At 46.4% G+C, this 143,450-nt stretch overlaps 2 protein-coding genes and 1 long non-coding RNA gene across 3 annotated transcripts; 1 reads left to right on the top strand and 2 right to left on the bottom strand.

The window, feature by feature from the left end:
- Nucleotides 1-19,147: 19,147 nt before the first annotated feature.
- Nucleotides 19,148-29,526, bottom strand: TENT5B (terminal nucleotidyltransferase 5B). The gene is made up of 2 exons (XM_051988091.1): nucleotides 29,080-29,526; nucleotides 19,148-21,832 (listed from the first exon to the last, which is right to left on the bottom strand). The coding sequence occupies exons 1-2, from the start codon at nucleotides 29,350-29,352 to the stop codon at nucleotides 20,798-20,800; spliced, it is 1,308 nt and encodes a 435-aa protein (XP_051844051.1). The 5' UTR covers nucleotides 29,353-29,526; the 3' UTR covers nucleotides 19,148-20,797.
- Nucleotides 29,527-64,068: 34,542 nt separating this feature from the next.
- Nucleotides 64,069-129,002, bottom strand: SLC9A1 (solute carrier family 9 member A1). The gene is made up of 12 exons (XM_051988090.1): nucleotides 127,703-129,002; nucleotides 76,722-77,182; nucleotides 72,445-72,695; nucleotides 70,599-70,816; nucleotides 69,630-69,832; nucleotides 68,186-68,275; nucleotides 67,633-67,703; nucleotides 67,378-67,551; nucleotides 66,992-67,106; nucleotides 66,676-66,777; nucleotides 66,255-66,327; nucleotides 64,069-65,519 (listed from the first exon to the last, which is right to left on the bottom strand). Exons 1-12 carry the CDS (start codon nucleotides 128,046-128,048, stop codon nucleotides 65,200-65,202), a joined length of 2,424 nt encoding a protein of 807 aa, XP_051844050.1. The 5' UTR covers nucleotides 128,049-129,002; the 3' UTR covers nucleotides 64,069-65,199.
- A 117-nt stretch (nucleotides 129,003-129,119) lies between these two features.
- Nucleotides 129,120-135,961, top strand: LOC127555632 (uncharacterized). The gene is made up of 2 exons (XR_007952249.1): nucleotides 129,120-129,692; nucleotides 135,538-135,961. It is a non-coding gene; the product is annotated as an uncharacterized LOC127555632 (long non-coding RNA).
- The last annotated feature ends 7,489 nt before the right edge of the window (nucleotides 135,962-143,450 follow it).

Here is a 143,450-nt window from a genome sequence, read left to right as displayed (position 1 = left end):
GCTGAACTCCTTTGAGCCCCATCTGTCTCTGGGCAGGGGCCCTGCTTTAAAAGCATCCTTCTTCTGTTTCCAGTCTCTCCATAGGCAGGAGGAGGTCTGACCTGTCCTCTAGTCTAACTTCTTTACAGATAAGGAAACTGAGGCTGAGGAAGGTTAAATGAATTTCTTGCCTGAGGCCATAGGAAGCAGCAGAGATCTCTGCTCTCTCTGTCTCCCCTACATCAAATAGCAGAAATCTCTGCTCTCTCTGACTCCCCTACATCCTGTGTCCTCTCAGAGCAAGCTGCACTTGTCTCTCTGTCCTGGACCTAAGGTTTTGTTTCTCCCAGGATGTGGACGGTACTTTTCCCTTCTGACTCCCCCCTGAAACAGCTTCCCTCTCTCCTCTGCTGACTGGGGAGATTCCAAGTGTGCGAGGGCTCTGTGTTTTCTCAAGCATTCAGCCTACAATGCAGGGGACATTCAATCCCTGAACCACTGCTGATCAACCACTGAGAGTCAATTGTATCTTGAGCTGTACCTGTATTCCCTCCCTCCCCGGGACACAATAGCTCTTTTTACCCTCTGGCGCCCTGGCCTGTTCCAGTTCCAGAGATGGAGGGCAGCCCTGCCTATTTATTACCCTCACTGCAAACCCCAGGGAACCAATACTTCAGAATGGGTGGCTAGGAGGGATGGACACATCTTTCCAGCTTCAGCAAGGTCACTGGTGAAAGGACAGCACTGGTCTTCAGGGAAGTATCTATATCAGAGTCAAAACAAAATAGATTTTGGTTACTACCATAGAAGGGCCTGAAGTTAGTCTTTGAAAGTCACTTTATAGATTCTTGTGAGAACTGGACTCAGAGAAGGTGAAGTCTTCTTAGTCTCTTCTCTTGGCAGTGCTTGAGAATGAGAGATCCCTTCCCCAACCTTCCAGCTCCCCATACCTCCTCTGCTTCAGGAGTCTCCCTCCTGCCATATCAACACCTGGGAGGCTCTCCCACGTCAGGAATGGGTTTTTCTCTTCTGCCTCAGAGAATCTCATTGGGGAAAGAGACCTCAAGGGCTAGAATTCTTTCTGTGACATACCCAAGTGGCCATCTAGCTTTTGCTTCTGATACCTCCATTGAGAGGTCTCTAATATACTACCTCCCAAGGATGCGAGATTTTAGGACAGATTTTATCCTTAGGAAGTTTTTCTTTGCATGAAGCCTAAGGCTTCCACCAACAGCTCCTCATTGTGGGGCTAAGCCCATCTAGATCTACTCTCTATGCTCCTTCCTTTTTAGGGTCTACGGGGTAGCAGACATCACAGTGGCCTCTGGCAGTCAGCCACTAGGTTCTGCTACTAACTAGTAGTGTCTTTTCTTTCTCAGGACTTTAGTTACAGATTGAGGGAGTTGGATTGTAGACAACAATCACCTATTAAGTTCCTAGATCATATAAGGATAGGAGCTGAGGAAGGGATGGTTCCTGACCTTGACGAGCTTGTACTTAAAATAGATGAGTTCTCTCAAATGCCAGTCTCCTATGAATCTGATCTAAAAAACAAAGAACAACCAAAAAAATAGGTTTGGATAGGGAGAGTAGTACTGAATTTGGAATCAGAGAACGTGGGTTAGAACCTGAGGCTCTGTGCAAGCCATTTCTTCTTTCAAGTTTCCTCGTGTGTCAAAATAAGGAAGCTGGATTATTGGATCTTTAAGGTCCCTTCTAGCACTAAGAGTTCTGAAATGCCTTAATCCCAGTCATGTTTCTCATCAGCAAGCAGCCCTGGGAAATGGGGGGACAAGTTGGTGAGCCTTTGAATTTAGAAAAGAGATTGCAAGGCTAGACAGAACCACCAGGGGGCAATATGGCACTCTTTGTCTCCATCTTTGGGGTTCTACAAGTGGGGAAATAGAACAAACACTAGGGGGCTTTGAACCCAAGATCCCTTGTCCAGCTGCCCCCCAAATCCTGGTCCTTTTCCCAACTCTCCATAGCTAGCCCAATCCCGCTGAAATTTGTCCTAAATCCCAGGTCACCCCAACCCATCCCAGAGATTAGGCAGTCATTACTTGGGGGTGCTATTCCCCACAGAGGAAACAAGATTCATTCTGCCCAAACTCCCCTAAACACTAGTTTCTCTGAGCTTAGAGAGCTTAACCATTTCTAACTGTGTTATCTATTGAAAACAACCCATAAGAGGGGATTCCAAAATGAGAGTGGAAGCGGGGGGAAGAGTAGGAGGGAAAACCCCGCTCTGGCCAAGCCCCTAACATGGTTCCCTAAATGGAAGGTGGAGAGGAGAGCCAGCCTTCAGGACCCTCCATCTGACAGTATTAACCTAGGGATCCTCTTAGGGCCTGGACGCTTGAGTCCCAAGGAAGGACTCAATGGGAACACGGACTATGTGAAGTCATTGAGACATCCGTTTTTTATCTACAAGGAAATCTGGTCTCTCTGGCTCTTCCTTCCCTGCTTGCAGCACCATTCCCCCCAACCCACCCTCCCTACCCAAGGGGCCATATACTGCGCATGAGGCAGGAGCTGCATCGGCAATAACAGGAAGCTGCCCAGTCCTCCACCCACTGACCCTGCTGACCAGGCCCTAGGGGTTGAGGCCCTGGATGAACTCCAAGATAGGCCCGGGTATCCTGGCTCCCCAGAGCTACTGGGAAGAGGAGGGGATCATTAGAATCCCAGCATTTCAATGCTGGAAAAGACTTTAGGGACAGTTCAGCTTCCTCATTTTACCCAAAACTGAGGTTCACGCGGCGAGTTTGGGGACAAATGGAAGAATCGAATCCCTCTGTCTGCCTTTCTCCCCTTTGCCGTTCCTCCACCCCTCCCACCCCCACAGAGCTGTAGGCCCGGGCGCTAAAGGCTGGGACATCTGGGAGAGAGGTGGCTGTGGAGCATCTGAAGATGCTGAGTCTGAGCCAGAGACCCAAGGGAGCTGACTGCGGGGTTTCCTGTGGCTTGGGCCAAATAGGGCTGGGCGGGCTGGGCCCCCTGGGGTGGCTGATTCAGGCTGAGTCAGGCTACTTGGCATCTTTCATCCTAGGATCTCGGAGCACTTTGCCCACATTTGGAAATGCCCCCCAGGGATTTGAACTCCAAGCCAGGGTCAGGAGCCAGGCTCATGGCACCCTGAACGCTCCCCTTGGGTGTCCCAGGTGTGTATGAGGGAGGAAGGGGCTGTGTTCCTAACAATGGGTTGGCAAACTCTTCCCGTTCTGAAGTCCCCAGTTACACTCCAGCTGGGAGTCAGACTAGAACGGGGAGGGAGGGACGGGGAGGACCTCAGGCTCTTGGCAGGGGTAGCCAGGTCCCCCCACAGCATCACCATAAGAGGAGTAGTTTAAGCGGCACCCTGTCCCCTCCCCCAGCCCCCAGGCCAGAAGGGGAGGGAGGGAAGGGAGACCCAAGTTCCATCCATGGAACATTCCATTCTGACTGTTCAGAGGCAGATATAATCAGCCTGGCATTTACTGAGTAGAGAAGGATGGGGGGGCGGGAGGGGGATCTCTGCAAGGCTTTGGACCCCGGCTCCCAGAGGACTTTCCCTACATGGGGAACAACCCCTCCTTCATGAGGTTCCCCTCCACGTGAGACCCCTCTTCACTCCAAACCCAATTCTAAAGAGGAAGCCGGGAGCCTCGGGACGCCAACGGCTCGGTCCCAGAAATATGAGAACCCCGGACAAGCTGTGATCACTCTCCCTACCCCACCCCCACCCACAAGCCGAGCTGGGCCAAGAAGACCCAGACCTAAGATGAGAGGGGGTGGGGGCGGAGGGCCAAATGCGGCCTCTCTTCCTCCTGTCCCTGCAGCCCTTGGCTAGGGAGATGCCAAGGATGTGAGTGGGGTGTGGAACTCCCCGAGTGTCAGAGATAATTAGGGGTTCATAAAGGATCCCAGCCAGGAATGGGGCAGTGCCATCGGCTCCTCAGTCTGGGAACCGTCCCTGTCAGCTGGGCCGTGGCTGCCTGTCCAGAATGCCTCTGCCAGGAAGTCTTCCCCGAGCGTCCCTCCCCAACCGAGAGCATTCCTTTCACCTGTGTCCCGAGCTCTGGGGCTCTCAGTTGCTGGGCTGCTCCATCTGTCCCTTGATTTCCAAAACAGTGGCGGAGTCTCTGCCTGTGAAATGAATTTCTGTACATTGAGTCCTATTTGCCCTTGACTTTGAACCCCTGGGTTATTCAGAAAATGCTGGGTGCCAGCTTTGGGGTTCTGCCATGTTGTCTCATGGGAAACAAATTGTTTTCATGATATGAGCAAGGAACTTACTGTCACTTCCAGCTTCTGAAAAATGTAAGTGTTAAAGGAAATATAAACTTTCTTGACTATATTAAAAACATCCATCAGGTTAGAATTCAAGGGTCCTCAAACTGCGCCCGTGGGCCAGATGCAGCAGCTGAGGACGTTTATCCCCCTCACCCATGGCTATGAAGTTTCTTTATTTAAAGGTCCACAAAACAAAGTTTTTGTTTTTACTATAGTCCGGCAGTCTGAGGGACAGTGAACTGGCCCCCTATTTAAAAAGTTTGAGGACCCCAATAGTAGAAGATGACTCCAAAAGCTAAATGAGCGAGACATGGGGTCCCTCAGGCCCCTGTAGATCGTTTCACTGAACCTTCCACATCCCCCAGGTTCCTGCTGCAAAGGCTACCTGTCACCCTTCTCCACACGGACCTCCGCTTCCATCACTTGGGCAGACCAGGTTTCAAGGAAATAAAAGGTGGGAGGGACAAGACCCAAGGACAGCCAATCCAAGAATACTCTGGAATAAAAAGGGTACAGGGGTGAAAGAGTGAGAGATAAGCCATTCATCCACAAGGGAATGACTAGGTAAATGATAATCAGATAGTGTATTTAGAGTTAGTTTTCTGATTTGTCGATCCCATAAGGGCAAATTTTACTCATTATGTGCAATCCTATATGCATACATGACTTGGTTAATCTTATTCAGTTATTTCCCCAACTGAGAATCCCCAAATATGGGCTCTAATAGTCCATTCAAGATCATTCAACAAGCCTTTAAATATCTGCTATGTGTCATTATGCTAGGCCCTGGAGGTACGAGGGAGAAAAAAAATAAACCAGCCAGCTCAATCAATAATCAATATTTATTAAATGGTTGGACAGCTAAGTGGCACAATGGATAGAATGGCAGACTCCTAGAGTCAGGCTCATCTTCCTGAGTTTAAATCCAGTCTCAGACACTTAATGGCTGGGTGACCCTGGGCAAATCACTTAAACCCTGTTTGCCTCAGTTTCCCCATTTGTAAAATGAACTGGAGAAGGAAATGGCAAACCATTCGCGTATCTCTGCCAAGAAAGGCCAGATAGGGCGGTGACCTGGACTAACCCCCTTATTTAACAGGTAAGGAAACAGGCTCAGAAAAGGGACATGATTTGCCAAGTTCACAAGGTAATCAACGGCCAAAGTGAGAGAAGTATCCAGGTCTCCTGACTCCAAGAAGAGGATCTTTGTTTTGTTCCACCCTCTCTATAGAATGGCTGTGAGAGGGTGCCTTTGTGTTTTGTGTGTGAATGGGGAGGACTATGAGTGAAGCTAATGAGATTTCCCCCGTGGGACCAGGAAAATTCAGTGGAGCTGTTGGGCCTTCCCTCCCCAGTGGGTCTTACACCCCCCCCCCAACTCAAGGGCAGGGCCTTACTTAGGGAAGGGGAGAGCTCAGGCCTGTCCCTTCTCTGCTGGGATAGTGGAAGCAGTTCTTACTCATCCCTGGGTTATTCAGAAAATGCTGGGTGCCAGCTTTGGTTCTGCCCAGCTGAGGAGGAGGGAGAGGAGGGAAGCACCAGTGGTGGAGAAGGGATGGGGAGGAAAGGCCCAGGAGCTTTGTTATTTCTTTAGCCTTAGCGCTGCAATCTTGGCTGATAGCTTTCTCCTCTCAGCCCGTTTTTGCTTCTGTAAAAGAAGGAGCTTGATCTTTAAGGAGGCCCCTCCCAGCTTGGCCATTCTGTGATCTAAGGGCCTTCCCAACTCTGACCTTCTATGCTTTAAGTGCCTTCCCAGCAACATTATATGTTTCCAAGTCCCTCCTAGCTCTGACATTCTATATCCTAAAGTGTTTTTAGAACATAGTTTGTTTTTTATAGTTTTTTCTTTTTTAGTGAAATTAGTAATTTAGTAAATTAGTTAAGAAATAAAAATTATGGTAAAAAAGATTTTTTAAACTAATCTGCCTATTCCCTTCCCCTACTTCATTAAGCAAATTAAAAAAAAAAAAATTAGTCCTCTAGGCATACATTCTTCAGGAAAAACAAATTCCCACCTTGGCCATGTCCAAATGTATATTTCTTTCTGAATTTTAAGTTCATGTCCTCTCTCTCTGGAGCTGAATACCATGTGTTTCCTCTTCTTTTGGACTAGTAGTTTACATTGAATTAATTAGAATTCTAAAGTCTTTCACAATTGTTTTTCTTGATAATGTTTTTATCATTGTATAAATCGTTCTTCTAGTTCTGCTCACTTCACTCTCGATCAGTTCACAGATACTTTCTGAATTTCCTCTGAAAGTGTCCATGTCATCATTTCTTATGATTGGATAATATTCCATTTCAGTCACATACAATTTGATTAATCATTCTCCCAGAGGAAAATACTTGCTTGGTTTCCAGTTTTTGCTTTCCATGAAAACAGCTACTGTAAATACTTTTGTATATATGGAAGTTTTTCTTCTTTGTGGGGAGGTAGAATGGTATAGCTGGGTCAAAGGATATGCAGTTTTGTAAGCTTTGGGCGTAGTTCGCAATTGTTTTCCAGGATGATTGGGCCAATTCACAGCTCCAGGAACAATGCATTAGTGTGTCTGTTTTCCCACAGTCCTTCCAACATTTGTCATTTTTCTCTTCTGTCATCTTTGTTGGTCTGATAGGGCTGAGACGGAACCTCAGAGTTATTTTGACTTACATTTCTCTAATTATTAGTGATTTAGAGCATTTTTCCCCCAGATGGTTGTTGATAGCTTTGATGTCTTTCTTTGAAAATTGCCTTTCACATTTTTTGACCATTTATCCATTAGGAAATGGCTCTTAGTCATAAGTCTGAATCAGTTCCTTATATATCTTAGTTATGAGACCTTTATCAGAGAAACATTCTTCAAAGATTTTTTCCCCTAGTTACCTAAATAAGCACTTTTTGTTTATTGTGTGTCAGACACTGTGCTCAGGCTGGGATACAAAGAACAAAAAGAGTTCCTGTCCTCAAGGGGTGAGATTCTAATGGGGGAGACATGTCAACAGCTAGGTACAGATTAGATACCTACTGAGTAGAAGAAAGGGAATCTCACAGTAGGTAGTAGAAGGTGTGGACAGGAGTAAAAATAGATTACTGGAAGGCCAGTGTTCCTGGATTGTAGAAGGTATAGACAGGAGTAAAGCAAGAAGGGGAGAAGGGAAGGGCCAATGTTGTTAAGAACTTTAAATGTGAACTAGAGGATTCTATATCTTATCTCATGGTCATAGGGACCTACTAGGGAGATTAGATGGGGGCGGGGGAGAGGGGAATACTAACTTTGATTGATGGTTGGAGGATGGGTTTGTAATAAGGAGTGATTTGAGTCAAGGAGACTAATTAAGCCAGTAAAATAGTTCATGCAAGAGGTGCTGAGGGCCTGAACCAGCGTAGTGTGTGTGTATGTGTGTGTGTGTGTGTGTGTGTGTGTGTAGAATGAGACGTTGCCATTTAGTAATTTTTCAATGGTGTCTGACTCTTCATACTCCCCTTTGGGGTTTTCTTGGTAAAGATACTGGAGTGGTCTGTCCTTTCCTTCTCGGCACATTTTGCAGATAAAGAAACAGAGGCAAATAAGGTTAAATGACTCACCCAGGGTCACGTAGCTAGGAAGTCCTGATGAAGAATTTAAACTCAGGTCCTCCTGACTCCAGGGCTGACCCTTTAGCCACTATTCCCCTTAGCTGCCCCAAGAATAAGACATGGAGAGAGTTACTCTAAAGGTAGAAATGAGAAGTTTGGGGAATGGATAGGATATTAAAGATGAAAGTTCAGTAGTGGGGCCTGATCTCATACTTGATATTCTGGTTCTAAGAACCCTCCTAGCTCTAATATTCCGTGTTCTAAGGGCCCTCCCAGCTCTGACCTCCTGGGTTCTAAGGCCCCTCCCAGCTCTGACAGCCTGGGTTCTAAAAGCCCCTCCCAGCTCTGACCTCCTGGGTTCTAAAAGCCCCTCCCATCTCTGACAGCCTGGGTTCTAAGGCCCCTCCCAGCTCTGATCTCCTGGGTTCTAAAGGCCCTCCCAGCTCTGACCTCCTGGGTTCTAAGGCCCCTCCCAGCTCTGACAGCCTGGGTTCTAAAAGCCCCTCCGAGCTCTGACCTCCTGGGTTCTAAGGCCCCTCCCAGCTCTGACCTCCTGGGTTCTAAAGGCCCTTCCAGCTCTGACCTCCTGGGTTCTAAAGGCCCTCCCAGCTGTGACCTCCTGGGTTCTAAGGCCCCTCCCAGCTCTGACCTCCTGGGTTCTAAGGCCCCTCCCAGCTGTGACCTCCTGGGTTCTAAAGGCCCTCCCAGCTCTGACCTCCTGGGTTCTAAGGCCCCTCCCAGCTCTGACCTCCTGGGTTCTAAAGGCCCTCCCAGCTCTGACCTCCTGGGTTCTAAGGCCCCTCCCAGCTCTGACCTCCTGGGTTCTAAAGGCCCTCCCAGCTCTGACCTCCTGGGTTCTAAGGCCCCTCCCAGCTCTGACCTCCTGGGTTCTAAGGCCCCTCCCAGCTGTGACCTCCTGGGTTCTAAAGGCCCTCCCAGCTGTGACCTCCTGGGTTCTAAGGCCCCTCCCAGCTCTGACCTCCTGGGTTCTAAAGGCCCTCCCAGCTCTGACCTCCTGGGTTCTAAGGCCCCTCCCAGCTCTGACCTCCTGGGTTCTAAAGGCCCTCCCAGCTCTGACCTCCTGGGTTCTAAGGCCCCTCCCAGCTGTGACCTCCTGGGTTCTAAAGGCCCTCCCAGCTCTGACCTCCTGGGTTCTAAGGCCCCTCCCAGCTGTGACCTCCTGGGTTCTAAGGGCCCTCCCAGCTCTGACATCCTGGGTTCTAAGGGCCCTCCCAGCTCTGACAGCTCATGTTCCAAGGCCGCCCCTTCCCCCCCCCCCCAACTCTGATATTCTCTCTTCTAAGGTTCATTCTGATTGTGACATTAATGATGTTTTCTATAGGTCAGTCATCCATCAGACCCTTCGCCTCCTTCCTGGTGTATTGAACCCAACTAGTTTAGCCACTGAACTCAACTAGGCTGGTTCAGAAAGACACCCAGATACTCCTCCCTTCCCCTTTGCTCCAGAAAGAGTAGACCACAATCATTGCTCTCTCTTCAGATTTTCATTTTTCCTGTCTCTGCTCTACCAAGCTGGGCAGGTCTCCCTTGGGTGTAACAACAAACATTCTTACTATCTGTCCCAAGGTATGTGAAGATAAAAATCAGCCATCCAGTGGATAAGAAAATTCCTTCCAGGCCTTCTCGTGACCCCAGGAGGGGGCTGGGGATCAAGTTTCAATTTGTGCCCAGGGCTCTGGGGAACCTGGGGCTGCTGCTCCTATGGTCACCTGCTCTCCCACTTCAACTCCTCTTAGCCTGTGCTTCTGCCCACACACCCTAAGGAACAAGACCTAGAGGCTTCCTTGTTCCCCTCCCAGGATATATGTCCTCCATCCAGATGAGGTGGAGTCTCTGAAGGGAGAGGCAGAGGCCTCTTGGAAGGCAGGGGCTATCTCTTCTTTCTGCCTATTGAAAACTGCTATGGATTTGGAGGCTGGAGACTTGTGTTTGTCGCTTGGCTCTGCTTTCTACAGGTTACCTATGTGATCTTAAGCCTCAGTTTCCCCATCTGTAAAATGAGATTGTTGGACTTAATCCCATTTTAATCCATCTCCTGAAAACATCCAAGGTTTTTTCCCATAATGTGTCCAGAATACCCTGGAGAACTGAATACACTTGAGGACTAATAGTCCCACAGAGGAAAGATGGGAAATAGAAAAGAAAATCTTCCAGGTTAAACACCTGGAGCCAACTATAAACGACAACAGCAACATGAATAGCAACAGTAATAATAATGACAATGATAAACCATTTCATAACTTACCCTCAGATTGACAAGCTTTTTTTTTTCCACGATAAGCCTGTGAGGTAGGCAGTGTAAGTATCATTTCCTCCACTTTATAGTTATCTAAGGCTCAGAAAGGCTTAAGCATCAAGAGCATCAGCTAAGAGTGCAGGCTACAACGGGCATTTGCAGAGTTCAGCTCCCTGGGAGAAGAAGAAGGAGATTGAGTGCCCTGCTGAGGGCAATGAGGGTAGGGCTGCCACTTGGAGAGTCCCATAGAGTTTAATTTGGACCCACCTCCTAATGGGTTCCTGTCCTCCTTCCTAAATCCTCCACCTTATTCAGGAGAGGGAATGAGGTGGGGTTCTTGGCTGGGGACTCCTGGAAGATTCTGTCTGGACTGAAGTGAAGGGGAAAGCTGAAGGTTTAGGGAAGGAGGAGGAATTACCATTTATATAAAATGCCTAAGCATCTTACAAATAAGGGCCAGCTGGGAATGAGAGGCTTGGATGGCGATAGGGAGACACAGGCTGAGCTCCTGCCTTTCTCCCTTAAGTTTAAGGCATACAGGAGTTTTGCAAATAATCTAGCATTAGTTTGCATATGTAAATTAGGTTGCCTGTCTCTTGTCCTTACTCTTGGAGTGATCCATCACATCTTCATTAACATTATCATCATTAGAGTCAGAAGACCTGAGACCTCAATTCTTGTACTTGCTCTTAGATCTTATCTCAGAGCTAGAAAGAACCTAAGATCATTTAATACTATCCCATTTTCTTAAATTGAATTGAAATTTGCTTCCTTGTAATTTTATTTATGTCAATTCATTCAATAAATAAATGTTAAGTGTCTCCCATAGCTGGCAGATGTTCCATCTTAGCCTCGGCCTTTGACACAAATAATGAGAAAAATGACCATAATATAAGTGGTAAAAGTTGTGGCTTGACCCTCCATTCTCCACGAGGATCATCCCAGGAGATGTCTTGACTTGTGCGTGAATGAGATTTAAAGGAGGCAGAGTTGTACAAAGTCATCCCCTTCAGTCTTTCCTCCAGTGTTGGAATTCCAGTGGCAGGGCAAAATCAGGATGATGGGTGATGGTCCGACTCTAAGTGCTATAAAGCTCCTTAGAGCCTATTTTGCCTTCTCCATGGCCATTGGGACAAAATGTTCTCATCTGCCCATTCTGCCAAGGGAAGTCTTCATATGTTCATTGACGGGGCCTGTTGGTTACCCTCATCTGCTGAGCTGGTTTATTACAGGGTGATCTGCTTGCTATAGTTTCTTGAAAGTTTGGGCAAAATGTTCTATTCCCCAGCCTCCCTCCTTTATTTTCTCTCTTTATTTTCTTTATTTATTATAAATAAATTAGAGTGTTAGGATGTTATGTACAAGTTATATATACAGCAGCATATATATTTAAAAGTCTCTTTAATGTAACTTCCTAAGTCTTCTCTTCTTCATTCTAAACATTCCCAGGTCCTTCAAATGATCCTTTAATTCATGGCTTCTTAAAACTTTTTTCACTCACCTGAGAAATTTTTACATGACCCTGGGTATATAGGTATATAATATAAGGATACAAATCATTTATTGATGATAAATCATAATTTCCCAAGTCCTACATTCAGTGACAAAACCCTATATGGGGTCTTGAACCACAATTTAAGAAGCTGGGCTTTCGATGGCCTGTTCTCCAGGCCTCTCACCCTCCTGGATGATCTCTTCTGGACTGAAGGAAAGTTGGTTTTCACAAATCAAATGTAAAGTCCTTGAAAACAAAGAGTGAATCTTTCTTGGTCTCTCTTTCTCCAGAACACAGCCCTGGGCTACCTTTTGCATCCCCACTATCCATCACAATATGGCACCCAGAACTATATCCAGTCTTTTAGATGGAACCTCACCACAGAGATCGACACTGAGATATAGAGAGAGGCAGAAGGCAACATCTCAGCAGAGAAAGGTTGTTGCCATCTCTGCCCTTCCTCCCCACCACTGGTGCATGATGGCCCATTCATAGGCCATAGGATGAGAAGTGGGGATGCTAGTGAACAATGCATTAGGTCCTAAAAGCCCAATAAGTGTTTAACACAGAGATACAAGGTCAGAGATACAGAACTAACCATACAAATGAATGAAAAGCACCTATGTGTCAGGTACTGAGGAGACAAATCCAAAAGGGGTTTGGGAAACCCAAGGGTGGCACCCCAATGCCCATCAGGCCCACATTGCCAGGAGCATCTCGTAGGGGAGTCCTGAACTGTTCTTCCCCATTCACCTGCCCCCAATCTCCTGGCTCCCTGGGGAACTAAACAGAGCCGAGGGCCTCATGGCCTGGGATCAGGGCTCATTAGCCAAGCTGCTGACGCCAATGCTGACTGATCGACTTGGGCTCCTGGCCTGGCCTGGGCTCAGAGTCAGAGATGTTCTTCCCATGAGGCTGTTTTCTAAATATATTGGCCAATGAACTATGCCAGAGGAACTGTTGGAGCTCAGAGCAGAGACAGACGGAGCTAGACAGGAGCTAGCTTTGTGCAGTAGGCACCCTATGCTCTACAGAGGGGGATGCTCCCATGCCCCCAACCCTGTGGTCATAGAAAATTGACAGTTTGGGGCAGCTATGTGGGGCAGTGGTTAGAGCACCAGCTCTGAGGTCAGGGGGGCCTCAGTTCAAATCTGCCCTCATACACTTAACACTTCTTGCTGTGTGATTCTGGGCAAGTCACTTATCCCCAATTGCCTCAGAGAAAGAAAGAAAGAAGGAAAGAAGAAAAGAAGGAAGGAAGGAAGAGAGAGAGAGAGAGAGAGAGAGAGAGAGAGAGAGAGAGAGAGAGAGAGAGAGAGAGAAAGAAAGAAAGAAAGAAAGAAAGAAAGAAAGAAAGAAAGAAGAAAAGAAGAAAGAAAGAAAGAAAGAAAGAAAGAAAGAAAGAAAGAAAGAAAGAAAGAAAGAAAGAAAGAATCAACAGCTTCTAAGGTTTCCATTTCTCTCTTGGGGTCTACCACAGTGCCAGTTGTTTACTATTGATTGAATGAATGTCATGTGTTAGGATGTTATGTACAAGTTATATATACAGCAGCAAATGTATGAATAAATGGAAAGCACTTAAACACATTGTATCAGGCACTGTGCTAAGCTCTAGGGTTCCAAATATAAAAGAAGATAATCACTGCTCTTAAGAAACTTACACATGTATCTATATTGGATTTACATATATATATTTCCCATGTTTAACATATATTGGATTATTTGCTATCTAGGGGAGGGTGTGGAGGGAAGGGGAAGGAATTGGAACACAAGGTTTTGCAAGGCTCAGTGGTGAAAAATGATCCTTGCATATGTTTTAAAAATAAAAAAGTTTTGCAATGGATAGAGAGCCCTAGTCCTGAAGTCAGAAGGACCTGAGTTCAAATCTGATCTCAGACACTGAACACTTCCTGGTTGTAGACCCTGGGCAAGTCACTTAACCCCAATTGCCTCAGGAAAAAAAAAATAAAATAAAAAGCTTCAAATATATATTAGTGGTATATATAAAATAACCACAAAATTCATATGAAAGAACAAAAAATCGAGAATCTCAAGGGAATTAATGAAAAAAAAATCAAATGATGGTGGCCTAGTTGTACCTGATCTCAAACTATATTATAAAGCAGCAGTCACCAAAACCATATGGTATTGGCTAAGAAATAGATTAGTTGATCAGTGGAATAGATTAGGTTCACAAGACACAATAGTCAACCATAGCAATCTAGTGTTTGACAAACCCAAAGATCCTAACTTTTGGGATAAGAATTCATTATTTGACAAAAACTGCTGGGATAACTGGAAATTAGTATGGCAGAAATTAGGCATGGACCCATACTTAACACCATATACCAAGATAAGATCAAAATGAGTCCATGATTTAGGCATAAAGAACGAGATTATAAATAAATTAGAGGAACATAGGATAGTTTATCTCTCAGACTTGTGGAGGAGAAAGAAATTTGTGACCAAAGATGAACTAGAGCCCATTACTGATCACAAAATAGAAAATTTTGATTACATCAAATTAAAAGGCCTTTGTACAAATAAAGCTAATGCAAACAAGATTAGAAGGGAAGCAACAAACTGGGAAAACATCTTTACAGTTAAAGGTTCTGATAAAGGCCTCATTTCCAAAATATATAGAGAACTGACTCAAATTTATAAGAAATCAAGCCATTCTCCAATTGATAAATGGTCAAAGGATAGGAACAGACAATTTTCAGATGATTAAAATGAAACTATTTCCACTCATATGAAAGAGTTCCAAATCACTATTGATCAGAGAAATGCAAATTAAGACAACTCTGAGATACCACTACACACCTGTCAGATTGGCTAAGATAACAGGAAAAAATAATGATGAATGTTGGAGGGGATGTGGGAAAATTGGGACACTGATGCATTGTTGGTGGAGTTGTGAACGAATCCAACCATTCTGGAGAGCAATCTGTAATTATGCCCAAACTGTGCATACCCTTTGATCCAGCAGTGCTACTACTGGGCTTATATCCCAAAGAAATACTAAAGAAGGGAAAGGAACCTGTATGTGCCAAAATGTTTGTGGCAGCCCTGTTTGTAGTGGCTAGAAACTGGAAAATGAATGGATGCCCATCAATTGGAGAATGGCTGGGTAAACTGTGGTATATGAATGTTATGGAATATTATTGTTCTGTTAGAAATGACCAGCAGGATGAATACAGAGAGGCTTGGAGAGACTTACATGAACTGATGCTGAGTGAAATGAGCAGAACCAAGAGATCATTATATGCCTCAACAACGATCCTGTATGAGGATGTATTCTGATGGAAGTGGATCTCTTCGATAAAGAGAAGATCTAACTCACTTTCAATTGATCAAGGATGGACAGAAGCAGCTACACCCAAAGAAAGAACACTGGGAGATGAATATAAACTGCTTGCATTTTTGTTTTTCTTCCCAGGTTATTTCTACCTTCTGTATCTAAGATATACTATGGCATATTTAACATGTATAGGACTGGTTCTGCACACATATATTGTATCTAGGATATACTGTAACCTATTCAACATGTAAAGGATTGCTTGCTATCTGGGGGAGGGGGTGGAGGGAGGGAGGGGAAAAATTGGAACAGAAGTTAGTGCAAGGGATAATGTTGTAAAAAATTACCCTGGCATGGGTTCTGTCAATAAAAAGTTATTTAAAAAAATAATATATATATGTATATTTGAAGTAGGGAGATAAAACAGCATAAGGGGAATAGTGATCAGAGAAGAAATTTTGGTGTAGGGTGTCACAGGGCAGGAGGGCATAAATATTTATTAAGCACCGACCATGTGCCAAGCAGTGTGCTAAGCAGCTTACAAACTCTATGTCATTTGACTCTCATGACAACCCTGAAAGGGAGGTGCTGTTATCTCTATTTTGTAATTGAGGAAACTGAGGCAGAGGGCAGTGAAATGATTTGTCCACATCTAGTAAGTGTCTGAGCTGGATTTGAAATCAGCTTCCTGACACTATCTAGTGCTATATCTAGAGATAGGAATATCTGCCTCTCTCTTTGGTGACAAACTCCTATTTTTTTTAAATTATAGTGAATTTATTTATTTTTAATACACATTGCTTTATGAATCATTTTGGGAGAAAAAAATCAGAACAAAAGGGAAAAACCATGGGAGAGAGGAAAAAAACCAGAAAAAAAGAGGTATGTATTGACTTATATTCAATCTCCATAGTTCTTTTTCTGGATGCAGATGGCATTTTCTGTCCAAAGTCTACTGGGATTGCTTTGGATCACTGAACTACTTAAAAGAATCAAGCCTTTCATAGTTGATCATAACACTTTCTTGCTGTTATTATATACAATGTTTTCCTGGTTCTGCTTGTTTCCCTCACTATCGGTTCATGTAAATCTTTCCAGGCTCTTCTATAGTCAACTTGTTCATCATTTTTTAATATAACAAACTCCCATTTTTATAGCACTATGATTTAGTTGGCAGCTACATGGCATAGTAGAAAGAGTGCTGTACCTGAGTTCTAATCTAACCTCCCATTCTTATTGTGTCACCCTGGGCAATTCATTTCACCTATACCTCAGTTTCCTAAATATAAAAGAGATAATAATAATAGTAACTATCTTATTATTGTGAGATACTATTTATAAAGTGTTTAGCACAGTGCCTGGTACATAATGGGTGTTTACTAAATGCTTGATTTCCACTATTAATCAGAGAAATGCAAATTAAGACAACTCTGAGATACCACTACATACCTGTCAGACTGGCTATGACGGCAGGAAAAGATAATGACAAATATTGGAGGGGATGTGGGGAAACTGGAACACTAATATATTAGTTGGTGGAACTATGAACAGATCCAACCATCTGGAGAGTAATTTGGAACTATGCCCAAAGGGCTAGTAAATTGTGCAGACCCTTTGACCCAGCAGTGTTACTACTGGGTTTATATCCCAAAGATATTTTAAAGGAGGGGAAAGGACCTATATGTACAAGAATGTTTATGGCAGCCTTTTGGCAAGAAACTGATAACTGAATGGAGAATGGCTGAATAAGTTATGATGTATGAATATTATGGAATATTATTATTCTATAAGAAATGATTGACAGGTGATTTCAGAAAGGCCTGGAGAGACTGACATGAACTGATGCCGAGTGAAATGAGCAGAATAAGGAGATCATTGTACACAGCAACAAGAAGATTATACGATGATCAATTCTGATGGACATGGCTCTCGTCAACAATGGGGTGATTCAGGCCAGTTCTAATGACTTGTGATGAAGAGAGCCATATGTGGGAACTGCATGTGGTTCACAACATAACATTCTCACTCTGTAATTGTTTGCTTGCATTTTATTTTCTTTCCCATTTTTTCCCCTCTTTGGTTTGATTTTTCTTGTGCAGCAAGATAATTGTATCAATATGTGTGCATATATTGGATTTAACATATATTTCTACCATGTTTAACATAAAAACCAATAAATAAACGCTTGATTTCTTCCATTCTCCTAGCTCTGACATTCTCTAAAGCCTTCTTCAGTCCTGACCTTTTGTGTATTAAGGGTCCCTTTTAAGGCTCTGACATTCAGCCAATTAGCACCAACTGGCAGGGGCAGTTACATGCTGCTGGAGAAACAGTGTCACAGATATAAATAAGGTCTACAGTGTTTTCTGTTGCTCAGCATAGTCTCCACATGCCTCATCCCAATTTGGGGATACTGCCCGTCATCCCCTTGCACACTCATTCGTACACCCATAAATAAAGCCTTGTGTACACACATCGATCCCTTCCCCAGGGCAGCACAGTCATATCCAACCACTCCGGGCTGAATTTACTTCCGGGAGCAGAGCTATTCATCGACATCAATGTATATATAAATGTATGCATGTGCCTGGGGTATGCACACATATACACATACATAGCTCAATGGTTCATATAAGATCAAGGAAAGTGGGTGAAGAAGCAGAGACAGAGTATTCTAGGGAAAGCTGAGAGAATGAGAGCATTTCTCCTAGGGACATCAAGGAAGCTTCCTAGAGGAGGTGATATTTAAACTGAGCCTTGAAGGATGCAAAAGTAGTAGATGGGGGTATAGGAGGATGTTCCAGGTGTAGGGAGAAATCTGAGCAGAGAAAGTTCAGGCGTTGTCAGCGTTGGGGTAGCCGGGGAATAATAGGAGAAAAGACTGGAAAAGCTAGCGATGACAGTACTTTAGGTGCCTTTTGGTAGTTGGGAGCCAGTGAAGATTCTTGAGCAAAGGAGTCAGAACTGCATTCAGATTCACCGGGCTACCTAGATAAGGATGGATGTGAAAGGGGAAGGACTTGAGGCAGAGAAACTGGTTGGAAAGGAGAATCTGAACTGCTCTGTAGCCTTCCCTTTATCCCATCACTAACATTAAGGAGGCCCATTAGTGGGCTTGGGTCCAGCAAGTGTCCCCTGAAGTGAGCAGGAGGGAAGGAAGATGGACTGAGGGAGATAACTTTTGGTTAGACCGGAGCAGGCGGGCTGCCAAGACTCCTGTGTCCTGACTCACCTGCTCACTGCCTGGCTTTTTCTACATCAAACTCACCACTTCAGAGGCTCCTAATGAGGGTGAATAAGTTAAGAGCTTTTGAGATTCTGGATGAAAGGGACTTTGGTAAACAGCAGCTGGTATTGTCATAGCGACAGGGCCTGCGAGCGCCTCGGGGTGATGACCTCTCCCTTCCAGGGCTCAGTGGCCACCCCCAGTCATTACATACTTTTGGATGGGCTCCATGCTAGGTTTAAAGATGCCTTTGTGTTGCTGACAGGGACTTAGCCCAGAGAATGAGGTGGGCAACGACCCAGGGCCAGGAGCTGTCTGCTCCTATCCTTTTGCTCATAATCCTGTGTCAGCACTGACGTAGGCAGGCCCAGGGCCAATGCCCAGGGGAGCTGGGTAACCAAACTGGCTTTTTTTTTTCCATGGAGGTTGTATTTCCCAATAGGCCCAGGTCTCTCATATTTACATTATCCTCCCACCCCATTCACCCCTGGGCAAGAATTGGCTGCTCATGGACCTACAAAGGCAGAGGGTGCAGAAGCACGAGTAGAAGCACTCGGGGCTAAGCATGGGTTCAAAGGCCCAGCTGAGGCTCACTGGACTATGTGACCTTTGCACCAATTTCCTAACATTTCAGAGCCTAGAAAGTTCAGGTTTCACTCAAAAGGAAACCCAACTGGAGCCAGCTAAAAGGAGAAAGCACTGCCTGGGAAGGTAGCCTTCGCTTCCCTGAAGGCTTTCCAAGCTCAGCTGGCCTCCTGTTGGGAACCCAGGTTATCTCTTCCCCAGAGACTTCTGCCTGCCTCGGAGGTCAAGGCCTCCAGGCCAGAACCGGCCCGATTTACACCTAGGATGGGGTTGTCTTGCCTAGATCCCCTTCCCACCTTCTGCCCCATCCAATGACCTTGAGCAGGTACTTTATACAACTGCCATAGTTAAAGGATGACCCTCTCCTGCCCTCCAGTCCCCAGTCGAGTTAAAATACAAGGCCTAGAATAGGATTTGGGTGGGCTCTGCTCCCCCCCCCCACTCACCCCGAGACAGAGCACACGGATTCCAGATAGAGAAAATAGAAACTTTATTATTTTATTTCATGAGAGGTTCGTGGGTTCAGTAGTCCTGCTGTCTCTCCCTCCCACACCTGAGACCCCTCAGACAGTTCTAAACTGGAACTCCAGATTCCCTCCTTCCTTAATGACCTCCCCCCTCAAGAACACCTAGCACCCAGAGGTGGGGGAGTTGGGCTCCTGAGGGAAGGGGTATACCCAGAGTTAGTTGGCACCTTCCCAGCTCCACCCCCTCTCAGGGTCTAATTGGCCTGATGTCCTATCCCAGGGTCACTTACCAGGGCCACCCTCTTCCCTTCAGGAGTGGCGAGTGTTTGGGCTTCTAAGGAATAAAGTGGGACCTTCATAGCCCCTTCTACTTCAGGGAATAAGTCACGCCTAAGAGTCTGGAGAAAACGATTCAAATCTGGGAGGGGGAGATGAAAAGGAAGGACCCCCCCCCCCAATCACCCTTGGGAAAGTACCATCCCCTATAGCTCCAAACAAACCACTCATTGCGGGGTCAAGGCTTGGCTCTTGAGGGAGAAATCTTTACAATCTAAGACCTAACTCCGCTGGGGAGTAAAACACTGGAGTTCACAGGGAGATTTGGAGTAGCTAGGGTGGGGGGGAGGGGGGCTCCTTATCCAAGCACCCCTCCCTTTCCCCACCACAGTGAACAAAAACAATCAAAAACGCCAAGACTGGGACCGGCCCCTCCCCAAGGAGGGGGCGCATCGAGATGTTGAGTAGTTTCCAGGTGTCCCATCCCCCTGGGTTTGGGTTGGTATGTCATCCTGCTCATTTTACACATGAGAAGCTGAGGCAGACGGGGCCAAGTGACGTCACACAGCTAGGAGGCTTCCGAGTCCGGATCTGGCACCGAGGTACCCGGCTGCCCCAGCCTGCAAATAACCCTTTCCTCCCCAGCTCACCGTCTCTATCCAGTTTTCCTGCGGTCAGGTCTTCCTCGAGGGGAATGCTGGGGGAGGAGGAAATCCAGGCTGCCAGTGCAGGTATCACGGGGTATCGTTTGGCTTTAGGCTGGGCTGGCGCGATGCCATCCCCGGCCCCCCTAACTCAAGTACTAGATGGCCAAATCCGCCCAGGTGGCCAGCTCCCCGTGGCTCCGGACCCCCCAATGTCCGAGTTCTTTCCTTTCTTTCCAGGCTAGTGGTGGCCCAGCTGGGCCCTAGGCAGTGAGAGGTCCTCGTCAAGGCCGATGAGGAGGATGACCCGGGGAAGCTTAGAAATGCGGCTCCTCTCCCGAGAATCCCCTCCCCCCTAGTCTTGGCCACACGCGTATCAGCCCCAAATCTGCGGCCCCGCCCCCCGTTCCTCAGGCTCCGCCCTGGCCTCTTGCTGTTCCCCCCACACTCCATGCGTGGAGGGAGGCGGCCCCTTCGGAGGCGGCAGTTTGTTCTCCTGGAGGTTTTCTGCCACGCAAGGAATGGAGTCCTGGGAACGGCTCCCTCCATCCCCCAAGGCCGTGGCCCCGACCCCCTCTAGGCTGGACTCGATCACTAACAAGCCCTCAGACACCCCAACCCACACCCCCTCCCTCAACCCAACAGCAAATCGTCCGTCTAACAGAGCCAGAGCCTGGCGCGGCCGCGGACCCCCGGCGCAGGTCCCGCGGCGAGGACGGCCCCGCCCCCCCTCAGCTCAGCTGCAAGGCAGCCACGTGGGGTAGGAGGAGTGGGCGCAGGCCAGCAGAGGCTGCAGGGGGGTCACGTAGTAGTTGAGGGCGGGGGCGGCCCCGTCGCCGCCGGGGTAGGAAGCGGGCGGGTAGTGCCAGGCCAGGGCGGCGCCGCCCACGAGGCCCTGCTCGGCCAGCGCCCGCAGGGCCAGCATGGCGATGAGGTCCAGCGTCTGGCGGCGCTCGTGGCCCATGAGGCAGACGGTGCTCTCGTTCACCACGCGGTGCAGGGTCACCAGGCAGGCGTAGGAGGCGGGCCCCGTGCCCCCGCCGAAGTGCGCCTGCAGGTAGCGCTCCAGCTTGCGCCTCTGCTCCCCCAAGTCCGGAAAGTCGATGAAGAAGCGCGAGCACATGTAGCGCTGCAGCGCCTGGGTGTCGGTGCCGGGGCAGGGCCGGAAGCCGCGCACCAGCAGGTGGCAGTACTTGAGCAGGCCCCCGCCCCGGATCTCCTCGGGATTGTGGGTGGCGATCAGCCGGCGCCTCAGGTGCTCCAGAGCCTCCTCGAAGTCCCCGTACAGGCTCTCGCCCGTCACCGAGGGGTGGAAGGCCTGCGACATGGGGGTGGACGAGCACTGGCCGTACAGGAGCATCGAGTCCAGGATGATCTGGAAAGAGTCCACGCTGAACTCAAACTGGCGCCGCAGGCGGTCCACGAACTTCAGCTCCACGTTCTTGCCGCTGTTGTTGGACAGGGAGATGAGGCTCCAGCGGTCGGCGTCCGTGCTCACCTTGACCAGCTTCTGCACGTAGGCCTCGGTCAGCGTCTGCGGCGTGATCTTGGTCCGGTTCACGCAGGCCGGGAGCAGGTCTAGGAGGCAGTCCAGAACCACGTCCCGCACCAGCTGGAAGGCGGCCTCGTCCTGCAGGTCCACGCGGAAGATGAGGTCCACGTCCTTGTAGCCCAGGCCGTTATCCTGGTGCAGGACGTGGCTGGCAGCCGAGCCGTTGAGGCGGACGCTGTGGACGTGGACCTTCAGCTGCTCCAGGCGGCTACGGACCTCCTGCAGAGGAGAGAGAGAGTGAGAGCAGGAACACAACTGTCTGGGGGTCCTCAAAACCAACCCCGCTGCTTGGGGGGCACCACTTGGCAGGGGAAGGCCGGAGGGTAAATGGGGATGAATGTGCAGCACAGGAGACTCTCTGAGTCTCTCCCATCCACTGGCCATAAAGCAGCTTAGACTGCAGGGCCCTGAACATTGCTGGGGTTCAGCAAGGAAAAAACGGAACCTGGTGAGACCTTGGGCAAACCACTGACTGCCTGGGGCTCTGTTTCCCTTTCTGGAAAATGGGTCCAAACAAGAGCCCCATCCCGCGGATTGTAGTGAGGATGAAGTGAACTCCTGTGTATAAGGCCCTCCGTAAGGCATCCAGCCAGTCCCATTTCAGTAATCCTTAGTTCTATAAAAGGCTTTTCTTCACAAAACCTTGGAATGTGAGGAATGGACACATATCCATTTTGCAGATGACTACCGGTGCTCGGGGTAACTAACAGCCACTGAGCGGCAGGCTCGGGGTTCCAGACTCCAAGACTCGGCTCCTCCGGCTGCCGGCAGCCAATCTGACCCAGCCTCTCTGATGGTATTTTCAGTAAGGCGAAGAATCCAAGGCATTTCTGAGTCAGAGGACCGGACCAACCAGTGTCATCGAGTCAGTCCCATCCCCAAGAGGAAAGCTTCTCTCCAGAACATCCAAGGAGTGGCCCCCTACCTTTGGCTCTGAAGTGCTCCAGAGGGGTAGCCACTGCCCACCGAAGTGCCCCCGGCCTCGAGTTCTCCTATGTGCCAAGTCTCAATCTGCTCCCTGCTTCCCTTGTCTGAGGCCCAACAAAAGCCTCAGCTCCACCATGGCAGCCCTTCAGGGACTTGAAAGCAGGGGGGATTCCCCTGAATCCAAGCTAGTCACTGCAAGTTCCCTCCTCACATGGGACAAACCCATCGCCCTTAACTGTGCTCTGCATTGGTGGACAGTACAGAGAATACACAGAGGGATTTGCAAAACTATTGGTGTGAGGCGCTCTGGAACCCATCAACCAATCAAGCTGCCTTTGTTAAATACAGCACCTACTTGGGGAGGCTAGATGCCATAATGGAGAGTGCAGGGCCTGGGATCAGCAAGACTCATCTTCCTGAATTCAAATCTGACCTCAGACACTTACTAGCTGGGTGACCCTGGACAAACCACTTCACCCCGTTTGCCTCAGTTTCCTCATCTGTAAAATGAGTTGTAAAAGAAAATGGCAAGCCCTTCCAGTATCTCTGCCAAGAAAATCCCAAGCTGGGTTATGAAGAGTCGGACATGACTAAAAAACAACCAAACAACAAATCTGCTACTATGTACCAGCACCGGGTTAAGCAAGCACAAAGTTTAAACAAACTTACTTATGTTTTACAAACATAAGTGCATTTCCAGTCTAGCAAGAAGCAGCCCAAGTAGGATTCGGGAATGAGTTCAAATTTAGCCCCCAAACACTGTGGAAACTGGGACAAAACACTTGACCTTTGTCTGCCTCATTTGTAAGATGGGATTAATCTTCCCAGAGTTGAGGAGATTCAAATGAGAAAATATTTGAAGGTCTTTGCAAACCCTGTGGTATTTATTCTATCAATGGCAGCAATTACCCGTTTCTCTTATTAGGACAGAGATTAGACCTGAGATTTCATTAGTATATGGAACTAATTTGCCTTTACCAATGCAGGCTGGTACCTCCTCTGCATTTTAAAAATCTTAGAACGTTGCCAAGGGCACCTGAGAGAAAGGAATGGAAATCTAGATCCTCCTAGTTCCAAGCTAGTCTGGCTATCCACTACCCAGCACTATGATTATCAAAGTTTGCTCAGCTAGACTCTGGGATCTATTGTGGTCCCCTTCTCTGCATAGGGCCACAGCCTCCAATGGCTGCTTAAAGGAGTTTGGCCCCAAGAAGAATTCAGTTGAGCCTCTGAACGAGGGTCTGGGACAGACTAGGCTGGCTAGCAATGGTCCTTAAATGGAGATCATGCAAAAAAAAGATCTAATGCTCCTAGGTGCGCCCCCCTCCCCCCAATTCTTCTGCAACTCCAGCTTGGTGCTCAGTCAGCTGATCCTGTATGGCTTCCCTCCCTAATTCTGAGCTGGTGTAGATAAAAAGCATAAAAATGCCTAGGAGACATGAAGTAATCAAGCAATGCGAGCTGGGTGGAGACGGGCAAGGAAGACTTACTGGAAAGGGGAGGGGATGGGAGCCACAGATGGGATTGGAAGGGTGGGACAGAGTAGTGGAGGAGGGGGAGACTCAAGACCACCTCAAAGGGCGGAGGCCATGGTTTTAAAACTACAAGGAAGCTTTCTTAGAAGATCCCCTGATTCATTTTACAGACAGGGTTTGGAGGCCTAGAGAGATTAAGGCACTTGCCCAGACTCACCCAGCTAGGAAGTAGAGGACCTAAGACATAAACCTGTTGCTTCAATTCTGGTGTCAGTACTTTCTTTAAACGACATTGTTTCCCAAAAAAAAACTGGAGTTGGGTGAATCATCGGAGCTAAATGGCTTCCTTCTGGCTTCTGAGTAAGCAAGGAAACCTTCCCTCCTTGCCTCAGTGGAGATTCCCTGGTCACCACCATGTTGGTAGCACCTATCCAGAGATATAAAACCAAGACTGCAGAGATCCTCAGGTCTCAGGAATGCTCCAGTGTCACCACTCCTGATGTCTGGGTAGGAAAATGGGGATGAAAATGTGTAGGACGACTATAGCTTCAGGGGGAGAAAGTAGATGGGTGGGCAGAGATCTGGCTCCTTGATCCTAGATATGAGGTTGATGCCATGAGGAAAATGAGATATGGACAAGAATGGAAACCAGTTGGCCTGGGGGTTTAGTCATGGATTCATTATTGATCTTAGTAAGTCACCCATGAGCCTCAATTTCTTCATCTGTTAGAAAGGGGTACCCAGTACGCTTTCCTTCCCAGAGGGCAGGATTGGGAGGATCAAGGAGCCAAAGGACATAAAGCATTTTGGCAGAGAAAAGGAGTGTCTCCATCTGAAAGAGAGGTGACCGGCCCACACATGAGCGCTAATCGAAGCAACATCTCAACGGGCCAGTGAAGGCCAGGAAGCCATTTGGGTCAGATGCCACGAGGGTCCCGCCAAGACTGGCCTTTCCTCTGCAACTGCGGAGGTAAAAGTCACCCACTAAGTGATCAAGCTGAGATTTAAATGGGAGACCCCTATCTGTAGGTTCAAGGGTCTTTCTAATGACTTTACAATGCTAGTACAGGCGAACTCCCTTCAGAAGTTGGGAGTGTGACAGTTCTCACGCTATTTTTCCTTTCACTAAGCGACAACCAAAGCCACCTATAGGCTGGCACCCAAGCTGACTTGTCCCAAGATGCCGATCTGTCTCCCCCTCCAACCTCTCCACCCACCCCAGGGCTGGGGCATCTGGCTGGGTGAGGAGGTGGCTGTACTCTTGTTAAATCCTCCAGCGTCAGGGCTTTGGGGCCCGCTGTGTCAGCCGGCCTAGAGCTGTTGTCTCCCAGGTGTGACACCTCAGATACCAGACACACCCAAGAGTGCCTCTGAGGAGCTTAGCTCTGCCCCAATTTGAGGGGGGCAGCCTCGCTTGCTGGATGCCAAAGAAGGCCCCCCTTTCCTCTGCAGGGTGCAGAAGTGGCCCAGCTTGGGGATAGGGGTGGAGGAGTAAGGAAAGAGATAAGCTCCCCGCAGGAGCATCACAGGCTGTGCTGGTATTCATTGCTCATGCTGCTACATCTGAAAAGTGACATCCCTTCTCATTTTAAAAGCCTCAGAAGCAGGATCCCAGAACCTGAAGGGACCTCAGAAGTCATTTAAGCTAATCCCAAGTGATCCCATCACTTCTGCTAGAAGGGGAATTCATTCCCCTTCCTCTTGAGACTGCCCACTTCACTTGGAGGGACCTAGCACACAGTAGGTGCTAAATGTTGATTTTTGTAAATAGTTATTTTAGCCAGAAATCCCAACGATCTTGCTAGAGTTTTTTTTTTTTCCCCCTCAATTCTTACCTATTAATAAACACTGAATGGGTGTTGCCTCAGTTAAACAGACCTGCTAAAGACCTTAGTTTTAAAAGACCCAGGTCTCCCATTGCATCCAGGGCCATCTATATTTGCTGTTAGATCCAGAGGGCTCTGGAGGGGAAAATAAGGCAGGGTGACTTGCCTTAAAAAATCCAACTCCCTTCATGGTATCACCTCCCTGATGTCATGGCCCTCCTTGAGAATGAAGGACAAACAACTATACCAATGATTTGTTAGAAGTGCTTTTATAAGTACTCCGGTCCACCTTACCACACCTTTAATCCTTCCCTCATTTTGCCATTAGAGCAATCTAATTTTTATTCCCCATGAGGGTCAATCCCCTGCCTTTTAGAAGGGAGCTATGGCATTCCTTCTTCTAAGCTCTCTCTTCTCTAAACTAAACATCCTCAGTTCCTTCAGGACCTCCTTATATGGTATGGTCTCCAGTCCCTTCATCATCCCTAAGTTGCCATACTTGGTCATGACCTCCCTGGGTTCCAGCTGCCTGAGAGCATCCATCTGACCCAGAGAGCCTTGGATGTTGCTGTCAGAGCTTACCTACAGCTGAGCCCGCAGATGTGACCAAACTAGCCCCTGAGGACTGACAAGCAGGAAGGGCTAGCAACCTAAGGTGATGGGCATGAGCAGTGCCAAGATCTTCAGGGCATATGGACACATCTTAATGTGAATAAAATTAGTTATGGGAGGGGGGAATGTCAGGTGACAACTATAGGACAACTCTCGACAGTCAAAAAGATATGGGTCATTGATGAGGCAGGAAGGACTTCTTAGTTCCCAATTCCTAAAGGAATTAGGTGGGACAAAATCTTTGGGTCCAGCTAGACTTCGGAGCAGTCTGGGAGGGAGGATGAGAAAGCAAGGTTCCTTGAACCTCTTTCATATGTAGCTGCTCTAGCTCTACTACCTCCTCAAGTTTTGTCTCCTTCATCCCAAGTACTGGCTCCCCTCTAAATTCATAGAGCTGTAGGAACCCACGGGAAGATATTTGAAAAGATTGTACTTAAGAAAAACTACAGAAAAAGATCTCAGCACCCTGTTCAATGCAGTGCCCGATCAGAAGACTTCAGAAAACTGAGCCTGCCTCTTCAGAAGAGAAGTGGTAGATTAACAGGACGCTTGCAGCCAGTGTCCACACATGGACTGGTTTGCCTAGATTCTGCATATTTGTTATAGAGTAGTGGGGCAGAAAGGGGAAAGCAACAAAATTAAAAAGATGAAGCAGCAATAATATATCTACAAAATAAAAGGGGGGAAAAGAAAGAAAATCTCAAATTTAGAATCACAAGGTCTGGCTATATCATTTCTTAACTCTTATGACCTTGAGTATGTCATTTTCCCATTCAGGTATTCAGGTTGGACTACCTCTATATAAAGTCTTTTCCTGGTCTGCTAACATTGTGATTCCGAGAGCATCTATGAGTTCAAATGCTTCATCTTATTTACTTTGGCACTCAGCCTGAAATATATTCCTCCTAAATCAATTTTAACTTGATTAAATCAATTTAAATCAACTGTTAACTTAGAACAGGTAGGTCATATAATCTTGAACTGCATTCTTAGCAATTCTAGTTTGAAAACTCCCCTCTTTTTTACAGAAATGAAAACTGAGAGGGCAGGGGACTCTCCCAAGATCGCACAGAGTTGTTGCTGGAACCAGGACTTCTCATTTGCAACTAAGAGTCTTATTTCCTGCTTCTATGAAAGCATTTTTACCCTCCTGAACTGGGTCCAATTTCTGACATGGAATCTCCAGAATTCCAGGTCTTGAGACAGAAGGACTGGACCGAATCCCAGAGATTCAGGGAATCCCTGGGAATTGGGAGGAGCAGGGAGGCACTGGGGGAGGAGGGGGCTTATCAGCCTGGCTCTGGGCTACCTTTCTGGCACCAATTCTTAAAGCAGCAAATCGGTATCTTAATGGTTCAGGAGGGGGCAAGAGGCACACCCTGGGCAGTTGAGGTAGCACCTAAAGCCAGGGAGTGGCCTGGCTCACCTGGCCAGATGGCTGCTACCTGGGCAGTTACTGTTCCAAGATGTCAGTAGGAATCCAGGCTGGATTTTCCTGTTTCTTCAAGATGGGGACTTTCCCCTTAGTTCTAGAAGCCCAGGCTTGGGTGCTTGGGTGGGAGGGGAATCAGTGTAGCTATAGGCTGTTCCAGGGTAGCTTAAGTTGTAAGAGGGCTCCACAGAGCAGCCTGTCCTCTAGGAAAAGACCCTACCCATCCAATAGAAGCCCACCTTCTGCCGAAAGGCATGGAGTAGGGAGGGGAAAGTAGGGGGCAGAGGTGAAAGAAGAAGAAACAGACCTGGCTAAGGCTTCCAAGGAGGCAGCTAGGCTCGATCATTCCCTCCTCCTCCCCCACCAGCGTGCTGTGTGCTGGGCGTGTGCAGCCCGTGGCCCAGCGCCAGCCACGGGTTTCACCATCTCAGCACATATCTCTGTTGGTGGATTCCAGCCCCCAGCCAGTTAGCCTGACTGAGCAAAGGGCAGAAGGGACCTCCAGTTTAGGGTGGGGGTGGGTGGATGAGAATCAGCCCCAGATTTCTGGTCTGGGTGAGCGCTCACCCTACGGTGAGGGGGAGGGGTGGGGCAGGGGAAGGAAGGGAGCTTAATTTTGTTTCAGGAACACCCTATTTATTGCCAGAGCCATCACTGCCCCTCCCACCTTCGGGACTGTTCCAGCACCATCACCGAGCGTCACTTTTCAGGGACAGTTTCAGCCACCCAAGTCACACTATCCGGCTTCCCAAGGCTCAAAGGGGACAAGACCCGGCCCAGAGCCCACATCCCATTTCTTCCCAGATGCCTAAGTAGGGAGAAAAGGGAGGCTCACTTTTGTTGTCATCTGCGAAACAAAGTTAAACCGATAATTTCTAAGGTCCTTCCCGGGCTAACATTCCGAGGTTCTTAGGTCTAATATTCCATGTTCTAAGGTCCCTCCCAGTTCAAACATTCGGAGGTGCCGAGATCCCTCACAGTCCATGTTCTGAGGTGCCTCCCAGTTTAGATACCTCGTGTGCTAAAGTTTGCTTATAGTTCTACTCTTCTGCAGAGTCCCTCTAAGCCAAAAGCGCTTGGGGCGGGGGCGCGGGTGTTCCGCACCCCCAATCCTTCTCGGCTGCAAACAACGCAGCGACTATGCGTCGGGGGGGAGAGGATCGGCTAAGCTGGGACGCTTGGGCCCGCTCTCACCTGCACGATCTGGCGTGGCTGTACCGTCAGCGTGGGAAAGTTACCGCGTCCGTGGATGGGGACCTCCTCGCCCAGAAGAGCGTCCAGTCTCTGCACCTGTGTCCAGCTCAACCGGCTGAAGCGCAGTCGTGCGGCCCCGGAGGAACACTCCGGACTTGGGCCATCTCGTTTAAAGGTAGGGGCTGCGGCGGGGGTGACCAGGGCCGGGGGCGCCGCTGCAGCCGCCGCCACCGCTGCTGCGTCCGGACTCGCAGCCCCGCTCTCCGACGGCATCTCTAGCCAGACCCCGGAGCCTAGACGGCAAGAACCCGGAGTGGAGAGGAGAGCAGGGGGGAGGGAGGCAGGCGGGTGTTGGGAGGAGGACGGCGGCTCTGCGGGCTCCGGCCCCGACGACCCACACTACAGACGGGGTGCACCGGCCAGAAAGCCGATTAAGGTGTGCTGGGACCAGCTCATATAGGCTGTCCCCTGTCAGTCCATTGGTCCGCAGAGCTGTCGTTCATCCGCCCCCCCACCCCCGCCCCACCCCACCCCCGCCCTTCAGGCTGTCATTGGGCGGAGAGGACTCCACTGGCTTTGCATGTGCGTCACTGTTCGGCCGGGGCGGCCTGCGATTGGCTAAGGAGCTTACCCCTTCCCACCTGATTTCGAACTCTCCTTCTGCCGGCTAAGGGATTCCACTCTCGGGTAAGTCAGGTCTGGGCAGATCTAGGAATTAAAGGGACCGTCTCTGGTCGCCAACGGGACGGAGAAATTTAGAAGAAAGAGTGGAAAGAGTGAGTTGGTGGCAAGGGGCGGTAGTGGGTGAGCACGGAAACTTAGATTGTCCGAGCTAGAAAGGACCTTGAGTCAGAATAGTAGAACTGGAAGATAAAATGTCAGGACTTGGAGGGCCTGAGATAGCATCTGGTCCAACCCTCTCACCTTGCAGATTAGGGAATTCACAGATAAGGCAGTTTAACTGCCGAGCTGTACAGGAGGGAAGTCTGCCTCTGGATTCCGGGGACCCCGCTTTGCTGCTATCTCTCTAGGTGACCTTAGGCTAATCTGGGAATCTCCGTGGGCCTCGCCTTCTCCGTTGTAAAATGCAGAGGGCGGGGGAAGGGGAGGGGACCAAGATGATCCCTAAAAGTCCCTAACAGTTCTAATTCCCATGAGGTCTGCAGAGTCCAAGGTCCATATAGCCTTTGTGGAGAGACAATGGCAGCTAGAAGGTGAGGGGTGAGGAAAGCGGCCGGTCCTGGCCATCTTGGTCTTCCCGAAGCGGTGACTGAGCTTCAGGAGAGCTCCTTGGCAGCTGGGATCCGAGATGAGGGCGACCGCGTGCCCCTCCCCTTCCTCGAAACCTCGTAGGGCAGGTAGTGCCCTTCTCCCCTCTCTGCTCCTCTCCTGTCCTTTCCCATGATCTTTCCTCTCTTCCTTTTTCTTCTTCTTCCTTCTTTCCCCTCCCCATCCTGTATTCCAGACCTTGACCCCAACCTAGGAAAAGGAAGGAGGGACTGGCTTAATCGGTAGAATCGGAGACGTTAGGCACGCTGAAAGCCCATTTTGGGATCCGCCGAACATGGAATTCATGTTTCCCAGGACCCCCATATCTGCTGATTAGAGCGACTTGACTGTCTGTGGGGCACCATCAATCTAAGTATTCCCCCTCCTCAGTCTCATTCCCGCCTGCCCGCTTTGAAGGCTATCTCAAATGAGGGCAAATGTCTCAGGTCCTTCTTCGGCTGAGTGATCCTAGGACCTTGGAGATCCCTTGAATCCTACTTAAGGAGCCATTTCTATATACGAGAAGCCTTCTTCCTACACGCTGCCCACCCTCTCCCTTCAATTGTCTCCGGCTATCAGACCTGTTTGTGAAAAGCCGGATTTTCCCACTAATGAAGGTCTTATTTCTGATCACCTTCATCTCCACCAACTTTCCTCCTTCCCCTCAGGGAAGGTGCAAAGTCCCCTTGGTTTGGTCTTTTCACTGAAGAATCTTTAACTAAAGACTTTTCCTTGAAGGCGGGAGCAGTTCTTTATTTTATCTTTTAATTCAATTCCGTCTGATTATGAGCTGGGTGGTGGAGGTAAGTGGAGCCTGCCTCCCCGTAAATCCGGTCTCTGACATCCTCTGGCTGTGTGACCTTGAACAGGTCTATGCCCTGGGCCATTCACCCAGACTCGGTGGCGAAACACCGAGTAATCTGCATTGTACTGGTTTGAGTTTCCTCACCTGGGAAACCTAGGCTACAAAATCACCACCCCTACCACATAAACTGTCTCACAAACTGAAAGCTGCCTAGGGCTGGATACTGCCTAGGTATTAGGGGCATAAAGATAATTTTTTTTCAAAGAACAAAAATCAGTTTTCTCTTCCTTCCATTCCCCCCAACATTGGAAGAGGGAAAGAGAGGGGAAGTAACATTTTTTTTGTTTTAATATGTTTTAAAATATACAAAACTGAAAATGAAAGCTACTTTCCTCAAAGAGGCTCCATTCTACTAGCTAAAAATAATATGAACACACCACGTGCGAGCCCACACAGACACCCACACAAATAATTTCATGGGGGGAAGCTACTGACAAGTGGGGAAATCTGGAACGGCCTCGTGGGCAGGTGAATTAAATCAGGCAATAAGCATTTATTAAGCATTTACTGTATACTGAATGCTAAGTACTTGAAGAGAGAGAGGGATTCCCTGAAGAGGAGGTGAAAAGAGAGACTCCCTTTGAGGGAACAGCCTTGTCGGAGGGTATGGAAATGAGAGATGAAAGTTTGTGTAAAAGAAAGGGCAAGTAAGATCACTGGCTGGAACAGAAGTGTGCATGAGAGGAGAAATGTGAAATTAACCTGGAAAGATAGGCATTAGCCGATTTGGAGATGGGGATAGGATGGTGGAACTCTTTTTATTCTTTTTTTGGTAAATGTTTCATTCATTTTAAATTTAAATACAAAATTGAGAAAACATATCCATGTACTTAACAGAACATGAGAGGATTCAATATAAAACAGTACATTACTATTTTGAGAAAACATTTTGAGAAAGTATAATAAATACTACATATTGTTTTCAAAGCTATCCAGATTTTCTTTACTTCCTTCTAGATTTTTGTTTGTGCAAAATAGTGAAACTTTCAATACCAGAGTAGTTGGCAATGGAAGGCGGGGCTTTGGGATTGAAACGAGTGAGGAGGGACAGGTGGGTAGAACTGATTTGAAGGGTGGACATTGCCCTGTTTTGGTTAAGCTCTCTCTGCTCCCATTCCCTTTGGAGTCTTGAGCTTCCAGGGGATAGATCACTGGTCCTAGTGAGCAATTTATGACTTTGAATGCACTCGTTCTACAATGAAAGGATCCTTATTTATTGTTCCTGAAAGACCAACCCTGACCCAAATTCTAGCCCAAATGCTGTCTTTTCCACGAAGTTTTCCATGATTTCTTTTGTCCAACAGATTTCAACCTTTTTTGTCTAAGGATTTCTTTACACTTTTGGAGGCAGTTGGGATAAGTGGCTTGACAGGATCACACAGCTAATAATTGTCTGAGGTCAGATTTTAAACTCATTGGGTCCTTTTCTCTTTCTCCTCTCGTCCTTTCTCCTTTGTCCTCCCTTCTCCCCTCCTCTCTTCTTCCCCCTTCCCTCCTCTACTTCCCCTTCTTTTCCCTCTCCTCACCCTACTCTTTTTTTCTCCTCTCTTTCCTCTCCCTTCTCTCCTTCCCCTCTCTTTCCCCTCTTCCTATCCCCCTCCTTCTGTTTTCCCTCCTCTCTTCTTTCTTCTCTCCCCTCTCCTCATCTCCTCTTACTTCTCCCCTCCCTTTTCTTTTCTTTTTCCCCTCTCCCCTATGTGTGTGGGTGTGTTATTATTCTACTTCCAATCCAGAAACATTTTCACTGACAGTTTAGCTCTTGGAATATCTCACGAGGATGATAAATGAGATTTACTAAATAGCCTGTCTATCTCTGTGACAAGCTTCTCAGATAGTGAGCATGGAAGGACTTTAGATATTTTAGTCCAACTCCCTTATTGCAAAGATAAATGATAAACAATCTCAGGCTCATGGATTCAGAGCTAGAAGGGACCTCAGGTGTCATCTGGTCTGATCTCTTCTTTTTGCAGAAAAAAAAAATTGAGATTCAGAAAAGTGACTTGTCCGAAGTCATATAGGAGAAGGGATTTAAACCTGTGTCTTTGGATTTCAGAACCACTGCTGTGAGTTAGGAAAGGAGTGGAGGAAAGAAGAGAGGAAGGGGGAAAGGAGGAAGAAAGAAAGAAAAGGAGGGAGGCAGGGGGAAGGGAAGAAAAAAGAGGAGGGGAAAGGGAAGGAGAAGGAGAAAAGGGGAGAGCGAAGGGAAGGAGGACAGAAGGGGAGGGGAAAGAGAGAAGGGGAGGGGAAAGGGAAAGAGAAGGAGAGGAGGGGAGGGAATGGAAGGTAGAAGAGAAATCGAGGAAGGGAGGAAGAAAGTTGAGCAAGATATTGAGCAGAACAATAGAGCAGTTTCTGAGTCCATCGTTTTCAGAGGCAGTATGATTCTCAAAAATGGAGCAGTGGCTAGTTAAATCTTCAGGGTGGCCTGGCAGAAACTAGCCAGATGATCCATCAATACAAAGCTCACAGTGTTTTAGCTCCACTCAAGCAGGGCTGCTTTGCAGACTGTCTGGTAGCAGGGAGATTGTGACTGAGGTCTCTTGATTTAGGGTCTACTCAATCAGGTTTATTCCTCTTTTGTGAATTTGTCATCTTCTATTTTGTGTTTGTCCTTTATAGTGGAAAGAACTCTGAATTGACGGTCCTTTTTAGCTGTGGGACATTGTGCAAGTCACTTGACGTCTCTGAGTGCCACATTTCTCATGTATATGTTAGTATAGGAATAATCTGTAATTATATCTGTAAAATAATTTCTATGTATGCATAGGAAATTTCAGGTTTGGGAGCTCCGTTTACCTAGACAGATCAGCAGATTGAGGCAGATTAGAACCTGTTTTAGTCCTAGTCACTAGGTTCTAGGAAGTACCTGAGGCATTCTGACTCTGCCATTTACTACTTGTAAGGTTTGTCTAAATCAGTTAATCCCTGTGAGCCTCAGTTTCCCCAACTACAAAATGGGGGAGGAGGGGTTGAAGTAGATGGCCCTTGAGGTCCCTTCGAGCTTTAAATCTCTACTCCTGTGATCTGATGACATTCAAGGTCCTTTCCATCCCTAAATCTGGGATTTTATGACAGTGACATGCTGGTTTGGTGACTTCTCCAGGACATAGCTAGTCCATGGTGGGATTTGAACCCAATTCTTCTGCTCATCTGTGATCATATCAGTCTCTGGAGCTTCAGAAGGAAAAGAAAATGTAAAGTGGAGATAATGATGTTTATTCTACCAACTCCAAATGTGGTTAGAGACCCTGTCTTACTTACTGTAGAGGACCCTCCTCCAGCAAGGGGCTATTAATAGACTTTCAATCATAAAACAGTTGGAGGTAAGTGAAAATCAAAAGATTTCTCTTCCTTTTTTTCTCTTTCCTGACTTGCATCTGGGCCGGGAAGAGCAATTAGCAGACTCCTCAATCCGTGAATCACCCTTGTGTTTATAATCCTGTTCCCAAAGCTGATTGTTTCATTGTCTGAATTTCAAAAGTCAGCATCTTTGTGGGGATGGGAGTGGGGGTGGGGATGGCTGTGAGGAGGGGAGACTGAAAAGAATATCAGTGCAGCATGGAATGAACAATCATTAACTGCTGTAGGCTGTTGGTTTCCTAAACTAATGACAGCAAGGAAATAGTGGTCCACATTCTAAATGATCAAAACATTCTATGGGCTTTGGGATGTAATACTTGATCGTTTTCTCCTCCCGATTCTGATTCTGTATCTACATATGTATTAGTGAACAATTAGGGTTATGTGACTTGCCCAGGGTCACACAACTAATAATGAAACTTGGATTTGAACTCCAGGTTTAGTGCTCTATCCGCTTCACTTAGTTGTCCCCACTAATAGATATTGAATGAGTTTCTGTACCCGACTCACTGAAGAGAAGAAGATATAGGGAAAAGAGTATACAGTGTGGAATGGAAAGTTGAAAGAACTGATAGGTTTCGTTTCAACTCAGTTAACAAACCTCTATTAAGCACTATGTGCTAGGGACTGTGCTAAGCCCCAGTAAAATAAAGAATCAAAAGTCCCTGCTCTTACTAGCATGGAGAATGGCATTTGCCTGGAGTCTGGAGACTGGAGTAAGCCTGGGAAGAATGACTAGAGCATCATGGTCATTAAATGGCAGAGCATGAGGAAGTAATAGGGAGAGGGGAGAGTGAATTTATAAGAAACAAGACTGGAAAGGTAAGAAGAAGTCCGGTTAGAAAGGACTTTAGAAGCCAAATTGATGAATTTATAGTTGATCTTGTAGGTAATAGGGAGCCACTGAAGTTTATGGGAGGAAGGCAGTATGGTCAAGCTCAAACATCCAGGTAATGAGGGCCTGCATCAGGGTCAGGGCAGGATCACTGGGTATAAGGGGGCTTTGGAGAGAGGTTATAAAGTAGAAAGAATAAAATTTGACAACTAGTAAAGAGGGTATGAGATGGGAGGAATAGGACTAAAGATCCTCCCCTTACACTTCCTTCAAAGGTCTATTGTGAGAAAAGCATTTTATTGAAAGCTGGTAGACATGGAGCTGTTATCCAATTCAACAAGCATGTATTGTGCCAAATTCTGTGCCAGGATAATGCTAGAAAAAGTCAAGATTAGTTTGCCCTCAGGGAGTTTATATTCTATTGGAAGAAAACAAGTACACACACACATACACATACATACACATAATATATAGAGAAAATAATTTGGGGGAGGAGAAGACTAATATTTGGGGTGATAGTACCAGAGTACCTAAGAGGTGGGTGGTACCCTACTTCATAATCAGAAAATTAGGAAGAGGGAAAGGATCATGAGTTCATATCCATGTGGAGTTTGAGATGTCCATGAGGTATCTTGTTAGGTTTCTGTTTTCACAAATATGAGGTTGGCTGCTTAAAGTGCTTCCAGTTCCAGGTCTAATTAGGTTCAACTGTTTCTGGGTTAGAACGGTAGCCTTCCCAATTTGGAGGACAGAAGCTCTGGTTTCAAGTCCCAATTCAATTATGTGAGACTTAATTTTCTCATCTGTCGAATGGGGATAATACTTCTTGCACCCACCCCATTTTCTGATGATGAGGTTGAGGCACATATGGCCAGAGCTAGTTCAGTGTGTGGAAGTCCTGGAAAAAAAATGTTTGGGAGAGAAGAAGTGGGTAGGCTCCCTACCAAGCTGAAGATTTACAGATCCATTAACTCTTTGTTGTATGTCTGTGTAACCCGGGCAGCGTACCAGCCCCATGCCAGGAAACTGAGTCATCTCCATTTGAATTGTCCTAGGAAGATTCTGAAGATCACCTGGTGAGATAAGGTACTGAACACCGAGTTCTTTCTCAAACGGAACTGCCAAGCCTTCCGACTCTATTGCACAGAGCTCAACTCCATGAGCTGGCCATTTTGTTCCCGTGCCAAATGCACATTTGCTGAAAAGATTCTTTTTACAGAGAATTCACCCAAGACAAATGCTCACAGAGAGGTCAGCAAAACAAGGACACTTTGAAGGTCTCTCTGAAGAACTTTGGAATCAATGGTATGATGTGGGAGACAGTGGTTCAGGATCACCGGTAGGATGTACCTGTATGAAAGCAGAATGGCACTGGCTCAAAAGAAATGTGAGATGCACAGATTTAGAGATATCTCCTTCCCAAATGGTCATGCAGACTATTCAGAGCCTTAGAACCTAACTTGGGCTGATGAATTACAGCCTGACACACTATCCATTGACCGCAACATAGTGGTTTCATTCTGATCCTCTTTAAGAATGAAGGCCAAACAAAGGATATGAACAGACAATTTTCAGATAAATTAAAACTATTTGTAGTCATATGAAAAGGTATCTCCACATCACTATTGATCAGAGAAGTGCAAATTAACACAACTCAGAGATACCACTCCACACCTCTCAGATTGGCTAAGATGACAGGAAAAGATAATGACGAATGTTGGAGGGGATGCGGGAAAACTGGGACTGATACATTATTGGTGGAGTTGTGAACTGATTCAACCATTCTGGAGAAAAATTTGGAACTATGCCCAAAGGTCTATCAAACTGTGCATGCCATTTGGCCCAGCATTGTTTCTACTGGGCTTATATCCCAAAGAGATTTTAAAGAAGGGAAAGGGACCCAATTGGTGCAAAAATATTTGTGGCAGCCCTGTTTGTAGTAGCTAGAAACTGGAAACTGTGTGGATGCCCATCAATTAGAGAATGGCTGAATACGTTATGGTGTAGGAGTATTATGGGATATTATTTTCTATAAGAAACGATCAGCAGGGTGATTTCAGAAAGACCTAGAGAGACTGAACTGAAGCTAAGTGAAGTGAGCAGAACCAGGAGATCATTGTACACAGCAACAAGAAGATTATACAATGAACAATTCTGATGGACCTGGCTCTTTTCAATAATGAGATGATTCAGACTGGTTCCAATGATCTTGTGATGAAAAAAGCCATCTGCACCCAGAGAGAGGATTGTGGGAACAGAATGTGATTCACAACATAGAATGTTCACTCTTGTTTATTGTGGTTTGCTTGCATTTTATTTTCTTTCTCATTTTTTCCTTTTTAATTTGATTTTTCTTGGGCAGCAAGATAATTGTATAAATATATATACATATATTGGACTTAACATATATTTTTAGCATGTTTAACAAAAAAATGAATGAAGGACAAACAACAACCTTTTCAGGACCGTGCAATTCACATGAGATAATATTTGTAAAAGGCTTAGGATTTTAGGATTTTGAATGCTGAGTAGGAAAGCACCGTAGACATCATCTGGTCCAACTCCCTTGAATTAAATGTTATACACGTCTCCTCTCTTAGAATTCCCCTTTCATCATCTGATTTAGAGTCCCAGCTGAGTTTGGCAATGTGACTGAGCAAATTACAGAAGCTTTCTTTCTTGAACGTCAATGTCCACACTTGTAAAATGGGACTAAAAAATCCTCCCCTTCCCTATTTCAAAGGAAAGCATTTTATTGAAAGTTTGTGGACATGGGAGTTGTTAGTCAACAAACATGTATTGTGACAAATTCTGTGCCAGATTAGCTGCCAGAGAGAGAGTCAAGATCAGACCAGTGTGCCCTCAGGGAGTTTACATTCTACTGGGGAAAAAACCTAATAAGTAAACATATATTTATATGCACAAAATATGAATAAAATATTTTTTTTAATTTTTATTTAATGATTACTTTATATTGACAACATTATCCCTTGCACTCGTTTCTTTTCCGATTTTTTTTTCCCCCTCCCTCCCTCCACCCCCTCCCCTAGATGGCAAGCAGTCCTTTATATGTTGGATATGTTGCAGTATATCCTAGATACAATATATGTTTGCAGAACCAAACAGTTCTCTTGTTGCATAGGGAGAATTGGATTCAGAAGGTATAAACAACCCGGGAAGAAAAACAAAAATGCAAATAGTTCACATTCGTTTCCCAGTGTTCGTTCTTTGGGTGTAGCTGCTTTTGTCCGTCATTTATCAATTGAAACTTAGGTCTCTTTGTCAAAGAAATCCACTTCCATCAAAATATGTCCCCATACAATATCGTTGTCGAAGTGTATAATGATCTCCTGGTTCTGCTCATTTCACTTAGCATCAGTTCATGTAAGTCTCGCCAGTCCTCTCTGTATTCATCCTGCTGGTCATTTCTTACAGAACAATAATATTCCATAACATTCATATACCACAATTTACCCAGCCATTCTCTAATTGATGGGCATCCACTCATTTTTCAGTTTCTAGCCACTACAAACAGGGCTGCTACAAACATTTTGGCACATACAGGTCCCTTTCCCTTCTTTAGTATTTCTTTGGGATATAAGCCCAATAGAAACACTGCTGGATCAAAGGGTATGCACAATTTGATAATTTTTTGGGCATAATTCCAGATTGCTCTCCAGAATGGTTGGATTCGTTCACAACTCCACCAACAATGCATTAGTGTCCCAGTTTTCCCGCATCCCCTCCAACATTCATCATTTGAATAAAATAATTTGAGGGAGAAAAGGACCAATATTTGAGGTGATCAGGATTAGCCTAGTGTAGGAGAGAGTTTCTGCATTGTGTTTTGAAGAAACTAGGGATTCTCTGGGGGCAGCTAAATGGTGCAATGGATGGGGTGCCAAATCTGGAGTCAGGAAGACATCTTCCTGAGTTCAAATCTGGCCCCAGACTTTTACTGGGCAACTCATTTAACCCTTTTTACTTTTGTTTCCTCATCTGTGAAATGACCTGGAAAAGGAAATGGCAAACAACTTCAATATCTTCGCCAAGAAAACCCCAAATGGGGTCATGAAGAGTTGGACGTGCCTGAAATGACTGGGCTAAAACAATAAAAGGGATTCTGTTAGTTGAAGGTAAAGAGGGAGAGCATTCCAGGAATGAGGAACAGCCTGTGCATCGTCAAGGAGGTGGGAAATGAAACATTGAATTCAATGTATTGAAGGTAGGAAATAAACTTGGAGTCAGGAAAACTCCAGTCCAAATCCCGCCTCAGATGCTTACCTCCTCTGTGACTGTGGACAAATAACCACCATGTTGTGCCTCACTTTCCACATATATAAAACGACAAGGTTAGGAAATTCAGTGAACTCTATCTCTCTTTGAGCTCTAAATCCATGATCCTGTGAAGTAGGTTAGTTTGGTTGGAGCATAGAGTGCTAAATGGATCAATGAGTTCTCTGCTCCTATCAATAAGTTTTCTTCCTTCCTTCTTTCCTTTTGTTTGTTCTTTCTCTCTTCCTTGCTCTTCCTCTCTCCCTTTCTCTTTCTCCCTTTCTTTCTCTTTCTTTTGTCTTCTTTTCTTTCTTTCTCTGTTTCCTTCCTTCCTTCCCCTTCAGTTCTGACTTTCTTTTATTTTCTTTTAAAATATTTTACTTTCCCCAGTTACATGTAAAACAATTTTTTTACATTTGTTTTTAAATGTTTGAGTTTTCAGATTCTTCCTCTTCCTCTCCCCCACCCCCATGTGAAATTGTATAAAACATTTCTAAAAAAGTCAGGTTGGAAAAAAAAAAACACACAAATCTCCTCCCCTACCCCCACCCTCCCTCCAAAAACAAACAAACAAACAAAAAAAACCCTCAAGAAACAAGGTTAAAAAAATCATGTTTCAATTTGTACACAATCAGTTTTTTCTTTGGGTGTGGGTAGCGTTTTTCATCATAAATCCTTCAGAGTAGTCTTGTATCATTATATTGCTGAGAATAGCAAAGTCATTCACAGCTGAACATCCCATGTAGTAACAATTACTACATACACAGTACATTTCATTTTGCTTGAGCTCATAAGAGGACTTTCCAGGTTTTTCTAATAGTGTCCTGCCCATCATTTCTTATAGAACAATAATATTCCCTCATAATGCCATACAAGGTATTTAGCCATTCTTCCATTGAGGGACACACCCTCAATTTCCGATTCTTTGCCCTGAGAAAAGAGCTGCTATAAATATTACATATATATATATAGGTTCTTTTTATTTATTTTTTAAAATCTCTTTTGGGATTCATGACTAGTAGTGATTAGGATATGCATGATTTTATAATTCTTTGGGCATATGTTATATCTTTTGACCATTTATCAAGATCTTAAGAAGGGAGGAAATGTAATGCCGGAGAAACTGAGGCAGGAGAGAGATTAGAGAGTTTTTAATATTTTATTAATGGGAGAGTAAAATTGACTGGACCGGACTCTCGTCTCAAATTATCCAGTCAGACAGAGATAAAGATATACTGGGACCCAGGAATCCATGTTGGTCCCAGGGCTGGAGGAGACTGTCATCCCAAATAATCCAGCATCCAACCTCCAGCCGCCAGCCTCCAGCAATGAATGGAGGAATCCCAAACCTTTAAGTACCTTTTGGAGACAAAGAAGAGGGAAAAGGTGGGAAAGCCTCTGCCAGGATGGGGGAGGCCATAAACCCAAAAAAACCCAGAGACAGGATGTCTGAATACAAAGAAGTGAAGATATCAGTGAGGTATCTTTTAATATTTTAGAGGGATATTGTAAATTCTTGAGGACAGAAAAGAGTCAGGAGGTCTACTCTCTTGTTTATCTTGCTAACAATTTATAACCTTAGAGCAAATAGTCCTCAGTCTTAATGGGCCAGAGGGAGATTTACAACTAAAGAGATTGAGACAGAACAGTTAAGGAAACTGAAACAAGGGAAACTCATACAGGGAAACTGAATCAGGACAGTTAAAGAGAACTGTGGCATAACAGAAAAAGAAGGAAACAAACATTTATTAAGCACCTACTGTGTGCCAGGTACTATTCTAAGTGCTTTACAAATATTATCTTATTTGATTCCCTCGTTTACTCATTGTAGCCAAGGATTATGAACTAGTACCTTCAGAGCTGGGGACTTGAACTATGTGGATGATGATTTCAGATCCTTCTCCAGTAGCCAGGAAATAGATGACAGCTGGCTGTAGCCCACCTCCCCATCTTGGGCCAAGGAGGGAAGGAACAAGTCTATCCTCATCTTCACCTTTCAAGTTCCTCCTCCTTTCCTTTGTTTTCAAGGCTCAGTCCAGGAACAAGTGCTTCCCCTCTTCACTTGTTCCTGGAATAATTTGCCTCGATTACTCTCATCCCATTTATTCCTATATATCCTATATATTAACTATATATCCATATAGTTATATGCATGTGGTATACCTGATCATTAGAAGGAAAATACCTTGAAGGAAGGGATAGTTCCATTTTTTTCTTTATATCTCCAGCACCTAACACAGTATATTATTTCATGTAACAGGTGCTTAATAAGTGTTATAGAATTTAATTGAATTTTCCATTCTAAATGTATCTTGAGTCTATCTTAATCTGTTCCTTGAAAATTGTACTCAGATTCCAGCTATAGTCAGATATTGAGTTTGAGTCACTGCCCGTTCAAAACTGCACCCATGGGCCCCCATAAATGTCCCATTTCAAAGGATTAGATCAGATCACATCTACCTGATTTCAAAGTGAAAGCAAGGTTCACTTTATGGATGAAGTAGATTGACAATGGAATGTGGACATTCTGGGAAAATCAGTCCCTGATCTGCTGGACGGGGGCATTTCCTATGGAACTGTGCATGTGCTTTGGTTTCTTCCAATGGACTCCATGAGCTTATGGCCTTTTGCAAAAGGCCTTGGGTGATCTAGAGCTGCTTGCTGAACTTTGGGGAGGTTGGGGGTGGGAGGGGTTGTATTTAAGCTGAGTGGCAATTGAGTCAGGAAAAGCTGCTCCCTCCAGTTGCTTGAGGCAGAACTTTTCTATAGTTCTTATAATCAAGTTAAGCAGAGCCAAGAAAACAATCTGCAGTTACTACAACAGTGTAAAGGGAAAGAACTCCACATACCAAAAACCAAAAGTGGGTTAACAAAATTATAGAGCAAGTAGAACTTGAATGAAGACATATAAGAAGACACACCCCCCCCCCCCGCAAATGTACTCCTTCGTGTAGATGGGAGGTCCAAAGGTGTTATACATGTTTTCAGGCTTTTTCAATATATTGATCAATTGGATTGTTTTTTTTCCCTTCTAAAAAATATTCTTTGTCATATAGGATTGCTTTTGGGGAATGAGAGGGGAAGGGATATTTTGGGATAACTACAGTGATATAAGAAAGCTCCAGCTAGGAGGTGGAGTGGATAGAGTATCAGATCTGGACTTAAGAAAACTCCATGAGTTCCAATCCAGCCTCAGACACTTACTAGCTGTGTGATCCTGAACAAGTCACTTTACTCGGTTTACCTCAGTTTCTTCATCTATAAAATGATCTAGAGAAGGAAAAGACATGACTGAACAACAAGAAACAGAACATCAATAAAAAAGTATTAAAAAAAAATAAAAGGAACGCCTCCCTGTCCTTTGGCTTGGGATCCATTTCTAACTTGAACTTGCTTGAACTCTTAGCAAAAGAGAGAATTTCTTTGCCCACACCTGCCAGCCTTCCAACAGCTCTTGCTATAAGCACTTGGAAATGAGAACATGCTCTTGTCTCGGTGAACTTGAGACTGACATCCAATCCCTAGGTCCTAGTATTTTGTATTTCCTTCTTTGAATGGAAGTCATGAGCAGCCATCCTGAGAAATGGAAGTTTCCAGCCCTAGTGGAACCTCCTGAATTTGAGATTTGGGAGATTCCTGAATCCGTGCCAGTTGCCCAGTGGGAGGTGCTTCTTATAACAATACCACTTGGCAGGGGAAGCTACTGGGCTCCCAATAGGGGATTATGCCTTTGGAATTTAGGATCAGCCCCTCAAATCCCTCTGTGTAATAGAGGGCAGTGTTGGGGGGGGGGTCTCCATAAAGGGCTGGGAGGTCCTTGTTTGGGCTTTGCTTAGCTCAGGGATCTATAAGGACATTACATTAGCAGAAGCTTTCGAACTCCGGAGACAAAGCTAGAGGCAATATCTGCGTCCTTATGAACTGCCAAAGTCTTTGCCTTCAGGTGAAATTTGTACCAACTGTTTCCTTACATAGAGATGGTACAGGGGATAAAGGGCTGGGTCTGGAGTTAGGAAGACTTGAATTCAAATGCAGGCTCAGACACTTCCTAGCTATATGACTTTAGCTACCTCTGTCTGCCTCAGTTTCCCAAACTAAGGAATATGGGGATATAATAGCACCTACTTCCTAGGCTTGTGAGGATAGAGAGGATACTTGTAAAGATCTTAGCACAGTGCCTGGTATACAATAGATATATAATAAATGTTCTTTCCCCCCCTCCTGACATGATTTTGAATGGGATAAACTGAGGGAAGATCTCTCATGGGAATGTGACCCTGAACTATACCCTAATTGTGACATGAGACTTTGCAATAACAAGTTGAGCTATAGCTAAAAGCTGCAGGTGTTTGATTGTCTTGGATGAACATTTCCCCTTCTGTTTTCCTCCACCTCTTAATTAGCATTTAAGGGCAATGATGGCTTTGGGAATTGAGGTAACAGAATTCTCTCATCCAAGAATATCTGCTTGTATAACAGTTCTCTAGGGAAAACTGAATTAAAGAGTTTATTTGCCAGTATTCTTTTGTTTCTGGGATAGATTTTTCATTTAGAGCTTAAGCCTGGACTCCCCCAGACACTGGGAGAAAAGGTCAGGGAGGTAGGGATAGAGTGGGGACTGATGGGGATTTCTGCATTCAGGGTCTGTATAATCTTGTGTTTTGCTGTTTGTGTTTTGCATTCCTCTACTAACACCTTGTCTGTTGGGAGTTGCCCTTTCTTTCAAGATCATAATAAATCCTTTTTAAAAAATTTTATTTTTAGCTTGAGAATCTCTGATTTTAATTTGGGTCCAACACAATGTTACTATAGTTCATTTCCCTATAACTATTCTCACACTGGATTCAAAAAAGCTATTTAGGAACTATTATATGGTCAAGAGTGGATATATCTATATTCTAGAAAATTATTTAGAGTAGAAAATGCACTCATCAGATCAGTCCCGACCCCCATTAAGCTAAGGAGAAATGTCTCTTTTAGGGTTCGATCTCTCTTCCTACTCTCCAGCCTCACACACACACACACACACACACACACACCAGAACTTGGACACAGACTATATGTTTTCTTTTTCTTTCTTTTTTGTTAGACAACTGGGGTTTAGTAATTTGCCCGGAGTTACCCAGCTAGTATGTATTAAATGCTTAAGGCCAGATTTGAATTTAGGGCCTCCTGACTCTATCCATTGTACCATCTAGCTGTCTTGACACAGACCATATTAAGGAGGCATGGTCTCAGATATCAGCTTACCAGTGTGATCCCAGCAAGTCACTTAATCCTATTTGGTTCTGTTTCCTCATCTGTAAAAATGAGCCGGAGGAGGAAACAGCAAATCCCTACAATATCTTTGTCAAGAAGAACCCCCAAGGGCTTTAGGAAGTCAGACAACCACAACAAAATAGTTTCACAAGAGCTTAAAAATACAAATAAACATTTAAAGAAATAGGATCCTAGTTATTGTAGACTGCTGTCTTTGGGACGGAAGAGATCAGTTCTTGAGTCTTTTTTCTCCTCCTTGGCTATTGTGTCCTCTTCCTCACAGTCTTGGGGGATAGGAGATAAGGGGAAGGAATTGGTCAGAAAAACAAATGAATAATATACAGTGATTTCTGTGGTCTAAGCTCCCAGTAGCCAAGGGGCTCCTATCCACAGGCATTACATGGGCAACATCTGGAGTATGATTATTAATTGTCTCTGGCCAAACCTGGTCTTTTTGCTGTCAGTCATATCTGCTTTGCAATGGTGTCTCCCCACCCTTCTCACCCCCAGTGTCTTCCTCTTCTGGCTGCTCCTCCAGGAATAAAAACCTACTCTCACTGTTCCCTGCATAGTTGGGCAAGATGGAGACCAGCTCCCCATAATTGTGGTTCTCGGCCCCCAGAACTCTGAGCTCTCAGAATAACCTGTGCTCTCTACCTTTCTGTCCTTCTGTCTTTCTATGACGCATCTCTGAGAGGAAAGACGGGTTATGGCAAGGAATAATAACAAGGAATCAGATGAAACAGCAAATGTTTTTGGCACTGATACCTGGATAGCCACCTCCCATGCCTCCGAGGGAGTCTGTGAGTCAATTCCTCATTCTATCCACTCCATGTCTCGAGTACATTGGGAGAAAGAACACAGTTTAATCACGTACTGCTGGTGTTGGAAGTGATACTCCCTCATCAGCTCCCCTTCTCTTTTTAATCAAAGAGGAAAGAGAATATTATATATTTCTGGTGACTTTGGGGCTGAGGATTCAAGGATCCAAAAAAATTTAAAGCCTAAGAAGAATGCTAGTTTGTAAATGCTATCTTTTTTACATGGTTTCTAACTGATCTTTTTTAAAATGAAATTTTTTCCATTTACAAAGTTTCTAACTGATCTTCTTTAAAATGAAATTTTTTCCATTTACAAAAATTCACCTCCTTCCCTGCCTCTTACTGAAAAAGGAATGACCATGGATAAATCACTTAACCCCAATTGAGTCAGCAAAAGAAAGAAAGAAATAGAAAAAGAAAACAAAAGAAAAACCCTTGTTCATGTCAAGCAAAACAAATTCTCACAATGTCACATCTAAAAAAATATCTGTTTGAGTCTACACCTGAGTCCATTATTCCTCTCTCAGGAGGTGACTGCTAGCATTCATCATGAATCCCCTGGAATCAGGGTTGCTTATAACCTTTGTCAGGGTTCTTAAATCATTCAAAGTTGTTTATCTTGTCATGATATAAATGATTCTCCCAGTTGGGCTCGTTTTGTTCTGCATCAGTTCATGTAAGTCTTCAGGTGTCTCTGAAACCATCCCTTTCTGGTTGCTCACTTTCTTGGTCAGCACACTAGCATCCCATCCCCTTCCTGACCCACCATTTGGACTCTTATCCAGTCATTGAGCCACACCTACCATCCAGCCACCCCAAGGCTAACTCACCAGCTTCAAAAAGCTCTTACCAAGCTTGCTTGCGGTTTCTCTCTCTCTCTCTCTCTCTCTCTTTTTCTTTTCCTCCTCTCACCTACTTCTGCTATGGAGATATCTGACAGCCTTTCTTTTCTTTCTTTCATGGTCTTGGGTATAGACTCAAACAAATTTCTTTTGGATGTGACCAATGTAACATTTTTTTTGTTGTTGTTTTGTTTTGCTTAACTATTCAACAATGGTGAATTTTTGTAAATTAAAAAAATATTTATTTTTATAATTATTTATTTTTAAAAATCAACTTAGAACTTTCTTTTCTTCCCCCCCCCCACTTTTTTATAATAGCTTTTTATTTTTCAAAATACATGCAAAGATAATGTTTAACATTTACCCTTGCAAAATCTTGTGTTCCAAATTTTTTTCCTTCCCTCCCCACATCCCCTTTCCCTTGGACAGCAAGTAATCCAATATAGATTAATATGTGCAATTCTTCTAAACATACAGTCTTTCTTTTCAAATGTCCAATACTATTTCCTCCCATTTCAAACCTCAAAATTCCACAGAGAGTGCAAGAGTGTGGACTACAGCAACTCTCCCAATGGGCAGACACTCAATCAGAAGGTCTCTCATATCAAATTTTGTGTGCTATTGTTGTTGTTTTTTTTATTTTTGAAATTTGAAATTTTATTTTTTATTGAAGTTTTTTATTTTCAAAACATATGCAAGGATAATTTTTTTCAACATTGATCCTTGAAAAACCTTGTGTTCCAATTTTCCCCTCTTTCCCCCATCTCTTCTTCCAGATGGCATGTAATCCAATATATATTAAACATGAGTTAAATATGGTAAAAAATATGTTAAATCCAATGTAGGCATACATATTTATACAATTATCTTGCTGCACAAGAAAAATCAGATCAAAGTTTAAAAAAATGAGAAAGAAAAGAAATCTATTGTTTTTGAGTGGCTTCCAGATTTGTCCAACTTTTCTTGATCCCATTGGGGGTTTTCTTGGCAAAGATACTGGAGTGGTTTTGCCGTTTCCTTCTCTAGCTAATTTTACAGATGAGGAAACTGAGGCAAACAGGATTACATGATTTAGCCAGGATCACACAGCTAATAAATGTCTAAGGCGGGATTTGAACTCAAGTGTTCCTTACAAGAGGCCCAGCACACTATCACTGGACCACCTAACTGCTCACATTTTGCAAAGTTAGCCCAGGAAGATTAGGAACCTCTCAAGAAGGAATTTTGAAATATCTTGTTGTTTAGTTGTTTTCTTGGCTAAAATACTTGAAGTAGTTTTGCTGTTTCCTTCTCTGGATAATTTTACAGAAGGGGAAATGAGGCAATTGGGGTTAAGTGATTTGTTGTCACACAACAAATAAGTGTCTGAGCCTGGATTTGAACTTAGGATGATGATTTGAGGCCCAGTGCTCTGTTCACAGTGCCACTTAGTTGCCCAGAAAAATAGTCTCCTCAAACAGGAGATCCTTGAAGTGCAGAAGGCGGCTAGATGGATCAGTGGATAGAGCTCCAGGCCCGGAATAAGGAAGACGTGCTTATCTCTCTGAGTCCAAATCCTGACACTTCCTGGACATGTCACTTAGCTCTGATTGCCTCAGTTTCCTCACCTGTAAAATGCCCTGGAGAAGGAAATGACCAACCACTCTAGTATTCCTAAGAAAACCCTCAATGGGGGTCCTGGAGAGTGAGCATGACAGACCAGCACTTGCTTTTTGAGGAGAGTTGGCCGATGACTACATTACATATATTCTCAGTCCTTTTGTTCAGCAGGCACCTACTCGGGGCAAGGCCCAGGGCTCTGTGCTGGTGAGGAGACAAAAATGGATGTCCGGCCCCAGTAGGGAAGGAGTTAGCGTGGGGAAGATGACGGTGGTCTGTACCTAGCTGGGCCACATGGCAGCTTTTGATAAAAGACTTGTGCTGTGACATGGGGGAGACAGATCGCTGCTTGGCCAAAAGATCAGGAAAAGTCGTGGGACACTAGTGGGGAGCCTTGGAGTCTAGGTAGGAATTCAAGAAAGAGAGCAAGAGACAGCATTTCGGGCAGAGAGAAAATGGGGGGCTTAGCTGAAGCAGAGCAGTGGCCGGAAATCATCAGTAAAGGTTATCTGGGGCCAGACTGGAGAGGGCCTTAAAGGGCAGACCCCAAAAAGACAGAACTGGATCTTGTGGCTAGTAGGGAGCCATGGAAGGTCTTTGAGCAGAGGAGCGTCATCATCAGAGCTGTGGAATGGATAGATTTCCAGGAAGCCTGTGCAAGAATGAACCAGAGAGAAGTCCAGGAAACCAGTCAAGAGATTTTGAGGGTTCGGACCAGGACAGGAGGGGCCGGGTGGGGGGAGCCAATCCCCCCAACTCCAATTGTAAGGAGAGTTGGCTGGCCGGTTGTTGTCCTTTGCTCTTGAAGAGGACCAAAATGGCCCGGCTGGGCTAGAGTCGGGCTAAAGCGAGCCAGGCCGACTGCGGCCAATCAGACCAGGACCAGCTCAGAATGCTCTGCCAGACACAGAGTCCTTGAGATCTTTTGGGGTGAAGAGATCTGAGGGAGGGCAGGTCCTCACATTTCTTGCCTCTGTTCCCCCTCCTTGTCCAACTCTATGAAATCTTAGCTTCCTCAGGCTGGAGGGTGATGGGACCCAGGCTGGCAAACTGTCCTACTTCCAAAGGCCCCAGGACATCTCCATCCCAAGCCATCCATCTTGCAGGCCTCCATCTTGGGCAAGCCTGGGGTGAATGCCCCATGGAGGGCCCAGCCCAGAAGCCCGGCCTCCTCCTGCAGCTCCCCAGGCAGAGGCTTCCACCAGGCCCTGCCCACTCTGGGCCACCGCAGCAGTTCCCACGGGAGGAGCCAGCTTCCTTAAGAATGGCCCCTAGGGCAGGGAGGGTGAACATTCGGGGACTGATAGAAACTGAGGGCCAATGACCTTTTGGGAAGAGGAAAGAGGCCTGGGATGGGACTCTTCCCCTGCTCTGCAGCCTTGGGCAAGGATGGCCCTGCCAGCGAAGACTCTGCCCTCACTGATCTTGAGCAATGGATCCATTCCTGACTCTTAATGCCCTTGTTCATCCCACTCACATTTGTCAGACACTTTCTATATGCCCAGTCTTGTGTTCTAGACATGTGTGTGGGAGAGAGACAGAGACAGAGAGAGGAAAAGAGAAGGGAGAGACAGAGACACAGAGACAGAGAGAGAGAGACAGAGACAGAGAGAGGAAAAGAGAAGGGAGAGACAGAGAGACAGAGACAGAGAGAGGAAAAGAGAAGGGAGAGACAGAGACACAGAGACAGAGACAGAGACAGAGAGAGAGAGAGAGAGACAGAGACAGAGAGAGGAAAAGAGAAGGGAGAGACAGAGACAGAGACAGAAAGAGAGACACAGAGACAGAGAGAGATAGGCAAAGAGAGAGGAAGACACAGACAAATAGAAAGCAAGGAGGGTGCAAAGTGAGAGAAAGGGACAAGACAGAGAGACAAATAGAAAGCAAAAGACAGTGAAGCAAAGAGAGAGATACAGAGAGACAGAGAAAAACAGACAAATAGAGAGAGAGAAAAAGACAGAGACAGAGATAGAGACAAATAAAGAGACAGAGGCAAAGAGAGAGGAAGAGAGACAGAAACAGAGAGCAGAGACAAACATAGAAAATGAGAGAGAGGGAGAGAAACAGAGACAAACACACACACATACACAGAGACAGATAAATAGAAAGTGAGAGACAGAGAGGCAGAAAGGGAGGCACAGTCTGAGAGACACAGAGAAACAGAGCAGACACAAAGAGAGTGCAGACAGAGAGAATGAGAACAAGGCACATCCTCTGCCCTGGGAAAAAAGTTTGAAATTTAGCAAAGGAGAAGACAGACCAGTCCTGGAATGATAGAATGTTAAAAAAAGAACTCGGGACACAGAGCACCAGAGCCAGCAGGGCCTTAGAACGTGGATGGCAGAGCTTTGGGGGCCCCTAGAACATGGAATGTTAAGAGCTAAAAAAGTCCCTTAGAACACAGAATGTCAGGGCTGGGAGGGCTTTAGAACCTAGAATGTCCTTGGTTTTCAGACATAGAGAAGTGCAGTTACTCTCTTACAGCCTCACGTGGGCCTGTGACAAGTCCAGGATCAGGAACCTTGGCTCCCAGAGTGTGACCAGGCCCTGGATCTTAGGGGAAGAAAGTGGGGAGAAAGGGAAAGGGTTCCCGGCACCCCTGAGATGTTCTGGTTTCCTCTAGTCCCCCGACCTTTAGTTCTGTGAGAATGTGTCTGTCGGGACAGCTGGGAGAAGCAGATCCCCTCCCCCACGGCTAGGGCCTTCCATTCACTCCCTGTGTCCACACTGGATATCACACCCTTACCTACAGATGCTCTTAAAAGCATTTTCCCCCTCGTTTGTGCCTCTGAACCCTCCCAAGATTTCTTGGAGTTTTCGAGCTAGGTTTCTTAAGGACCACACCTTAAAGCAAAACCAATCTGATTCTCATTGATTGGCCACCTTGGGTCCCAGGCCCAAGCCCCATTTGGTCTTTGTCTGGGTCCTGATTGACTGATTAAATGTAAATGGCAATCCTTTCTGCTTGGGCCAGAAACCCTGAGGGTCTTCCCCTCCCAGATTTGCTCATTTCTTTATTTAGTTTTTTTTTTTTTTTTTTTTTTTTTTGACCAGGTAAGATTTTTTGCCTCAATTGCTCCCAAGCTTTAATCACTGAATGGGTGCGGCCTCATTCAAACTAATGAAGACCTTAATTTACAAAGGCCCAGGTCTTGCATTTCATCCAGGGCCACCTGCAGTCACTCTGGTCTATCTCTGGCTTCTGGACCCTGGCTCTGGGGGTGGGGATGGGGGTGAGGGTGGGGGTGGGGGTATGTGTGGAGGGTGAGGCAGGTGCCCTTGCTCAGCCCACCCTCACTTAAATACAATTCACTTGCATGTCACAGTATCACCTCCTTGATGTCTGGGCTTTCGGGAACTTGATGTACTCTGTCTCTCCATTAGACCTCAGCTTGTGAAGCAGGGTCTGATTTTCCCTTTCCTTGTATTCTCTGTGTCTCTCCCTCTCTCCTTGCCTCTGTCTCTCGCTTTCTATTTGTCTCTGTCTCTGTCTCTGTGTCTCTCTCTGGCTTTTTCTCTCCCTGTCTCTTGCTTTCTATTTGTTTCTCTGTCTTTGTCTCTGTCTCTGTCTCTCTATCTGTTTCTATCTCTCTCTGTCTCTCTCTTGTCTCTGTCTCTCTCTTGTCTTTGTCTCTGTCTCTCTCTTGTCTCTGTCTCTCTCTTGTCTCTTTCTCTCTGTCTCTGTCTCTGTCAGTCTCTGTCTCTCTCTGTCTCTGTCAGTCTCTGTCTCTGTGTCTGTCTCTTTCTCTTGTCTCTCTCTCTGTCAGTCTCTTGTCTCTTTCTGTCTCTGTCTCTCTGTCAGTCTCTCTCTGTCTCTGTCTCTTGTCTCTCTCTCTGTCAGTCTCTCTTGTCTCTCTTTCTGTCTCTGTCTCTGTCTCTCTTGTCTCTGTCTCTGTGTGTCTCTCTCTCTGTCTCTGTCTCTGTCTCTCTCTCTCTCTCTTTCTGTCTCTGTCACTGTCTCTTTTTGTCTGGATATAAAGCAGTAGGTGCCTGGTTCTTGGTTGGCCTTGGGTGGAAGGGAAGCAGACAAAGGCAAGGAGTAGAACGAGGAAGTTTTCATCAAACTCTCTCATTAACGCTTCTCAGCCGTGTGGCTCTGGAGAAGTCAGCTATCCTCTCTCACTGGTAAAATGGGGATAATCATAGTAACTCTCTCGCAGGGGCATAAGGAGAGACAAATGAGAGAATACGTTGAATTGCTTTGCGATCTGCAGTTAGAAAAAGAAAAGTGAGCTTCTCTCTGCTTCTGGAACTTGGGAAGGCCTGGAATTCTAGAGATCATACCCAAGACACGGGGGTGGGGGAGACTTTGGGCTTCCTGGAATCAAGAAGGTCCTCCCTCAATTAGCCCTTTATAATTATTTCTTAGGTTATAAAAAATATCAATCTAAGGCTACTCTTCCTAAAAGCCATTGTTTCTGTGGAAGGGAAATGGGAAGAGGGGAAATTCTTGGACTCACTTGCGGGGGCTGGGTTGTCTGATCCCTCCTGGACCATCTTAGTGACTGAGGGCAGGCCTATCTCCCTCAGAAAGGGCTGGAGACTTCTAGCCCGGCTACTCCTGGAAATCATGAATCCCATCTGAAGGGCGGTGATGGGGAGCTCACTGCCTCCCCCTGTTGGAGAAAGTGCCTCGCGTTTCTTGTGAATTATGCGGGGGGCTCACCCGGCAGGGTGTCGGCCAGGACTAGGGCCCAGGCTCAGAGAGTAGGGTTCAGGCTCTGGGTGAGTCTGGACCCAGCGGTGACGGTTTAAGGTCTGTGGCCAGGATCAGGCCGGGACTGGGGAGAGGGCTCCATTTATACCCGGATTCAGGTTCCGTGGACAAGAAAAGGCTTGCTGTGGGGTGAAGGTGACAGTTTAATGTCTGTGGCCCGGGTAAGGGCTCTGTCTGGTAGAGGAACCGGATCTAATCCTCCCTTCCATCACACACTATCTCTGTTACCCCAGGGCTTTGGCCGCAGCCCAGTCTCTCCGAGCCCCTTCAGTTACTGGATGGAAAACTAGGTGGGACGGACAGATGGACATCCCAAGTCTCCCCTTCTGGAGACTCGGACATCTGTGACCCCTCCCACTCCAGTGAGGAGACAGTCCCTCCACGGGGTATTTCCCAGGGATCGCCAGTTCCCACTGCCCAGGCTTACCTAAGGGCAGGTAGGGGCAACAGTCATGGCCTGTCTTCCTGGTATTATTAACCAGGTAAAGAAAGGCCGTCACTTTTATTGAGGCAATTCTAGTAGCCAGCAGGACTGGTCTGGGTGCTGGTCTGCCCGGCCTATCATTACAGCTCCATCCAAGGACATAGGGAAGGCCTCGTCTACACCTGGCTCAAGGCTGTCTCTGGCAGGGAGGGAGGGGCATCGGCCAGCTCAGCTCCATCATTAGGCCAGCTGATGCTGGTGTGATGTAATTAGGATGCTATAACCAACTAATAAAGGCTCTGGTCCCACCTGACTGCCAGGAGGCCGGCCACCCTGACTGCCTTCCGCCCAGAGCTTAAAAGAACCTCCGAGAACCCGGGTTCAAGGTCCCCTTAGAGAAGGCAGTTTGGAATCTGGCAAGAAAAGCATTTAAGCTGTCCCTGTAGTTTGAGTGGTCTCCCTATTGGCTATATGCCCAAGGAGCACAAAGGCAGAAACTGAGGTCCCCAGAAGCCAAACCAGTGACAGAGCCATTACTAGGAATTAAACAGCCACCTGGGTTATCTTGCCAACTTCTCCCAGCAAGACACTGCTTATAGTATACAACAGGTGACTAATTAGTGCTGAACAGTGACTGAATTCTCTGAGATAGTGATGGTGCATCCCCACACCCACAAAGCAGGTACCCGGTGAGCAGGGGATGGCCACAAAACTGTGGTGTCTGAACATAATGGAATATTTGGAGGCAGTGAGAAAATGATGGCTAGGAGGAATTCAGAGAAACATGGGGTCTTTGGTAGGGGCAGCTGTGGTGAAATGAATGGAAGTAAGAGAATAATTTCATGCATTCTGGGTGATAAGATCTCTTCCACCTCTAAAATTCTATGTTCCAGGTAATTACTCCAAGCCCTTTCCAGCTCTGACTGGAACTAATGAATTAATTGAACAAATGAATGCATTTGCTCTCATAATAATTCCCTGAGATAGATGCTATAGATGTTATCACTTCCCTTTTACAGATGAGAAAACAGCCTCAGAGAGATGAACTGAATTGCCTGTATCACAAATGGTCACGCTAAGAAGTGTTAGAAGCAAGAACTCAAGCAACCAAGAAGCATTTATTAAGCCCTTGCTGTATGCTAGGCACTGGGTCTAGAAGTACAAAAGTGAGTCAATCCTTGGCCTTAAAGAGCTTACATTCTCAGGGGAGTGGGGGGAGACACGTCAGCTACTGGGAGGAAGTGGTCAGGGGAGGGAGCCCTGCTCTGGGCAGCCCCAGCCATGTTGGGGAGCCTTGAGCGCCAGGACTTCCATGATCATCCAAGGACACTGATCTATGTCCACTGATGATTAGTCCCAGAACAAAATGGAGAAGTGGAAATGGGCGAGTAGGGAAAGGAGAGGGAATAAAGAGATTTTTATGACTCCTGAAAGTTTGCAAAATGCTTTCCCTGTATGATCTTATTTGCTCCTCATCACCATCCTGTGAGGATGGCACTATCGGGGGTACAAATGACGAAACGGGGCTCAGATGCATGAATGACTTGTCCATCCATCATCCCATGGTTTGGGATTTGAATTCAGATTCAAGGACTGGATTGGATGACTCTAAGATTCTTTCTAACTCTAAGTCTACAATTTTTAAAAAATCATTGAACTTAAACCACACCAAAACCAGATCAGTGCCTAGCTCTCAGGATTATTTTGAAAATAAAATGTGATCTTTGCAAAGTGCTTTGTGAATCTTAAAGCATTATATAAATCCTAGGTAATATTATTACTATTTCCAAATGTGTTGTACACATGGCCAGAGAGCAATTACACAGTGCATACTCTTTGATCCAACAAATACTTTTTGAGAACTCTACAGTGTATCCCAAAGAAATTATAAAAAAAGGAAAAGAGCCCACACACATAAAACTGTAGCAGCTTTTTATGGTGGCAAACAATTGGAAATGGAGGGGATTCCTATCAGTTGGAGAATTGCTGAACAAGTTGTGGTGGATGACTGTCATGGAATACTTTTTTTTTTTTGTCAATTTTGGTGTTTTTCTTTATTGTTATCTTCTCTTTTAACTCTCTCTCTTTTTTTTTTTTAAATAACTTTTTATTGACAGAATCCATGCCAGGGTAATTTTTTTTTTTAACAACATTATCCCTTGCACTCGCTTCTGTTCCGATTTTTCCCCTCCCTCCCTCCACCCCCTCCCCTAGATAGCAAGCAGTTCTATAAATGCTAGATATGTTGCAGTATATCCTAGATACAATATATGTTTGCAGAACCGAACAGTTCTCTTGTTGCACAGGGAGAATTGAATTCAGAAGGTAAAAATAACCCGGGAAGAAAAACAAAAATGTAAATAGTTCACATTCATTTCCCAGTGTTCTTTCTTTGGGTGTAGCTGCTTCTGTCCATCATTTATCAATTGAAACTCAGTTAGGTCTCTTTGTCAAAGAAATCCACTTCCATCAGAATACATCCTCATACAATATCGTTGTCTAAGTGTATAATGATCTCCTGGTTCTGCTCATTTCACTCAGCATCAATTCATGTAAGTCTCTCCAAGCCTCTCTGTATTCATCCTGCTCTGGAAGAAATGATGAGCAGGAGAATTTCAGGAAAGCCTGGAAAGACTTAAATGAACTGATGCTGAGTGAAGTGAGCAGAACCAGGAGAACATTGTACACCATCACAGCAACATCGTGCGATGGTCCGCTTTGATAGTTAACGTGTCTCAGAAACACCATGATCCAAGACAGTTCCAAAAAATTTATGATAGAGAATCCTCTCCACATCCAGAAAAAGAACTGATGGAGTCTGACTGCAGATTGAAGTACATTATTTTCAATTTCTTTGTGTATTTTGTGTGTGTGTGTGTGTGTGTATGTGCGCACGTGCGCTTTTCTTTTGTTCTGTTTCTTCACAACACGATCACTTAGAAATACACTTTACATGATTGTATATTTATAACCTGTATCAGATTATTGTCTTGGGGAAGGGAGGGAGAGAAAATTCTGGAACTCATTCTTATTAAAAAAGTGAATGTTGAAAACTGTTTTTACATGTAATTGGGAAAAGTAAAATGCAATAAAAATGTGTTGTACACAGTTGAAGGAAAGGATCGTACAGGACACTGAATCTCTGCTTGGAGAGTTTGCATGTCTTCTCAAGTGTAGCATATATTGAGGTGCAACTTTCAAAGCTGTCCTGCTTGTCTGGGAAGCCTCTGAATCATTTTGACTCCAAGTCCAACCCTTTCTCCACACCATTCCACCCTGTTTCCACTTAAAAACAATGAAATGCCATCCATTAGCTTAATACCTCTCTTTGTATCCTCAGTGCTTAACTCAATGCTGACACATGTTATCTTTCAGTCATATCTGATTCCCTGCCATGTTTGGGCTTTTCTTGGCAGAGACACTGGATTGGTTGGCTATTTCCTTCTGCAGATGAGGAAACTGAGGCAAACAAGGTGATGTGACTTGCCCAGAGTCATCCAACTAGGAAACATCTGAGGTCAAATATCGACTCAGGTCTTTCTGACTCCAGGCCTAGAAGCCTGGAAGAAAAGTTTAAAACGATCTCATGAAAGTCACCGAAGGATACAGCCATGATTAGATCCCTCTAACCTTTTCCACTGTCGGGGAGGCAGGGCAAGTCAGTGGAATGGGAAGACTTGTGTTAAAATCTCACCTCTGACCCTCTCTGCCTTATGACCTTGTGTGAGGCACTTCATCCCTGTGAAACTCCGTTTCCTTTCCTTTCCTAGAAACTTTCCGTTTCTAGTATTAGACTAGATCCTCTGAATCTCAGTTTCTCGGTCTGTACGGGTCTGGGGTAGGTGACTGCCCAGCTCCCATTTAGCTCCGGATCTAGGAGCTATAACGACTCCTAACATTATTATCTTATCATTCCTGGCAGTGAATGCAGTGTCATTGATATAGGAAACTCCCTGGTGAGGCAATCCCCTTTACCAAGGCTAGCCCGACACCTTCTCTGAAACTTCCAGGCCTTGACCCTTGCCGAGAGCATGGGGAAGTTGTGGTTTGCTCAGGGTCACCCAGCCCTGTGTCAGAGGCAAGACAGAAAATCAAGTCGTTCCAGTCTCAGAGGCCGGCTCTCTCTCCACTGTGCTAGCCTGCCTCTCCTCAAGCAACAAGCACTTCTCTACAGCTTTAAAGACTGCAGAGCACCTTGTGTCAGGTGAATCTCCTAAGATCCCTGGGAGGTGGGTAACCTCATAGTCATGATTACCCCCATTCACAGAGGAGATGCTTAGGGAAATGCGTAAGGATCATGTCACTAGTAAGCTTCAGAGGCTGTCTCCAAGTCTTCCGGATGCTTCCCCACACTGACCCCATTCACCTATCTGCTCTTTGCTTCCATCCTCCAGCTATGATCTTATAGAGAACGATGAGTTTGCTTTTCTTCTTTGGAACTAACCAGGACTCATAAGTTAAATGAGTTCACAACCAGGGAATCATTCAAGCCCTTCATATTCATTCATTCATTCATTCAGTGTGCCCAGGAGCAGGTGACTTGAGCTGTCCAAGGTGGCAAAATCAGATTTTTTTTCACTATTCCCTTGAGTGCCAGGAGAATCAAGAGGCTCTGGGTCAATCATCAAGCCCCTGCTTCTGTGAGTTTTTGCTTTCATATTGGACAGTGAAAATTTAGAAATAAAAATGGGAAAGACCTCGGCTACATTTGGAAGGTCTCCCCATCCAGTCCCACTGCCCCTCTGCTGAGGCCCCCTTTCCAACTGGAATGCCCCCTCCATCCAGAAAGTCCTTCCTGTTGTGTGTAGGACATTTGAACCCCAACAGTAGTATACAGGAAGGAGTCTGAGATCCCTGGGGAGATGGGGGAAATCAGAGGGAGGGAGATAGTTCTGGAGCTTCAGAGTAGGAAGGGTGGGAGAGATAAGAAAACTAAATGGAGATGGCTCAGTCTCCAGCTATAGATAACCCCTCAATTCCCCTCACTGAGCTCCTTATTTCACTTGCTATTTCACTTCATTCCCATTTCTTTTACTTTATATCTGGTACCCATTAATTACTTAAGGTCATAGGACTAGAACCAGAGGGGACCTCAATAGGCAACTAATCAAATTTTGTTTCTCAGAGGCAGTTAGGTGGCTCAGTGGTTAGAGTATTTATTGAGCCTGGAGCCAGGCTCACCTCGGATATTTACTAGCTTGTAGGATTCTGAGCAAATCACTTCATTTCTGACTGCCTTAGTTTCCTCAACTGTAAAATGGGGATCATAATCAGACTTGCCAATTCAGATCACCACCTGTTCTGGAACTTACCATCTTAGTCTTAAAGAGTAGTTGTTTAGGACTCTGAGAAAGAAGTTCATCCAGGATCACCCAGTATATGTCAGTCAGGACTTGAACCCAGATCTTTGTGGCTACAAAGCCAGCCTTATCCCACTATGCTTGGCTGCCTTCTTCTGTCTCCCTATTCAGCCATCACTCCCTCTCTGATTCAGTTCCCAGCCTTTTCTCATCCCCAGCTCCTTTCAACAGGCCCCAGTACCTTCATTAAGCCTTTGTTTCCCTCACATGTCCCATTTATTGAGTCCATTTCCCCACTAAGCGCTCCTTTCTCAAACTCAGGGACTGCGTATCCCCAGCTGGAGGCATCCAGAGCGTAGCGGGCAGAGAACTTGGCCCACAGTCACAGCGGGAGGGGTTCGACTCCCCACCTGGATGGCCGTGGATGAGAGGATGCCCTTATCAGAGATCCCAAGCATCTCTCAGGTACTGTGTAATTTGTAGCCTAACTGCCGATGGGCTGAGGGAGTTTCCTCTCACACACCCCAGCTTCCTATTGTTCAGTCATTCAGTGTCTGACTTTTCATGACCTCGTTTGGGGTTGGCAAAGATACTAGAATGATTTGCCATTGTCTTCTCCAACTCATTTGACAGATGAGAAAACTACCTGCCCAGGGTCCTATGAAGCATCTGATGTCAGTTCTGACTCCAGGGCCTGGTGCTCTAGCCACTGAGCTACCCAGCTGTCCAGCCAGCTCCCTGCCCCACTGATGAAATCATGGGACCAAACTGCCCCTCCCCAAAGCCAGGACCCATCGGCTGTGAATGAATGTGTTTTGAGACCACTTTTTCTAACTTTCCCCCACAAAGATCATCTCCCGTCCCCAGACTGAACTCGGTGCCTCTGGTTTTCCAATCTGGGCCGATTACCCCCCTCCTTGAGGCTACCGGGGAGCCCCCCACTCCTGCAGGCTCTCACCCTGATGGTGTCGGACTCTGTGAGGGCACCAGGGCATCTTCAGCTCCTGAACTCAGGTGATCCCGAGCCCCAGAAGCACGAACCGCAGACCTGTCCCACCAGCCTTAGCAACCAAGACATTTGTTAGAAAGGAAAAAGGGAGGAGAAAAAGCAGCTCAGAGACCAGCTTCCCCATCTGCCTCCCTTTACTCCTACACGCTTCCTGATCTCTCACCCACAGATTTCCCCCCTCTCCTTTCGTGGTCTCCCATCTCTCTGCTGCTTGGGTATTGATCTCCTTATTCAGCCTCCACCTTCTCCCTGGGACCTGATTCAGCCTCCATTCTCACAATGGGCCCCCACTGCCTCCAAAGGAAACCAGCGTCCTCTCTGAGCATCATCGCTGCCCTCACCCTCTCCTCTGCCTCCCTATTCAGCCAGCACTCCCTCTCTGTCAGTCCCCATCTTTTTCTCATCCCCAGCTGCCTTCAGCGGCCTCTGTCCCTGCATCAAGCCTTTGTTTCCCTCACTTGAGTCCCACTCAAGAGTGCGCCCCCATCGCTGAGCCACCCAGTCCTGGCCGAGTTCTCTTTCCTGCCTCTGAGCATCCCTTTCAGTAACAGCCGGCCTCTCATTACTCTCCAATCCTAATCCCTCAGCAGCCCATCCATTTAGGATCCCGGCTAATAGGATTGGAGGGAGAAAGGAGCTTAGTGGGAACCAATGCTGACCCACCCCTTGCCTACTTTTCTTTCCCAAAGAAGTAAACTAAGACCCTGAGAAGATAAGTGAAAGAAACTCATTTTCCAAATGAAATGAATCAGGGGGAATTCATCAAGTGCACATTGTGTGCGAGGCCCCGGGGATACAAAAGGCAAAGCGGTAACTTAACTGACAAGAGAGACAATGTTGTCACCTGGACCACAGAATGGCAAAGTTGGAAGGGACGGCCCAAGCTCCCAGACCTTTACCTCCCCCCTCCCCCCTATTAAGGGAGCCTTTATCCCCTCCCTGCCATCATATCCTTCTCATTGAACCTCCCTGCCTCTCCCTGAATTCCTACTCCCCTCAATTAACCTCCACATACCCACTCTCCCTGTCTCTCCTTTTCTGTTTCTCCCTTCTGTCTCCTTTTGTCTCTGTTTCTCTCTCTCTTCTGTTCTTTCCTTTTCTCTGTCTCTATCTCTTCTCTCTCTCTTTTTCTGTCTTTCTGTTTCTGTTTTTTCTTTTCTCTGTCTTTCTGTCTGTCTCTGTCCAGAATCACAGGACTTTGCGCTAGAAGGGACATTAGAAATTATAAATGGGGAAATTGAGGCCCATGGCATAACTTGCCCAGCATCCCACAGAGATAAAGGCTGTTTCAGTCATATCTGAGTCTCGTAATCCTTTTTTGGCTTTTCTTGGCAAAGATGCTGCAGTGGTTGCCCACTTCCCTCTCCAGCTCATTTTACACATGGGGAAACTGAGGCAGAGGATAAAGTGACATGCCCAGGGTCACAGAGTTAGGAAGTGTCTGAGGTAGGATTTGAACTCAGGGGGACAAAGTCTTCTGAACTGCAGGACCAGCGCTCTCTCCATCGTACCACCTAGTTGCCCTTAGTGAGCACATCCGAAATGCTTACTGACTGACCAGCTGACAACGAATCTATGATCGCATGCCAAGAGCCAGGGGCAAGACTGCTCACGGTAGTCTGCCCTGTCCGGGCGGCTCCAGGAGGCGGCTGCCAGGTAGAGAATAATTAATCTTTCTTAGCTCTCTCTCTGATGATCTCAAAGTACTTAGCAGAGTTTCAGTGCCCCTGGGAACCAACGTCAACTAAGCGCTATCTGCGTGTCCGGTCTGGACGATTCCCCTGTCTGGCAGCCATGTTACTCTTAGTCTGTGAGACTGTCTGAACCTCTTCTCCTCATTCCCCACTCCCTGCTGGGCCGTAACCCAATTAGTGGGGAAGCTCCCTGGGCAAAAACCGCTGGCACGACAACAGGTGAATCTCTCCACTTTCTGGTTTCATTCTCTGCTTTAGGTTGTACTCTCTGGGCCAAGCAATTTTCCTTTCTCCCTCCCATAATCCACGGGCCCATCTGCTTGGGGAGGAGTGAAAAGGGATGCTCTCTTGAGGTTGCCAGGGCATCTGACTGGCAGTGCCCAGAAGTCAGCCCGCCCGCCCCACGGTTTCCTGGGAGCTGCCTAAGTTGGCAAGAAGGTCTCGATCATCTGTAAAGTGCCAGGTACAAAGAAAGGGAAAAAACCAGACCTGCCCCCAAGGGGCCCACCTTTTGATGGGGGAGACAATATGCAAGTGACTACATATGTGCAAGACGTTTGGGGAATAAATGGGATAGGCTCAAAAAGCATGGGATAGGGAAAAGGGGTGACCAGGGAAGAGGGTGACATGGAAAAGGGGTGATCAGAAAAGGGGGTGACCGGGAAAGAGGGTGACTGGGGAAGGCGGTGACCAGGGGAAGGGGGTGACCTGGAAAAGGGGTGATCGGGAAAGGAGGTGACCGGGGAAGGCGGTGACATGGAAAGGGGGTGACCGGGGAAGGGGGTGACCGGGGAAGGGGATGATCAGGAAAGGGGGTGACATGGAAAGGGGGTGACCGGGAAAGGCTTTCCATAAGAGGTAGGATTTGAGATGAGCCTTGAGGGAAACCAGGAGCTAGAGCTATAGGAGGCTGATGCTGGGAAATGGAGTATGGAAAAGCAAGAAGGCTGGTAAGAGTACACAAAGGGGAATGAAGACTGACGAAGAGGTAGAAGGGAAAGCTCTGGCAGGGGAGCGACGGACAGACTCCCTTTCTTGTTCGGTTCTGGAAGTGACAGAGAAGCACTGATGTTTACTGAGTGGGAGCGACCCCTGTGGCAGGGGAGGGACGTAGGGCAGGTGGGTCCAGGCCCGGAGAGGAGGGCCTGCCCAGCCCGGAGCTTCAGAGCAGGGGAGCCCGGGAGAGCCATTAGGAGAGAGGGGCCAGTGAGTTGGGGATGACGGCTAGGCGGCTAGCCGGGGTGACTGTAACCCTGCTCCATGACAGGGGAGTCGGAAAGAAGGGAGGGTCGGGGCTCATCCAAAAAGCAGTTGGTGACCCGAGGGTGCGCCTGGTGCGGGCCTGTGATGCTGGGGCGGGCTCACGCTTCCCCACGCTGCAGCGGCCAGCTGGCAGGACACAGAAGGCCCACGCCCGCTGGCCCCAGTGCCCAGTGCTGTTCTTCGGGTCCCTTGCGGCTCGTCTTTGATCCGGTGATCCGTGACGGGGGAGACGAGCCCCCAGCTCTGGAGCTGCGCCCCCCTCCTCTCCCCCACAGTGCTGCAGAGTGGATGGAACACTGGAGCCGGCGTCGAGTGCCAACGCCGTCTCAGACACCAGTGGTGGGGCCCGGGCAGGTCACTGACGCCGTCGGCCAGCCACTTCTTCAGCTGTAAAACGGCTCCGACGGACCCTCCCTCCCAGGGAGGATCATAAGATTGGCCAGCGCTTTTCCAGCCCTGAAGCTCTACATAAAGGCCATTTTTACTCACAGTTATCTCACTTTGGACCGGTCACCTGGATTAAGTGGGTTAGCAGACAAGGTCAAGGGCCAGGGCTCCTGGCCTCCCCATCCCCCTCAGCTCAGGGAAGTCCGCCGTGAGCTTTGGGATCCACTCCCAAGAAATTTGGGGCTCCACTGCCCTCTGGTGGCCAGCTTATCCTACTGCAGCCCACCCTTCCTGGACACCCCTGGAATGGGGGGGGTCCCCAACCATTCCCCAGTTACTTCATCTGCTCCAGGACTCAGTCACACTTCCCATCTGGGCCCAATGCCTCAGGAATAACCCCCAGCATATTTAAAAAGTCACAATGATTTATTAGAATATGAAAAAGATTTGTTTCATTTTATACACGGGGAGGGGGGCGTAGGTGGCGACCACGGCCTGATGCCCAGTCAGCCTCCTCATTGCTTAGATATTTCTGCCAGGGACAGCGTGCTCACCCAGGCACGGGAGGGGGGGGGTAAGTATTGCACAATCAGGCGGGGAGAAGGCGGCGTGGATCTGAGGGCCAGAGGGCGAGACCCCACCCCAGGGGCCCCTGACCTCGGGTCACCCGCAGGGTCAGACACAAGGCCACAAAGCCGGGAAGCACTGTAGGTGGTGGCCACTGGCAGAGGGCTGTGTGTGTGTGTGTGCATCAGTGTGTCAGTGTGTGTGTGTGTGTGTGTGTGTGCGTCAGTGTATGTGTCAGTGTCTGTATGTATCAATGTCTGTCAGTTTGTGTGTGTGTGTGTGTGTCAGTGTGTGTGTGTGTGCATTAGTGTGTCAGTGTGTGTGTGTGTGCATTAGTGTGTCAGTGTGTGTGTGTGTGTGTACGCGTCAGTGTATGTGTCAGTGTCTGTATGTGTGTATCAATGTCTGTGTCAGTTTGTGTGTGTCTGTGTGTGTGTGTGTGTGTCTGTGTGTGTCAGTGTGTGTGTCTGTGTCTGTGTGTGTGTGTGTGTGTGTGTGTGTGTGTGTGTGTCAGTGTGTGTGTCTGTGTGTGTGTCTGTGTGTGTGTCTGTGTGTGTCTATGTGTAGGGAGGGGCAGGGCCTGTGGCCCTGCTCCCATGGGCCCTAGGAGGGGCGGGTCGTTCCCTGGGGGAGGTGCCAGGGAGCCCCAGGGATGCGCTGACACACACTGTGGGGAGGGAGTCCCCAACAAAGACAGCAAAAGCAGGGGGGACTCAAGACTGATTGACAGGGAGGCACAGAACAGATTTGTGGGAAGGAGACTGCCTGGTGCTGCTGGCTTAGTCCCCGAGATCCCGAGGCAGCGGGAATGGGGGGCGAGGACACCACTGGGGGATCAGCATTTCCTTTTACAAAGTGGAGCCTGTGGGGCACCAGGGAGGACCCAAGGCTGAGAGCTCCGGGAAGAGGGACGAAGCTCCGTTCACGACAGCCTGGTTTCCAAAGCCTTCGTCCGGGCAGGGTTTTCACCACTAGGGCTGGCTGGCTCCCTGTGGGGCCCCCAAGAGGCCTTTCAGGGGCCCTTGGGCCCTTCCGGCTTCTCCCTCTGTCTCGTTTCAGCTCGTGGGTCAGTTAGAAGCACTCGGAAGGCAAGGAGAGCGTCGCTTCTCCTCCGGGGTTCCCTGCTGCACCCAGGCCCCGTCCAGGGCAGGCCCTTCCCAGGCAGGGCTAGCCAGGCGCACCCCCCGCCAGAGCAGGGTCGGGGGCCAGCGGGGCAGGGAGCACCTGCTCTTTGGTTACCGACTCCAAGAGGGTTTCGGCGGGGCAGGAAGGCCTCGCCTGCCGGGTAGTGAGGATTGGGACCACTTCGGGAGAGCCTCAAGCCCCAGCCCCTGGCCAGGACCCCGAGTTCAGGAAATCCAGGGTCTGAAGGTGACAGGAATGGAAAGGGGGAGGCTCCTGATGCCCCCAGGAGGGCACAGCCACAAGCCCCACAGCCCCCCGAGGGGAAGGGCACAAGAGGAGGAGGAGGGAGTAAAGCTTTTCAGTGGTGCCCACTGGGCCTTCTGAGGACTGGTGCTGGGAGCAGAGACGGGCACTGCCCGGCGGGGGTGGGAAGCCGTGCTGGAGCCCAGCTGCCATGCTGTAGGAAGGGGAGAGGCTCCCGTGGGTCCCCGGCGGCCCCGGCCCTGCCGTTACTGGCCTTTGGGAATGAAGGGCTCCCCCTCGCCTGGCTCCGGGCGAGGCCCAGGGTCGCTGAGGCACCGGAGCATGCGCTGGGTGCTCGGGCTGTCCCCCGGCCCCGGGGTGAAGACGTCGTCCGTGCCCGGGGAGGAGGGCTCCTTGGGGTGCATCATGAGGCCGGGGTCGTCCTCCTCCTCCTCCAGCACCGAGTCTTTGCCTTTCATTTCCTCATTTACCAGATCCACGGACTCGGGGGACTGGGGCGAGGCAGGGTCAATGGTGATGATGGGGAGGTTCTCTGAATCGGGCTTTGGCTCATAAGCGAGGGGATCTGCGGGCCAATGGGAAGGTCAGGAAGGGGAGCAGACGGCCAGTCTGACCCAGGCCAGCCCCACGCCCGTCCAGAAGCACCACAGGAGCGTCCCCCGCGGGAGACCACCTCCAGACTCTGGTCACGGGCCCCCTCTCTGTGCCCACTGGAAGCAGGGCACACCCCCACCCTGCAGAGTATGGATTCTAATTCAGGATGGAAAGTTGGGGGGTAACAACACGGTCTCTTCTGGACCCCCTCCTCAGCCTGAGGGCCCCCCAGGGATCACCTGGCTCCCTCAATCCTTTCCCCTCTGGACACCCTCCTCCATCTCCTCCATGGCGCCAGGGTACCATGGAGTCAGGAGGAAGAAGAAGGCCCCTGCAAAGTTTCTGAAAGCCAGAAGGTAGCCTAGGGGATGGAGACAGACAGAGACAGACACCCCCACACCCCACCCTCTCTGTCTCGTCTTTCCTTTTCTCTCTCTGTCTCCCCTCCCCTTTCTCCCTAAACCGGGCTCTTCCTTTTGGACGGTTGGGAGTGGAGGCAAACCATCTGCCTTTGTTTCCTTGCCCTTTCCCAAACCACAACAAGGATCCGAAGGCGGCAGAACATGCCAGTCCCAGGGAAACGGGCGGGGGTGAGAACAGACTCCCGCCTCCCCCTCCCCCTCCTGACCATCAGCCCAGTTCCTCAGGAGCTGGGGGGAGAGGCCGGCCCCTCGCCGAGCCCCCGCCCCCCCGGCCCGTTCCGTACCTGAGCCGATCCGAGCTCGGGACATGGTGGGAGAGTCCAGTTTGTGGGCTGGCACCGTCAGGTAGTTATTTATCTGAGTGAGGGAAAGAAACATACAGAGCACTCTTGGGAGATGTCAAGGCTTCGGAGCCACAGACTCTGAGCTGGGCTGAGTATGAGAAGACCCGTTTCTATTCCTGTCTTTTTCATTCTCTTCTGTTATGACCCTGAGATCTGTCTTCTGTGTCTGAGACCCCATTTCCTGTGCAAAAAAAGGGTTGAACTTCATGGCCTCTGAGGTCTGCTGGGGAATGGGGGTGGGAGTCACCATCCCTGCCCCTCCCCTTCCCCCTGGGGAAAGTGGGAGCCACAGGGCACGGGGGCTGGGGTGGGAGAGCCCACAGCCTCGAGGCAGGGGTCGGGCCCCAGACCCCGTGGGTACCTTTTGCTCCAGTTGTCGGACTTTCTGTCTCCTCAGCAGCATCTGGTTCCAGGCCTCCTCAAAGGGGTCGGCCACCAACGTGTGTCTGTTGTAGGATTTTAACTGCAGGTAGGGGGGTGGGGGCAGGGAAGGTTAGCGGATGGGCAGAAGGGGAGGGAGAAGCAGAGAGAGGGGGGATCCAATAGAGTAAAGTGAGCATTGCAATGGGTCCCTGCAGGGAGAGTGGGAGGGGAGAGGGGTGAGGACATCCAGGTACTCCGAATGAGTGGTGAGCCGGGCAGAGGGAGGAGGTCCCAGGGCAGGGCCAAACTCTCACCCGTTGGCGGGTCTTCTGGAGATTATTGCGCAAAATTTTTCTAATCTCCTCCTCCTTATCCTTGGACAGTGCGGGCAGGATTCGCTCGGAAGGCAGGCCCTTGGGATGAATGTTTCTGGGGACAGTTGGGGATCCAGAGTGAGGCAGGCCCTCTTTGGGTGCAGAGCCCTCGGTCTCCGTGGCAGGCGGGGCTGGGCCTCCGTCTCACTGCCCTGACTCGAGGAGCTCGGCCCCCCAGGTCCCCGGCCGAGCCCCTCCTCTAAGCCCCAGAACTTCACGTGCTCCCGGCGGGCACTCCAGTAAGACAGCCCGCTCTTTCCCGGGCCCCGTTCCCCCCCAGCATTCAGCGGGACCACCCTCGGGGCGCCCCGGGCAGCCACACTCACTGCATGGAGACGGTGGAGACGGCAGGAGGGATCTTGCCCATGGCCCCGCTCTCCACGAGCTCGATGGCCTGCTTCATCTCCATCTTGTGGTAGAAGGCGATGAGCTGGGGCTCGTTGGAGCGCTCCCCGGCGATCAGACACTTCTTCACATACTTCTTATTGAAGCGGTTCAGTCTGGGGGGGAAGGGCCGTCCTCAGGCACTGGGGGAGCCCTGGCCCCGCCTCCCAGCCTGCGCCGACCCTCCCTCTGCTTACTTGTCCTTCCAGTGGTGGTGCCCGTAGTGACCGCAGATGTCCTCAATGCCCGTCAGAAGGTGATCCAGGAACTAAAAGGGAACCAAGAGCCGAGGCCGGAGCCTCCCTGGGAGGCCGTCCCCTCCCCCAGGGGCCCTCTCTCCCAGAGCCTCAGCGCCCGGCCCCGGCGCCCGGCTCAGCGGTTCCAAGCATGGACAGGAGGGGGCAGCAGAGTCCCAGGCAGCCCAGCCCAGCCCAGCCCCAGAGCCTGGGTCCAAACTCCTTTTGGAGCACGTCTTGGCCCCTGGGAGAGCCTAAAATGAGAGCACAATCACCTTTCCTGGAGGTAGGCTCTGCCCACCCAGGAGGGCCAGGAACTTTACCAGCAGCCCCCTGGAAGGCTCTTCCTGGGAGACCCTCCCCTCCTCGCCCCCCAGGTCCCTGACCTCTGGTCACCCAGCCTTTATCCTAAGACCCCCAGAGGCAAAGGGCTAGTCTCCCTGGTCAGGGCCAGTTGGACTGGCGACTGGCTTTCCCCCCTTTCTGTCCTCCACCGCTTGGCCCCCAGCCCCACCTGAGTGTGGATCTCCTCATTGATGGATCGCTTGCTCTCTTGCTTTTTCTTCACAGCCAGCAGGTCCACCAGAGGCCGGATAGTCATGCCCTGCAGGTCAGAGAAGAGGGCAGTCACCTCAGGGGGACAGGCCCTCAGGGGCCCCTGTCCCTCTGTGGAAAATGATCATGGCCACATCTTGCCCACAGGGCCCCACCATGACAAGGCAAAATTTATGGGGGCAAGGGGGTTGTCTAAACCCTAAACACCCCAGGGAGATTGTGGGTTGTCCCTTATCACTTAAAGAGGGCAAAAACGTCCTGTTCTCTCTTGGGGATAAGGAATTTATTTTATTTTTTATTTTTGAATTGTCATCTAAATATATATATATATATATATATATATATATATATATATATATTTATTTATTTATATATATTTAGGGTAATTTTTTTTACAACATTATCCCTTGCACTTGCTTCTGTTCCAATTTTTCCCCTCCCTCCCTCCACCCCCTCTCCTACATGGCAAGCAGTCCTATACATGTTAAATATGTTGCAGTATAAGGGATAAGGAATTTAAAGAAACTGGAACAATCTGTACAAGTATTTGCAGTTTGGCCCAGGCCCGGGGGTCCAGGTCCTGCCACTGCCCAGCAGAGTGGGCAAACCCTTCCCTATCTCCTCAGTTTCCTTACCTGCAGAGGGGGATTAACACCATGTGCTCCAGAACATGAGAACGTGAAGTGTTAAGTGGCTGAGGGCCTCATAAGGGGCCCTGCTTGCCAGGGAAGAAAAGGCTCCCCAAGATGGAGGAAGACCTCCATGAAGGCACTTCCTTTACCAAGGGCAGCATCATCAATGGTAGCAGCAGGTCTACCTGGAGGTGGCCCCGGTGACTGATGGGAATGCTCTGAATCTCGGGCCAGGGGAGCCAAGTCTTGGAGCTCAAGGTCTCCACACAAGCTTCCTTCCAGACTCTGGGTTCCTGCCACCCTCCTGGCCTCCCCTCCTGGCAAGGGAGGCCCTGATCTTCCTCGGCCTCATTCCACCCCACTCACTACCTCTCCCTGTGGGTTCCAGCAAAACCAGGCTGATTCTGGGCCTCCTCCCAGGCCCTCCTGCATCTCAAGGCTCTCCCTCCCTCTGACCTGCTGAAAGTTTGTCTGTCCTTCAAGGCCTTGCCCAAGTGTCCCCTCCTCTTCAGAGCTCTCCAGGACTCCCTCAGATGGGAGACTTCGGGCCCTGACTCTAACCCTGCCCTCCAGGCCTCTGGGTATTCTGCTGGCAGTCACTCCTCAGGACTGGACCCTTGGGGCTGGTGACCCACCGTCTGACCTTCGCTGCTCTGTTCCCTGAGATCCCCAAGCCTCTGGGGAAGGCGTCACAGAGACACTGCCCCCAGATGGGCCTCCCCAGGCCGGCCTGGCCCTCCCGCCCCGCCCCGTTAGCCCTGCCCCGGCGACCTGCACGAAGACAGTGAAGAAGATGACAGTGATGATGGCAGTAAGGAAGAGCTCCCTCATTGGGAAGTGGGTCACATCCAGCAGGTAGCCCAGGGAGAAGGCAATGGCCCCGCGCAGGCCGCCGTAGGCAATGATGAACTGGTCCTTGGGGGTCAGCTTCACAATGCGGAACTTATTGATGAACCAGGTCAGGCCCAGCACACCTGGGGACGGGAGAGCCAACAGAGCTGTGCTTCCCAAGGGTCGGCACCCCTCCTGGCCAGGGACCCTCCCAGGGCTGGGCCTCCCCCAAATCATTCTGACACTGTGCTGAGAGAGACACAGAAGGCAGAGCCGGGAGGGCCCTTAGAACCCAGGAGGGCAGAGCCAGGAGGGCCCTTAGAACCCAGGAGGTCAGAGCCGGGAGGGCCCTTAGAACCCAGGAGGTTAGAGCTGGGAGGGCCCTTAGAACCCAGGAGGTCAGAGCTGGGAGGGCCCTTAGAACCCGGGAGGTCAGAGCTGGGAGGGCCCTTAGAACTCAGGAGGTCAGAGCTGGGAGGGCCCTTAGAACCCGGGAGGTCAGAGCTGGGAGGGCCCTTAGAACTCAGGAGGGCCCTTAGAACTCAGGAGGTCAGAGCTGGGAGGGCCCTTAGAACTCAGGAGGTCAGAGCTGGGAGGGCCCTTAGAACTCAGGAGGTCAGAGCTGGGAGGGCCCTTAGAACCCGGGAGGTCAGAGCCGGGAGGGCCCTTAGAACCCAGGAGGTCAGAGCTGGGAGGGCCCTTAGAACTCAGGAGGTCAGAGCTGGGAGGGCCCTTAGAACCCAGGAGGTCAGAGCTGGGGGGGGCCCTGAGATTATCATTTGCTCCAAGCCCCTCCTGTTAGCAATGGAGAAGGCCCTCTGTAACAAGCTTGCTGCGGTGTGACATCCAAGGCTCTCTTGCCTCCTCCGGCTCCCCCACAGCCCGCCCCGGCCCAGGCCGCTCGCTCACCCAGCACCCGGGCAATGAGGCAGAAGAGCAGCGTGCTGATGACGAAGGTCCAGTTCCAGTGGTGGGAGCCCGCCACGGTGGAGACGCCCAGGAAGATGAAGATGAGGGTCTCGCTGATGCTGCTCCACATCTTCAGGAAGTACTTGATGGTGGTGTGGGACTTGTGTGAGATGTTGGCCTCCACGTAGGGACGCATCATCACGCCTGAGGCGATGAGCCTGTGGGAACACAGGGCGAGAGGGAGCATCCTGGGACCCCGGGGAGGAGGGGCCGGCCAGGGGCGCACTCGGGGCCTCAGCCCCGGCCTCTACCCTCCTCCCCGCTGCGTTCCAATCCGATCGAACTCCAGAAGCACTTGTCATGTGCCACGTACCGTCCTGGGGACGTGACGACAAAGTCCAGGCTAACGCTCTGTACATGGAGACTAGTTCTGACTCAGACAATATTCCAGGGGGGGAGAGAGCTACGGGCCTCCTATCCCAGAGACCTTCCCGGCTGAACTGCCCGCGGCTGCATCAGGGCTCCGGCCTGTGGTGACGCGGGGGCCGTCGGCCCTGCTCCCGGGGGAACGTCCCCCTTCTCAGCGGAGGGCCGAGGGCTCTGAGGCAGGGCCCCTTTCCCCATGGGCTCTCTGTCTCCAGGGCCTCCCAAGTCTCTCCCGAGGGGAGCCTTCCTTCCCTCAGTCTGCAAGCTTGGAGCCGGCCTAATTTCCACTCCTTCAGCCATCCCTGTATTCCTCAGTCCATCCATCTCTCTGATGTCTGCTCTCCTTGAGCCCCGCCCCTTCTCTCTACCCCTGCAGCCGTCACCACTTGGCAATCTTGGGATCACAGACTTGTGCTGGACAGACCCTTAGGGGTCATCAAGGCTGATTTTTGTTCTTTACAGATGAGAAAACTGAAGCACAGGGCCTTCCCAAGGGTCACACAGATCAGCAGAGTCAGGACTCGAACCCATATCCTCTGACTCGGCTCTCCCTGCTTCTCAGATGACTCAGTCTGGTGCTGAAAGCCCCCTGGGACCTGCCTCCTCCTACTCTCTGCTCCTATCTGTGGGACTGCCCTTCACACCTTCGCTGTATTGGGTTGGGAGTCGGGAAGATCTGAATTCAAATTCTGCCTCATAGCAGCCTCTGCTTCCTTATCTGCGAAAAACCTCCTGAGGTGGTTGTGAGAATCAAAAGGGTGCAAAATGCCGTGCAAACACACAGACACGCTGGTTATTCTGATTGCCGCTCCTACACACACAGCGCCATGAGCCACCCCTCTCCCTCGAGGTCCAAAACCTCGTATTTCCTGCCCGTGGCATTAGGCTGGGCATACCATAGGCGACTAATAAATGCTCGCTAAATGGAACTGATCAAGCTTTAGTTACAGCACCAACTGAAACAGGATTTCTGCTCAAACTAGGGGGCAACCTCCACCCTCCACGCCTTCCTCAAGATACCCTAGTTGTTCAGCAGGAGCTGGGAAGTCAGAGGTTCTAACCACTTGCCTCCTGGTGACACAAGCCAAATTACTCACCCTGCTGGGACCCCAGCTTTGGGTCTGTAAAATGCGGGGGTCACCCCATGCCCCTCGCTGACCAGGGTTGCCCTTCTCCCTGCCCACTCCAAAGGCGCTCGAGTCCTACCTTCCTAGACGGCCGTTCCAAGTGGGTGCCCCCGTCCCCCCAGACTTTGGGAACACGCTGGGACAAGAAAACTCCCGTCTCGCTGACCTGCGGCCACTGGGGTACTAGAAGCTGGGCCACAAAGACTTGGCCATATCAGGTCTACAGAGAGTGAGCTCAGGAAGTGGGCAGTCACCCCCCAAAGCAGGTGGAAGCCCCCGGCCCAGGGACTCACGCCATGATGCCGGACAGGTGAAAGAGCTCGGCTGACAGGTAAGCCATGTAGCTGTAGAGGAAGACGAAGAGCGGCTCGATGACCCGGATGTGGGAGGTGAAGCGGGAGGTGAAGGCCGCGATGATGCCGTAGACCACCCCCACAAACACCCCCCCCAGAGAGACCACGAAGAAGCTCAGGAAGCCCAGGACAATGTCGAAGAAGGTCACGTGGTCGATGCCAGCAAATTCTTCAAAGAGATGGTACAGCACCTGGGGAGGCCGGGGGGAAAGCTCAGCCAAGAGGGCAGGGGGCCTGCTCTGATGGGAAGGGGGCCACACTGGGGCCTTCTCTCTGCCACTCACTACCTCTGTCACCTTGGACAAAGCATCTTCTCCTGCTGGATTTCTGAATATTTCTCTGAGAATGAGGGAGCAGAATTGGATGTTTTATTTCTAGTTCTGACATTCCAGGTTCTAAGTCCCTCCCAGCTATGACCTTCTGGGTTCTAAGATCCGTTCCAACTCAGCTTTCTGAGTTCATAGGGCCCTCCTAGCTCCAACCGTTTGGATTCTAAGGGTCTTTCCCTCCAGCTGTGATCTGGGTTCTAAGATCTCTCCCATCTCTGACATTCTGGGTTCTAAAGGCCCCTCAGCTATGACTTTCTGGCTTCTAAGGTTCCTTCCAGCTCTGACTTTTCATATTCTAAGGGCCTTCCCAGCTCTGATATTCTCTGGTCTACAGCTCCTCCCAGTGCTAACAATTTACTTTTTTAAGGTCTCTTACAGCTTTCACATTCTGTAGATTTAGAGCTAAAATGGATCTCTGGGATCATCTAGATTAACTATTTCATTTATTTTAACATTCGATGATCGAGGGTCCCTTCTAGCTCCGCCATTCCAAGATTCTCTTTCCAGATGGCTTCTAGATTCTCTAGATTCTGTTCCTAGTGAGTGAAGAGAATAAATATTTATACAGGTACTGTGCTAAGCACTTTACAATGATCTCATTTGATCCTTTCAACAACCCTGAGAGGTAGATGCTATTATTATCTCCATTATACAGATGAGGAAACAGAGGCAGACAGAACTTAAGTGACTTGCCCAGGGTCTAAGACTCTCCCAGACAACTAGGAAGTGTCTGAAGCTGGATTTGAACTCAGATCTCCCTGACTCCAGGCTCAGTGCCACTGAGAGAGCTCTAGCCATTGTACAAGTAGATGAAAAAAAAATCAACATCAACAGCAATAACAAAGCTCATTCCTTCACCTGCCATCTAGTCGGCACTTCCTCCTTCTAAGGCCCGGTGGTACAGGTTACCAGGAAATGAACTGAGAGTCTGAAACAGTCTCCCCTGGGGACTACCCATGTGACCTTATCCGTGTAATTTCCCCTCTCTGGGGTTCAAGGTTCCTCATCTGTAGAACAGCTGTAGACACTCCCTGAAGTCTCTTCCAGAGGAGTCCTGTGATCCCCAGAAGCCACCACAAATCCAGAGGGATTGCCCCTAATCTCACTTTTTTCTCTCTGGTAATCTCACATTCAGTTGTGGTCTATCCCCCCTTTAAAAATACATAGAAACATTTTAAGGGAACTGGCTGAGTCTGTCTCTGCTGGCAATATTTAAAAAAGGGGAAATGTGAGGCCTGCCTGAGTTGTGTGTGTGAGGTTCCAGTTAACAGAGCGACCCAAGAGTACCCTGGCTTTAGAATTAACCGTGTCCTTCTGTGTCTTTCCCCTGTAAAAAGGTCATTTCCTGCGGCTTGGTTAGGGCCAGGCTGCTTGGACTGGGGATCCAAATCTCCCTGCTGGGCAGCAATCACAGCCAGGAGTCTGCGGGACAAGGACAGAGGCCTAATTCCACACCAGAGGCGCCAGCAGTTTTAAGCACCTTGCCCAGTGAGGGCCTGTGTGAGCAGAGTCCAGGCTTTGGACCAGGAGTGACTGGCCATTCACTGCGGCCCTCTGGCAGCATCCCCCAGGCCCAACTTTGGGGAGCCCTCTCTCCAGGGCACAGGCTGGCACATAAAGGCTGTGGAATCAAGGCAGCAATAACTCCCGTTCCTCTCTGTGTCACCGCTGAGGAAACGCAGGCCAAAGAGGGGGAAATGGCCTCGCGTGACCAAGACTCAGGCCTCCTGACACTGACTGCCCGGGGGTCTCGCTACCCCCGGACAGAGGGATCAGGTGACCTGCTCAAGGCTCCATCTCCCAACTCCAGTCCCAGATGGGGAAGTTAGCAGGGAGCTGGGCAGGGATCTGCTTGGAAGCCCCAGACTTGACAAATAAATTCTTGTCTATTTGTGCTGTTCCTGGTCACAGTCACGGTGGCTTCGGGGGAGGGGGAGGAGAGACTGAGCCCCCAAAGTCCCTGCCTCCCCTTACCAAAGTCCCCCCACCCTGGGGCTACGCACTCCCCACCTTTCTCTTCCTAAGCAACTCTCTCATTTCTTCTGGGGGTGTCTGGGGACACAAGCACATTCATTTTCCTATGCCCCCAGGGGCAATTTCCCCCTCTCACTGTGGCTAAGCTAAGCTTGAACCTTAGGCTTCCACAGTCCAGCCCTGCTCAAAGGCCCGGGGCCTAGCGCAGCCTGGAAGGCCTAAGGCCAGAGCTCTGGCCCGGAACTCCGAGCAGGAGGAAGTCCAGGCTGTGGCCAGCCAAGACCAATGTTCTTCCCGAGTGCTCCAGTTCCTGCAGCAGACAGGAAGGGGACAGCAGGGAGAGGTCTTTCTCCCCAGAGAATGGGTGACTCGGGGGGTTCCCACTGGGAGACTGGGAAGCAGCTGACCCAGCCATACTCGAAACACCCTCTCTGGGTCTCCCCTCAGCATCCTTAGCAAGAGACTGAACCTTTTTCACTTGAACACCTTATCAAAGATGGGCAACTCACCCCCTCAAAAAGCTGCTCATTCTACTCCTGTCAGCTCTAATCATTAAATAACCTGGCAAAAGTTACATCTCTGAGTATCTTTCCCTTAATCCTCTCTCTGTTACTGAGGTCTCACAAAATGTGCGCTCTTATGTGACAGCCTTTCAAGTATTTGGAAATCATAATGTTTCCATGCCTTCTGTCTCTTCTCTCTGATCTCTGTGTGTCTGTATCTCATCTCTCTGATTTGTGTCTCTCTTTTTTATCTCTCTGTAATCTCTATGTGTCTTTCATCTCTCCAATCTGTGTGTCTCATCTCTGTGATCCTGTCTCTGTTACATCTCTGTGTCTCTGTCTCTTATCTCTCTGATCTGTCTCTCTCATCTCTCTCTGATCTCTGTGTGTCTCTCTTCTCTGTACCTCTGTCTCTTCTCTCTGTTGCATCAAGCCCCCTCCTTCCCCCGCCCATGTCTCCCCCTGACCTACTCATGACACGTTTCATTGGCCGTTGCTCATTTCTGGAGCCCCCCTCCTTCCCCCCCCCCCCCCCCCCCCGGCTTTCGGGTCTCCTTCCCAGAGAGCAGCGCCAGGCAGGGCCCTGGTAGTCAGACCAGAAGGTGACGGCTAAGACTGTCATCAGTGCCCTCACCCCAGGCCCACAGTGCAGATTCACTGGACCAGGTCAAGGGCTGTAGCCTGTGGGATCCTCTGGGCACTGGGGGTCCTGTATTCCAAGCCTTGCGCTATCTCTGAGAGCTTCAGGGCCTCTGCAAGGACGCACCACGGGCAGCCCTCCTCGGAAAAAGGTCATTGAGAGGCTGTGCTCCCAAGGCTGTGACTGAGGCCTTCGGGTAACCCTACCATCCTCCTCCTCTCCTCACAACACCCAGAGATGTGACTCCCCCCCCCCCCCCGACATCATTCTGCGCTTCCTCTCTCCTGGCCTCCCGTAGGGCCTTCAGCTTATCCCCTCTCGAATCCACCCCTCATTCCCTGCCCAGATTGGGGGGGTGGGGGGGCTCTTGCCTGTGACTGGCAGCAAAGCCCCCAAGCCCCGGCGGCCCCCCCGCCATGTGCACAGGACGGTTCTCCACTGCTGCTTCCCATCCTGCTCTTTCCTGCCCGACAGCTCCCACACCCCCATGGTCACAAACAGTGTCTTTTTCTAGAGCTGTGAGTCCTGCTGCGGGCCCTTGGGGAAACCGTCCCTGACTCAGCCAGCCCCAGAGAAAGCGCCCCTTGGCCCATCATTCCCCCCGCTCCTGGGAGCCCCGTCGGGGCCTGTCGCTCCCACCGGACCCCGGGCCCCTGTGATCAGTCTCTCTCTCGGGCTCTGACTACCCCAGCCTCCAGAGCCGGGCCTTGCACCGTGGGCTGACTCGGACAGCCGAAGCCCCCCTGCCCCATCCCCTGGCCCCGCACTTACCACGGTGACGGCGTCGTTGAGCAGGGACTCCCCAAACACGAGGATGTGCAGCAGCTCGTTAATGTGGATCTCCTCAAACACAGCCAGCACCGCCACGGGGTCCACGGCCGAGATGATGCTGCCGAACAGCAGGTTGTCCAGGAGGCCGATGTCGTTGATGGGGGGCTCCCCGACCAGGCACACGGCGTACATGAGCCCCCCGAGGAAGAAGGCGTTCCACAGTGTGCCCACGACGGCGAATATCAGGATGGTGCCCAGGTTCTCTGTGAAAGGGCGCAGGGGCAGGAAGTAGCCGGCGTCCAAGATGATGGGGGGCAGGAGGAAGAGGAAGAAGATTTTTGACTCCAGGATGGGAGGGCTCTCCCCGACTCCTTTAATCAGGCCCCCCACCAGCAGCCCCACCACAATCAGCAGGCAGCTCTCGGGGACGATGCTGGAGATGGTGGGGATCACATGGAAACCTGCAGGAGAATGACAGCAGGAGCTCATGTTTGTCTGTGAAACAGCTCTGAATGCCCCCAAATGATGCCGCGTGAGGGAGGAGGGAGTCACAGAGGAGCCCGGGGCCCTGAATTCGAATTCCCTGGGTGACCTTCCCTCCAGGCCTGTTTCCTCAGCTACAAAGTGAGGGGGTTGGGCTATGTGTCTGGGGTCTTGTTCAGCTTTGAACGAGTCCATTCCCATATGGAAAAACAAGGTGCACTGGATAAGACACTCCATAAGAATAGAGATGGAGTCTGAGCTCCCAACACCCTGGGTTAGGTATTGGACGAGATGCCCCTTCCCCTAAAAAGGGGGATGAGGAGGCAGACACGGATCAAGGAAACAGGCTCAGAGAGGCAAAGACAGAAGGCGCTGGGATCACGGGATCATGGGTTTAGGGCTAAACCCTTTCATTTCACAGATGGGGAGACTGAGGCAGGCAGAGGTGACCCAGCGTCAAAAAGCTAATGACCATCTGGGGCAGCCTCTGAAGCCAGGCCTTAAACCATTATGAACTGGCACATTCAACCCAAAGTCACTGCTGGAATCAGCCTCCCTTTCTCAGAACTAGATAAATCTAATACAAAATAAAGAAGTGAAGGGAGTGAAGGGAATCTTAGAAAAGTTAGGTTTGCTGGATCTCTGGAGAAAACTGAATAGAGACAGAAAGGAACACACCTTTTCCTCAGTGGTACACGGCACCTACACAAAACTGACCACGTGTTTAGGATGTAATCTCACAGTCAAACGCAGAAGGCAGAAATAGTCATGCTTCCTTTTCAGATCAGGATGCAATAGAAGTTATGTGTATTAAAGGGCCACACACAGTCACTGCTGGACAGAAGGAAAAGCTCGTGACAGCAGGGAGCTCTCCAGAAAGCCAAGTCCAGAGGAAGGGCCCATGGGGAAACCTGTGCCTGGAAATTGCCCAGGCCCAGAGAACAACAGGGAGCATGGAAGATGAGACCGAGAGCACCAGGCTTGGGTCCACTTAGCAGATGAGTCATTTTCCATTGAGGAGGCCAAGAACTGCCTTCCTGTCCCTCATGGTCAGAGGTCACAGGCACAGCCCACTTGCCTCTGAAGCCCTCCCAACCCTCTCACACCTGGGATCCTTTTAAGTGTGTCTGGAGCAAGGGGTTTCCCTCTCCCCTGTCTCCCCACAGGTCCAGAATCCAGAGTCAAGTGCCAGTTTCTAAATAGGAAGGGAATTCCAAGGTCAAAACATCCATTCCCCTGCCTCCTACCCAGCCTTGAAGGAAAGCTGCCGCTTTTGCAGATGAGCCTCCAAAGTCTCTCTGGCACTGTTTGTGTGCTGTGCCGGCTTCTGTAAGTGGGAAGTCCTTTCATTGTCCAGACCAAGACAAATAGCCCCCTCTTTTGGGGGGGCAGAGGCGACGATGGTGGCTTCAGGGCCATAAGAGCCGATGAAACATGGATCATTACAGGTTCATAGCCTCAGAGCCCAAGGAGACCTTCGGGGTCATCTAGTCCAATTCCTCATTGCATAGAAGAGGAAGTTGGAACCCGAGAGGGTGTGACTTAGCCAGTTGTGTAGGTAGGAGGGGGCAGACTCAGAATTTGCACCTGTGTCCTTGGTCATCAAATCAAATATGTCTTCCACCGTACTGTCCTGTCCACAATGCCATAAGAACAGAGGACTGAAAGTTTTAAGAAGTCTCCATCTCTCCAAAATAGCCCCTTGGTTTCCAAATATATCTCTCCCCATTCTCCCTCCCATAAAGCCATCTCCTCTAACAAAGGAAAAAAAACAACCCAGTCCAGCAAAGCTAGTCTGATGTTCCACGCAACGTCCTGTGCTCCTTGGCCTGGAAGGAAGTGCTTTTTCATCTTTTTTGGAAGCCAGGCTTGTAAATTATCCTTTCAGAGTTTTTGGTTTTGATTGTTTTAATCACAGGAGATATGGCTAAAATGGACCTTGAAGTTTAGTCCCACCCCCTTCATTTTACAGATGGGTAAACTGAGGCTCAGGGAGGGAGAATGACTTGCCTAAGATAGCCCAACCAGGGTTTGGCCCTGGCTTTCGGGCCTCTGCCCAGCAGGCCGTACCTAACACACCTCTGCGGGCCAATTCAGACTTTATAAAACACTCTCCCGTTTATTATGTTTCATTTACTCACAGCGGCTCTCATCCATGCCAGTTAACAGATTTTATTTGCAGAGCAGCAGTTACCACAGGCAAGCCCTGGGGCTGTGGGGAAAACAGAGCTTCCAGTCCAGGGATAAGGCCCTGGAGCTGCCACAAAGGATCCAGGCAGGCTAGGGGGGCTTACACCAAGAGCCGGAAAGACTCAGGGGCACTCGATCCCACCAGCAGCGGCCCCGACCTTATCCTAGTAGTAGCCCTGAAGTTTTTCTGTGGGACCCGAGGCAGCCTCCACTCCGGGCCCCGGCCCCTGGACTCACAGCCAGGTCTCCTGGCTCTGAACACCTCATGTGACCTCACCTGGGGAGGGGGTGTTCTAGTCATTCCCATTTCCTAGGAGGGGAACCAGGCTTACAGAGTCAAGTCCCCGGCCCAGGGCCCCAGGGCCAAGAGGTGTCTCCCAGGTCCTGGGAACACGGGATTGCCTCTGGCATAGTCCCAGACACACAGGGAGCCTTAATCAGTGCCTGAAGGCACTGGACCCCTCTGTTTCCTGCTGCTCCGGGAGGGGAGGCCGGGACTGGTCAGCATCACTAGGTCTCTGCTGAGGAAGAGAGCCCCAGGCAGGGGGACCAGGTCACCCTCCTCCCGACCCAGATGGGGATGATAAGGACACCTACTTTTCAGGGCTGTTCTGTGGGAAGGTGTGCGGAAGGAACACAACGTGGAGCCATATTTAGGCTCTGCTGCGAATCCAACCAGGTCCCTTCACTTTTCTGGGCCTGCTCCTTCATCTACACAAGATGAACACAAGTGTCCCTTCCATGGAATCTCTTTTCCCCTTTTTAATCGTTTCTGGGGCTTTTTAGTGTAACTGTCACTTTTCCATTATCCCATCTCCAAAATCTCCCTTTAATGAGAAGCTAAACCAAGCAAAATAAGCCCCTTCACTGGTTGCATCTGAACACGCCTGCTTCCTTCTGCACCCACTATTCACCACCTCTCTCCCAAGAGGGGCTGTGAGGCTCCATCATCTGTTCTTAATGGCCTGAAGTGTGCAGCCTTCCTTTTCAGTTCTGTCTCTGTCTCTCTTTCTGCTGTCCCTCTCTGGGTCTGTCTCTCTTTTTCTGTGTCTAGGTGTGTCTCCCTCTGTCTCTCTCACATACATTACCCCTCCCACTCCTTCCCCTACTCACAGGTTCTGCCCAGAGCAGACCCCTGCCCTCAGGACCCGTGCTGGGCACGCTTTACCTTCACACCCTCCTCTCGTCTCACAGCCACCTTCCTTCTGCCAATAGGCCCCATCCTGGGCCGGCCGGTACCTGGGCTGCTCAGAATCCTTCTGGCCAGGCCACAGGGCAGCCTCTCCTTCTGGAAACAGAGGCATTCTGAGAGCCCGGCTTCCATGGACCTCATCCCCAAACTCCCCAGATCTTCTGGTGCCTAAGAATTCCCACTTCCAGGGAGCGAAGCAAGCACTGGTCTGTCCTTGGTGCAGCAGGAAAAGCCCTGGCTTCGCAGTCAGACCTGTGTTTGAATCCCGGCAGTGGCCATTAATTCCCTGTGAATATGGAGGGATCATCCAGTGTCTCTCGGGGACGCGGCTTGGTCCCCATCAGGGAGAGCACTTGGCGAGGTGCCAGTTGCCAGTCTTTCCCTCTCCCTGAGGGGTGTCTGAAAGGGTGAACACAGGTGCCACGCTGCTTGGATCCCACCGCTTGCTGTGGCCCGTGGGCCCAGCCAGAAACCTGCCATGGGTGTCCCAGGCTGGGTCTGTGAGACCCTCCCACCTCCGCCCAGATATGTGGCCAAACTCAGGACACCCATCGTCGGGGCGGTGCCATGGGGAGGGGGAGAAGCCAAGGTCAAATTTGTCACTGCCGGGTCTCAGATTAAAGGCCCCAGTGGGATCAGTCCCTCCTCAAACGGCTACCAAGGCTTGGTCTTTGGCCGCGGAACAGGAGGATGTTTTCCCTCCCGTTCTGCCCGACGGTGTGATTGTGAAAAAAATTAGCTGGCCACGAGGAACAGATTTCTCCAAACACTAGCTCGCCGATCCTGCCCCCACAGCTGCTCCCACTCAGCAAGGAGGGCTTATTTACATCTCCTTCCCGTCTCCATCTGCTGAGGCAAGCAAGACGCTCCAGCACGGGCCTCCCTCACGTCACTGCCTCTGTTGCTAAGGGGACCAGACTGCTTGGTGACTGTTTTCTATCCCTCCTCCTGACACCAGGGGGGGGGGGGAGGGGGGGAAGAGAAGGGTACTGTGGCCCAGGCAGAGCGGCGTCCTGGGCTTGGTGGCCGCCAGCCGGCGGGATGCCTGTGGGCTGGGCCGGTCCCCTGGCTCTTCCTGGAGGGCCCAGGGGGTCCTGGGGAACCAGCTCTGGCTCACTCTGGGACCTCAGCCGGGCCCCAGGGACTCCTGCACCACACAATCATTCCATTTCTTCACTCTCCGCCTCGAATGCCCCAGCAACAAGGCAGCTGTCTGGAGGAATGTGGGTGGAAAACAGCGGTCTCTGGGTGGGGAGTGGGGGTGCTAATAAGGGGAGGGCCAGCAGGGCAGTCCAGGGCTACGCCGGGCCAACTGAGCCCGGGGCCCAGAGTACTGCAGACCAACCCTTCTCCCACCTCGGGCCACCCTGACCCCATCTGCTATTAGACACTGATGCCGGCCTGGGTCTCCTGCTGCCCACCCCTCCTCTGGGAAACCTTCTCAGGTCACCCAGCCTGGCAGGAACCAATCACGGCCGCCTCGGACTTCCTCTGCCGGCGGCACAGACGCATGTGCCCGCGGCTTATCTCCAGCAGATGGTGACTAAGCACTCGGTGTGTGCAGTTGGAGCCACAAGTGGGGGAGAGCCACACAGGCAGGGAGCGTTACCTGGGCTAAGCAGGGGTCCCACCGGCAGCTGGCAGGCTTCGCCAGCGGGGGAAACGGGCCCAGAGAGAGTAGGCTCTTTGTGCCAGGCCCAGGGGGAAAGGACAGAGCAGGGGACAGGCCTGGGCCCTCTGAGGGCAGAGCCAGACCCTTTCCCCCAGTACCACGTTGCTCCTTGCCCCGCCCTACCCCACCCAGGGCTTTTTTTTTACACCTAGTAAGCACTCCAATATTTGTAGAATGAGTAACCTCACTGCCCCCTCCCCCCCATCCAACAGTTCCCACCAATGGATAGCTGGCACTGACACAGTGCCATGCCAGGGACGTGCCCTGCCCAGAGCTGTAGGCCAGGGAGACCAGGGGCCTACAGGGAGTCGAGGCTGGGCCCGCTCTGAGCCTCCAGAGAGAAGCCTCCTCTTTGGCCATCCAGCTGGCAAGAACAGAATCCCTGTCCTCCGCCTGGCAGGGCTCCGACCATCTCTGCTCCCCCAAAAGCTACAGCTCCCACCTCCATGTCAGGGATGGAGCCCTCTCCCAAAGCCTTGCACTGAGAGAAGGGAGCCACGAGGAAACTGGTGTGGCAACTAGAATAGTGCAAAAGCACCCCAGCTCCGAAACCTTAAGGTTGCTGTTTCCTGTTGTTTTGGTCACATCTGACTCTGGGGGACCCCATCTGGGGCTTTCTTGACAAAGATTCCTTCCCAGAGGAGGGAACTTCCCAGGTCTTCCTGGCCTGGCGCTCTATGCGCTGTGGTGCTACATAGCTGCCCATGAAATCTTAAGGATCTAAATTTAAATCATGGTTTGGAGACTTGAGAGGTAGCCTGGGGTGATGGAGAGGAAGGCCAGGATAGCTCCAAATTCAAGTCCCATCTGACATATACTGCTCCCAGGTGACCCTGAGTACAGGCCACTGACCTTCACTGGTAGAAGGAACTTCTTCCCCTGGGAATTCCCTAAACCACAGAACACGTCCCACTCAATGCTAAGGTGGGCATGTTGAGGCAGGAATGACTCCCCAGCAACTCTAGGAAGGACCAGCTTTGACAGGGAAGAGCCAGATGAAACATATTCTGCTGGAACCCCAGATGCTAACCTGGAAAAGGTTAGAGGCGCCCAGTCCAGCCCATTCATTTGCTCTCTGAAGCACTTATTCCCTTCCAGGCTAAGCAATCCAACTGCCAGAACACGTGGCCAATGGTTGGGGAGGGAGGACCCACCCTGGGAAAAGTGCGCAAGCTGAGACCTGGGATGCGAGGGATGCCAGGAGGCAGAGGGGAGGAGCAGGGGGTCAGCCAGTGCAAAGGGAAGGAGGCTGGAAAAGATGGGGAGCGGTAGCCACCGTGGCTGCACCTCAGAGTCAAGAGGGAGGAGGAATGTAGAAGATGGGAAGTGGGGGGAAGACAGGCCGAACAGCTTTCGGTGCCATACAAAGGAATCTAGAGGAATATTGGGAAACACAGGAGAAGGTGACATCATCAATCCTGAGTTAGGAAAATTACTTGGTGGTTATGGAAGATGGACAGAGAATTTATTTGACAGATAAAGAAACCAAGGCCCAAGGACTCCAGTCACAAGGAGCAGTTCTGGGATGTGAATGTGGTCTTCTGGACCACAGAAGCCAATTCTCGCTCTTCCCTCTGCACCCAGGCTCTGAAGCTCTCCTGGGGAGATGCTCCATACTCACAGCAAGTGCTAGACATGATTTTTGCATTTAATGAACCAAAGTTGGATGGCTGGTGAATTTAAAGAAAGAAGGGGCAGGGCCTTGCCCCCACAGATGATCTCCTAACCCAGCCCTTCCGTCTCACACTCACCACTGCTGCTGAGAGGAGGAGGGTGGGTTTTGTGTCCTACAGACCACTGAGTTCACAGCACCAGGACTTGGGCATCAGCTCCTCATTCCACAGGCCTTATTTCACACATGAGGCAAAGGGATGAGGGGACTGGGTCACAATCACAGGGCTAGCTAGGAAGCAGCCGCCAGGTTGAGAAGGTCCTGACTCCAAAGCTGAGTTCTTGCCACCATATCACAAACAGAAAACCTAGAAGATGATAGGGGAAAGGAGGAGGGGAGGGGGAAGGGAGGGAAGCAGGGGGAGGGGATTTCACAGGAGATAAACTGCTCCATGGTGAACAGGCAAGGCAGGTTTTTCAGCATACCCTTATCTCACTCTCCTTCAACCGTAGCTTTTAGGCTATTTTACTGGGTGAAGCCCAGTGGATAAGGCCATTTTGCCTCAGTCATTGAATAGAGACGGCTATCATCTGGAAAGGAGAAGAGATAAACGGAAGCCCAGGAGGCCAGTGGGGCAGGGGGACAAGGCCTCCTAGCCACCCGAGTCTCGGGCTGGCCCTGCAGGCTGTGGTCGGGGAAGCAGGTCATTTTGTAGGGTCTCGGCAAGAATCCTGGCTCTTCTACTCCTGGCTGTGTGAGTGGGCCTCGGTTTCCTAACTGCAAGCTGAGCTATTGGATTGATTTCCTAGGCTCTGTCCCCATGACACCGGTTAATGCTTTTTTGCCTCCATGCTTTTGCTTACACCTCTCCTCACCCACAGAAACCTAATCCTTTCCTCCCTGATGTCCCCAGCTCCAAGGGCCATTCTTCACCTGATTTCAAAGCACAGCACATTGTTTCTACCGTTTTAAAGGCACATCCATTCTAGTTCATGTTAGATTTAGAGGCTGAGTTTGCCCAGCAGCTGCTAAGCTTTCCCCTCTCCCCCTTTCTCTGTCTCCTTCTCTCCCTTCCCCAGTTCCCCTCCAGCACTTTGAAGAAGCAGGTGTTTGCAGAATCCAGGAGGGAGGCTCACGGGAGCAGAGACACAAGATGGGCCTTGAAGAAGGTGGAAGATTAAGAAAAGGGGGCGAGATGTAGAGTTAGATGCAGAGCACTGCCGACCTTGAGTCAGAAGGGCCGAGTTCAAAGTTCGGCCTGAGATATCTCTGATTCTTACTAGCTGGGCCATAGTTGGCAAACTGCTTATCTGAGTCTAGAAAATAGGAGCAGAATCGTCCTCACTTCCTGATTTACTGGGTTGTGAGGAAAGGGTTAGTGCAAGATAAGGTAGAACATGTAGACCGGTGCAGTTTGGGACCTTAAATGCCAGGATAAGAACTTGCAAGCAAGAGGGAACAGCTATAGCTTTTTTTTTTTTTTTCCAAAACTCTTCTGCAGCAGGCTGAATAATTCCTTCCCTCAGAGCCTTCCTATTCTTCTCCCACCATCCTCCTTTCCAAGTCCCTCCCATCCCCCACTTCCAGATTCCATTTTCCAAACCCTCCCCCTCACCCCCAAAGCCCAGAGCAGAGCAAGCAGGCCTCCTGGTGCCCGCTGTGAGGAGCTGGCTGGGTCTCAGGTTCTTATCTGAAGAATGTGGGAGTAGGGTCCTTCTAGGACAGTTCCTAGTGACATCTAGTAGCAGACCCTCCCTCACCCCCACGTCCCACAGCAGGAAAAAGGCCCCAGTGGGTGCCAAAACCCAATCGGTCCTTGAAGGGTTAAGGCTATGTATGACTCACGTTGGGAGCAGGCTTCAGCAGGAAAGTAAACAGCTTATGTGTGTTAATGAGAGGAGGGAGATTGCCTGGCGAGGGATGCAGCCTTTAAGACAGTGACCCCAGCCCAGGGCCCTACAAGAACCAAGAAGGCGGATGCTATCATGTGTCTTCCCCCCTCTCCTCCCCATCATGGGCAAGGGCTGGGAAGTCAGCTGGGGGTTGGGAAGCTGGCCAGCAGGGGAGCTGGCAAGGACCACCTGAGGCTCTAGGCCTGTTCTAATTAAATGCAGAAGCAGAGCACAGAGCACCCTTGGGTCAAGCACTTCCCTGCCAGGCCTTTAGCCTCAGGACCCAGGACAAGGCAGGCTCGACCTTGTCTGCTCCACACACAGAATCCTCCACCTCCCTTCAAGGTCATCAAGGACAACTCAAAGTGCTTCCAGATATTCCTTCCAGGAGGAAGAATGATGGATTAGGTGAAGGGGGGAGGGGGCCAGGGGCCCACAGGATGATCACACCTTAGCAAAGGTAACAGTTGGAGATGTGCAGCCCCCTCCTGGAATGATTCCTGAGGAGGTCCCCACCATGCCTTCTGTGCTCAGTCACGGAGAAAGGGGGAAGGGTATCTGAGCTCAGGACCTTGTCTAGCCCAGCCCCTCCACTAGCTGCCCAGGCTAGCAGCCACTTCTACCTTCAGACAGGTAGGTCGGGATAGGGGACTTAGGAAGAATCAAAAAACCTGGAGCCAGCCTAGCCCCTGAAACATGGGACCAGGGGGTCTGAAAGCAGCTCTTCAAAAGCAGGGACTCAGCTGAGGGCAAGGAGCCCGTCTCAGTCACACAACAGCTTCTGGGAATGACAAAGCCAGGGAATAAATCTGGTTGGAAGGGACAGAATCGGGAGGAGGGGAAGGTGCAACTTCATTGCTCTCAAATCATCTGGACAGTTTAGTGACAGAAAAACCAGTACAGCAGAACTCCTCTTTCTGATCAGGTTTGTTACTATGGGGGGGAAGGAAGCAGTGGGAGGTTTGGGGGTGAGCTTTTGGGGATTTGGGGAGCTGGGTCCCATCTTCAGCTGTCTGATCCCAAAGCTACTCTGTAGGAAGGAGGGGGATTAGGAGGTGAGACAAAGCCCACCTCCATGATCCTTTACTTTTGGTCTGAAGCCCTAGCTCACAGAAACATTCTGGGGCCTCCATTTTCACCCCTAAAACAGAGATATTTCTTAACCACCTTTCTCAAGGGATTGTGGTGAAGACACAGTGAGATGGTTTTATAAACAATACCTACAGCATCTCACCTAAGTTGAAAAGTGCTTCATAAATAGGATTTATCCAATTCAAATCAAATCTACAATCATGGAAGACAGGAGATACAGTATGACGGCAAGGGCACTAGATTTGGAGTTAAAGGGCCTGGGTTCAAATCCCAGATCTCCTACCAAAAAACTCTCCACTTGCTCTCCACTCCCAATTAGGTTCCTTTTATAAAATGGAAGGCTGGTCTGTATTCAATTTTTTTGAGGGGGAAGGGGAAATCCATGAGACATATTTTAAAAATTCCATGCTATTTTATTTTTATTTCAATGGACAATAAAAATCGAAATCATTACAAATAAGTAGCGATGCAAAACAATTTCCTTCATTACCAGGCACAAAAAAGCTAAGGAGGAAAAGAAACTGCTGCAATCTGTATGCTGACATATACCCAGATAAGGTCAAAATGAGTAAATCATGTACTTTAGACAAAAAGGGTAACACCATAAGCAAATTAAGAGAGCAAGGAATAGTTTACCTGTCAAATAAGAAGATAAGAGAATGGAAACTTTGTGTCTAAGTAAGAGATAAGGAATATTATGAAATACAAAATAGATAATTTTGATTATACTAAATTAAAAAGATTTTACACAAACAAAACCAGTGCAACTAGGATTAGAAAGAAAGCATAAAGCTGAGAAATAATTTTTATAGTCAGTGTTTCTGATAAAGGCCTCATTTCTAAAATATATAGAGAACTGAGTCAAATTTATAAGAACATAAGTCATTTCCCAATTGATAAAGAGTCAAAGGATATGGACAGTTTTCAGATGAAGAAATTAAAATCATCTATAGTCATATGAAAGAAATGCTATAAATCATTATTGATGAGAGAAATGCAAACTAAGACAATTATGAGTCACCATCTCACACCTCTCAGATTAATTAAGATGACGGAAACGATAATGATAAATGTTGGAGGGGAGGTGGGAAAACAGACACTAATGCATTATTGATGGAGTTGTGAAATGATCCATACATTCTGGAGAGCAATTTGGAACTGTGCTCAAAAGGCAACCAAAGTGGGCATTTGATCCGACAATACCACTACTAGATTTGTATCCCAAAGACAATATATAAAAGGAAATAGGACCCACATGTACAAAAATATTTATAGCAGCCCTTTTTGTGATGGAAATTGAGGGGAAGTCCATCAATTGGGGAATGCCTGAACAAGTTATGATATATGAATGTAATAGGATAACTACTATGCTACAAGAAATGATAAGCAGGCTGATTTTGGAAAAGTTTGGACAGACTCACATAACTAATGCTAAGTGAAGTGAGCAGAACCTGGAGAACATTGTACACAGTTACAGCAACATTGTTCAGTGATCAACTTCTCAGTGATACTACGATCCAAGACAATTCCAAAAGGCTCATTATGAAAAATACTATTTATCCACATCCAGGGAAAGACTTGTGAAGTCTAAATGTAAATGGAGGCATACTATTTTCTTTTTTGTTTGCTCTTTCTTGTGATTTTTTTCGTTTGTTCTGATTCTTCTTCCACAACATGACCAAGATGGAAATAAGATTAATATGATGGTACAAGAATAACCTATATCAGACTGCTTGCTATTTTGGGGAGGGGGAAGGGAAGGGAGAGAAATCTGGAACTCAAAAAATTATAAAAGTGAATGGTGAAAACAAAATCATCATGCTGAGGTCATCTCCCTCACTCCCAGGTGGAAACCATGTTTCATTATGAGTCCTCTGGAACCCTACCAAGAACAGAGATCCTAAGTCTGAAAACTCTTTGTCTTCACCAAACTGTATAAATGGGTCTAGTTCTGCTCACTTCTCTCTACTTCAATACACACAAATCTTTCCAGGTTTCTCTGAAACCATCCCCTTTCACCATTGTTGGCAGCAAAATAGCATCCCCTGTCTTCCTGTCCCATCACTTACTCTTCCCTTCCCCAGGTGACGGGCAGACATCCTCTCTGTTTCCAGGTCTTTGCCACTTCATCAAGAGCCACTTTCTAGATTCGATGCAATTCAACAAGCAGAGGTTTAGCACTTGCTCTCACAAGGCACTGGGCCTTGATGGAGCTAGAAACCCAAACTATTACTGATTTTAAGGAACTTAAATTCTCTTGGGGTTGGATACAACAAGCACACAAAACAAATACAATATAATTTTAGGACAGGAGATTCTCTCAACCACATGCCTGACCAATGATCATGCCTCTGAGAAGTGGGTTTCATAAGCTCCAGGGAACTGCTTCTTCCAATTCAAGGTTTCTACCCCCTTCCCCACTATATTTCCATCCATTATGAGCTCCCCCTTTCCAGCAGGCTCCATCCTGGATTCTAAACTTTCTCTATTCTGACTCCCCCTAGGACCTTCCCTACCTAGTACCCTTGACAGCTCCCATTCTATATTATCTTCCCCCACTAGAATTTAAGCTTCTTGAAGGCAAACCTGTCTTGTGTCTGTGTTTCCAGCACTCAGCACAGTGTCTGGCACATAGTAAGTGCTTAATAAATGCTGATTGACTAGACATGCTCTGGAACCAAGCAAGGCAAGCTTATTGGCTCTTCCATATAACAATCTTTCAAAAAAAAATACTTGAACATAGCAATCATCCACTGGAATCTACTCTTGCCCAAGCAAAACATCTCCAAGTTCCTTCTCATCCTCAGAGGACAAAACCTCCAGAGCATCCTTGCTGCTCACATTCACACCAAGGTAGGTTGTACAAGTATTAACATCCTCATTTTACAGTTAATTAAGTATCAGAACTGGATCTGAACCTAGGCCTGACTACTTACTGAAGAAAGAGAGAGAGAGAGAGAAAATGACAAAATGAGAGAGAGAGACAGACAGACAGACACAGACACAGAGAGAATGAATGAAAATGGCTAAGTGAAGTAGGGTTATTTGATTAGAGTGCCATGATCCATAATAAGAAAATGTCAAGGCTAAATGAGAATTTAGAGATTATCTCATTCAAAGCCCCCAATCTTCACACTTTGCTCTCATTTTGGCCTTGATATGGAACCACATGTTCTGTTGACTTAATCTAACCACCATCTGAGCAGGGACCTCCTTGAAAACCAAGAAGTGGTCATCCAAGTGGTCATCCACCTTCTGTTAGAGGAAAGCAAGCCCACTAGACTGATAGTCCTGAGTGTCAGTAATTATATGAGCTGATATCTGGCACCCTACAAATTCCACCCATGGGTCCTACTTCTGCCCTCTGGAGCCAAGCTACTTGAAGACTCAGGCTGCTGTGGGCAGAGGTAAGGGGAAGTTATCATCGCAGAAGCCAAGGGACAGCTGGCACCAGCTCTCCCTAGCATGATGATAAAGCCTTTATGTCAAAGATACATAAGGAGCTAATTCAAATATGTAAGAATAAGGGCCATTCCCCAATAGACAAACATTCAAAGGATAATGAAAAGGCACTTGAACTTTTTTTTTTTTTTATGTGTGCTGAGGCAATTGGGGGTTAAGTGACTTGCCTAGGGTTACACAGTGTCTAAGGCCAAATCTGAACTCAGGTCCTGACTTCAGGGCTTGGGCTCTCTCCACTGCATCACTTAGCTGCCCCCTAACCCTTGCACTTTTCAAGGAAGATAGCCAAGCTATTAATGGTCATATTAAAAATAAATGGTCCAAAGTACTGGAACTAGCTAAAGCAAATATAAATAACTCTGAAATTCCACCCCAAACCTATCTGATTGGCAAAGAGGACAGAAAAGGAAATTGGCAATTGTTGGAGGGTCTGCCAGAAAAGAGCACACTTAATGTACTGTTGGTGAACTATGAATTGATCCAGCCAATCGGGAACTGCACTCAAAGCCTGACTGAACTGGGTATTCCAAGTGACCTAGCTGTAACACTTCTGGAGATCAAAGAAAGAAAAGGGTTTTATAGGCATGTTATTTATAGCAGATCTTTCCACTGTTGCACCAAAAAAAAAAAAAAAAGGAATTTTTCATCAATTAAGAAATGGCCGAATTATGGTATATGAATGTAATAGACTATTATTGCATGGCAAATGGGACAATTTTTGAGAAATCTGAATAGTCTTATAAGAATTGATATAGAATAAAGTGAGCAGAACTAGGAGAACAACCATCAGAACTCTGTCTAAAACAGTTACCAGCTATGATTTCAGGGCCCCAGTGATGATGATACTTGCTACCTCCTGATTCAGAATTCAGAATGAGACATGAGTTTTTTGGATATGACCAAAGTAAGTCATATGTGTATTGCTTTGCTTGACTGTGTGTATTGGTTACCAAGAATTTGCTCCCCTACTCCCAACCCACCCCCCACCATGGGGGGAAAGGGCAGTTAGGGAGAAAAATATGTTAATAGGGAAAATTTATATGATAATCTTAAGGGTTTTTTGTTTTATTTTTTAATTGAGAAAGCAATTTAATTAAATTAAAGGAGAAAGCACTGAGGAAGAGGCTAGTAATAGATTTGAAAAGAAAAAGAATTTTTAAAAAGAGAAAAGGAAAGGAAAGGAAGAGAAAAGAAAACAGGGTCACTGAAACTTTAAAAAAAAAAGTGAACAAAAGGTCAGAAGGAAACAAAGTTTTGAAAGTTAAATGTTAAATGTGTTAAATGTCATTAAATGAAAAAACTAGCAGTATGCAACAAAGGCTCACAGTTTCATTACAATGCATTTCTGTTTCATTTTGTATATGGAAATACTCATTTTGGGGGGCTTTATTAAGTTGAACTTTTTATTTTTTAAAAATTCTACACAAAATAAATCTATGTAGCACTCATTCTTTCAGGCCACAGAAGAATCTCAGGAACCATAGAGTTATGGGAGCTTAAAACAGGGGCTCTGTACCTGGGATGTAGGGCTAGACTTCAATTACTCTACATACTGGATGGGGAAAAAAAAAATTACAGCTTTATTCACTAACCTCGAACTAAAATGTAGCATTCCCTTTAATTGTAAATTTTTTAAAAAAGGAAAAAATGTCCTTATTCTGAGAAGGCATCCCCAGATTGCCAGTGCTAGAGAGGTCTATGACACAAAAGCAATTAAGAAGCCCAGCTCTAAAGAGTTTATTTCTAGGAAAAAAGAAGGCTAGTTGGAAGGAAACCCAAAAGAAGGTACAGGAAAGCAGCTGGGGGGGAAGGGGGTGGGTAAAGCCGCTCTTTGGTCCAAGGGCTGGATCTGGGAGGTTCCAATGTACCTCCCACCATAAGGGAGTCTTGCACTTGATGGCATTCAATTGGCTTAGAATGCCCAGGGTTGCTTTCTCCCCAGGCCCTTCGTCTCTGAGACTACTGAGGATTGTGACTTGCCCACCACCTTTAGGGCAAGGAGCAGAGTGGGGTTTGAACCCAGGTCCCACTGCAATGGGAGCTTTTAGTGGGCAGGGACAACACAGAGATCCTTCATCAGCTGAACTGATTCCTCTTCCCACTGCCCCAGGCCGCTGTTCTCTCCCTGGCTGCTGACCCAGAGGACTTCCACTGCTACTCCCAGCTCTGGAGGGCAGGCTGCTTCCTGATGAAGTTAGCTGGCTGGGGGAATGGCAGGAAGCAGGGTAAGGTAAGGGAGGGAAGCGGCCCTCATCCCATCCCAAGAAGCTGCTGGAAGGAATGCCGCTGCTGGGGAACCACGGAATTCCACAAACCTTTATGGAGACCTACTGTGTGCCAGGGCTGGTTAAAGACAAACTCCCCCTAAACAGAACACATACAATCCGTGCAGCAGCAGGGAGGGCCCAGGGGCCGCCCAGACCATGCGCAGGCTTCCTGGAAGAAGTGGCATTTGAACTGGGTATTAAAAGATGGTCAGAAATTCAGCAGGAGCCAGCAGGCGGAGATGGAGACATCTTGGCTTAAGCAACAACACAGAAGTCAAGACCCCATACAGAGGCTGGTGAGCGGTCTGGCTGGGCTAAGGCGGAGGAAGGGGAAAGGGTCTCAGCTGGGAGAGACCTGAGGGTCTCATTGGCCCGTTACTGCCCACCCCCACGCAGCATCTTCTCTCTGCGCCTCTGCCCTGGCGCTCCCCAAGCCGGAAAACTCTCCAAGCTCACCTCTGCCCCTCGGGAGTCCCCCACCTCCTTCCAGCTTCAAGAGCTGCTTCCTCGCTCCCGGACTGCTAGTGCCCTCCCCAACTTCTTGCTTCCTTTGCCGATATTTAAGATTGTGTTTAGAGATGAACACGCCTGAGTCATTAGAACATCACCCCCTTGAGGGCAGAGCTGGCTTGGACCTTCGGGCAGGCCCTTAATAAACGCTTGCTGATGAGCTGATTTATAAGCAGGCTCTGGGGGATAGCACTTCGGGGGGGGGGGGGGGGGGGAGTCCTAATAAAGGAGACTAAATTGAGCTGACACTTTTCCTCAGTCTGTGGCCAAGCAGTGGAGGGAGGAAGGCCACCAGGGAATGAGGCCCCAGGCTGCCTCCTCCCTGCTTCCCAGACAAACAGATCCCTGTCCCCTGGACTGGAAGCCCAAGAGCTGGAACCCGGAGCGCTGAGCATGCTCAGCAGGGCCGCCCTTTAGAAGGGCACTGCAGAGGGGAGCCCCAGGGAGCCGAGTTCTCCAGTTCTGGGGAGGAGACAGCATGGGAGGCAGCAGACGAGGTGGTTGGGGAGAAAGGCAAAGGGGGGGCCAGCAAGAGAAGGCGGGGGGAAGACGGGCCGAGGACCAGACCCTTTGTTCTCCTCGGCGGGGACAAGAGCAGGACAGTCTGCACCTTTCTCGGTCAGCACAGCTGCACAGGGTCCAGGACGGGGACAGAGACAATTACTGGCAATTACTGGCCGCGAATATTACTGCTGTGGATCCCCTGCCAGGCTCAGCCTTCTGCTGGGGCCGTTCTCCCTGCAGCCCTGCCCCAACACAAGTGCCCCAGGGTTCCCGGGGAAAGTAGGGGGATGGCAAGATCAGCCTGAAGTCGGTCACCCGGCTCCTGGAGTTTGGGCTCTGCTGATAGAAAGATGGCGTCTGTTATAGCAGACGAGTGGCCTCTAAGGGCTGGCTTCCAGGCCCCTGGGGGCCACTATCACGGTGCCCTCTCTTCCGGGCTTCAGCCTCCCCACCTGCCTCACCAGGGGGCTGCACTAGCTTTAATTCCTTGAGCATTCGGCACCAGACACCGGGCTGCCATCCTGGCTTCCAAGGCCCCAGACTACCCGGCCATTCCCTGGCCCAAGGCCCCCAGTGCAGAATAACGAGGCTCCAGGGGAGGGCCAGCCCCAGCATTCAGGAAGGAGATAAGAGGGTCTTTGTTGGTCAGAACGTCCGGCTTGGCCGGCAGGCTCCGAGTCTGCAGTGGGAGCCAGCACGAGGCCCCAGTGGGGAGGTGCACATGCCCCCCGGGACGGAAGCAGGGCCAGCCATGAAGGGATGTGGGCCGGGGGGCTCCGGATAATCCGGCCTTCCTTCTCCATCGTGCACTGGCCTCCCTGTTTCACACTAACAGCTGCTCATGTTTCTATCAGGCTTTGACAGACGGGGAAACAGAATCATAACATGGTCTGCCCAAGGTCTCCCAGCTGGCACATGTCAGGGGTCAGGGCAGGTGGGGAAGCCCTCGGACTGGTCCGATTCCGACTCAGCCTGGGGGCCCTTTGGGGGGGGGGCTGGGGAGCAGCCCCTGCTTTCTCATTAAGGAAGCAAGGCAAAATGGCCTACTTTGTTGAGGTGGGTCTCATGGCTGGGGAGCAACCCTTGGAAAGTCAGCTTCCAAGGTCAATGCAGCCGCCTGCCTCACTCAACTGGCCCTGAGCCAGGCACGGTAATCTCAGCCACGCCCATCCCTGCTGAGGGCCCGGCCCCTGCCCGGGGCCAACCTGCCACTCCCCTGCCTCCCTCCTTTATCAAACTCCAGTTGGATGGTTTTAAATCCGAAGCAATTCCAAAGCGGACTTGGGCCCAGGGAGTCTCCCCGCTGTACCTGGTACCGCTTAGATGACTAAACAATGGGCCTGTGCTGCTCCTGGAGAAGGGGCTGGGGTGTGCCCAGGAACCCAAAGCTGGCCAGAAGAGGCAGCCAGCAAAGGAGCCCATCCGGGAAGAACAGGATTAGCCCCACACCGAAAGACCCCGAAGGCTGAGGGCTGGAAGGGAGGGCAGACATCACAGCCTCTGGTTTTACAAAGGGGGAGACCGAGTCCCAGAGAGAAGGCCATACTGGACGGGTGATGCATCTGAGCCCAGGCCACCTGGTTCTGTGGGCAGTTCTGCTCTCACTCCAGGTCCGAGGCAGTGCCACAGGAGAGCCGAGGCTCCCGCCAATGATGGGAATTCTTTCTGGGTCTCCACTACTAAAATGAGGATGTAAAAATACAGATGACCGCTCTGGGGCCCTGCTAACAGTCCATGACCCCAAGCAGTGACGTCCCTGGGTCACAGGGATGCCGGTGACTTTTACAAGGGGGAGGGGGCTGGAAGGCAGCCAGTTCAGAACAGAGCCCCCATTGAAGGCTATTCTCCTCTGCAGAGTGACCAGAGAGGCTTACAGGAGATGGGGCCGAGGGGAAAATTTATTTTCCTGATTATTAACAATCCACTCTCTACCCATGGGAGGAAGTAACAAGTTTCATGGAATTTTCAGCAGCTCCCTTATACACAGAAGGAAACTGAGGTCCTCACAATCCAATCAGTAGAAGAGCTGGTATTTAACCCAGGATCCCTGAGCCCAAGTTCTAAGTCCTGGCTTCGGGCTGTACTTCCTAGAAGGGCAAGGTACCTGATCCTAAGGACACAGTGATAAAGCCTGAGGAAGCCTGGGCCAAACCTAGCTATACCACGTCTCGAGGGCATTTACCAGAGAACGGTTCCCTGTAAAACGAATATGAGCCAACCGTGAGTGGCAGGCTGGGCTCCAAGGGCCAGAGATGGGAAGCCACGAGCGCCTAAATGGCCTAATCATGGGCTGCTGTGGTCAGACCACTTTACTCAGTAAAGCCCAAAACCCAATACTCTGCAGGGGCTCAATAAAACTGTCTGTATAAAGTCTGAAAGACGGAGGAACTCCGATCAATGCAACACACAACCATGACTCCTGAGACTCACGCGGAGACACGCGGCCCACCTCCTGACGGATCAGAGCGCAGGCTGAGGCATCCATGAGACACAGCCGGCACAGGAATTTGCTTTCCTCGAGTATATGTGTTTGAAACTGGTTTTGTTTTTCTTTGTTTTCAGGGGGACAAAAGAGGGAAGTGGGAAGGGAGAGACAGAGAGAAAGAAAAATGCAGAAGAGAAAATAAAATTATACTTAAAAACAAAATATCTGTTTAAAGGCAAAGAGGCTAGTTCAGCAGGCTTTGGACCACAGAGTGCTGAGGCTGGCCAGGTGCCTGCTAAGGGCAGAGGGTAGGGCAGGAGGCTGGAAGCAGCATCCCAGATGACAGCCACCAGAGAAGCTCTCAGAAGGTCATTCCTGCTGGGGGGGATGAGGTTGACCAGGGTTAAGCATCAGTTCAGCCAGGACTCCTCCTTCCTTGGGCCCGAAGCCAAAGGCATTTGCCTAAGCCTGGCACTCACCACTTGTCCTGGGATGGCAGAAAGCCTACGGTTCTCTCCTGAGGACCAGGGGAGAAGAAGAGGGCAGCATAAGAGCAGCTCACATTTCTCCCGTCCACTACGGTTCATAAAGCACTTCCAGGTGATGACAAGTCTTAGAGCTAGAACATTCAGTCTAGCCACTCCATTTTACAGATGAAGTTATTAAGGTCCCAAAAGGGAATGTGATTGACCAAAGTCCCTTAAGATATGAAGTGACAAAAGAGGCACTCGGACAAGACTGGGAGGAACCTCACTGACCACTTGGTCCTGCCCGACCCTGGAAAAGGAGGCGAGGAGCCCAGGCAGTCCATTCCACCAACATCTCACTCTAGAAAGTTTTCTCTTACATTAGATCTAAATGTATTTCTTTGCAAGGCGCTCAAATCCAAGTACAATCATCTATGCCATTCTGAACCCCGCAAAGAGTCAAGGAGAAGTACTTCTTGGGCTCTCCTGACAGTGACTTGAGACTGGAGGTCTTATGTAGGCCCAGAAAGGCAAGAGTCCTGGGGCTGGGAATGCCCAATATCCAAGAGCAAGGACAAGTCACTGGGCCTTAATTTGCTCCTCTGTAAAATAAAAGAGGGATAAAACCAGATGATCTTGAAGCCTTGGATCCCTTCAAGCTCTGAGATTCTGTAATTCTTCAATTTCTCTGGGAACTCTGATATAACAGACTTTTCTCTCCAATAACCAGGACTATTCAGGCTCTTGGTTCTGTATTTCAGAGATAATCAAGCCCCATATCCCTGGACCCCAAAGGCAGGTCTTGCTCTCTGGTCTGCAGTCCTCCCTACTCATACTGCCTCAAATCCAAATTCCTGAAGCTTTAGAAATGATCCCCTCTACATTCCAATGAGGGGGGAAGGGAAGTCAGCAGTAACTCTGCATCTTCCACCAATAGTCAACATATTCCCAGTACTTTCCAATCAGTTTCTCAGGAAGAAAAGCAATCCTGGGGGAAGAAACTTTCTTGGCTCGTTAGATGGGAGTGTCAGGGTGGAGAGAATAATTCACATCTGACTGAGCACAGACAATCCGATAGCTTTGTTACACGGCATAACATGGTGATGGTTGACAAAGTGCTTACATACACAGGCACACAGAGACTCCCAAAAAAGTAGTAAACCGAGTTAGAAAACTTGGGTTCTAATCCCAGTTTTGATTTGGGAGCAACATAGTGTAAAGGAAAAAAAAACAACTCAGGTTTAAACCCCTGCTCTGCTGCTCACTAGCTCTGATCTTAGTTGCTTCTATACAGGCATTGGGCTGCTTTTTTGAAAAATAAAGGGGGCAGGGTTGCTTATCCCCCAGTTTTCTTCAGAGTCTATGATAATACTGAGTTCAAACCTCATCTCAGATGCATCCTACGTATTGGTATATTCCAATAATGGATCAAGAGCTGGATTCAAAAATCAACCTCAGAACTGGAGAGTCACTTAACCTCTGTGAACTTCAGTTTTCTTATCTATAAAATGGGGATAGTAATAATATCATCTTATGAGATTATTTTGGAATCAAATGAGATAATTATAAAGTTTGCAAAAGAAATTCACACACATTTTAGATCTAATTTATCCGGTAGATAGGGATGATTTAGCGCCATTTACACATGAAGCAACACAGTTCTCTAGTATTCAGGTCTGCAAAGTGCTTTCCAAAGCACTACCTGGGAGCTAAAATTTCCTTCACAGAATGTTTCCTCATCTATTAAAAACAAAAATGAGATAAGCAGGGGAACTCATACAAAGGTAAGGAAGCAAAACCAGGAAAACATATACACACTGATTATAATATACATGCATAAAAATGACTACAACAACGCAAATGGAAAAAGTGGCAGAAAACTAGAAATTAGAAATGGAATGCTGTGGCATTCCAATGACCATGCTCACTGGGATCCCCAGAAGAAATGAGAAGGTGCCCATCCCGTTCTCTGCAGGTTTGGGGGAATGTGGGGATGGAACACTGAATTAATGCCAGATCTTTGGGATCTGTTGGTTAGTCTCATGGAACTGGCTTCTATGACTTTTTTTTTTTTAATTTTTCCTTATAAAACATGCTTCTCTGGGAGAGGAAGAGAGACATTAGGAAATACTATAGACAAAAAGTAGAGAGTAGCAGTAGGAAGAAATAATTAAAACATTAAAGGTATCAATAAAAATGATTTTTTTTAAATGGAGGGGGGGGAAGAGGGGTTTGATGCACCTCCCTTGCAAATTTGGAAACATTACAGGTCTGCATGAATTCGAATCAGCCACGAGCTGTGGGACTTCCTATAAGACCATTTCTTTTCTCAATATCTCAATTCTCTAGCATGTAAAAAAAAGGGCTGGACTAAATCATGAAAGGGCCCCCTGCGGAGGATTCTCCATCAACTTTTCCCCTTTCTGAGAAATCCCTCAGACCCCTTACACAAAGGTTCATGTGGCAGCGTCCAGCCTCCCCACCACGCCTTCCACATGACACATCTGATGACCACTGGCTCTGAGAGGTGCCAAACTAGTGCTGGAAAGCAGCCCTCCCTTCCCCCAGGATCCATTTCTCAGGATTTGGAACTGGCTCTGGCTACAGGCAGCAGCCCCTTCCTTCCCGTGGTCCTGGGTCTCAGCCCTCGGTAGTAGCAGAGCCAAGGCTCCTGGCTGGCCCTGGCACCCAGGCTGCACGGATCCCCCTCGCTCTCCTGGACACAGATCACAACTGACTGCCTCGTTCAGCCCGCTTGGGGCTTCCCGAGCTCTCCTGCCGGGCTTAGAGCTGCCTGGAAAGGCTTGCTGGAGGAACTTAAGTCACCATTTCATCCATCCCTCTCCAGATCTGATGAAGTCTCTAAAACCCTGACTGCCTCCTCGGAGAAGAGATGGGGAATGGAATGGAACACAACAGGGAAGTGAGGAAGGATCCAAGTGTACTTATTGGGGCCCCACAGGAACCCATTCAGACATTTTAGATGAGGAACCCAGGACCCAGAAGGTGAACGATTTACTAAAAGCCTCCCAGTAAGAAGTGAGGTTTGCAAGAAGACTCTCTCTTCATGAGCACCGGCAGCAAGGACTTCCCCGAGGTCATTAATGACACGCTCCCTGCCCTCAGGTTCCCACCCAAGGCTCCTCTTTATCACCCCAGGATGCTGGTGCTGGAGGGGTGCCCTCAAGCCAAACTTCTCACATCTTTCCCATCATGATCCCCTCTCACTAAGAAATGTCTATGTGACCCCAGGAAAACAAATGCAAAATCTACTGATGACAAATCATAATCGCACAGCCCTCACATTCACTTAGTGACCCCAAAGGAAGCCATCAGACAAGGAGTTAGGAGCCCCCTCCTACACCAGCTTGTGTTGGACTAATTCCGAACCCAGGGAGACTTTGAGTCCAGGGAAGGGCTGGTGCTCCACTCCCCCTCGCCTAAGGATTTCCCAGCCTCTACAGAGAACCCTGCCTGTATGGGCCAGAGTGTTTTTTGACAACTGTGACCATTAAAATGTTCCCCCTTACACTCAAGGCTCCTAGTTTTGACCCCAGTGGCCCAATAAACTTTGTAACTTTGTGAATTCACACCTCCCTTAGGTGTGCCTCCAGAAGGAGGAATCAACCTTTGGGAAATCATATATAAAGAGGCTCTTAGCTTCCAGTTAGAGTTCAGCTGAATTAGATTTGAGAGGAGCACGCTGGGACAGACACAGAGCACTCTGGGAGATTGAGAGCCAGAAGCCCTCTCTCAGAGGCAAGACAGATTCAACTTGGTGCTGGCTGGAGGCTGAAGAAAGCAGAGGCAGAAGCAAAGGACAAAGCTGCAAGAGCTCTTGGAACCAAGCAGAGAGATAGGCCTCAACTAACCAGGCTATTTTGGAAGGAGAAAATAAACATTTGCATTTTTACCAGCTGGCTGCATTTTGGATGATTATTACTTTCAACTGCAACTAAGGCTGCCTCCAGAAAACCTTCCAGAGAAACCTGCTTTCTCCCAAAGAGAATCTTTATATTATTTTAAAAGAAGAAAAACACCACACTTTGCCATGATACTTGTTCAGATCCTTGGCCCTCGTGTCTTCCCTGCCAAGCTTTTCCACCTCTCACACAGCCCTGGTGCCCTTAGTGGGAAGCATGATAGGAAGTTCCTCCCATTTGGACAACTCTCAGTTTTCCCATGCCCTTGCCAACGTGTGACGCCCACCCCGGACACAGCACGCGGATGTGACTGACCCGGGGCAGAACTCACAGCACTAGCCCCTCTCTGTGCCTTCCAGACCCTTTACGTCTTGTCGTGCAGCCTGACATCTCACCAGAGGTCCGGACTGCTAGACCACACTACTGACATAAAAAGTGGGTCATTGGCTAGAGAATGGAAAGTTGATTTTGGATCCCAAGTTGAGGATTCTCCATCTATCTCAAATCTTTAAAATAGATTTAGCCTAACATTTAGCCCGCCAGGATCTTCCAGGATTCTGCAATCCTTCTTTGATTTGTGACATCTGCAGATCTGATGAATGTACCACATGAAAAATGTTCACCACTAGAGACCCAAAGTCTTAGCTCTGGGGAGGGGGTTCATTAGACTTTCCTCCAAGTCAGCAGGTACTGTTCTCTAGAACTAGGGACTCTAGTCATTGAACCAGCGCACTTAGCTATACTATAGCTCTCATGCAGCTTCTAGCTTCTTAAACATTTTCCACTCGCAACATCTTTTTACCCAACAAGTTGTAATGTGACCTGAATATATATAAAATAGGTATACAAAGAGAGAGGACTATGGGAACTGAGTGTGGACCACAACACAGCATTTTCATTCTTACTGTTGTCTGTTTGCATTTTGTTTTCTTTTTCCTTCTTGATCCAATTTTTTTTGTGTAGCAAGAGAACTGTATAAATATATACATATATTGGATTTAACATATATTTTAACATATTTAACATGTATTGGATTACCTGCCATGTAAGGGAGGGAGTGGGGGAAAGGTAGAATTTGGAACGCAAGATTTTGCAAGGGACAATACTGAAAAATTACCCGTGCATATATTTTGTAAATAAAAAAGCTTTAATAAAAAACAAAACAAACAAAAAATAAAATATGTATACAAATAAAATTACACACTTGCAGATAATAATTTTTCGATCCCCACATTCAATTACGTGACTCTATTTAGGGTTGTGACACACAGTTTAAGAAGCTTTGATCTAGCCCATGTCTAGTCCGGGGCAGCTAAGTAGTACAGTGATCGAAAACTGAGCCTGGAGTCAAGACCAGAGTTCAAAATCTGACCTCAGAAAATGACTGGCTGTGTGATTCTGGGAAAGTCACTTAATCCCTATTAGCCTCAATTTCCCACCTATAAAATGGCAACACAAAGGAGAAGGAAATGGCAAACCAGTACTTTTGCCAAGAAAACTCCATGGACAGTACAGGTCCACAGGTCACAAAGAGTTGGACACAACTGAATAACAGTATCTGTCTTATCTACAATTACAAGCATGTGAGATTTCATTAAAAAGCTTTGCCTGATACTTGCAACCTCTACCTCTCAAAGTCTCTCTCCTTCCTTAAACAAACAGCTCAAAAACTATCTTCTGTACCAAAACTTCTTAAACTGTGGGTCACAACTCCATATGAAGTCATATAACTGAATGTGAGGATTTTGAAAAACTTGGCAACAATAAAATGCATCAAATGTTTCACCAAGATTAATTCTTTAAGTAGAAATAAACAAATACATCCATCTTATTAATATGCAAATTTGCTTTCATCTTTATTAAATGGAAACATTATATATATTGTTTTAAATAATTTTTTTTAGATTTTGTTATCAGTAAAGTTTGATTTGTATACCTATTTTATATACCTATATTCTGGAGTTATGTAAAAATGTCTTGGGTAAAAAGGGACCACAAGTGGAAAAAGTTTAAGAAGCTCTGTTCTATACAAAGCCTTTTCAACTGCAAGTGACCTCTATCCCAAACAACCCTGACAATAACCGCATTTCTATCTATGCTGTAGATATATATGCATTTGCTGTGCCCTTGCTGAAGCATCTCAGTTACATACAGGCTCTAATATTACCACACAGGAAGGTTTTCCATATATTATTCCTTTTATCAGAAAGGTCTAACGTTTGCCAGGTGTCTCCAAGCCATCTTGCCTGGTCAAACCAAGATAATGAAGAAGGGAAGAGGGATGCTTAAACAGGTCTCTCTTCTCCCTACCTGTGGCCATCTTCTCAAAGTCATAGGGCAGTGGTTTGGGGATTATTTGCAGCTCTACTCATCAGTGTGGATTACTCTATCCATGCCAGGAAGCCTTCTCAGACTACCCACATCCCAAGTCAGCAATAATTCTTCATACTTCAACCTCAAAAATCACTTTCATGCCCTTCTCAAAGGTTTTTGCCAGTGTACTGCACACTAATACTTGAAATATCTGTCATTTCCTCAATAGGATCACTCTTAAACTAGGGACAACTGGGAAATTTAGCTGATGGTCCTCCAAGAGATGTGGGCAAGGAAGAATAACCTTGCCAGGTGTTTCATGTGCTTCAGAAATCCCTCTTTCTGGGGTAAAGAGGCCCTCTCCTAAGGCTCCATGCAAGTGGGAGTTTTAATTTTTTCTGGTCCTAGTGCCTCACACACATAAGGCACTTAGTAAATGCTTGGTGCTATCCAAATTGGGGAACCCACCGATTTGTGGATTCTCAGAGCAGAACTCACCCTCCACAACCTAGTGATGTCTGGAGAGGTGACTCTCAGATTGACGACAAAGAAATGACTTTTGTGGGCAGTACTGAAGGATCATCTGCCAAATGGTAAAGAAAAAAGTCATACTAGCGATTGTTTCATTCTTTGTCTTTATTATCACTTTCTTACTAAACTATTTGTTCTACAAGGTCAGGAATTATGTCTTGTTTCATATCCTGATGTCCCTTTCAGCAGCCAGCACTAAGCTAAGTGACAAAGTGAAGGGGGTGTGGGACTTGGCCCTGGAGTAAGGAAGATCTAAATTTAAAACCTTCCTCATGCACTTACTAGCTGTATGACTCTGGACGCATCTCATAACCTCTCTCAGCCTCAGTTTCCTCATCTGTAAAATGGGGATAAAAATAGCACCATCCCTCCAGGGTTGTTGCAATACACAAACAATATTCATATAGAGTTTTTCAAATCTTAAAGCACTATCTTAATGCTCACCATTATTAGTAGTAATATCTGGAAATCAGCAGAAGCTTAATCTTGGAATTTCAGAGTGGGGAATTTCATAGTGACCATTTTGTCCAATCTATATCCAAAAATGTTCAATGAACATTGATTATCAAATTGTCTTCAAGACATTTTGAGCAGTCATGAGATCACAGACTGAGAGCTAAGAGCTGAGAACTTGAACAATGATCTCATATCATTTCTGGGAAAAAAATGAGCTAGAGTAGAAGACCATTACTATGAGATGGATTCAGAATGGCCAAGCCCAAAGAATTGTTAAAGGCTCTACATGGATAGAATACCGCAGGGATCTGTGTGGGGCCCTGGGTTAGTGAACATTGTTATCAATGACTCGCATAAAATTATACATGGGACCCGTCAAATTTGCAGGTGGACACAGTTGGGTGGGATAGATGGCCAATTCAATGGATGAGTCAGAATCCCAAAGCATCTCCACAGGATGGGCTAATAAGGAATTTAAATAGGGACATGGAGAAATTTCTCCTTGGAAACAAAAAACCAACTTCACGAGTATAAGCTGGAGGGAGGGGGGCAGGGACAGAGAGCTGTTGCGAGGACTGGAATTTTAGGGAGTAGCAAGCTCGACAAGTCAGCACATGGGATCTTGGCCAGTTTTACAGAGACAAGGCTTTGGAATAGGAAGGCGCTAGTTCATTGGAAGTAAGATGGCCCAGAGGTTCTGGGAGCCAAGAGGCTGGATCCTCCTCTCTGGGAGAATGCTCCAGGAGGAGTGTCTCATTTAGTTAGGCACCCCACCCTGTGTCTGGTGGCTTCTTGGCAGCAAGACAACCCCAAAGGCCCAGCCTGGGGGTCCTGTGGGACCTACAAAGGAGACAAGGGTGTGAGCTGTAGCAGGATGGAAAAGCACTGGGTAGCCATGGGGAAAGCCTTGCTATGAACTAGCTGCATGGTAAGCCACAGCCATGCTAGGGAAGCAAGACTTTTCTTTGCAAACAAAGTTAAACTAAAGGATCCCCAGGGGCAGAGGGCAGAGACAAGAGTACACAGTAAGGGAGGGCGGGATAAATAAAGTCACAGAGGCAGCCAACAAAAAGATCTCCTTCGATATAGAAGTCAATGTCCCCATCTAGATACTGCCCTATCAATAAATAAGCAATAACCTTTCTGGGAAGCATGCTGTGTAAATGGACTGGTCTGGATGCTTACTGGGGAAACATCTCGTGTCAAAACAAAACCACAGAAAGTCCATACTTTCTGCACACATGTACGGACACACACAGAGAACCGAGAATCTGCGAAGGGCCTCGAAGGCACCGAGTCCAGTCCAGAATCCCCTAGCGCACAGCCATTAAGAGTCTTACCGAGGGGCTCCATTCAGAGATTCCGCTCTTGGATGGCTCTGACTGCTCAGACTGGGAAGAGGGTTTTCTCCCTTAAATCAAACTTCAGTCTGCCTTGGTGAGCTTTCCTCCCACTGCTCCCAGTTCCACCCTCGGGCTCTGCAGAGAACAAGCCTTTTCCAAGAGACAGCCTTAAAGTGTTCAAAGACAAGATCACGTCACTAAGTCTTTCCACAGAGAATTATCTGTATGTCCTCCAACTACTGCTCCTCCAGCCTTCCCCTGCCCCAAGTATCCTCTTCTGGCCACTATCAGGTTTATCAACAGGTCCTAAATGCAATGTCCAGAAGTGAAGATGATACTCCAAGGGTGTCAGAGGGTTGGCTAGCTCAGGGTTCCCTCATGCCCCTTTTAGCTCTAAAATCTGACTCAACTCAAGACGTGGATGAAGAGCCAACTCTATTACAACACTCTATCTGGCTGAAGACTTTGGAGTCTTCCATTGTGCCTATCCATTAAAGGCTCCAGCGTGGTCCATCTTGCTTTAAAAAGAACACTACACATCTCTCAGATTGTCAGGGAAAGATAATGATGAATGTTGGAGGGGATGTAGGAAAACTGGGACACTGATGCATTGTTGGTGGAGTTGTTGACAGATCCAACCATTCTGGAGAGCAATTTGGAACCATGCTTAAAAAGTTATCAAACTGTGAATACCCTTTGATCCAGCAGTTTTACTACTGGGCTTATATCCCAAAGAGATATTAATGAAGGGAACGGGACCCACTTGTGCAAGAATGTTTGTGGCAGCCCTCTTTGTAGTGGCCAGAAACTGGAAACTGAGTGGATGCCCATCAATTGAAGTATGGCTGAATAAATTATGGTATGTGAATGTTATGGAATATTATTGTTCTGTAAGAAAAGACCAACAGGATGATTTCAGAAAGGCCTGGAGAGTTACATGAACTGATGCTGAGTGAAGTGACTAGAATCAGGAAATCATTGTACAGCAGCAACAACAAGATTATGTGATGATCAACTGTGATGGACTTGGCTCTTTTCAACAATGAGGTGATTAAAGGCAATTCCAATAGATTTGTGATAGAGAGAGCCATTTGCATCCAGAGAGGACTATGGGGAATTGAATGTGGATCACAATATAGTATTTTCATCTTTTTGTTGTTTTTTGCTTGCTTTTTGTCTTCTTTCTCATTTTTTTCCTTTTTGTTCTGATTTTTTTTTTTTTTGGTGCAATATGATGGAAATATGTATAGATAAATTGCACATATAACTTATGTTGGATTACTTGCTGTCTAGGGGAGGGGTAAGGGAAGGGAGAGAGAAAAATTTCAAACACAAGATTTTGCAAAGATAAATGTTGAAAACTATCTTTTCATGTATTTTTAAAATAAAAATGCTACTATCAAAAAAAAAGAGGTATGGTAGAAATATGGTGGAAAGAATGCCTGAGAAAGTCATATAACTTCTGAGAGCCAGTTTCTTCATTATGTAAGATATTTCAACTTCTTTAAAAGATGTGGATTCTTGAAGCAGAGATTCAGGCCCACTGGGAGAGATTATTAAAATGTGGAGTTGACTTTCATGAGCTATTGTGCATCTTCCTTACCCACCCCAACCCCCAAGAAAAATTCCTTTGGTGGCCAAGCCCTTGACTCAGAGTCTCCCAGCAAGTCAACTGGCCCCTTAATCAACAAATAGTCTATTGGCAGGCCCTGACAGAGTTTGTAAACATAGCCTCAAGAAGGCAGGGTCACCTTCACATCAGGGCAAAGACAAGAGACACCAGTGAATAGTTTGGAAAAAAACAGGATCATGCAAGGTATTGTGGAAAGAGAGCCAATCTTGGGAACGTTGAGCTCTGCGTTCTATTCCTGACTCCAGTACTCACTCACCATGTGGCCTTGGGAAAGCAAGGTAACTCACTTCTCTGGGCCCGAGTTTCCTTCTGTCTAAAATGAGGATACTAGTTTATTACTTAAGATCTCACATGGATGGATGTATTGGGAATATACCCTGCAAACAGGAAAGGGCTATACAAAGTGAGCAGTTGTGCACCTCCAGAACAATCCAGATGACGATGGAATCACCGAGAGGAACAGAAAGATGCCCCAAATGGAAACCTGGGGTGTCCCCAGAAGGTGACACAAGCCACCACGATCACCTCAGAACCGCCTGGTAGAAGGCTCTTCCAGGCCCAGAGGCTGAGTGCCAAGCTGGCACTGCTCATGGGTCCTGGCATCAGGGTGACATCTTTCCTCCAACATAATAAAGAAGATGATCTCAAGATACCTAGGGTGGAAGGCACTGTGAGGTACCCATCTACTAAAAAAGCAAAAACCTCGATGTAACTTGAGTAAAGGGTCCATCCAGTCATGGCTGTGCTCAGTCAGGGTGATGGCACCTCTTTGGGCTGGCAGGGAGCCTGCCCCAGTGAGGTACCCAAATTCCAGCAGGGTTGGTCCCAGGACACTGGAGATAGTGTGTATACACACACACACACACACACACACACAGTAAAAGATGCCCCCAAAACTCAGGATTTGGGGGGGAGGGAGAAGTGGGTGGTCAACCTGACAATCCTCTTGGAAGATTCATTCTGGAAATCCCCTAGATTTCCTTCTGAGCATTCCAATAGGGCAATAGGAAGTTTGCAAAAGTTCTAGCAGATGGCTTAATTTCAGGCATGAAAGCCCACTGGGATTGATCAACATCCCTGCCACAAACTAAATTAGCGAATAAAAAGGACTCTGTAGGGTAGTCAGTCAATAAGTCTACCATATATTGGGCATTCTGCTAAACACTGGAGATACAAACAAAGGCAAACCCCTCCCCCCCCAACTGAAAACCTCTTATTCTGAAGCAGTTCACATACTGAGGAGGAATGAGAAAAAGGAAAGAGCACTGTTTCAACTCTGATACTCATATGGTAATCCTGGGCAAGACATTTTTCTGAGCCTTAGTTTCTATGTCTGTAAAATAGGTCAATGGTTGCACTATCGCCATCTTAGCATTTATTTAGAAGTAAATGTCACATAAATTTAAGCTCTAAAGACTTCAACCTTGCAACAAGGTAGGTTCCCAAGACTAGAGAAGCCTTGAATTGGCTAAAAAAAAAATGGGCCAATGCACAAAAAAAAAATTAAAAATGTGAAGTCAGAAAATGGGGAAGTGTCTAATACAAGCTTTGATGCTATCAGTGGTGTGGCTCACTTAGGTTCTTCCTCTGAATAAGAAGACTGGACTAGATAATTTAAAGCTCCTTCCAGATCTGACACTTTGTTCTAACGGCTCTCCCAGCTCCAATATGCTGTATTTTAAGGTCTTTCCTAGTTTTGACATTCTGTCTTTAGGCCCTTTAAAGTCCAATATTCTATGTTCTAAAAGTTCTTTCACAACTTTAACATTCTATGTTCTAAAGTATCTCTCAGTGAGGCAGTAGTTAAATGGTGCAATGGATAAAGCATTGGGCCTGGAGTCAGGAAGACTCATTGTTCCCAATTTCAAATCCAGTCTCTGACACCTACTCATTAGGCAAGTCACTTAACTGTTTGCTTCAGTTTCCTCATCTGTCAAGTGAGCTGGAGAAGGAAATGGCAAGCCAGTATCTTTGCCAAGGAAATGGGTTCATGAAGAATTGGACACAACTGAAACAATTCTCCAACTCTTCCAGTTCTGATATTCTGTGATATTTTGTGATTCAATAACAGTGATGTTTCCATGACCACTGATCTGCAGAATAAAACCATTTAAATTTAGTGGAATCATAATCAAGATCACACAAGACTTAGTGGCTGCTACCTTAAGGAAACAGAAGGCTTGGAATATGATATTCTAGACGGCAAAACAGCTGGAATAACAACCAAGATTAACACACCCAGCAAAAGACTATAATCATTCATGGGGAAAAAAAGGAAATTTAATGAAGTAGAGTCCTTTCAGGCATTCCTGATGAAAAGATCAGAAGTGAACAGAAAATCTGACTTTCAAATACAAGACTCAAGCATAAAAAGATAAACATTATTATTCTATATGGGATGATTATACATATATCTTCTAAGAACTTTAATCATTATTAAAGCAGAAGGATTTTATATAGAAAAAGGGTACGGGAGTGAGTAGCTTATGTTGGGATGACATTAAATAACAGGCAAGGAAGAGGGAGGAAGGGGAGATGAAGAATGAGAAAATTATCTCACATATAAGAGGCATGGCAAGGAAGAGTTTTTATAGTAGACAGGGAAATGGGGGATAGGGTAGGCAATGATAGTTCAAAGAGGGAAAAAAATCTATATACATACTCAAATAGTAATAGAAAATTATCTTACTCAACAAGAAAGGAGGAGAGATAGAGGATAAAGAAAAGATGGGGGAGGGAGAGAATAAAAGGGACCATGGATAAAAAGCAATGGAGTAAGAAGCAAAACAGATTTTACAGGAGAGAGAGGATAAAAGAAGAGAGAGAAAGATAAATAGAAAAAAATAGGATGAGGGAAATGCATTGTTAGTAATCATAACTGTGACAATGAATGGAATGAACTTATTCAAAAAACAAAAGTGGATAGCAGAATGGATTAGAAACCGGAATTTGACAATGTGCTATTTAAAAGAGACATACTTAAAAAAGAAAAGACCCAGAGTTAAAATAAGGGGCTGGAGCAAAATCTATTATGTTCAGATGAAGTTTAAAAAAAAAAAAAGTAGGTGTAGTAATTATGATCTCAGACAAAGCAAAAGTAAAAATAGACGTAATTAAAAGGGATAAGCAAGGAAACTATATCTTACTAAAAGGCACACTAGATAATGAAATGTAATCAATACTAAACATATATGCACCAAATGACATAGCATCTAAATTCCAGAAGGAAAAGTTAAATGATTTAATGCATAAACAGACAGTAAAACTATATTAGAAAGCTTAGAAAAGTGAGATATAATAGATCTCTGGAAAAAGCTTAATGGAAATAGAAAAGAATATACCTTTTCTCAGCTCTATATGGAACCTTCACAAAAAGTGCCGTGTATTAGGGCATAAAAACCTTACAATCAAATGCAAAAATATTAAACGCACACTTTTCAGATAATAATGCAAATGCAAATAAAAATTGCATTTAATTAAGAGCTGTGGCATCATACTTTAAAAGTTAATTGAAACTAAAAACAATCCTAAAGAATGTGTAAACCAAACAATACATCATTGAAACAGTATTTCATTAAAGAGAATGACAACAATGAGACAATAAAAATTTGTGGGATGGAGCCAAAGCAGAGTTTAGGGGAAATTTTATATCTCTAAACGCATACATTAATAAAAGAGAGAAAGAACAGATTCATGAATTGGGCATGAAATTAAAAATTGTAGAAAAAGGACAAATTTAAAATTCCTAATTAAACACAAAATAGAAATTCTGAAAAACTAAAGGAGAAATGAATAAAATTGAAAATTAAAAATCATTGAACAAATAAGTGAAAAAAAAAACCTTCACCAATAAGATAAGCCATTGGCTGATTGAATGAAAAAGAAAACCAAATTTTAAGTATTAAAAATGAAAAGAGCTAAGGCATCACCAATAAAGATTAAATTAAAGCAACTCATTAGGAGTTATTTTGCCCAAGTATATGCTAGTAAAACTGATAATCTAAGTGAAATGGATGAATATTTACAAAAATATAAACTGTTCAGATTAACAGAAAAATTCAAATATTTAAATAACTATCTCAGAAAAAGAAAGTGAACAAGCCATCGATGAGCTCTTTAAGGGAAAAATTCCCAGGATCAGATGGATTTACAAGTGAATTCTACCAGCCTTTTAAAGAACAATTAATCCTACTAGTATATAAATTATTTGGAAAAAAAAATAAAGAAGTCCTACCAAATTTCTTTCATGAAATGAATATAATCTTGATACCCAAATCCAGGGAGAGCAAAACCAGAGAAAGAAAACTACAGGTCAATTTCCTTAACAAATATCAATGCAAAAAAATAATATAAAATACCAATAATGAAATTACAGTAAAATATATCACAAAGATTATACAATTTGACCAGATGGGATTTATATCAGGAATGCAGAGATGATTCAATATTAGAATTATCAGTATAAGTAACCACATCAATAACAAAACCAATAAAAACTACATTATCATATCAATAGATGCAGAAAAAGCCTTTTACAAAATACGACAGTCATTTCTATTAAAACCACAAGAAAGCTTGGGTATCAATGGAGCCTTCCTAAAATGATAAGTAGTATCTATCCATAACCAAGAGCAAGCAATATCTATAAAGGGAATAAACTTGAAGCCTTTCCAATAAAATCAGAAGTGAAACAAAGATATCCATTATTACCATTATTATTTAATATTGTACTGTGAATGCTAGCTACAGTAATAAAACATGTAAAAGGAATTGAAGGAATGAAAATAGTCAATAAGGAAACAAAACTATTACTCTTTGTAAATGAAATCATGGTATACTTAGAGAACTCTAGTTGTTTGGTCATTTCAGCTGTGTCTAATTCTTTATGATCCCCATTTGGGATTTTCTTGGCAAAGATACTGGACAGGTTGACCATTTCCTTCTTCAGCTTATTTTATAGATGAGGAACTGAAGCAGAGTTAAGTGACTTGCCCAGGGTCACACTGCTAGTAAGTATCTGAGATTGGACTTGAATTTGTGAAGCTAAGTTTTCCAGATTTCAAGCCCAGTGATCTATACAGATCTGCCCCTACAGAACTTTAAAAAATCAATTTTTAAAGAACAAAGACAATTTAAAATTTCAGCAAAGTTATAAGATATAAAACAATCCCACATAAATCCTCAGCATTTAAAATCATTGCAGACAACATAAAATACTTGGGAGTCTACCTGCCAAAAGAAACTGGGGATTATATGAACACAATTACAAAATACTATTCACACAAATAAAGACAGATCTAAGCAAATGAGGAAATATTAATTACTCATGGGCAGGCCCAGTCAATATAATAAAAATGACAATTCTACCCAAGTTCATTTTCTTATTTAATGCCGTATCAATCAAACTACCAAAGAAAAATAGAGAAAAATAATAAAATTCACCTGGAAGAACAAAAGGTCAAATATATAAGGGAATCAATGAAAAAAATATTAAGGAAGAAGTCCACCAGTCAGATTTTAAGCTATATTATAAAATGATAAGTATCACCCCAACACTGATTTAGAAACAGAGTAGAGGATCAGTAGAAGAGATTAAGTACATAATACTTAAAGTATATGACTATAGCAATCTGGTGTTTGATAAACCCAATGATTTAAGCTTTCAGGATGAGAACTCAACATTGGAAAAAAAAATCAATGGGCAAACTAGAAAGCAGTTTGGCAGAAATAAGACATAGACCAACATCTCACATTGTACACAGGAGGGAAAATACACACACACACATACACACACACACACACGTATATCTAGATACTTATATATGAGTAGATATAGAGATACATATGGACATATAGAAATATCTATACATATGGAAGTTTGATATGTTTATCTATGTTTATGGTTTTTTAAGGGCCATAAGCTTGGAGTCAGAAAATCCAGCTAACTTTATTTGCCTCAGTTTCTTCAAGTATAAAATGATGATAAAAATAGCACCCGCCTCCCAAGATTGTCATGAAGATCAAATGAAGTATCTGTAAAAGCACAGTGTCTGAAAAATGTTTATAGCAGTTCTCTTGGTGGTGGCAAAGAACTGAAAATTGAATAGCTGTCCATCAATTGGGGAATGGCTGAATAAGTTAGGGTATATGAATGTAATGGAATACTATTTTTCTATAAGAAATGTTGAGCAGCAGCAATGTGGTGATCCAAAACAATTCCAATATATTTGGGATGGAAAATGCCATCCACACACCAAGAGATAGAAATATGGAGACTGGATATGCATCGAAGCATAGTATTTTCATCTTTGTTTTTGTTTGCTTTTTCTTTCTCCTGGTGTTTTCCCCTTGGATCTAATTTTTCTTGCACAATATGACAAATATTGAAATATGTTAAAGAGATTGTACATGTATAACCTTTATCAGACTGCTTACTGTCTTGAGAAGGGGGTACTTGTGTTTGTTTGTTTTTTTTACAAAATCTTACAAAAATGAATGTTGAAAACTATCTTTACATACCATATAATACTGCATTGCTTACTACATTATATACATATAAAATACTATAGAGAAAAAAATGATGAGCAGGCTGGTTTCAGAAAAACCTGGAAAAACTTATATGAACTGAGGCTGAGAGAAGTGAGCAGAACCAGAAGAACATCACACATAGTAACAGCAAGATTATAAGATGATCAACTAGGATAGATTTAGCTCTTAGTGATAAAGTGAGCCAAGACAATTCCAATAGATATGGGGTGGAAAATATCATCCACATGTAGAGAAAGAACTATGGAGACTGAATAAAGATTTTCTTTTTTTTGTTTGTTTTTTGTTTTCTTTTTCAGTTTTTCCCTTTTGTTCTGACTTTTCTTTCCCAACATGATTAATATGGAAACATGTTTAAAATGATTGTACATGTATAATCTATATCAGATTGTTTGCTGTCTTCAGAAAAGGGGAGGTAAGAGTCCCTTTAAAGTAAGGAGAAAAAATTTTGGAACTCAAAAATTTTACAAAAATAAATGCTGTAAGCTACCTTTATATGCAATAGTAAAAATTAAACGCTATTAAAAAAAAAAAAAAAGCACAGTGCCTGAAACATAGTAGGTACTACATAAAAATTTATTCCATTCTACATAGGCACACAAGATTTTCCTCAATGGCTGGGCTGAGCTCCAGGGCCAGTGCCATTCCCACTACACATGCTGGAAATTATTTAAAACTAAAATTATCCCTTAGTGAGCTGATTCCAAGATAAAATTTTACCTCCTCCCAGACCTCCCAACCTATCCATAAATCTGTAGCACTTGAGGCTAAGGGGAAGTGGACTCCTAATTTCATAACCACCTACAGTCTGAAGCACCTGACAAAGGCCACGTATCCCACCATGGTCACAGAGGAAAAGGTTCCACACATACACAAGTCCTTGGAGCAGCAAAGCAGTGAAAGGAAAGGCAAGGGCCAACAAAATGTGGTAAAGAGATCTAGCAGAATATCACCAGGCCACAAGAAAGGATGCTGATGATGGATTCTAAGGAACTTGAGGACTGCTACGAACTAATCAAAACCTGGAAAGCCACTTCAACAACAAGCTCAATGATGAGAGGGAGAACAGTGAAAGAGCAGAACTCCAATGGACATTGGGACCAGAGGTGGCTTCCAAGACCTAGTGAAGCCAGCCTCTAGGCAGAGGAGGTGGGCTGCAGGTGAAGGACAGGCCAGTGTGTTCATCTGGTTTGCAAGACTGGACTCATTTGTTCCAAGGGAAGGAGTAACTTGGAAGAAACTGTGATGTAAAAGAGCATCAATAAAACATTTAAGAGGGAGAAGAAAAAAGAACAGTTGACTTCCATTAGGGCTTTTTTCTACAGCTCTCAGGGAAGCTCCAGTTCCTTGTTTTGACTGGCAGAGTAGAGGGCAAGCCAAACAAGGATGTTCATTCTCAGGCCCACCCCACTGAGCACAGAGAGGTGGCCCTGGCGATGTCTGGCCAAGTGAGAGGCTCTGGCCCGCTCCCAAGGGCCACCCTCGGAGCAATCCCCATCCTTGGGGAGAGGCTGCTGCCTCAATCTCAGGGCTGGCCCTAACACACCGCCTTGGGGGTCACCTGGCCTGCACCCTTGTGTGAAGGGCCAACAGGGCAGACTTCATAGAGAATTAATGGCACATTCTAGACTAGAACCCGGGGCTCCTGATTCTTTTCCCAAGTCTCTTGCCCCTATCAGATGCTACCCTGTGCTAGAATGGAAGAATCGCCAGCTCCGGAGCCAAGGATTTGGCTTTCTGATGATATCAGGCAAATTGCTTCACCTCCAGGGGAGGTACTAGCTGGCCCTGAGGTCCCTCTCCAGCCCCAAATCTACGCCCCCTGCCAATTCATCCACCTATGGCGGGTGCTCTGCACAACATCCATCTGCCATCCTGATTATTCCTGGCCTGTTACATGTATCTGTGTCTTATCTCCCTGCAGAGGATGTGAGATCACAGGCAAGATGTGAGTCTCCTGCTTTTCCCATATCCATATCCCACAGTACACAGGGCCCAATGTTGGGCTCCCAGAGCCAAGCAAATAGTACAATGGAGAGCCAGGTTCAAATGCCACCTCTGAAAACTTATTAGCTTTGTGACCCGGGACAAACAGCAACTTCCCTGCATCTAGCTTTGCTCATCTGGAAAGTTAAGATAACACATCACCTGAAGTGCTTACCTCACCGGACTGTTTGGGATTTTAAACCACTAAATAGCATCAATCATTCTAAGTCAATACACTTTACTGATAAAAAAGGAAATTTGTAAGAAGCTTCTATTCTCCCAGAGGTTGAGTTAGGGATCGTCCTGAGAAAATCTCCAGCTCCTACCTCAAGCCTCCCAAAGGTGTCCAATTACTGTCATGACTTTGTGCAGATCACAGATCCTGAGCTAAGAAATTTCCAACAATTCCCTGCTTCTCAAGATTAAATTCTTCCACTTGGCATTCAAGGCTCTTCACTGTCTAGTACCACATTTGTCACCTCACTACATTTTTGTATGAACCCTCAGAGATTAGCAACAGTGAACATTTACACAGTTGAATGCTGTTTTCTTCAAAGCCTCTCCATCAGACAGATTGTGCAAGAACACCTGCCCCCATATTACAGATGGGGACAATACTTTGCTCCAAGGAAATACAACCAATTCCATCTCAGAATATTTGGGATATCCTCAGTCACCCAGTCAATAAAATCCCATAGGATACAAAAATAGGCAAAAGATACAATCCCTGCCCTCATGGGGCTCCCAGTCTAATTCTGTAAAAACAAGATAAATACAGGATAAAGTGGAAACAATCAATAGAGCGAAGGCACTAGAAGGAAGAGCTGGGAATGGCTTGTTGTAGAAGGAGGGATTTTAGCTGGGGACTTGAAGGAAGCTGGAGAGGCAGAGATAGGTAGAACGGAAGGCATTCCAGGCATAAGGGACTGCCAAGGAAAATGACTGGTGTCTCGAGATGGGAGGATCTTGTTTTAAGGGACAGCAAAAAAGCCAGTATTGCCCTCTCCTTCAGACCTCTGTTTATTTCACTTCCAGAAGGCTGATCTGTTCATGGCAACATGATATGTAACTGAAAAAACTAGAGGCAACATAAATGTTCAGCAGCGAGGGGAATGGTTAACCAGACTGTGATACACTTGTGTAATGAAATGCTACAAAGCAATTAAGGGAAACTAGTATGATGAAAGAAAATGTAGAAAGACCTTTTAGGAAATAATGCAAAGCAAAAAAGGGAGAAGCAGAAAAATGGAATGCTCACTGACTACAACTATACAAGCAAGAGGGAGGAGAGAATATGGGAATGAGAATGAATGGGACAAAGATCTGATGGGGTCTTAGGGAGAAGAAACGAAAAAGCGGTGTGATATTTGACGTATACAAAGTAACAGAAATAATAAATTACTTGAATGAGTATCCAATGTTTAGGGTTTTTTTAAATATAATATTCAATTTAAAAAATATTATCTCCAGTACTCAGGTCCAGGGCTTCTCTGTCCCTTCTCAGAATTTCCAGGGGCATTTAATTTTTAAAGCCCTTAACAGAATGTCCCTTTTATATGTTTATGTTCTGTCCTCATCTAATTCAGCCAGTGGGAACTTGAAAGGACTTTAGAGATCAAATCTACTTACTGTATCTTACTGTGCAAAGAATCAGGTCTTTATGTTCCTTTGCATGTCTAGTGTCTAACACAGGGAACAGCACATAGTGGGAGCTCAACAAACACTGATTGGTTTCAATTGAGGTGTTCTCTTGACCCTGATTTAAGAGAAGCTGACTGATTAATCTCCCTAAGCCTGCACAACCCATCCAGGAGACTCCCTGACAACCACACACGATTGACCCTAACAAGGCCAGGGTGAGACTGTGGTCTCTACCCATTATCACCAGTGAGGTCAGGAACAGACAGATCACCCAGCTGAAGCATCTCATTTTCACCTTCACATCTACATATTTCCCAAGGAAAAGTCAGAGAATAGGTAAGGTGGCAGTGAAAGGAAAATTAAGTGGAGGGTACTGTGTTCCTCCCAAATCCTGGGCAGTAGCTGATTATAGTTTCTCCCCTTGACCCTGCTGCTGAAGGAAGCAATTTCTCGGGAAATAGACTGCTGCTATAATTTGGGAAACAAGCCCGCTCAATTCCAGCAAGCAAGGAAGTATTAAAATAACCCAGGCTCCACGCTGGCCTGATGGACCCCAGAAACTGGCTCTGCCTGAAAAACCCAGACTGCGACCTGCTGGGCAAGGTCTTGATGCTAGATTAGGGGCTGGGGAAAGCTCACAGCTCCAGGCCCAGTCAGGTGATTTAGTCCAGTTAAAATTAGGTCTATAAGATAAAAAATACCTGAATATAATCTTGGGCTATCTTAAAGTATTACTAGATGTTTATCAGCATCTAAAGAGATGGTTTGGCCCAGTGTAGCCTGTGCAGACAACCTTGGTAGACAGCCTGACTCAGATGTTTGCAGGGAGGAGTCCTGCAGAAGGAGACACAAGTGGGAGATGACTCACTCATAAGCCAGCTCCAGGCCTCCAGAGCGGGAGCAGCAGCCTCCCCACTGCACCCTGCTTCAGGCCGTGGCTTAGACAAAAGGAGGCATGAAGGGGAAGACCCTCTCTGGGAGGAATTAGGAGCCACCTTAATTAGCTTCAATCCTCCTCCTCCTGTGCTGCATTTCTTCTGAAATGAAGCTACCTCTGGGGTGGCAGCTTTGCGCCTTATATTTCTGAAGGGCAATTTTAGGACAGAGAAAACCATCTCAATTTCTGCCAAAAGCCAAGGAAACTTTGAAATACAAAAGTTAAAAAAAAAAAAGAAAAGAAAACGTTCCAGCTCCAAACTTGAACACAAAATTGTGAAATGTCACAGCTGGAAGTGACTTTCTAACACAGATGTTACAACACAAAGTGTCAGAGCTAAAAGAGAAAGCTCAGATGGTAAAATGCCAGGACTGGGAAAGGCCTTCAAATAGACAGTGTCCAAGCTGAAGCTGACTTTGGAGATGATCTAGTTCAACCCTTTCATCTTCTAGGGCCAGAAAGTGAGAAGGACTATCTAATAAGGTCCTATAAGAAGGTCACAGCTCAGGCCAACTCATTTTTTCCTTCTTTAGTTCCAGACTAAAGACCCAGGCCCAACAAGGCTTCAGCCATCCCTCATCCCCGCTCTTTAATACAGGTTCTTTTGGGGGGTTGTATCATGAAGGAGGAGGGAAGAGAGAGAATGACACCACCTTAGCCAGGCTGCTCGGTTGGGAGAGCTCAAGTTCAAGGCTGGCCCCTTCCTTCACAGGCTCCTCCCATTACTACCAGGTTTCCTCCAGCTCTGTCTATGGAGAAGAAGCATCAATCATTCCCTTCCTCCCAACCCTTTCACAAAGGAAGTGGCATCTCCACCAAACCTAACCAAGGACTTCTAGCACAGGACTTCAGACTTGTTTTAGGCCGCATCACAAACTGTGGTGATACCTGTCCAAACAGCTCCTGTCCACCCTAGCATCCCAATAATAATAACCATATTCAAAGAGTTAAGCAGACTACTAAAACCTCCTGCCTTCTAAAAAACCAAGGGCATTACCTGGAAAGCCCCCAGTGTATTGCTTCCTTGCCCTCAGAGCTTCCTCTGAAGTTGTTTTTCTGGTCCAAGTAATTCACTTGTGCCAGCTGTTTCCAATCTCAGGGAATCCTGGTGGTTCTCTAGCCCAGGAATAAAAGAAGGAAACCCAAAACTCTTCCCTTTCTAAAAGTCAACAACATGTCGACACTATAAAATTGCTAGGCCAGTAATAATTTTTTAACCCCTGAATCTTCAATTGTCCCTAGGCCAAAGGGATGTCCTTGGAGGAGGATCCAGATACTAAGGAAACAAAAAACTATATATAGTTAATTTCCTAAGGTTTTGATTCTAGTTCTATAATCTTCATGATTTATAATTGATCAATTTCTCCTCTTATTTTTATCATTTCCTCTTTTGTGCTTATTTTCAGGGGAGCTAGTTGGTTTTTAAAAAATATATAATGTATCTTTTTATTTTTATTTTGCTATTATACTTTTTTTTTTTAAAGATACAATTTCTTTTTTGGGGGTTTCTTTCACAATATCCCAGAAATGCTGGCATGTTTTCTTAGTGTCATCATTGTCTTTCACATGGTTACATTTTTTGACTTCTTTAATACATTTGTTGAGTAGGATTTCATTATCAAGTCTTTTTTTGGGTCTGTAGCTTTTGCTGGTGCTCTCAGTGTTGGTGACTATATTGTTTTGTGGTCTACAAAGGATATGCTTAATAAATTCATTTGCAGTTTTTCTGGATGCCAAGATGTGGTCTATTTTTGTAACTGTGTGTAATGAGTTGCTTTAAGAAATATGTATATTATTTAGTGGTCTCATTCAGAATACATTATGAATCTTTTTGGCCCAAATTCTCCAATAGTTCACTTTATTTTTGTTTACTTGTTAAATATAGTTGGCTCTGAGAGAGGGACACTGAGGTCTCCTATTATTGTGTTCTCTTGCAATTTAGTTAGTTTTTCCTTTACAAATTTAGATTCTATATCATACACACACACACACACACACACACACACACACACACACAGAAGTACATATATGTTTAACATTGATAATGGTTTATTGTCTACATTTTCTTTAAGTTATAAAAGTCAGGTGTGTGTGTGTGTGTGTGTGTGTGTGTGTGTAATGTGTGTATGTTTTATCTCTTCAGTAATGAATTGTTTTATCCCCCTTCCTCTTAAGGTCCAAATTTTGACTCAGAATTCTGAGAAAGGGACTTGGCAGGGAAGTAGATGGGACAAGGGATCACCTATTTAAAAACAGGGACCAGCTGCTAGAAAAATAGTTCTCCTGGCCTAGAGATTGAATCTGGACCTAAATAGGCACAAAGCAGATAAATCTGAAACTATCCTTACATTCTCCAAGGTCAGCCCACTCAGAACTCCTCTGAAGAGGAACCCATGCCCAGTCAATCCAAGTCTTCTTGGTCTAATATAGTGGAAAGAATACTAGGCTTGGAGCCAAAAGACAAGGGTTTGAGTTTGGATTCTTCCACTTGTCAGCAGGTGATCTTGGGCAAGTGGCTTCATTTCAATAAAAGAAGCTGAATAAAATCATTTTGAAGGTCCCTTCCAGCCCCGATAGTCTATATCCTAAAGTTCCTCTCAGTTCTAATATTTTCTGTCTCAAAGCTCCTTCTGGTTCTACAAGTCTACATTCTCAGGTCCCACCCAGGTTTAACATTTCTGCATTTTAGCATTGCCTTTTCTAAGAGCTATAAATGACCTGCCATCCTATCCACCTATAATTCCCCACAGCTGGTGCCGTGGGGAAGCCAACAGGCCACCACCAATCAAGAAAGTGCTTAATGACCACCTCCATGTAGTTTTGCACAAAGGCTACCCCCCTTCCTCTCACACACATTGGATTTCCGGAGAGAAAAATGATATCGCCACCTTTCACTCATAAAGCCCTTTATGGTTTCTAAAGGAATTTTTCATCTGTTATTAGATCTTTGTGAGGCAGGTGAGGCAGCCATTATCCCCACTTTACAGATAAGAAAATTGAGGTTCAGAAGTGACTTTGCCAGAGGCAATGTAGTAAGTCACATATAATAAGTGCTCCCTGGACTCTAGCAACATACAATTTATTAGAAGAGGAAGGACGTGAACCAGGGAAAGCCTACAAACAATAACGTGAGAGAAGAAATGTGAGACAGCATAACAAAATAGAAAGGGGTCTAGATTTGGAATCAGATCCCAGTTTGAATGTGGGCTCTATTCCTTATTTGCTTTGCAACAGTAGGCCAATAGACTTACGCTTCTGTGAGCCCAATCTATAAAGAAGGCAGGTGGTACAGTATGGGGAGAAGAATGGATGTGGGAGCCAGAGGGACCTGGGTTCAAATGCTGCCTTAGAAATTCATTAGCTGACATCCAAAGAAAGAAGACTGGGCAATGAATGTAAACTATTTGCGTTTTTGTTTTTCTTCCCAGGTTATTTTTACCTTCTGAATCCAATTTTCCCTGTGCAACAAGAGAACTGTTCGGTTCTGAAAACATATATTGTATCTAGGATATACTGCAACATATGTAACATATATAGGACTACTTGCCATCTAGGGGAGGGGGTGGAAGGAGGGAGGGGAAAAATCGGAACAGAAGTGAGTGCAAGGGATAATGTTATAAAAAATTACCCTGGCATGGGTTCTGTCAATAAAAAGTTATTATAAAAGAAAAAAAAAAAGAAATTCATTAGCTGGGGCAACTACGTGGCCCAGTAGACAGAGCACCAGCCCTAGAGTCAGGAGAACCTGAGTGCAAATCCAGCCTGAAACACGTGACACTAGTCTGGGTAAGTCACTTAACCCTGAATGCTTTGCCAAAGAATCTTATGAGCTGAATGGCCCTGGACAAATCATTTAGGTTCTCTGAGCCTGAGTTTACTCATCTATAAATGAGGTTAGATCAGATGACCTCTGAGGTCCCTGCCAGCGGCTCTATATCTCTGATTCAATAGTACAAAACAATAATTAACTACCAAATCACTGATATAGACAAGTGTTGAGAGAGAGAAAGACAGAGACAGAAAGAGAAGCAGAGAACCCCTGAGGGTAATGGTCAGGGAAGTGTTCCTGGAAAGTGAGGATTTGCAGCTGGGTCTTAGAAGATTTGGATAGACAGCAAAAGGAGGAAAGATAAAGTTCCCAGCTTCACTGCCTAGCTTTTAAAAATCCTCCTCAACTCTCCCTGCCAACCTCAGATCTTCATCTTAGTTCTTAGTCAGTCTACCCACTTTCTCCTCTCTCATTCCCCAACCCTCCACTACCTGACTGAGAAAGTCAATATTCTTCCAGCAGGGAGAGGTAATGATTTAAAGGTGTGAGAAAGGCTTTTAGAGGGGACCTCTGGTGATCACAGTGAGAGGCCAAGGTGCTTGCCCATGGCCTGAATGACTTGGGGCAAGTCACAAAGGGCTGCAGCTAGTCAGTGCACATTTTCTACACCAGTAGAACAATATAATGAACCTGGACAGTCCTGCCTCAAGGGCAATGTTATACAAATGCAATGAGGCAATGTGCAAGTGCACCTCAAAAAAAAAAAAATACAAAGAGGGAAGGAAGGAGGTTTGCAGAATACATGGGATAATGGAAGCTCTTGAGCATTGGTCAGAAGCTGAATGGCTTGATTATCTATCTAGGCAACTTCAACTGGACAATGTCCTGAATGCTCTCAAAGATTCTGGATGATAAAACCAACCTGTTAGCTTGTAGGAGGAAAATTGGTCTACAAGTTAGGAGGCTCGGGTTCTGTTTGCCACGAATTCACTGTATGACCCTGTATGTATGACATGGCCCAAGAACCTGTCATGGTCAGGTAATCTCTAAATGACATACTTTATACAGCATTGTAAGGACCCCACAGCTGTAATATCTTTGTTCTTCTAACAAAGAATGGTTTTGACATACTAATTTTAATTTTGAGAAGGGTTAGGGTTAGGGTTCTAATAAATCTAATAAATAATCTAATCTAATAAATCTAATAAAGTTCCTTCCTAGCCAGATATTCTAAGGTCCCTTCCCATGCCAACACCTCCTGTTCCAAGGCCCCCTGCAGCTTGGGAATGCTCAATACTAAGGCTCCTTCTCAGACATTTCCTACTCAAAGATCGCGTATCGTATCTGGGCTGGCCCAGATAATTTGTATTCTAAGACCCTTCCAGTTTGGACACTGTGTTATAAGATCCCTTCCTACTCTTGCCATCTCTAACATATTCTCTTTGAAGGCTCTGCCAGCTTTGACATGCCGATGATTATATTATATTTTTTTAGAATCTTCCAGTTCATTCACAGAGTCAAAATGCCTTCACTGCATCCAACGTCTCCAAGACTCCCGCTGCTCACAGTACTGGCTAATATATTAATCCTGGACTTCCACGAACACATTTTCAACCATCCAGCAAGATCCCCAAGCAAAAGTGATATGCCCGGCATCAACAAAAGGACAAGGGGCACTGCAAGGGCTTAAGGTTCAATACTAAAAAGGCAAACTCTTATTTTTGAGACTTAATAAACTACTTACCCCCAAATCTAGTTTCAGGTCCCTAGAATCTTTGAATGTCAATTGGAAGGGACCTTAGAGCCATCCTATATAAGTGGAAACTTAAACCAGAGATGGGAACTGCTTTAACCAAGAATGTGAGGTCTCTAATAATTTTCTTATATGTAACCTGCAACCTTCAGCAAAGGATATGGCAGATATTCCTGTCTCTGCAGGCATCTAGGTGGCACAGGGGATAGTCAGGAAGACTTGTTCAAATCCAATCTCAGAAACTTACTAGCAATATGACCCTGGCCAAGTCACTTACCCTGTTTGCCTCAGCTTCCTCAATTGTAAAATGGAGACAATAGCACCTACTTCCGGGGAGAGGGAAGGGGGGGCAGGTGGGCTGTAATGAAGACCAAATAAGATAATGTTTGTAAAACACTTGGCGCAAGGATTGGCATGTAGCAGGAGCTTAATAAATGCTTGCTTTCTTCCTTTCCTTTCTTCTCAGATAGAGAAATAAGACAGACAGGAGATAAGTCAACAGTACTTTTGGAAGAGAATTTGGGAGCCTTTTTCTCCATCCAGAAAGCTATATAAAATAAGGGGATGGATGATTTCTGATACCTTCTAGATGTGATATTTTAAAGATGAACTAACAGCTATATGAGGTTCCCCTGTTCTGTTCTGAGGCCCCTTCCAGCTCTGACAGCCTATATGCTCAGATGCTTTTCACTTCTAACATTGTATGATTCTCACCACCTCCTCCTACAATAACCACCCAAGGTGTAGTTTGCTGATTTGAAGCTTTGGGATAAAAAGGAGCATCTCACACAGCACTTTCTATTCTTAAAGGAAGGAGGCCTTGCCAGGGAAACAGCTGCCTTAGATGACAGAATCAGGGCTCAGGGCACAGTTCCTGCCTACGTTAGGGCGGCAAGAGAAAAGGCGAAGCCCCAAAATAGCCCACTGGATCTCCTGAGTATCTACTTGTATAGTCAGGGGAGCCAGCCTTAGTGGCCCCAGGGGCACCCCATCTCACTTCTAGCTTATTAACTTTCCAGAGAGCCAGCCAGAAAACAGCTTCACAGAAAGGGACAAAGTCCATAAGCCACACCTCCCAAACCAGCTACCTGGAGATTCCCTGGGGTGAGATGTTTAAAATCCTAGGATCCTGGGGTCACACTTCAGCTATCATGGATTGAAGATCACTATTTGTGAATACAGAGTAAGAATATAAAACAGGAAGCAAGGGGAAGATAAATGGAGAATTGTCATATATTACAGTCTCATTAGGGTTCCCTAACTTTATTAGCTATCCTTTCCCCACTGTATGATGGCAAAAATACCAGCTCTGTTCTAGTCTCGGTTCTGCCTCTGGTTGTCCGGGGGCACCTCTCTTCTTTCTGGGGCCCAGGTGTCTCTTCTGTAGAATCCGAAGGGTTGGGGAAACAAAAGCCTCTTTCCAGCCCTAAATTATACACTTCAAAGATGCTGGACCACAAAGGGCTTTTTTGGTATGACAGGCAATACATTACAAGCCTGTGGAAGGAGTCCCCAGCATCCTAGGGACTCCCCTCCTCCCGGCAGACTGGTCTGCTAGGGATGCAACCCAAGCCCAGTACAGTTGTCACCCTATTAGGAAGGAACTGGACATATTTACTCCAGAGAAGAATTAGTGGGATATGGCAATGATCATCAAGCATTTGAAAAGTAGTCTGTGAGAACCAGAGAGAGCACAGATCTATAAGGAAGAGTTAAAGTAGCAGAGGGGTCAAAGCAGCAGGTCAAAGTTCCTACAATTAGAATGATATCTAAGCCACCTTAGGAGTTAGCAGGTGGCTCCTTTGGGAGGTTCTCTAGCCAATGGCTGGCTGACCATTCATCTAGGATGCTGTGAAGGGCATTTCTGTGTAGGTAGGAGGACTTAGGGGCAATGAGGTGGCAGAATAAATAGAGCACTGGGCCTAGAGTCAGAAAGACTCATTTTCCCGAGTTCAAATACGGTTTCAGGCACTTACTAGGTGGGTGACCCTGGGCAAGCCATTTCACCCTGCTTGCCTCAGTTTCCTGTCAAATGAGTAGAAAAGGAAATGGCAAACCACTCCAGTGTCTCTGCCAGGAAAACCCAAAAAGGGCCACAGTCAGACAACAACATGAGGACCCTTTTGGCTCTGAGGATGGTGGGGGGTGGGGGTGGGGGAGAGATACTGCAGACCTGCCAAGAGCTGAGAACAGTCCCTGGGATATTTTTCATTCAGTTCCATTTGCAGGAGTGATAATTAAAAGAAGGGAGCCCACCTTAGCTTAGCCCACCTCACACACAGAGGTCTGCCTGGATGGATAATGGGAGAAGGGGATGATTTTTTACTTATATTTACTCAGATGCTGCTGCCATCTCTTTTCACTGACTCAAAAGAAGCTGACATTCTAAGCACATCAAGGTTTAGCCAGTACCTGAATGTCCACCTCCCACCTCTGCCCTCTACTGCTATGCCCTCCTCCCATGCCATGGAATATGACAGCCTCTTGCAAGCCCTGGTTTCCTTCAAGCCACAGTTCATCCACCACATCTCCAAAAGGAGAACTTCCTGAGCCCCTTCATAGCTAATCCTCTCTTCCTGCTTTGGTTGCTAGTGGAAGGCAGCTGGCTTTCATTTCATTTTTCTCACCTAGCATAATGCCATGCTCATTTTTTGTGGGTCTACACTCGTGACTCCATTAATACGGGGAACTCCTGGTGAGGAAATGCCAGATACCTATTGTGTAACTCAGTCTTAAGAGACATGCTAAGAAGCCTGACAGGTAAAGGACTTGCCCAGGATCACTCAGTCGGTGGAGGGTCAGCAGTAAGTCTCACAAGCAGATGTTCCTGACTCGGAGGCCAGCACTAACCCAGCGTACCACCACACCATTCCTCTGAGGCATGCAACGCCTGATGGACCAAACTGATGGATAAGGCAGCTGGCACAGGCTCCACCTTGAGAACCACGCCGACTTTACAGCAGGTGAGAACCAAGGCAGAGAAAAGTTACCACCTGCCAAGGTCACTGGACTGTTTGGATCAGGAGATGAAGCTGTCTGCCTCCAGACGTCTGCCTCGGAAGCTGGTCGTGCTGCCTGCAGGAAGTGCAGCTGCAGTGGGGGCAGCAGAAGGGTAAGCCAGAGCCACGGCCTCTACCCATCTTGTCTGGGGGCATCTCGTGCCCATCCCAAAGAAGTATGCAGTGAACCAGAGAAGACAGTACTACCTTTGTGCATCAGTATCCCAAACCTAACATCCTGACATCATTCCTGCATGTCCTTGGGAAGGTGGGCCCCTGTAACTCTCAGGTCACCCAAACTTCCACAGCTGGCCCAGGGCCAACCCAGCCTAAAAGGCTTCCCTGACTCAAAACTAGTCAGGTTCCTGGGATTGCTGATCATCACAGGGTCCGGACAGACTGGTCCATCAATCTCTCATGAGACAATGGGAGTCCACTTTTTCAGCCACTAATTGTCCCCAGTCATTCTCCCCTAAGTCAACACAATCATTTCTCAAACTAGGATGCCCCATCCATGGAGCTAAGGGCCTTGCCCCCTGCCCTCTAGCTCCGGCAGCTCCCAGGCCAGCACCATGGTCAGGCACAGGCTGAGTTTTAAGACACAGCTAAGTACACACTTGGGATTGATCTGGTATCCAGCCAAGATCAGACAGGCTCCTCCCCAAGCACAGATCCAGCTCAGAGATTCCCAAGGTCTATCCAGCTCCACAAACTGAACAGAGGACATACACACAAATTCCCAGTATGGCCTGGATGCAAAGCTGCCTGCTAAATCTTTGGAAGTGATCACGGACCCAGGAAAAATCTGCATTCCAGAGTAAACCTCTGAACTTCTGAAAGCCCAATGACGGAGATCTCTCAAGGTTCCCAGAGTGGGCAGAGGATTGCTGAGAAGGGGGAAAATAAACCACTGGGAAGAGTCCCGGGCTCCCTGAGCATGGAGTCCACCTGGGTTCTCAAGCAAGGTGAAAAATAAACAACCCATTCCCTCAGCCTTAGTCCCACAGATCACCGGCACTAGGCAAAATGGAAAGTGTCCACAGTAAAAACAAAGACCGCATTCTTCACCACCAATAACTGCCTGGCAATGGGGACCCTAATGAAAATCCCCCCCTCCACCAGCCTTGACACACACAGGCACAATCCAATCTGTTTCTTGGTTTGCCCATGCAGGGAATAAGGGTAACATTTCTCCAGTACTGTCAGAGACCCTGGAGGAAACAGCCTGGCTGAAATAATTTGGAGTAAGAGTGTCTGACAGTTGGTTTTAAAACCCCAGGCAAGGGGATCAGGGAGCTCTCCCCAACCCACTGGGGGGATTCTGTTGCACAGTACATGCTCTAATTCCCACTGCCCAGCCCAGACAGAAATCCCACCACATACCCAGCTTCATAAGGCAGGCTAGCAGGATCCAGAGGGAGACCTCGAAGGGGGTCCGCACATGAGTATAGTCGATGCCCAGGACGGGGAAAGCCTTGCGTGTCTTCATGTGAGGGGTCCCCGAATGGTTGGTCATCGGGTGGACTTCCTGTCTGACCTCGGGTGGCGCTGAGGTGACATCCCCCTCCCCAGGGCCTATGTACAAGCCCATGGTGGACACCTTTGATGTCACTGTATTCTGCAGCCCATGGCTCCGGAGGACTGGAAGCAAGCCCAGGAGAGCTGCCACCACAAACACGGAGGGGAACACCCGGAGTGGGGAGAGACCACAAAATCCAGGCCCCGGCATCTTCTCAGGCTGCTCTTGGAGGGGAGGGTCCCTCCAGCCTCAACAAGAAAAAAGCAGAGTCTGGGACATAGGCAGGAATGAGTCTTGAAAAAGGGCTGGAAATCAGAGCCCAAAGAAAGGAAATTGGGAGTGGGGGTAGGAGAGAGACAAAATAAAGCAAGAATTACTAAGAAAAGCTCATGTTTCAAAAGACTAAGAAATTGCTCTTCTTAGAGGGTCAGGTGGGAAAGGATGTGCATAGACTGGGGGAGGAAAGGGGGAGAGGAGACCAGGATTTCCATATGAGGGAGCAAAGGAAAAGAAAGCTGAGGAGTCTGGGAATCCCAGGGAGGGGAGAAGGAAGAAGAGGGAGGACTGGGGTTCCCAGCTATGGGCAAGAGAGCTAGGTTCCCCCTACACCGAGGAGGCTGGCGGGAAGGACAGGGAAGAAAGTTAGAGGGCCAGCTGGGATGGAGCAGGTAGCCCAGGGAGGGGGCAGGGAGAAAGGAGACTGGCTGGGACCCCACAGCTGGGGAAGAGGATGGAAAAGAGGAGGCTGGGCCCCTGCAGCTGAGGGAAGGCAATCAGGAGAGGCTGGGACCTAGGAATTGGGGAGGTGGACAGGAAGCTGGGATCCCGCAGCTGGAGAGGGGAAGAGGAGGCTGGGACCCCGCAGCTATGAAGAGGAGGCTGAGACCCCACAGCTGGGGAGGAGAGCAGGAGGCTGGAACCGCGCGATAGGGAAGAGGGAGAGGAGGCTGGGCCCTCGCGGATGGGGAAGGGAGGAGTCCGGGACTCCGGGCAGCCCCGGGGATGGAGAAGAGGCCGGTGGCCGGGCGTGCCGGGATGAGGCTCCCCGAGAAAGGGCGGGATGCGGAGGCGGGGAAGAGGCTCCGGCCGCTGGAAGCGGCTCCAGAGGGCCAAGAGAGCCCGCGTAGACAGCTGCGTGGCCCCAGCTCTGCGCCCCCGGCCCTTCGGCTCCTGCTGGTCCCCTCTAGCTTAGGTTCCAGCTCCGGCAGCAGCGAACTGAGCCCACCGACAACCCGGCACTGCCTTTTATACGTACCACAGAGCGGCCGGCGCGGCGGGCTAGAGAAACACCCACGGAGGCCGCCGCGCTACAGCGCCTCTTAGCGGCCCTTCGGGTAGATGTGCGAGGAGGCCGCACGCAGCTACCTAACTAACGCTTGCTCTGGGCTAGCGATCCCCGCGTTAAGTCTGGACTCCGGACGTCGGGACCAAACTCGTTAGACCCGGAATCCATCTATTCTACGCCGTGTCTCCGGAAATTGGATGGAAGGTGTCGGGAGAACCCCGAAGGGCGAAGGGCGGTGATTCCCGAGCCCGTCAGGCAGCGTGCATTTATTAAGCGCTTACAGTGTTCCAGGCGCGGTACTAAACACCAGGGACACAGAGAAATCAAAACCGGCCCCTGGCCTCAAGGAACTTGTATCCCAACGGGGGAGACACACACGAAAGCCGCAGACACGTGGGCTGTATAAGTGGGGCGCGTGGAAAGTCGTCTCCGAGGCAAAGGCACTCCCGGGGGCAGACAATAGTTCCAGGAACTGAAGGACGCGAGTAACTAAGAGGCGGGGGAGAAGGGACATCCCCGGCGCAGGAGGACGACGTCTGAGCACAGAGCCGCGACCCAGAGAGCCGCAGGTAAAGAACCGCAAGTAGCGGGGCCATTATGGCTGGGGGAAAGGCCGTTAAAATCGGGAGATCCGGGTCATTTTATCCTGGAGGTATTAGGGAGCCATTGAATGTCAGATCCTGCACGCTTTAAAAAAAATCTTGGCGGCAGCTAGGGGGCGCAGTGGCTAGAGCACCAGCCCTGAAGTCAGGAGGACTTGAGTTCAAATCCAGCCTCAGACACTGAACACTTCCTAGCTGTGTGACCTTGGGCAAGTCACTTAACCCCAGTTGCCTCAGCAAAAAAAAAGAAAAAATCTTGTCAGCTGGATGGAGGATGGAGTAGGGAGAGAGCCCGCTAATTAGGAAGTTATCACAATAGTCCAGGTGTAAAACATCAATGAACAGGTGTAGTAGCCGAATACGTGGGAGATAACAGTCTAGCTAAGATTTGGCCAGAGACTACTACGTGAGAGTGAGTGAGATGGTAGAATCAAGGCTGGCCCGGAGGCTGGGAGTGTCTGGGGCTCAACCAACCAACATGTATTTATTAAGCATTTACTATGTGTTTGACCTGTGTCAAATTCTGGAGATTAAAAAAAAAAAGGAAGGGAAAAACATCCTAACAATGGAGACAAGCTGCAAATGACTGTTATTTACATTGCAATGTTATATGCAAAGTAAATGGGAGTCTGTTCCAAAAGGAAAGCAAAAGGAAAGACCTCTGGTACCTTTTCAGAAGTTAGATGTGAGTTTTATAAAGTCCTATATAGAGACAAGATAGAGGTACTCTGGACAGTAGGAAGAAAGTTCAAAAGATGGAAACGTTAGGAAGGGGGAAGGGGGAGCAAAGGCAGGATCATGAATTCTGTTTGGACATGTTGAGTTTGAGAAGCCTGGAGGAAAATCCAATTCCAGACGTCCAAATGATATTTGGTCACGTAGAGATTGAGGCTCAACAGAAAGACTAGGGCTGGAGAGATAGATCTTGCATAGAGGAGAGGGAGCTGGTGAGTCAGTTAATAATTTATTAAGCACCTACTATGTGCCAGGCACTGCAAAAATGCTGGGAATATGAATTAGAAAATGATACTCCCCTCAAGAAGTTTACAGTCTAAAGGGGGAAGACAACACTCCAAAAAAGGTGGGAGGGTGGGAGGAGACAGTGGAACCCAGACCAAATAGTGTAATTGATGAGAAATGCAGTCACTAGCTTGGGAGCCCCTCTTTAAAATGGAGCCTTTGGGAGGAGTTCTTTGCTCCACCCTCCAGTGTGAGGGGACTGATGAGGTAGATATGAGTATCAAAGCTGATACAATCTCAAAGGCAGAATGATGAATTTCCTGAGTTTGAGGTTTCCTAAGAACGTGACCATGTCCACTCCAAACCAAGGATTGCAGCTGGCAGGAAATGCAGAATCCCTCAGTGATGATCTAAAACCAACTGGAAACCATTAGGTTGGGTAGTGAGCCTACCAAAGGTAGTAATTTATATACAGTTTTCATTAAATAAGTGTAAAAGCTAGGATCCAAATTCAGGTCTTTTGTCTTCAAATGTATTGTGTTCCTGATTATAAAGTCGATAAATCATCCCCAAGTGGGAGGTCATGGTGGCTGTTGTTAAGGACACAAATTGAGAAGAAGTAGGGTTCCAGAGAAGAATTTTCCTGGAGGTAGGGTAGAGGAACAACAGAAAGAATCACCATTCTTTCTTAGGCTCCAGATTATCTTGGCTGACACCCTAAACTTACTTCCCAAAAGCCTTTCCTGTTTTGACCCCTCTCTCTTCTATTCTTTGGATCCCAGACAGGGAAGGAACCAACCCCCAATTTTTGTGGCTGTCCTCCCAGCCCTGAAGCATTAGGACCAGGAAATGCCAGCCTGGGAAATGCTGAACAGCCTGGAGAAGGTTATGACAACAGTGTTTGGAAGGGAAGGCCAGAAGGCACTACCAGGGTTAGCCATAGCTGACAAAAACATGCATATGTTCAGTACATAGACAGGTAATGTGGGAAGTATATGCCAGAATAGCTGGGCCATAAAGGAACATTCTAAGACCCAGATCCAATACTGATCTTGCTACTTGCTAGGCTGGGTAAAACGAGGTAAATTATATAAAGTCACTCAACTTCAGTTTCCTAGGTAAGCTGGGAGGTGGATCCAGTACTGGACTTGGAATCAGAAGAACATGTATTTTAACCCTGCCTTAGACACTTGGTAACATGTGACTCTGGGCAAGATACTTAATCTCTATCAATCTGAGTTTTCTCAACTATAAAGGAAGGGATTAGAAGAGATAACCTCCAAGATCCTTTCCAGTTCTAAATCAATGATCCGTTTTCTCTATTATAAACTGACAATGGAAACTGAGGCAGAAGGAAGTTAACTTGGTCAGAGTCACACAGCTTAAGTACTTGAATGGGGATTTGAACTCAGATCCTCTCCTGAGTCAAAGCCCAGTATTCCATCCCCTGCCAGAGAATCAGCAGCTAATATTATAGGGTTGCTGTTAAGAAGCCCTTTTTAAGCTCTAAAGTAGAGATTTGAAGGCCTTACAGGGATGTTACAGTGGGAATTCCTGTTCAGGGAAAGGTTGGACTAGATGGTCACTGAGCATGGCCCTTCACCCTGATTTTCTGTGAGTCTGTGCCATGGGAAAGGGAGTTTCTGTACATGTGAATGAAGAATAATAGCTACCACTTTAAGGTTTCACAAAGTACTTTATATATGTTTTATTAGATGAGCATTATTATTGTCTCTATTTTACAGATGAGGAAACTGCGGCTAGAAATGTTAAATGATCTGCCCAAGGTGATACAGTTAGAAAATGAGATGGGATTTGAATCTACTTTATTCTACATCTAGCCCTTAATACTATGTTATATATTACTAATATATATATTATATATATACTACATACTATATATATACTAATATACATATAATAATATATATACTAATAACTACTATACTAATATACTATACTAATAACATATGAACTATGTTAGGCAAGAAGAGATTTTATCTCTCCCATCTCCCACAGCTAGGAATTATCTAAGCCCTAATCATTCTTCAGAGCACAATTCAGGTACTTCTTTCTTTATTTCTTTTCTTTCTAACAAGAGTGGTATGACCAGGATTTTAACCCAAGGCAATGAAATGTCGATATCATTTATGCTCCTTTATAAGCAAATGAGTTTAGCATCTAGTTAATAAGAATAATTAAGTAGAGTAAGCTAGGTGACTCAGTGGATAGAAAACTAGCACAGAAATTGGGAGGACCTGAATTCAAATTCAGCCTCAGATACTTAATACTCACCAGTTGTTTGATCTTGGACAAGTCACTTAACCCCAATAACTCTACAAAAGAAAAAAAAAAGAAAGAGAATAATTAGCTAAAACTAGCAGATAGTCATTTCTTCTTGCCTCCACTATAGAAATCTTACCCCAAATTCCTCCCTGACCCAGTTTTGCCTTTTGAACAATCTACTCAGCATAAATCTTACAGTGTCCTAAAATTGCCTTCAGTGTCCTCAGATCTTGGTCTTCTCTCTCACTCTCACCCCCAGACACTCATCATGAGGCAGTCTTGCCCTTTCTCTCAGCTGAATTTATCTCAAAATGTTGAGCTGGTGGCACATGTTATTTAGCTTGCACCAAAATTCCCAGTGATAGCTCTAGAAAGAACCCTACATCTGGAGATAGAGACCAGGAGTACAAATTTCAATCCATTATTACCCAAATAACCTTGGGTGAGCCATTTGACCTTCATTTTCCTCATCATTAAAATGAGAGGTTTAACTAGATGGTTTCTAAGGTCTCATCCACCTTTAAATCTTATGATCCTACCTTATCTTAACTGTATGATAACACAGCAAAATAGAAAAAGCAGTTAGGAAACCAGGCTTCAAACCCCAACTCTGGCCCTTATAGTTGTGTGATTTTGGACCGCTACCAGAATTTCATTTTCCTCACCTATAACATGGAGCTGGGTAGATAGGTAGGATAATACCTGTACTTCCCAGGGCTGATGGGAAGAAAGCTTTGACTGGGCAAGAAATAATAATAATAGCCAACATTCACTTAATATTTTAAAATTTTTAAAGCACGTTACATATGTTTTTTGATATGACCTTTACAACAACCCTGGGAGGAAGATGCTATTGTTATCCCCATTTTCCAGATGAAGAAACTGATACTGAGAATGTCAATGATTTGCTGAGGATCCTCTGCTTAATAATTGACTAAAAGCAGGAGGTCAGCATTCTAAAACCCAAGAACCAAATTCACTTGATGCCTACTTTTATATATCTCAGACAAGAATAGTTTTTACATTTTTAAATATAATAAAACTTTATTTTAAAAAACCTGGAAACCAGATTCTAAAGCAATATTGGAACTCAGATCTTCCTAACCCCAAGTCTATTACCTTAGATACTGTACCACCTAGCTGCCTCTCTCAGTACTGCACTATACCTCCTATTGAAAAGGGAGCTGAGAAAGAATCAGAAGCAAGGTCAATCAATGCCCATCAACAGGGGATTCATAAACAAGCTGTGGTCATGAATGTAATGGAAAGTTACTGAGCTGTGAGAAGCAATGGATATGATGAATGCATAAAAACATGGGAAAACCTGTGTGAACTGATGCAAAATGAAATAAGTCAATCCAAGAAAACAAAATATACAAGAACTATAACAAAAGTTATAAAGGACAACAATAAAACAATCAAAACTGAATGGTGCAAAATTTTAATGAATAAGTTTTGCCTCAAAGATTATTATTAAAAATTAATTTTTAAATTTTATTTTATATTTATTTTTTAATTAAATTTTAAAATAAAATTTTAAATAAATAATATAATTTATTTAAATTAATAAAATTAAATAAATAATATAAATAAATAAATAAAATGAAATAAAATAAAAATAAAATAAAATTTAAAAATAAAATAAAATTAAGTGGATATTAGAAAGTATTCCATTTTCCTGATCATCACCATCGTTGCATAAATGAACTGTTATGGGTGTTGAACATTGCACAGATTTTGATTATGATGGTAGTTTTCTCAAAGTGGTTCCCCTCCCCCTTTTAAAAATTCTTTGTTTTATAAGATGGCTCTGTGGGAGGAGGGAAAAAGATAGTTTGAGAAATGTTGGTGATGAAAAATCTATTAAATTTTTTGAAAAAATGGGAGTTAAGTTGATAATCTCTCCATCTGTACTGTAAATCCCTTCAGGACAGGCCAAGTCTAATTCATTCAATCAACTTAGATTTATTGGGCATTGGGTTCATGGCCAGGCTGTGGAAAAAAAAAAGATGAATGGCAGGGTTCTTGCACTCTTGCACTCAAGAAATATATTGGAAACATAAAACAAGTACTATGGAGTACTTCTAAAGAAGAGAGATCTCTTCTGACTAGAGGAATCTGGGCAGGCTTCATGGAGGAAGTTGCATTTGAGTTAGATTTGGAGAGGTAAGGTGAGGTAATAGATTCACATAAAATTTGTTATCATAGGATCTGGGTTTGAATCCTATGTCTGCAGACAGAGGTGTGATGTAAAAAGCTTTTAATTAAATGGAATAGTAAGTTTTGAGAACTGAGTGGCTTCCATGTATATCTGTTGGGGAAATTTGAGTATGTTTATAGTAATAAATTCTCAAAATTGAATTACAGATTTAATATAAAATTTGTATTAGTAATTCTAAATAATTGAAATGACTTTGCCATTTCAAAGTATTTGTTAATTTTAAAAGACAAATGTTAATTTTATGTTAGACACATGAATTGTTTAAAAGATTCTTGTATCAGGTATAGGATTTAGGTAAGGATAAAAATAGCAAGTAGTAAAAACTGAAATTCTCTGATGTTTCAGGTTTGGAAAACCAAATTCAAGAGATTGTATTAAATTGGATGAAGTATTGTAAATTAGCAGATTATCTACGAATGAACCAGAGAAGCAGAGACTCCTTCATAGCTGTCCTGATTCCAGAATGTCTGAGAAGCTAGCCAGGGACCAGCTGACTATATGAGACATCTGTGACTCAAAATGTGATGATATAATGGACATTGGGAATGAGTTACTAGGATACAAAGAGACTTGCTGTCAGTTAATATTGATGATCATTATTGTATTGCTTTGCCCTTTTGTCGGATGGTGTTTATGTTTAAGTTTTCTTGGTTACCTCGGTGACATGCAAATTTCCCTTTTCAACATTAGTCTACATGAATCCTTTAAATAGTTTGATCTATAGCTAACATGTAATTCTGACCATGAATATATGAAAATATTGTATAAATCTGGCTTATTGATAAGTGATCCATGGGGGAAGTAAGTTGCCCATAAAAATCAAAAGGGGGAACTGAGGAAATTGAGGAAATTAAAAGAATTAGGATAGTAAATGGTTCAATATAGGACTTAATTGAACCACAGTGATTTCATCTTCTGACTCAATTCTGGAACTAGCTTACTTTTCTTTTTATCATAAAATTAATTGGAAGCCATTGAGGGTTGTAAGAAGAGGATGTTGTGATCAGAGCAGTGTTTTAGTAAAATTGTTCTGTTTTCTCATACTGGATGAATTGGACAGGGGAAGATTATAGACAAGGGAATGAATTTGGGAGGGTTATTAATGTAGTCAAAGTATAGCTAATAAGCTCTCAATTAAATTGCTAGCAGTGATAGTGGGGAGAGAAGAGGAGTCAGATGCAAAAAAAATCATGATGGAAAAATTAGCAGGACTTGGCAACTGATTGAAATGTGGTGGGTGAGAAACAGAGAGAGAGAGGAGAGAGAGAGAGAGAGAAAAGAACCAAAAATGTCTTCAAGATTTTGTGTCTGGTGACTGAGAGGATGGCAACATCAAAAGAAATGGAGAAGTCAGAAAGGGGAACTTATTTTAAAGGGAAGAAGTTGAGTTCATTTCTGGCCATGTTGATTATGGGATGTCAGGACAATGAAGTAGAGATGTCCAGACAGCAAATAATTCTGGAACTCAGGAGAAAGATCACAGCTGGAGACATAGCGCCAGAGTTTATCCACACAGACAACAGTTGAGACTGTGGGAGTGGATGAGATTGTGAAGGAAAAACTGCAGAAAGAAATGGTCTAGAGATGGATTTTTGAAAAATGCCTCTATTTCTCAGGGAAGAGGAAGGAGGAGTAGTCAAAAAAAATAGAAGAAAATAAGCAGAACAATGTGAGGCAAATATCAAAAAGAGTCTCCAAGAGGATGCAATGATTAATAATGTCAAATGCTGCAGAAAAGTTGGGAAGAAAAATGAAGGGGGGAGGAAGGAGGGAGAGATTGGATTTAGTGATTAGAAAATCAAGAGTGACTTTGAGGAGAGCAGTTTCAGTAGAGGAAGAAGGAAAGGAGAGAAGGCAAACTGTCAAAAGTTACCAAGGGTGATAAGAAAGTAAAGTGAATATATCAAAATTTGGAAGGAACAGAAAGAAAGAGAGAAAGACACAGGCAGAAAGATGGACATGGAGAAATAAAGAGACAGAGATAGAGACAGAGAAAGAGAAAGAGATGCGGAGAAAAAGACAGAAGGAGAAAGATAAAGAGAGGAGATAGGAATAGATAAAAAAGACAGAGAGAAATGAGATGAGAGATACAGAAGAGAGACAAAGAGAGAAGAGATATAGGGGGAGAAAAAGAGACAGAGAGAAGAAAGGATACGTATAGAGATACAGAGAAAAGAAAGAGAGACTGAGATACACAGAGTGAGAGACAGCAGCTTAAGGGAATAATGAAGTCAAGGAGATCTGGGATCCAAGGGGATCCCAATGGAGAATTTAGAAGAAGAAATGGACTAGAAATGCTTAGAGTAACAAGGCCCTGATAACTTTTGGTATTCATTGAAGTATCAAAGGAAGGGGAAACTGAGCATATTTATAGGTAAAAAACATGGAGCTAATGGAAGGGGGAGTTGACAAAGAAGCAGGAGACTGTGGGGGATAAATAACTGATAGAACAAGCTCCAGAAAATGTCAGAGAGCTTGGGCAAACATAGGAAGGACAACAAGTAAAGATGTTGTGGTCAGAAAAGAATTCCAAGAAGAGTAAAACCAACTCATATATTATAGTACTTCATTTTTAAAGCACTTTCCTTATGCAACAACTGGCTACTCCCCAACATGATCTCCTGTTGGCTACTCCCAAGTCCGGTACTTGGGTCTTAATTGTCTATTTCAGTGGTCACCCCACAACCCCTACTTGCACTGAATCTCTCCAACCAAGCCAGAATAAAGTACATGGTATCAAATTAAAGCAAGGATATTTAATGAAAAACCAAACCAAACCAAACCAAATAGCAACTGTTATCCCTTATTTCCTAAGCCATGGAGCCTAAGAGACCATTCTTCATCTTTTATCTTCAGTACAATGGGAGAAGGGCACAGGCAGTTTTACGTATGTACCAACCTGTTGAATTTGGCGACTCCAAACATCTCCACTGAATTGATATCTTATTTTCTCATCTCTGTTCCCTAAGCTGACTCCTCAGTGCTCACAGCACTGCAAACTGTGGGACAGAAAGGTTGTTAAAGACACGCCACTTGGACAAATACTAAAGCATCATTGTATGAAAGGAGTGGTTTCTTGGCTTAGGAACCACAAAAGATTAGGAATGAGTCTGTTGCTTCCTTTTAATAATGTTGCTACCAGGATGATCTAAATACAACCAAACTGAAAGTTTCTTTCCATTTTTTTCTTCTTCCCCTCACTTCAACTCCATTCTCTTCCCATTGTTTCAAATTAGGGATTTTAGAAGCTGCTGAGCACCACTACATAGACTTCTGAATGATACAGTTGTCCTCCAAAAGCAAGGATTACATCCTCTCACTTTATGAGGTAGGATCTCCATTATCTCTATCTTATAGATAAGGAAAGTGATACCCAGAAAAGATATCCAGAGACCCAGAGTTAATGACCGTCAAAGCTAGAATTTGACACAGCTCTTTTTGAACTCAAATCCAAGACTTTCCTTCATTGCTTCATTCTCTTTTTACTATACCATGATGCCATCTTCACATAGTTTGTATGCTCTGGCTTTCTCTCCCAGAATAAGTTTGCTATATCTTTCCTCAAAGTTCCAAAGGATAAAGCTGAGAAGCTCTAGAATATTCCTTTTTTTTTTTAATGCTATTGACCTGAACTCCCACTAGATATATTTCCATCTTTCTCCCCCCATCTCCTACATTGTTAGGAATCGTTAACCAACATCCCAGTTCCATTTAATGTCCTAATATCAGGTACTTGTTTTTTACAAAGGAATATGTATATCCCAAGATACAGCAAAAAGAAATGTACAAGTTTTTTCCAGATATCTCTGGGACATCTTCTCTCCTAGACTACCTCAAAGGATAACAAACTCATGAGAAATAAGCTCAGAACTTAGCTGAATTTCTATAAAAGAATTGGTCTCACCAAGTTCATATCTACATTTCTACTGGGTGGCTCCTTCCTCTAGTCTAGGGTTAATTCCTAAAGGTTGCTCCTTATTTATTAAGGTATGAATTCTTCATTGGCTTGACGGGATTCTATCTCCTGAATTTTCTCTCAAGTGAAGTTGAAGACTTTACTGACTTCATTCTGAATGGGGAAAAAATGAATTAAAAGGTCAAGGATTAAGTCCTGTGTCTTAAGTGCCATTTGACCTTTAAAAGAAGGAGAAAGCCCTAAGACTTCTAGTCTTACCTCATGGTCTCTCATTGGATTCATTGAGAAGAACAATCACCAAATATTTGATTGAAATCGCTCTCCAAAGGATCAAAAACATATGTGGAGGGAGGAGGATGGCTTGGGCCTTGCATAAGGTGACTAACCTCATAAAAGAAAGGAATTAATGGGCAAATGAAAATCACCTTCAAGGCATGATCACCTGATGTCACAGGCTGCAAAGAGACAGAAAGACTGGGTATAAATAAAAGTTTATTTTGGAAAGTGTCCCAGCAGATTCCAGGAGAGGTGGTGCTAGGCAGGAGAGGGGAGGAAGGGTTTTAGCCTATCTGTTTTAGCCAGAGAAGTCGCATGAGAAAAGTCATCCCTCTACAGAGGATGTTTTCCCTGGCTCCATGCTGATTTGGGCCAAAGCCAGGACCAACCCAACTTGCCTAAAAATGAAGACAACTTTTTCCTTTCTCTATTTCTGGTACTATCATCCTCCCTTTCACCCAAGCTTAGAGTCATTTTTTTCCCCCTGAGACAATTGGGGTTAAGTGACTTGCCCAGGGTCACACAGCTAGGATGTAAAGTGTCTGAGGTTAGACTTGAACTTAGGTCCTCCTGACTTCAGGGCTGTTGCTCTATCCACTGCGCCATCTACCTGCCCCTTAGAATCTTTTTTTTTTTTAACCTGACCTAAGAGTCATTTTTTACTCTTCATCTTTTCTGTGACAAGACATTCCATCTCTTGGTTCTAGATATTTTCTCTGGCTCTCTTTCCTTATTTCTAGCGTCTTTGGTTTTTTGTTTTTTGTTTTTTTTCTTTTTCCTTGTACCTCTTATTAGATTTTGTCTCTCTTAAAGAGAGATTATCCTTTGCCTCTTTTTGTATCCCCAAGATTTAGCACAGTGCCTGTCACATTGGCCCTTAATGTTTATTGGCTGACTGATTAATCTCTTAATTTCTCCTTCTTCTAAGTCTCCCTCCCTTCTTCTCTTTTTCTCCTATTTCCCTGTTAAAGGAAATGTATCATTCAACTCTCTGTATGTGTATGTTTGTGTGTGTGTGTGTATTCCTTCTTTTGAACAATTCAGTGAGGTTCAAATATCAGCTATTCTTTCTACTGTCTTTTCCTTTTTTGGATGGAGGTGCTGGTATAGTACCTGATTATGTGAGACAACTCTCATCCTCAATATATCCCTCTTCCCCTCTATGCTTTCTCTTAAGATTGTCAAGATGTAACAGGCAACACTAGAAGACCTCTTCTAATTAGATATTTTTTATGAACTCTGATGATGGAAGGCATCAGAAGAAATAGATTAATCATTTCCTTATATTAATTGTCTATAAGTTTATTTTTTAATTTTTTGTTTATTTCTATTTAGTTCTTAATGCTTTTTCTTTCATTCATATTTACTTTTTTATGTTTCTTTTTCCTCCTTTGTTTGAATTTCAAAGTTTCTCTGCAGCCCTGATCTTTTCATCATCAGGAATACTTGGAAGTTCTCTCTTTCATTAAAGATCCATTTCTTCCCTTGATCATTAAATTCAATTTTTGCTGGGTAACTTGTATGCTGGAAGCTTAAATCCTTTGCTTTCTGAAATAGTTTTTATTGGTAACTGCTTAATCATGTATGATCTTGACTATGGCTCCTCAGTACTTGAAGTCTTTCTTTCTGACTTAAGCAGCATTTTTTTCTTTGAAGTAGTAATTCTGGATTTTAGTGGATATTTCTGGGAGCTTTCATTTGGGGATTTCCTTTAAGAGGTGACAATGGGTACTTTCTATTTACACTTTGTTCCTCACTGCTACAAGTCCTGGGCAGTTTTCTTTTAAGATTTCTTGAAATATGATATCTTAGCTCTTTTTTTGATGATGGCATTCAGATAGTACAATGATTCTCAATTTTTTTTCACTCAAAATAATTTTAAGGTCAGTTTAAAAAAAACACAAATCCTTACATTTTCTTCTATTTTTTCAGTCTTTTGATTTTGTTTTAATATTTTTTGTTGCACCATGGAGTCATTACTTTACAATTCATTAGAATTTTCAATATTTCTTGTGCCAAGCTATTAATTCCCTTCCCCATTCTCTTATTTCTTTTCCAGTTTTTTTCTTCACATATTCTCTTTCCATTTATAAAAAACATTTAAAATTTTTTGTATAAATTAATGCTTTCTTTCTTCCAGGAATTCTAGTTGAGTTTGTGTCCCATGCTGCATTTTTTTTTCTGAGGCAATTATTTTTAGATGTTTTGGAGTCATTCTCCTATGTTTGTGTCTTGAAGATCTCTGCCACCATAATAATTCATTATGAGGGATTCTTTCCCCTCCCCCCCTCTCCCCTCCCCCCCCCCCCCCCAGATTCTTTCAGCTTCCTTTCTAACTTTTGACTTGATGTTAGGGCTATTAGCATTTCTGGAGGGAAGGTCTGGGCTAATCTTGTTGCTGCTTTCTTGGATTATTGGGTGTTATGTTATTTCGGGATCTCAGGAACAGGCTGGGATTTTCAGTACTTAAAGAGACTTACTTCAAAGCAAAGTCTGGTTGCTGTCTCTCAGTATGAGCTAAGTAAGTTCTTTTTTCTTTTTTTAAGTTTCAAAAGTATTTTATTTTCAAATTACATGTAAAGATAGTTTTCAATATTCATTTTGGTAAGATTTTTTTCTCCTTTCCTTATTTCCCCCCTCCCCAAGACAGCAAGCAATCTGATATAGGTTATGCATGTGATATGATGTATTTATATATAAATGATATATATAATCATGTAAAACATATTTCTATATTAGTCATGTTTAGGAAAGAAAAATCAGAACAAAAGGAAAAAATCATGAGGGAAAAAAAGCAAACAAACAAAAAGACGAAAATGGTGTGTTTTGATTTATGCAATCTCCATAATTCTTTCTCTGGCTATAGATGGCATTTTCCATCACAGTCTATTAGAATTGTCCTGGGTTACTGTATTGCTGAGAAGAACCAAGTCGATTACAATTGATCATCACATAATCTTGTAACTGTGTACAATGTGCTTCTGGTTCTGCTCACTTCACTCAGCATCAGTTCATGTAAGTCTTTCCAGGCTTTTCTGAAATCAGTTTGACATCATTTCTTATAGCACAATCATATTTCATGAAATTCATATATCTTAACTTATTCAGCCATTTCCCAAATTATGCTTATCTACTCAATTTCCAATTCCTTGCCACCATAAAAAGAGCTACTACAAATTTTTTTTTCACATGTGGGTCCTTTCCCCCCTTTTTTATGATCTCTTTGAGATACAGTCTAGAGACACTGCTGGATCAAAGGGTATACACAGTTTGATAGCCCTTTGACCATAGTTTCAAATTACTCAAATTATGGCTGGATCAGTTCACAATTCTACCAACAATATATTAGTGTTCCAGTTTTATCTTTTTCTGTCATCTTAGCCAATCTAATAGGTGTGAGGTAGTACCTGAGAGTTATTTTAATTTCCATTTCTTTAATCAGGAGTGATTTATTGATCAGAGAAATGCAAATTAAGACAACTCTGAGATATCACTACACACCTGTCAGATTGGCTAAGATGACAGGAAAAAATAATGATGAATGTTGGAGGGGATGCGGGAAAACGGGGACACTGATGCATTGTTGGTGGAGTTGTGAACGAATCCAGCCATTCTGGAGAGCAATCTGGAACTATGCCCAAAAAGTTATCAAACTGTGCATACCCTTTGATCCAGTAGTGTTTCTATTGGGCTTATACCCCAAAGAGATACTAAAAAAGGGAAAGGGACCTGTATGTGCCAAAATGTTTGTAGCAGCCCTGTTTGTAGTGGCTAGAAACTGGAAAATGAATGGATGCCCATCAATTGGAGAATGGCTGGGTAAATTGTGGTATATGAACATTATGGAATTTTATTGCTCTGTAAGGAATGACCAGCAGGATGAATACAGAGAGGCTTGGAGAGACCTACATGGACTGATGCTAAGTGAGATGAGCAGAACCAGGAGATCATTATACACTTCGACAACGATATTGTATGAGTATGTATTCTGATGGAAGTGGATTTCTATGACAAAGAGACTTAACTGAGTTTCAATGGATAAATGATGGACAGAAACAGCTACACC

The sequence above is a fragment of the Antechinus flavipes genome, chromosome 3, assembly GCF_016432865.1.
Source record: "Antechinus flavipes isolate AdamAnt ecotype Samford, QLD, Australia chromosome 3, AdamAnt_v2, whole genome shotgun sequence".
Lineage (NCBI taxonomy): Eukaryota > Metazoa > Chordata > Mammalia > Dasyuromorphia > Dasyuridae > Antechinus > Antechinus flavipes.
Note: the sequence above shows the minus strand (reverse complement) of the source record. Positions and strands in the feature narration are given on the sequence as shown.

Bases quoted from the DNA above. Each gene is read 5' to 3' on its own strand.
- SLC9A1 (XM_051988090.1), bottom strand. From the start codon at position 128,048: ATGCCGGGGCCTGGATTTTGTGGTCTCTCCCCACTCCGGGTGTTCCCC. The intron at 68,276-69,629 runs GTCGCCGGGGCA...TCTGACCTGCAG, and splicing joins TCTTCACTGTCTTCGTGCAG to GGCATGACTATCCGGCCTCT. The intron at 67,552-67,632 runs GTAAGCAGAGGG...CTTCCCCCCCAG, and splicing joins CACCACCACTGGAAGGACAA to ACTGAACCGCTTCAATAAGA.
- TENT5B (XM_051988091.1), bottom strand. From the start codon at position 29,352: ATGCCGTCGGAGAGCGGGGCTGCGAGTCCGGACGCAGCAGCGGTGGCG. The intron at 21,833-29,079 runs GTGAGAGCGGGC...TCTCCTCTGCAG, and splicing joins AGCCACGCCAGATCGTGCAG to GAGGTCCGTAGCCGCCTGGA.